The sequence below is a fragment of the Anomaloglossus baeobatrachus genome, chromosome 7 (genome assembly GCF_048569485.1).
Source record: "Anomaloglossus baeobatrachus isolate aAnoBae1 chromosome 7, aAnoBae1.hap1, whole genome shotgun sequence".
NCBI classification, from domain to species: Eukaryota; Metazoa; Chordata; class Amphibia; order Anura; family Aromobatidae; genus Anomaloglossus; species Anomaloglossus baeobatrachus.
The window spans coordinates 235,297,711-235,417,178 of NC_134359.1; the positions used below are offsets into that span (position 1 = coordinate 235,297,711).

General features: G+C 50.8%; 2 protein-coding genes across 3 annotated transcripts in view; both read left to right on the plus strand.

The window, feature by feature from the left end:
• Positions 1-17,385, plus strand: part of GSPT1 (G1 to S phase transition 1) — a 65,812-nt gene extending 48,427 nt beyond the window's left edge. For both annotated transcript variants that reach the window (XM_075317956.1, XM_075317957.1), the window contains exons 7-15: positions 9-189; positions 1,971-2,125; positions 2,884-3,024; positions 11,106-11,199; positions 12,483-12,563; positions 12,827-13,003; positions 13,094-13,183; positions 13,283-13,451; positions 15,657-17,385. In XM_075317956.1, the coding sequence (XP_075174071.1) occupies positions 9-189; positions 1,971-2,125; positions 2,884-3,024; positions 11,106-11,199; positions 12,483-12,563; positions 12,827-13,003; positions 13,094-13,183; positions 13,283-13,451; positions 15,657-15,709 (1,141 nt within the window). In that variant the 3' untranslated portion in view covers positions 15,710-17,385. The remainder of the gene's footprint in view (positions 1-8; positions 190-1,970; positions 2,126-2,883; positions 3,025-11,105; positions 11,200-12,482; positions 12,564-12,826; positions 13,004-13,093; positions 13,184-13,282; positions 13,452-15,656) is intronic.
• Positions 17,386-29,585: 12,200 nt separating this feature from the next.
• Positions 29,586-111,383, plus strand: RSL1D1 (ribosomal L1 domain containing 1). The gene is made up of 9 exons (XM_075317958.1): positions 29,586-29,651; positions 35,726-35,865; positions 37,419-37,557; positions 61,965-62,113; positions 75,530-75,631; positions 75,716-75,809; positions 76,129-76,233; positions 83,535-83,723; positions 110,069-111,383. Exons 1-9 carry the CDS (start codon positions 29,613-29,615, stop codon positions 110,411-110,413), a joined length of 1,302 nt encoding a protein of 433 aa, XP_075174073.1. The 5' UTR covers positions 29,586-29,612; the 3' UTR covers positions 110,414-111,383.
• The last annotated feature ends 8,085 nt before the right edge of the window (positions 111,384-119,468 follow it).

A 119,468-nucleotide genomic window follows, 5' to 3' on the forward strand; every position in this document is an offset into this window, starting at 1 on the left:
ACTATCAGGTACCTCTCATGGGCTTTAGACACTAACCAGGAGGAACGAGACAAGGGTAAAACAGTAGAAGTTGGTCGTGCCTACTTTGAAACGGAGAAGAAACACTTCACTATCCTGGATGCCCCCGGCCACAAGAGCTTTGTGCCCAACATGATTGGGGGCGCCTCACAAGCAGATTTGGCTGTGCTGGTAGGTTAAATATTCTACTCTCCAGAATATCCTAGTGCTGTGTGTACTGGAGTCTGGTAAACACGCTTATCATTAATTGTTACTGTCCCTGTGTAGACAAGGTTTTCTGCAGCCACAAAACCTTGGAAATGTAATCTAGAACTCCGTCCGGTCAGCAGATCTCCTGTTCATTAGATTGTTTTTATATTATATTTTATATTATATTACATTGTTATTATTATTATTATGTTACAGTATGTTACAGTATGTTACTAGAAGGTGGCCCGATTCTAACGCATCGGGTAGTCTAGAATTTACGTATTGTATAGTTAATGTATGATTTTTGTTATATATAGATGTTGTTGTGTACAGTTACCAAGTGTTTGTGTAGGGCGCTGTAAATGTTCTGGGTGTTGGGGGGGGGGGTGAGCGGTGGTGTTTGGGTGTTGCATTGTGTGTGTTGCGTTGTTTGTGGAGCGTGTGTGTCTGCAGTGTTGTCTGTGTGTGGTGCTGTGTGTGGTGCGCGGTTTGTGTGGGGGGGGTGCTTTGTGTGTTTTGGGGTAGGTATGTTTTGTGCAATGTGTGTGTGTTGCGCGGTATGTGCGTATATTTGTGTATGCCGCTGTCTTGGGTGTTTGTGTGTGTGTGTGTGTGTGTGTCTGTGTAGGGCGGTGTTTGTGGTTCCCTGTGTGTGTGTGTTGGGGGGAGGTGTGCACCCCCATCGTGCTCTTTCCCCCATGCTGCGCACCCCCCATCGTGCTCTTTCCCCCATGCTGCACACCCCCCATCGTGCTCCATCCCCCATGCTGCGCACTCCCAAACGTGCTCCATCCGCCATGCTGCGCACTCCCAAACGTGCTCCATCCGCCATGCTGCGCACTCCCAAACGTGCTCCATCCGCCATGCTGCGCACTCCCAAACGTGCTCCATCCGCCATGCTGCGCACTCCCAAACGTACTCCATCCGCCATGCTGCGCCAGCATCAGCCTCTCTGCCCGCAGCATCAGCCTCTGTCCCCCGCAGCATCAGCCTCTGTCCCCCGCAGCATCAGCCTCTGTCCCCGCAGCATCAGCCTCTCTGTCCCCGCAGCATCAGCCTCTCTGTCCCCGCAGCATCAGCCTCTCTGTCCCCGCAGCATCAGCCTCTCTGTCCCCGCAGCATCAGCCGCAACGCTGATGTAGGCTCCACTTGTGGGGGGGGGGGGGGGGTGGGAGTACAGTACTCACCTGGCAGCCGTGACCGTGTCAGTTCGGGGAATGCGCGGGGGGGGGGGGCAGAGCTAGCGTGCATTGCGTGAGGGGGGCGGGGCGTGGCCGAGTTGCCAATGCCTGCAGGGTGCCGGGGCGAGAGGCCAATCTGTGGGGGGGGGCGGAGCCTGGGCGAGCGGCTGGCCAATCCGTGTGGGGGCGCAGCCTGGGCGAGCGGCCAATCCGTGTGGGGGGGCGAGGCCATGGCGAGCCCAGCGGCCAATCAGCTTTGTGTCACCGTAAGGACACAATTTTGGAGCATGAGAGACAGACAGACAGACAGAATAAGGCAATTATATATATAGATGTTATGTTTTATGTATTATGTATTGTATTGTTATATTATGTTTTATGTTGTGTTGGGTGTGTGTTGCGAGTGTTGGGTGTGGGGTGTGTGTTGTGGGTGTTGGGTGTGTGTTGGGTGTGGGGTGTGGAGTGTCTGGTGTGTGTTTTGTGTGTTATTTTATATTACTATAGTATTATAATAGAATATCCTTGTGTAATTCTGTACTGATAACATAGGACTTAATTGTTGTATTTTTTTTTTAACCACAGGTAATCTCTGCACGGAAAGGAGAATTTGAAACAGGATTCGAGAAAGGGGGACAGACGAGAGAGCATGCCATGTTGGCAAAAACGGCTGGCGTAAAGCATTTGATAGTTCTTATTAATAAAATGGATGATCCAACAGTAAACTGGAGCAATGACAGGTACATTTGGGATAATCTGATCTGAAAATTATGAATATATACAACCTACGGAGCCCAGCCCCCTCTGTCACAGCTAATGAATGAACAGAAGGGGTCTGACTTGGCTATTAAAGCACTAAAAAGCACAAATTAGCCAGCCTCCTTTATACATGACAAGTCATGTGCCTACATACATCTGCATCTAATTGAGTAGTCATCACAATTTGTAGAAATTTGTATAACTAGCGCTTCCAGGTACCTCTCAAGATTTGTACATTTGGGGCAAAAGTTTAGATCGGTTGAAATAAAAATGTTTGCGCCTCATGTGCCATGGCAAGATGTTATCTTCTCAAGTTTAAAGGTACAATAATCCAGTTTCCTGGCCAGATTGACTGGGTTAGCACCGAATGCGTACAGTGCCAGTCAGAAAGGGAAGAGATCTTCCCAATATCGGGCAGGTGGGTGTACTGTCAGAGCTGATTGCTGTATGGGCAGTTGCATGAAATGGGTGACAGCAGCCCATGTTATTAGTCTGTGTGCACTAAATAGACTATTTTGAGAGATTTTTTTTTTTTCCGCCTATTGCCGAGTATATGCACATAGTGATATTACTAATATCATTGTTTTGTGTTTTTTGTTGGCTGTTTCTGCTTTATAGATAAAACGTGATTATCCGCATATAGTAGAACAATGATTATGTAGCCTTACACGATATAACGAAGTATTAATGCTTTCATTATTTTTTTGCAAACTGTTGTTTTAAAACTTTTATTTTGCAGATATGAAGAATGTAAAGAAAAACTTGTACCCTTCTTGAAAAAAGTTGGTTTTAACCCTAAAAAAGATATTCACTTTATGCCATGTTCAGGTCTGACTGGGGCCAACTTGAAGGAGCCAGTGGAGTCTTGCCCATGGTACAAGTAAGTGTAAAAACACAAATTGCCTGGATTGCTGCACACCGGCTCCGCACAGGCTCATCACAAGCTCTGACTAGTACGCGCCTGTTGCACAGCAGCCACATCACTCTTTAACTAGAAGTCCCAGGAATTTCGAGCTCCATAGTGTTTCAATGGTAGAAATGTTAAATGACCCCTCTCTGGGACTTCTAGTGTTAAGGGGTGGTAGTCAACTTCCACGTACCACCATTTCCATAAGGACATTTTGTCATTGTGGTGGTATATTCTTTCCATATCCCTCATTTCTTTGTCGCTCCATTGGGAGACCCAGACAATTGGGTGTATAGCTATTGCCTCTGGAGGCCACACAAAGTATTACACTTAAAAGTGTAAGGCCCCTCCCCTTCTGGCTATACACCCCCAGTGGGATCACTGGCTCACCAGTTTTGTGCTTTGTGCGAAGGAGGCAACACATCCACGCATAGCTCCACTTTTTAGTCAGCAGCAGCTGCTGACTATGTCGGATGGAAGAAAAGAGGACACATATAGTGTCCCCAGCATGCTCCCTTCTCACCCCACTGTGTCGGAGGTGTTTGTAAGGTTGAGGTACCCATTGCGGGTACGGCGGCAGGAGCCCACATGCTGATTCCTTCCCCATCCCTTTTTACAGGGCTCTGGGTGAAGTGGGATTTACCGGTCTCCAGGCACTGAGACCGTGCTCCATCTACAGCCCCTGGAGAAGATGCTGGATGGAGCGGAGTACATCAGGGACATGGCCCTGCTTCCTCAAGGTACTCTGTGTCCCCGTGCATTTGGCGCTCACACCGCAGCATGCTGGGTGTTGTAGTGCGCCAGGGGACATCAGCGCTGCGGCGCCTGTGCCATGGCCTCATTCAGCCTCGCTGAAGCAGGCTCATTTATGGGAACTGGTCGCGCCGGCCGCTGGGACTGCGGCGCGGCTGGCACTTGTAGTGCGCCGGGGACTTCAGCGCGGCCTGCGCTTTTACGGCGGCCGCGCTGATAACTAGAGTCCCCGGCTTTTGCGGCCTGTTTCCGTTCGTTCCCGCCCCCAGACCTGCCAGTCAGGAGAGGGGCGGGACGCTGGCCGCTTCCAGTAATCGGTCGCGCCGGCCGCTGGCAGCGGCGCGGCTGGCACTTGTGGTGCGCCGGGGACTTCAGCGCGGCCCGCGCTTTTACGGCGGCCGCGCTGATAACTAGAGTCCCCGGCTTCTGGGCCTAATCTCCCTTCGTTACCGCCCACAGCCCTGACAGTCAGGGTAGGGGCGTGACGCTGCATAGAGCAGCGCTGAGAGCTGGAGTATGTTTTGCATACTCCACCTCTCTCACTGTGTGCACTGTGAATCCGGATTCCCGCACTTTCTCAGGCACGCCCACGGCTTCCTTCTCTACAAGGACGCTGGCAGCCATTAGTGCAGTTTCTGTACGATACAGAGACAAGTGTGGAAGACCCTGGCATTCTGATAGTCACACAATCGCTGTAACAGGCGTTAAGCAGCACCTGTGGTGCTAACCCCACTAGTGCAGAAGTGCACTTATAGATATGCTTGTACTATATACATTGCACTGTTTGGTCGCACGTTGTATATACCCTCCTGGATTAGGCGGAGGAGTTATCAGCATATTCTCTGTGTAAAACAAAAGTGCAGAACCACATGTTTTTCTATACAGCTGGTACAGCATGTACGGCTATACGGCCGGCAGGTCACATAGACTCCCATTATATGCACTAATGGCCAGGGGATGAGGACGGTGTCTGCAGTATTTACTGACAGTTTTTCTGAGACTATGGCTATGATACTAGAAGCCTAGCAGTCCGGACATGTCTCTCACAATATGGGCACTGTTGAATCACTGATCCATGGCCCCCCTCAGTGTGAATAACTAACAGGCATCCCAGAGTCACGGCTCTGCAAGGACGTCAGTCCCAGACAGCCTAAGTGGGCTCGCTATCAGCGGCCTCGGTTTCTCAGGGTCCTAACAGAAGGGCTCGCTGTGTAATGAGGCGGAAGTAGCGGCTCAGGATTCTGATCCTGAGACCGCTCTCAATCTGGATACACCTGATTGTGACGCCATAGTAAATAATCTTATAGCGTCCATCTATAGAATGTGGGTTATTTCTCACAGCTCCTCCAGTGGAGGAGTCAGCTTCATGTATTTTTCTGGACCACTCTGCCTTCAGAGAGGCAGTCCAGGAACACCACGCTTATCCAGATATGCGCTTCCCCAAACGGCTTAGGATACATGTTATCCCTGTCCCCTGACTTGGTCAAGGACTGGACCCAATGTCCCGAGCGGCATCCTCCAATCTCTAGGCTTGTAGCTAGATCCATAGTTGCAGTGGGAGATGGAACTGCAAAATCAAAGATGCTGCTGACAGACAGATGGATCTCTGGTCGAAAGCCATCTATGAGGCTGTCGGCGTTGGCTCCGGCATTCTCTCCCTTGGGGCACTCCAAGCTATTTCAGCTTGTCTTACACAGATTGACACGGTTACACGTACATCTGTGCCGCAGGTGGCATCCTTAACCTCTCAAATGTCTGCATTTGTTTCTTACGCGATTCAGGTTGTCCTGGACTCTGCGAACCGTGCGGCGGTAGCCTCCGCTACTCCGTGTTTTTAAGCAGAGCCTGGTCTACGCGTTAAGTGAATGGAAGGCAGATCTGCTTCCAAAAAAGGTTGCCTAACCAGTTGCCTTTCTCTGCTGACCGACTGTTTGGTGAGCGTTGGATGTAACCATTAAACAGTCCAGAGGTAAGGATTCATCCTTTCCTCAGCCCGGACACAACAAACCCCAACAGAGCAAGAGGCAGTCGGGGTTTTCGGTTTTTTCGAGGCTCGGGCAGGTCCCTTTTTTCCTCGTCCAATGTGGACTCAAAAGGATTAGAGGAGCTAAGATTCTTAGCGGGCTCAGTCTCGCCCCAAAAAAGCGACAGTCTGAAAACCCGCTTCCAAGGCGGCTTCCTCATGACTTGCGGCCTCGGTCGGTAGCAGGCTCTCCCGCCTTGGCGATATTTAGCTGCCATAGGTCAATGACACCTCCCGGCCGGGCCGCTGCTCTTCTGCAAACAGGGTGCACTCTATAGGCAGAAAGAGTGATGTCCCCCGTTCCTCTTCAGGAACAAGGTCACGGTTTACCCCAAATTCTTTGCGGTACCTATAACAACGGGCCGTTCCGTCCCGTTCTGGATCTAAAAATGCTCAGCAAGCTCGTGGACACCAGGCGGTTCCGGATGGAATCCCTCCGCCATGTCATCGCCTCAAGGTCCCAAGGATATTTCCTAGCATCGTTAGGCATCAAGGATGCTTATCCACACGTGCCGATTGATCCAGAGCACTAGCGTTTCTACGCTTCGTTATAGGAAACGAACACCTTCTGTTCGTAGCTCTACCTTCCGGCTAGCGACAGTCCAACTGGTCTTCGCCAAGGTCAGGGCAGCAGTAGTCACAGTCCTGCACTCTCAGGGTCACTCTGTGGTCCCGTATTTAGACGATCTACTTGTCAAGGCACTCTCTTAGGAAACATGCCAACTCTGCCCGAACGTTGCGCTGGAGACTCTCTAGAGTTTTGGGTGGATCATCAACTTTTTAAAGTCAGATCCGACCCCGACCCTATCGATAACATATCTAGGCATAGAGTTTCTTACTCTCTCAGCGATAGTGAAGCTGCCGCTAGACAAACAGCATTCCTACGGGCTGCAAGCTCTTCTTTAAGAACCAGTCGCACACATTGAGACGCCTCATGCACTTCCTACGTAAGATGGTAGCAATGGAGGCAGTTCCTTTCGCGCAGTTTTACTGCGTCCACTACAATGGGACATTCTCCGCCAATGGGTCAAGGAGTCGACGTCCCTCAACAGAGTCGTCGTTCTTTCTCAGGCGGCCAAGGAATCTCTACGGTGGTGGCTTCTTCTCACCTCTTGGTCAAAAAGAAGGTCCTTTCTATCCCCGTCCTGGGCGATAGTTACGACAGACGCGAGTCTATCAGGGTGGGGAGCAGTTTTTCTCCACTACAGCGCTCAGGGTACGTGGACTCAGCAAGAGTCCACTCTTCAGATCAATGTTCTTGACACAGAGCAGTGTATCTTGCCCTACAAACCTTCCAACAGCAATTGGAAAGCAAGCATATCCGACTTCAGTCGGACAGCTCCACAGCGGTGGCATACATCAACCACCAAGGAAGAACGCGCAACCGGCAAGCCTTCCAGGAAGTCCGGCAGGTTTGATGTGGGTGGATGACACGGCATCCACCATATCCACAATTCACATCCCAAGTGTGGAAACTAGGAAGCTGACTTTCTAAGTCGCTGAGGTGTGGCCGAAAGAGTATGGTCTCCTCACCCGGACGGGTTTCAGGAGATCTGGCGCCGCTGACAGAGGCCGGACGTCGACCTAATGGCGTCACGGCACAACAACAATGTGCCAGCTTCATGGCACGGTTTCACAATCATCGAGCTCTGGCGGCAAACGCCTTAGTTCAGCATTGGTCGCAGTTCCAGCTCCCTTAGGTGCCATCTCTGGCATTGTTGCCCAGAGTACTGCGCTAGATCAAGACCGACTGCGGCCGCGCCATCCTCGTCGCTACAAGTTGGCCGAGGATGTTGTGGTACTCGGTTCTGTGGTGCCTCACGGTAGGCTAACCGGGGGCACTACCAGACCAATCAGACTGGCTGTCTCAAGGGCCATTCTTCCATTTGAATTCTACGGCTCTCAACCGGATGGTGTGGCATTGAGTCCTGGAACCTAGTGTCGTTAGGATTACCTCTGGACGTGGTTGCCACCATGAGACAGGCTAGCATACCAACGTCCGCCAAGATTGACCACAGGACGTGGAAGATGTTCTTATCTCGGTGCTCGGCGCAGGGTGTTTCTCCCTGGCCGGTTGCATCGTCTATGTTTCCTTCCTTCCTGCAATCTAGGTAGGAAAATGGGTTGTCGCTCAGTTCCCTTTAGGGACAAGTCTCAGCGCTATCTGTATTTTTTTCAGAAACGACGACTTCCTCAGGTACGCACGTTCCTACGGGGAGTTTGTCTTCTCAGCACTCCGTACAAGCGGCTGTTTGAGCCCTGAGATCTGAACAAGGTTCTAATTGCTCTCCAGATGCCGCCTTTCGAGCCTTTGAAGGATGTCTCCCTTCCCGTTTTTCACGGGAAGTGGCCTTCTACTAACGTTCTCGTCTCTTAGGAGAGTTTCCGAGCTAGCAACGCTCTTATACAAACTCTCTTCCTGGTCCTTCACCAGGACAGGGTAGTTCTGCGTCCGGTTCCGGAATTTCTCCCTAAGGTGGTATCCCATTTTCATATCAATCAGGATATCACCTCACCTTCTTTGTGTCCTCGTCCAGTCCATCAATTTCAGAAAGATTTGCATCTGTTGGTTCTGGTGAGAGCACTCAGGTTCTACTTCCCGCATGGCGCTCCTGCGCCACCCGGATGCACTCTTTGTCCTTGTCGCTGGTCGGCGTAAACAGTCGCAAGCTTCCAGATCCACCCTTGCTCGGGGGATCGAGGAACCAATTCTTGAAACCTACAGTTCTACTGGGCTTCTGGTTCTCTCAAGGCCGAAGGCCCATTCTACCAGAGCCGTGGGTGCATCCTGGGCATTACGGCACCAGGCTGCGGCTCAGCAGGTGTGTCAGGCACCCACCTGGTCGAGTCTACTTACTTTTACCAAGCATTATCAGATGCATACCTACGCTTCGGCAGACGCCAGCCTAGGTAGATAAGTCATTCAGGCGGCGGTTGGCCACCTGTAGGAGAGGGCCGTTTGACGGCCCTATCATGAGGTATTCTTTTACCCACCCAGGGATTGCTTTTGGACATCCCAATTGTCTGGGTCTCCCAATGGAGCGACAAAGAAGAAGGGAATTTTGTTTACTTACCGTAAATTCCTTTTCTTCTAGCTCCAATTGGGAGACCCAGCACCCGCCCTGTTTTCTCGGGGTTTTTCTGTTTTTTCGGGTACACATGTTGTTCATGTGGTATGGTTCAGTTCTCCGATGTTTCCTCGGATTGAATTGGTCTTTAAACCAGTTATTGGCTTTCCTCCTTCTTGCTTTGGCACTAAAACTGGTGAGCCAGTGATCCCACTGGGGGTGTATAGCCAGAAGGGGAGGGGCCTTACACTTTTAAGTGTAATACTTTGTGTGGCCTCCAGAGGCAATAGCTATACACCCAATTGTCTGGGTCTCCCAATTGGAGCTAGAAGAAAAGGAATTTACGGTAAGTAAACAAAATTCCCTTCTTTAACTTAAGTGTGCCTAATGGAAGTGCTTTGAAGTTGGCACACAGAGTGCTTTATGGCTCAGTATTCCAATCTGTAGGGGCTCTTTGCTCACTGCTGGCTTTCGCATGAGGCTAGCAGTCGGGGGGTGGGGGAGGTTATTCTGTTATGAAATTGGTAATGTTAGGCCTAAGACACACTGCATGAAAATCGGAGCGAGTGGAATGTGATGAAACATCGCAGTCCACTCGGACCAATATTAGCCTGTGTGCCAGCACCCATGAGCAATTATTTTCTCAGCACTAATCGGACCGAGAAAAGTCGCAGCATGCTGCAATTGTAATGTGATACTTTTTCTCTCGCACCCATTCAAGTCTATGGGGTGAAAGAAACACCGCAGTACAGGGCAAGAATGACAATAGCCGGCAACAGAGAAGAGAGGGAGATAAATCCCTCCCTCCGATCGCACAGTCGGACCTCAGTCGCAGTGACACTCGCATGACACTCTGCTCCTGCTTTGCTGCCAACGTGAGCTAAGTGTCATGCAAGGATCGCAGTAGTCCCCGTGTGGCCCCGGCCTTATAGTGTGTAGGCACTGTAATTTCCATACAGTATAGTCTTCAAAACAAGCACTCATAGACCTGAGTGTAGTTCTTTAGCAGAAGGATTAAAATATTAAACCAGAACTGTCCGTCAAGGAGATTGTCCGGCCCCCCAGCAACAAGGAAGTGAAGAGGCTGGAGAGCGGTGTGCTGCTGATCACACATGTTGAGAATAACCGTTTATAATTTTTTTCATCCAGACTGACTATTCTATCTGTATGAGCTTGCATCATCCAGCATTCTTCACTTAAACTGTGACTACACAGTTTATGATGATTTACATCTTAGGGGGACTTTCACACTTGCGTTGTTTTCCTTCCATTACAATTCGCCCTTTTGGAAAACAGCAGAATCTGTTAACTGATTCCGCTGTTTCCCATAGACTTGTATGGTTGACAGATTGTGCCAAAAGGACCTGCGTTGCTTCCGCGTGGCGACGCTCCATTGCTTCCGCCCAGCGGGAGGAACGCCGCTTATAACGTTGTTTTGAGCAGCGGAATCCTCAGGATTTCACTGCGCATGCTTTTTTTATTTTTTTTTATCACAAACTTTATTTTGTTTCACGGTGGCAGAACGTTCAGCTGAGCGCCCGCTGGCAAGTGACCGCTCAGCTGAGTGCCCGCCCGCCGGCATGCCCGCCCGCTGGCAAGTGACAGCGCTCAGCTGAGTGCCCGCCGGCATGCCCGCCCGCTGGCAAGTGACAGCACTCAGCTGAGCGCCCGCCCGCCGGCATGCAACAATGCTCAGCTGAGCGACCGGCTGCCGGCTATTGAGAGCGATCAGCTGATCGGTCACAATAGTCTGCTGCCGGTAAAACTGTAAAGAAGAAGAAGAAAAAAAAAGCTTTCCGTTGTTTTGTACGATCCGTAGCATCCGTTGTGCCACTATATGCAACGCATCCGTTGCATCCGTCAAACAACGCAATGCTACGGAAGCCGTCCAACGCAAGTGTGAAACTAGCTTTACTAAATGCGTATGCCATGCAGGAACACTGTACCAGGTCAAGGAATGGAAGAGGATCAGATACATTGTTCATTCACTTACTAGCAGAAATCTGAATATACAAAGTCACAATCTGTATGAGAGAAGTGCAGCAAAGTGTAATGTTAGGCTGCGTTTACACTACAAAGGTGTTCTGTGCTGAGCAGTTAGTCGGGGTGTTACTACGTTATATCAGATGATGCCATTAATACATGCCCCTTATGCATCCATTTATCTTAATGATGCAAATGGTAATACAATATATATATTTTTTTTTCAGTGGGTTACCATTTATTCCATATCTTGATCACTTGCCAATCTTCAACAGATCATATGATGGACCTGTCCGACTTCCGATTGTGGATAAATACAAGGTGAGCCTAATTATTTTTCTCTATAATGGCTATTTCTTGATTTCCGTTTCTTGATTTCTAGAGGATCAAATAGAGCTGGAGATTTTTTTTTTACTGATTTTGTAATAATTACTTTAATCCAGGAACAGACTATTGCTCAATGAGGTAGTTTGAATAAAGCCCATCCATCATTATTACATAAGGCTGCGTTCACACAATGTGGTAGCACAACCATGCCCACCTGCAAGGGCAGGGAATTGCGTGGTTTGGAAAGTAAAGTCTTAATTGGGCTTTACACGCTACGATCTCGTTAATGAATTATCGTCGGGGTCACGTCGTTAGTGACGCACATCCAGTGTCATTAACGATATCGCAGCGTGTGACACTTATGAGCGACCTTAAACGATCGCAAAAGCGGCCAAAAATCATTTGCCGCGGAGAGGTCGTCCTGAAATAAAAAAACGTTTTCTGCTTATTAGCGAAGTTGTTCGTCGTTCCTGCGGCATCACACATCGCTATGTGTGACACCGCAGGAGGGACAAACATCTCCTTACCTGCATCCACCGGCAATGAGGAAGGAAGAAGGTGGGCGGGATGTTACGTCCCACTCATCTCCGCCCCTCTACTTCTATTGGACGCCTGCCACTGTGACGCCACACGAACCGGCCCCTTAGAAAGGAGGCGGTTCGCCGACCAGAGCGACGTCGCAGAGCAGGTATGTGCGTGTGACGCTGCCATAGCAATAATGTTCGCTACAGCAGCGATCACCACATATCGGCCGTACGCCGTGGGCAGGTGCTATCACGCTCGACATCGACAGCAAATGCTAGCAATGTCGCAGTGTGTAAAGCCCACTTATGTGTTACCGCTCTAACTTAAGCTGTCATTGGTGAGCGTGACTGATGGCCGCATACAGCAGCTGCTATTGCGACCTGTTGCAAAATGATGGACACTGCATGTATAGCCAAACATGCCCAGGTCACTTACCAGGGTCCTATACATATTCATGACTTTTGGACATGTGCTGAAATTTGGGTTTGGTGTATTAAATAGGTTTTCAATTTGTGTCTTTGCTCACTTGCAATATGGGGTTCTATATGGATATGACCTAAATGTCTGAACTATACCTCCATTATTTTTCCCCTGTTTATTAATTGATCTACACAAACTGGATGCCGGCTGTGTTATACAGCCAGCGTCTTCATCCCAACTGCAGTATTCGGAGCTGATAACTCAAAGGTTGCGGTATTTAAAGTGTGTGATCGAAGAGGGGGCTGCTTATTCTATTTTATTTTTTTTATTAGGACATGGGGACAGTGGTTCTAGGGAAACTAGAATCTGGCTCAATATGCAAAGGACAACAGCTTGTCATGATGCCAAACAAGGTAATTTAATGTCTGGATGTGTTCTGTGCTTGTATAGAAAGACTATAAATTGACCAGCGCTCCTTTTCACAATTGCTTGGCTGTTGATATAACTCCCTTAGGACAGAATGAGAAGAGTTGCTCGCCCCCGGCCTCTGCCTGAAGTGTAGTAGTAGTTTCTCCTCCCTCCTCTCGTTGTAATATGTGGAGCGGCATGAAATTTCTGACTGTGTTGTGTGGCGATGGTGTTTAACTCGATTTTGTTGCTCCTTTGCACACTCCAGAAGCACAATGTTGAAGTTCTAAGCTTGCTCTCCGATGAAGTCGAGACTGAGCTGGTGGCACCCGGGGAAAATCTGAAGCTCAGACTGAAAGGAATAGAAGAGGAGGAAATTCTACCAGGATTTATTCTCTGTGACCCAAACAACCTTTGTCATTCTGGTCGCACCTTTGATGCCCAGGTACAGCAGCCTCCCTCTGCTCAGTGCACGTTACTCTTTGTAATGCGTCTATATAAACCTGCATCTTTTTTTATCCTTTTTGCCTTTCAGATTGTGATTATCGAGCACAAATCAATCATCTGTCCTGGTTACAATGCAGTGCTGCATATTCATACATGTATTGAAGAAGTTGAAATTATCGTAAGTAATTCTTTACTCTGCACTTAAACACTGTACCCTGCCTGGCCACTTGTACATGAATTAACAAGCGTGTATTTTTTTTTTTCTTTCGCCCCAAAGGCCTTAATCTGCTTGGTAGACAAAAAATCAGGGGAAAAAAGCAAGACACGACCCCGCTTTGTTAAACAAGATCAAGTATGCATTGCCCGCTTAAGGACAGCGGGAACTATCTGCCTTGAAACATTCAAAGATTTCCCTCAAATGGGCCGATTTACCTTGCGAGATGAAGGTGAGATTTTCTGTTTGGCTCTATTTTCAGATGGGGACATAGAAGAGAATACAATTTGTTTGTTTGATACCTGGATGTGTTTTTTTTTTTTTTTTTTTTTTTGTGGTTTAATATAGTTTCTAAGCAGCTGTCATGTAGTGCACACTCCTAATGTGATTTGTTGGGTTCTGACTATGTCTATCTGGTCAAGTAGATGAACTCTGCTCACTGCTTATTTGAGGCAGGCCCAGCGGCTTGGTGTATGGATTTCAAACATTAACTTGTTGTGGTAATTTTACTTTTTTTTTTTTTTCTTTTTTGAAGTTTGATATTAAAGGGGTTGTCCTCTACTTTTACATTGATGACCTCTCCTAAGGATAGACCATCAATGTCTGATCGACCGGGGTGTGATAACCCCGCCGATCAGCTGTTCTCAGTCCCGGCAGCAGCAAGCAGTCGGAGATGCTGGCGCTGCTCCATCTTGTGATAGTCCTGGATACTGCACATCTGCCTCCTATTATGCGAAGTACCTGGCCTCGGGCAGAAGACAGAGCAACGCTGGAGCTGAGCATTTCCAGCTGCCTACTGATGGGACTGAGAACAGCTGATCGGCTGGGGTCCGATACTCTGCACTCCTCCTGATCAGATATTGATGACCTATCCTAAGGATAGACCATCAATGTAAAAGTAGTGGCCAACCTCTTTAAAGGGAACCAAACATCAGCATTTTCCTCTATAAGGTGCAGTACTGGCACTATCAGGCACATTGTGTACATACCATCAGGGTGCAGCTCGGATGTTTAGGCTGTGAAATCCAACTTTATAAAGTTTGAAAATTCATGCGCTTTTTGATTGACGTGTGCACCTTTGCTGCTAATATCCGGGCGGGTTATGCACTTGTATCCCCACCCTCCCCCGCCGCCTGTTCCTCCCTCCCTCCCTCTGGCCGTATGTAAATTTCTAATCTTCAGTTACACAGCATCGGATTTAGAGCCTGCGCATAGCGCTCATCTCCGGCACCGTGTTTTTGATTCTGAAGCCGACAGTATTATGGTGCATGAGAGGGCGGCGCATGCGCCCTCGCTTCTTCAGATCTGTTGTAAACGCGGGAGAGCGCGCGGTCACAACAGGACTGGAAAACAGCTGATCTTACCGATTAGCTGCAGCAGACGATATCGTAGTAATGTCTGCTGCAGCTAATCAGGGTAAGATCAGCTGTGCTCCACTCCTGTTGTGACCGTGCGCGCTCCCGTGGTCACAACAAATCTGAAGAAGCGAGGGCGCATGAAAGCAGGACAAATGAAAGACACCTTATATAAAGGAAATCAGCGTACAACAGACACCGATATAAGTAAGGTAAAACACCAGCTATTCAAAGGCGTCCAAGATGAAACACCAGGTTATATTACCACCTGCTAGAGGTCCAGATTTAAAGCAGTGCAAGGTCCCAGGATCGGTGTGGGAATGGGGTGTTGTCTACATAGTAGATATGCACTCGCTCATTCTTTTAAAGTGTCTCAGGCGGATTTTGGAGCAGTCTCTGTCCTGGATGTCGTGCAAATAAAGAACCTGTGGACGGAGAGGCGCAATAGGGTCTTACCCGGTAAATAGGAGGAGAAGGAATGTACTCACCTGTAGGGGTTGTGAGGTCATAACACCCAGATGCAATAGAGGAATTATGCTAGGCTCAACCGCTATTAGTCTGGTGCTCAGGAGAAAAAAAATCAACACAAACTAGAGAAGAACCCTGGCACACAGTTCATGTGAATTATCACTTTGACAGCCTTGAATAAATCGCGAGCATACCACAAACCCAATGACTTTCAGTTTTTTTCCTGAACTGTGTGCCAGGGTTCTTCTCTAGTTTGTAACAACACCCAGATGAACATGTAATGGTGGAGATAGCTGCAGCACCGGAGACTCAGGCAGAAAAGATCAAGGGAGACCATTTTTTTTCTCGCCGCACTTGTCACCACTACAGAGATTGAAATGAAAACATCCAAGTCTTTATTGAGAATGCTAAGTACAAGTCAAACTTATCGTTCTCAGTAAAGACTTGGATGTTTTAATTTCAGTCTCTGGAGTGGTGACAAGCGCGGCGAGAAAAACCGGCCTCCCTTGATGTTCCTATCTGGATGTCGTGCGCACATAAGCTTAGGTGGAATACGGAGATGTGCACTGATTTTGTTAGTAACTTTGTTCTCTCTCGCTTGCTATGATTTCTAGGTAAGACCATTGCAATTGGAAAGGTCTTGAAACTGGTTCCAGAAAAGGATTAAAGCTTTCCTCTTGACCCTGCACAATACTGTGAGGATATTGACTCTACGGAAGCCTACTTCACATCGCCTTCTTATTTTCAGCCCATTGACAAACTCTGTTCCCTTTTAATCAAAATTAAAGCAGAAAACGACAAGTCCACATAGACAGCTTTCTCATATTGAGAGCTCTGCTATGCCATTGTTGAATTCCCTCCCTTTTGACATTTTTATTTTATTCCCGTTCAAATTCTGCAACCTTTTGGAAAGATTTGGCAATAGCTTCATAAGTGATGTGGACAAAAATTGCCTATGGTAATGAAAACCTAAGATTTATTTTTTATTTTTTTTTTTGTTTTATCATTATTAAACATGCAATACTACCCTTTCATGTCCAGTACATAAACACGTAATTCTAAAGCAGACCGCACATGTTACAGAGAAAACTACCGTGTTAATAAAATATCAGTTTAAAACTTTTTTTTTCTTTTTCCTTTTGGGTATTACTTTTGATTGTTTTCATTTTTTTTTTTTTTTATCTGAATGTAACACTTCTGCATTAATTTTTTTTTATTCTAAATATTCCAAGTATTTTATTAGCCTGTTGGCTTTAACCAATATATTTTGTTTTCTCCTTACCCGACGTCAGAGGTCTATTTTATATAAGACATCCACAGCTTGTAATTACCCCCTCAATTTTAAAGTAAAAACAAACCTGCCCTTATGTGAAAGAGGCAAATTTGATCGAGATAAAGTGGGCAGGTGATCCACCCAAATTGTGTTCTATATCTATAAGAGAAGAGTGGGGGGAAAAATTTCTTTGGGCCGTCAATCGGTAGTAATTCCAAAATTTTAAGGCAGTGAATGGTTTATTTAGATTTCCAGTTTATGATGAAGACCTTGGTAGCACCATCTCCCCCCTCCCCCCTCCTTCTACACCGAAAAGACCTGTCTGGGAAGGGTTAATTTCTCGGTCCTAGTTCAGTCTGTGTAAAGGCTTGAATGCTTCTCCTTGCTGCTTAAAGTGTCTAAGATGAGCTGAGGACGATCACTGCTGAGCTCATACAAGTTTGCACATATTGTACCTTTTTTTTGAGGGGGTGGGCGGGGGGGGTTGGAAGATAAGTAGAGTCCTGTAAACTTTGCATATCAAGAGTTCAGCCTGCCTAGAACTGAAAGTTAGAGACTTCTCTGGTAAATGACGAAGTGATACATTAGAAATATTTTCTTTTATTCCAACGATCCTCAGGATATGAAGAGCAATAGTGTAGCTATCTCCAGCTCCGAGAGTCTTACGAGGGGCCAAAAACAAAAAAAAAAAAATCAAGAATATGGTAATATATACTTTTTTTTGCTTCATTTGGCATTTTGTTTTCCTTCTTCAGAATTAGTTTTTTTTGAGTTCCGATTTATGTTTTGACTTAACGGTGAAAATGTATCGAAATTTTAACAATTCCGAACTCCCAGAATCCTCTGCAGTCAAGACCGCGGCTGCTGATTTGGAAACATAAAAAAAAAGAAAATAAGTAAAAATTGTTTCATCCCCATTTGTTTCTTTGTATCTGTGGAATTTTTTTTTTCATTCATTTCACAAATGAGGCTACATTGTAAGACCAGAGAAAGCTATTGTCCTTCAGTTTCAAATGATTACTCTTGTAGCTGCCGTAATGCATGAAAATGGAAATAAATTTTATTATGTCAGCAAAGATGTGGAGTCGCTTTTTACTTAAGGCTGATCGTAATGGGACACATGCACAGATAGGGACATGTCCAGAAGTCCATCCCCATCGAGCTTCCATATGATCCTCGCAGGATAGAAAGGGAAATAAAGTGGTCACCCCCAGTACGTAATTGACTGAGGCTTCTCTTTAGGATCTGATGTAATTTATCTATTTTGGATAGACTTCTTTTTCTTTTTTGGATCTGTAGATTTGCGTTTCCACAGAAAACCAGCGGCAAAGTACAGATCAGCGCGCATAACAACAAGCCGTGACTCTGCTCCATGGGTGGAAAAATAAGTTGCGGGTATCATTAAATACAATTTGCAAACTTTTTATTTTATTTTTTCTTTGTCGCTCCATTGGGAGACCCAGACAATTGGGTGTATAGCTTCTGCCTCCGGAGGCCACACAAAGTATTACACTAAAAGTGTAAAGCCCCTCCCCTTCTGCCTATACACCCCCCGTGCATCATGGGCTCCTCAGTTTTTATGCTTTGTGCGAAGGAGGCTGACATCCACGCATAGCTCCACATCTTAGTCAGCAGCAGCTGCTGACTATGTCGGATGGAAGAAAAGAGGGCCCATAACAGGGCCCCCAGCATGCTCCCTTCTCACCCCACTCTGGTCGGCGGTGTTTAAGGTTGAGGTACCCATTGCGGGTACATAGGCAGGAGCCACATGCTGTTTTCCTTCCCCATCCCTTAAGGGCTCTGGGTGAAGTGGGATCCTAATCGGTCTCCAGGCACTGGGACCGTGCTCCCTCCGCAGCCCCTGGGGAATCTGCTGGACAGGAGCCGGGTATCGTCAGGGACAAAGCCCTGCCACTGTGAGGTACTCTGTGTCCCCTTGGGGACCGCGCAAGGAGCGCTTGTGCCATTACACACTGCAGCGCTGCTGGGTGTGTTAGTGCGCCGGGGACTACCGCGCTTATTTGCCGGCCGCGCTTATAACTTTAGTCCCCGGCTTTTGCGGCCTAGTATCGCATATTCCCGCCCCCAGGCCTGCCAGTCAGGGGAAGGGCGGGACGCTGCACAGGACGTCAGCGCTGAGGGCTGGAGCATACTTTGTATCCTCCTCCCCCCTCACTCAGCACAGTGGGGCACCAGATTCCCGCACTTTCTAGGGCACGCCCACGGCCCCCTCCTCCTCACAGAACGCCGGCAGCCATTCCTGTCAGCACATCTGAAGCTGGGGAGGAGAGACAACTCGGCTCTGGGAGACCCAGGCAGGGAATCTGGTGATCACACTGTTGATTTTTGACTATATACCCTCCTGGATTGTACTCAGAGGAGACAACAGCATGTCGTCCGCAAAAAGCAAGGGTGCCAAAGCACAGGCTTACTTTGCAACCTGTACCTCATGTGCGGCTATACTACCGGCAGGTTCCACCGACCCTCATTGTGTGCAATGCTCGGCCCCTGTGGCACTTACTCAGCCGGAGCCTCTGCTACGGGTGGCCCAGGTGGATCCACCTGCTACCACTGTCCAGGTGACAGGGACGGAGTTTGCAGTATTTGCTGACAAACTTTCTGAGAATATGGATAAATGGTCTGCTAAGATACTAGAAGCCTTGCAGTCCAGACCGGTAACTCAGGCCACGGGCACTGTTGAATCATTGACCCCAGGCCCCCCTCATTTGGAGCAACAAAGTGCTCCTGGGGTGACTCATAGGTCCCAGGATGAGGTCTCTGACACGGACCGCAGTCACAGGCCGCCTAAGCGGGCTCGCTGGGAAATTCCCTCGACTTCATCACACTGTTCAGGGTCTCAGCAGGAGGACTCTCTGGACGATGAAGCTGAGGTAGCAGATCAGGATTCTGATCCTGAGGCCGCTCTCAACCTAGATACACCTGATGGTGACGCCATAGTGAATGACCTTATAGCGACCATCAATCAAATGTTGGATATTTCTCCCCCAGCTCCTCCAATTGAGGAGTCAGCTTCTCAGCAGGAGAAATTCCGTTTCAGGTTTCCCAAGCGTACAATGAGTACGTTTCTGGATCACTCTGACTTCAGAGAGGCAGTCCAGAAACACCGAGCTTGTCCAGATAAGCGTTTTTCCAAGCGCCTTAAGGATACACGTTATCCCTTCCCCCCTGACGTGGTCAAGGGCTGGGCTCAGTGTCCCAAGGTGGATCCTCCAGTCTCCAGACTGGCGGCTAGATCCATAGTTGCAGTGGAAGATGGGGCTTCACTCAAAGATGCCACTGACAGACAGATGGAGCTCTGGTTGAAATCCATCTATGAAGCTATCGGCGCGTCTTTTGCTCCAGCATTCGCAGCCGTATGGGCACTCCAAGCTATCTCAGCTTGTCACGCGCAGATTAATGCAGTCACACGTACGTCTGCTCCGCAAGTGGTGTCCTTAACCTCTCAGGCGTCGGCGTTTGCGTCCTACGCCATTAATGCTGTCCTGGACTCTGCGAGCCGTACGGCGGTAGCATCCGCCAATTCGGTGGCAGTACGCAGGGCTATGTGGCTACGTGAATGGAAGGCAGACTCTGCTTCCAAAAAGTTCTTAACCGGTTTGCCATTTTCTGGCGACCGCCTGTTTGGTGAGCGATTGGATGAAATCATTAAACAATCCAAGGGAAAGGACTCATCCTTACCCCAGTCCAAACCAAACAGACCTCAATAACGGAAGGTACAATCGAGGTTTCGGTCTGCGGGCAGGTCCCAATTCGCCTCGTCCAAAAGGCCTCAGAAGGATCAGAGGAACTCCGATTCATGGCGGTCTAAGTCACGTCCTAAAAAGACCGCCGGAGGAACCGCTCCCAAAGCGGCCTCCTCATGACTTTCGGCCTCCTCACACCGCATCCTCGGTCGGTGGCAGGCTCTCCCGCTTTTGCGATGCCTGGCTGCCACAGGTAAAAGACCGTTGGGTGAGAGACATTCTGTCTCACGGTTACAGGATAGAGTTCAGCTCTCGTCCTCCGACTCGATTCTTCAGAACATCTCCGCCCCCCGAGCGAGCCGATGCTCTTCTTCAGGCGGTGTGCACTCTGAAGGCAGAAGGCCTGGTGATCCCTGTTCCTTTTCAGCAACAGGGTCACGGTTTTTACTCCAACTTGTTCGTGGTGCCGAAAAAGGACGGATCCTTCCGTCCTGTTCTGGACCTAAAACTGCTCAACAAACACGTAAAAACCAGGCGGTTCCGGATGGAATCGCTCCGCTCCGTCATCGCCTCAATGTCCCAAGGAGATTTCCTAGCATCAATCGACATCAAAGATGCTTATCTCCACGTACCAATTGCACCAGAGCATCAGCGCTTCCTGCGTTTCGCCATAGGGGACGAACACCTTCAGTTCGTGGCACTGCCTTTCGGCCTGGCAACAGCCCCACGGGTCTTCACCAAGGTCATGGCAACAGTAGTAGCAGTTCTGCACTCTCAGGGACACTCGGTGATCCCTTACTTAGACGATCTGCTTGTCAAGGCACCCTCTCAAGTGGCATGCCAACACAGCCTGAACATTGCTCTGGAGACTCTCCAGAGTTTCGGGTGGATCATCAATTTTCCAAAGTCAAATCTGACACCGACCCAATCACTGACATATCTTGGCATGGAGTTTCATACTCTCTCAGCGATAGTGAAGCTTCCGCTGGACAAACAGCGTTCACTACAGACAGGGGTGCAATCTCTCCTTCAAGGTCAGTCACACCCCTTGAGGCGCCTCATGCACTTCCTAGGGAAGATGGTAGCAGCAATGGAAGCAGTTCCTTTTGCGCAGTTTCATCTGCGTCCACTTCAATGGGACATTCTCCGCAAATGGGACAGGAAGTCGACGTCCCTCGACAGGAACGTCTCCCTTTCTCAGGCAGCCAAAACTTCCCTTCGGTGGTGGCTTCTTCCCACTTCATTGTCGAAGGGGAAATCCTTCCTACCCCCATCCTGGGCGGTGGTCACGACGGACGCGAGTCTGTCAGGGTGGAGAGCGATCTTTCTCCACCACAGGGCTCGGGGTACTTGGACTCAGCCAGAGTCCTCCCTTCAGATAAATGTTCTGAAGATAAGGGCAGTGTATCTTGCCCTAAAGGCGTTCCAGCCGTGGCTGGAAGGCAAGCAGATCCGAATTCAGTCGGACAACTCCACAGCGGTGGCATACATCAACCACCAAGGCGGAACACGCAGTCGGCAAGCCTTCCAGGAAGTCCGGCGGATTCTGCTATGGGTGGAAGCCACAGCCTCCACCATATCCGCAGTTCACATCCCGGGCGTAGAAAACTGGGAAGCAGACTTTCTCAGTCGCCAGGGCATGGACGCAGGGGAATGGTCCCTTCACCCGGACGTGTTTCAGGAGATCTGTTGCCGCTGGGGGATGCCGGACGTCGACCTAATGGCGTCCCGGCACAACAACAAGGTCCCGACATTCATGGCACGGTCTCAAGATCACAGAGCTCTGGCGGCAGACGCCTTAGTTCAGGATTGGTCGCAGTTTCAACTCCCTTATGTGTTTCCTCCTCTGGCACTGTTGCCCAGAGTGTTACGCAAGATCAGGTCCGACTGCCGCCGCGCCATCCTCGTCGCTCCAGACTGGCCGAGGAGGTCGTGGTACCCGGATCTGTGGCATCTCACGGTGGGCCAGCCATGGGCACTACCAGACCGACCAGACTTGCTGTCTCAAGGGCCGTTTTTCCATCTGAATTCTGCGGCCCTCAACCTGACTGTGTGGCCATTGAGTCCTGGATCCTAGCGTCTTCAGGGTTATCTCAAGAGGTCATTACCACTATGAGACAGGCTAGGAAACCAACGTCCGCCAAGATCTACCACAGGACGTGGAGGATATTCTTATCTTGGTGCTCTGATCAGGGGTTTTCTCCCTGGCCATTTGCCTTGCCCACTTTTCTTTCCTTCCTTCAATCCGGATTGGAAAAAGGTTTGTCGCTCGGCTCCCTTAAGGGACAAGTCTCAGCGCTCTGTGTTCTTTCAGAAGCGCCTAGCCAGACTTCCACAGGTACGCACGTTCCTGCAGGGGGTTTGTCACATAGTCCCTCCTTACAAGCGGCCGTTAGAACCCTGGGATCTGAACAGGGTGCTGATGGCTCTTCAGAAACCACCTTTCGAGCCAATGAAGGATATTTCTCTCTCACGCCTTTCGCAGAAAGTGGTCTTCCTAGTAGCAGTCACATCACTTCGGAGAGTGTCTGAGCTAGCAGCGCTGTCATGCAAAGCCCCTTTCCTGGTGTTTCACCAGGACAAGGTGGTTCTGCGTCCGGTTCCGTAATTTCTCCCTAAGGTGGTATCCCCCTTTCATCTCAATCAGGATATCTCCTTACCCTCTTTTTGTCCTCATCCAGTTCACCAATGTGAAAGGGATTTGCACTTGTTAGATCTGGTGAGAGCACTCAGAATCTACATTTCTCGTACGGCGCCCCTGCGCCGCTCGGATGCACTCTTTGTCCTTGTCGCTGGCCAGCGTAAAGGGTCACAGGCTTCCAAATCAACCCTGGCTCGGTGGATCAAGGAACCAATTCTCGAGGCTTACCGATCTTCTGGGCTTCCGGTTCCCTCAGGGCTGAAGGCCCATTCTACCAGAGCCGTGGGTGCGTCCTGGGCCTTGCGGCACCAGGCTACGGCTCAGCAGGTGTGTCAGGCAGCTACCTGGTCGAGCCTGCACACTTTCACGAAACACTATCAGGTGCATACCTATGCTTCGGCAGATGCCAGCCTAGGTAGGTGAGTCCTTCAGGCGGCGGTTGCCCACCTGTAGGAAGGGGCCGTTTTACGTCTCTATTACGAGGTTTTATTTACCCACCCAGGGACTGCTTTTGGACGTCCCAATTGTCTGGGTCTCCCAATGGAGCGACAAAGAAGGGAATTTTGTTTACTTACCGTAAATTCCTTTTCTTCTAGCTCCAATTGGGAGACCCAGCACCTGCCCCTGTTCCCTTCGGGCTGTTGTTCTTTGTGTACACATGTTGTTCATGTTGAATGGTTTCAGTTCTCCGAAATTTCTTCGGATTGAATTTATTTTAAACCAATTTATAAGTTTTCCTCCTTCTTGCTTTTGCACCAAAACTGAGGAGCCCGTGATGCACGGGGGGGTGTATAGGCAGAAGGGGAGGGGCTTTACACTTTTAAGTGTAATACTTTGTGTGGCCTCCGGAGGCAGAAGCTATACACCCAATTGTCTGGGTCTCCCAATTGGAGCTAGAAGAAAAGGAATTTACGGTAAGTAAACAAAATTCCCTTCTTTTTTTACAAAATAAAAACGTCTTCACTATGGCACAACAATACTAACCTGGAGAAGCTTATTGCCAGGTAGTTCTTTACACACATTCAATAATGTAAGAATATAATGCAAAAAACTATGGCAGAATTGTTTTTCCTTTACAATTTCGCCCCACTTGGAATTACACTGGAACCTCGGTTTACGAGTAAATTGGTGTGCGATTTATATCGTTATATGAGCAAAGCTTGCTGTAAATTTGTAACTTAGTTTACGAGCAAATACCGCACACACTTCCAGTTCCGTACTTTAACTGCGCTCTGATCCGCTCTTGCGGTCCGCACAAACACACGCGCACACACACATATTATGCTCACCTTGCCTTCCGTTCCATTGCCGGCCTCCTGGTTCTTGTAGTTCGCCAGTACAAGATGTGTATCGGGTAACCATTGTGAGGGAGGAACTTCTGCTGTCTGCCACTACTCAAAGGCAGCACGCTGACCAATCAAAGGCAAGCGGTTCCTGCTTTGACGTCAGCGCTCTTGCAGCGGAAGTTCCGGGGCATTGGTCGCGATGGTGACTCGATACACATGCTGTACCGGTAAACTACAAGAACCGGGAGGCCGGCGAGGGAACGAAAGGTAAGGTGTGTGTGTGTGTGTGTGTGTGTGTGTGTGTGTGTGTGTGTGTGTGTGTGTGTGTGTGTTGGCACAATAGGGGACCAGGCTGGGACATTGCACAAGTTGAGGAACGAATTGTCTGAGCTTGCATTATTTCCTATGGGAAATCTTGCTTTGCTAGACGAGTAACTTGGTTTACAAGCACAGTCCCAGAATGGATTGTTCTCGTAAACAAAGGATCCACTGTATCTCTTTCCAGTATATGATATGACCAAATGGATGATCTCACCTTGTCCATTAAAAAATGCAACAGAAAAAAGCCCTCATCCTCCAAAAAAAAAAAATAATAAAATTTAATGACCACTGAAGAGAGTGGACGTTTATAATGGTTAAAGTATATCCATGACTACTGTGCCTAAAGGGGGTTTGGAATAGGCAGAAACAAGCCGCCTGTCTCCTCACTGGACAACGCTGGGGCTCCTTCCTCTGCACTACATCTCTACCTTGACAGATTGGCTTTTGTGTACAATATGCGCAGTATGGGCTAAAAGAACTCTGAGCTGACAAGTACGGAAAGGAAACCGTGATTATACTGCACAGATTAAGAAAACGGTGAGGAAAAAATGACTGCTTTGTGACACCCCCCCCCCCCACACACAATCATCCCAATAACTAAAGTAAGGGGCCACAGCTATCTTGAGGCACGTGACCACATCATAACCTAAAAAAAATATCATGAAGACTGAAAAAATGATAAAATGGAGCAAAAGCCATAAATTTGGTGCAAACATAAAAATGCTTAAAAGCCAAACTTGCATAAAAAAGTGGAGAAAGAAAAATGAATTGGGGCTCTAGTTTTTGAGAGCTACTGTCCCTCATCTTGGGGTTCTGGAAGAGACAGCTCGTATATTTAGTGACCTTTCTTTTTGCCTTCTCACAATGGGACTGAACTAGTGTTGAGCGAGTAGTTAACTATTCGTACTTTCTATGCTTTTAGCGAGTACTGTCCGCTACTCGCATATTCGTTACAAGTAGCGGGCACAATGCAAGTCAATGGGAAATACCCGCTAAGTAGCGAGTAACCGGAAAGCCATACTACTCGCACGAAAAGTACGACTTTTGGGTTACTACTTAGCGAGTATTTCCCATTGACTTAGTGTGCATTGCGCCTGCTACTCGTAACGAATATGCGAGTAGTGGACAGTACTCTCTAACTACTCACCACTAGACTGAACTCAAGCTGATTTTGACCACATAATGATATTCTCATGTCTTTCATGTTACATACCAAATATTAGGCTCTTGTAGATCTGTGACCCTGGAGTTCTCTGTACACTTTATTTTGTTCCATTTTACTAGTTTTAAGCGAGCGTAGAAGTGCTCGTGTATGTTCCAGTATAAAAATACTTGAGTTTCCCATTGACATCTATTATACTCATACTCAAGTTCATCCTATCCGAATGTCCTATCTACTCCGTTCGAGTGTTCAACACTTGAACATTTTAATCCTCGCTCATCAATACTATTTAATTGTATCAATGGATAGAGAAGAAAGCAAGCGATGGGGGCTTTATTCAGTCATGAAATACTTAAAAGGGGTTATCTGGCTTATTTTTCTTTTTTTTTTTATTTCACTATTGGGCTACATTGGGGCAGATAAGTAGAGAGCAACTACGTACCTACGCTGCTGTCCACCCCTCTCCCCTGGCTCAGAGTGGTCATGTGACCGCTACTGCCGGAATTTTGCTGACCCCTGTGACATCACGTAGACAGGGGCAGGAGCTTGTTGATGGGCATCACAGCCGACGTCATGTTGCCACCCTGCTGCCTACCAAGTAATTTGCAATCCACTCCCGCCCCATCATCCTCTCCCGCACCCTCCCCACATTCCACACTCTCCTTCGCCCCCCCCCCCCCCGTGCGCTGCTATGTGTGCCATGTATGTGCCACCCTGGACAAACAGGGGGACCACTCGCTATTAGGACTGCACTATTTGCCTGACTCTGTCCTCAGTTCTTCATGATGTATGAGGCCCAGGTAACTGTCTCCCCCCCTCCCCCATGCACTGTCTCTGCACTATGTGATGAATGCAGCCTCCAATGCGCCTGGCGTTTGAATACTGCCCGGAGCAGACCACAGTGATGTCACCTGACACCATGGTCAGCAGCACTGAGCTTTGCATTGCTCAGCTGTAAAGACAGTATGGAGTGAGAGACAGCACAGGGGGGAGAAAAGAGTGCACGGGTGAGAGACAGTGAGGGGGCTGCTGGGGACGCAGAGGAGACCGCGCAGGAGGAGAGAAGAGTGCACAGGTGAGAGACCGGGGGGGCAGAGCAGACAGTGCAGGGGGTTGCTGGGGGAAAGGGTCAGAAAAGACAGCACAGCGGGGAGAGAAGAGAGTACACGGGTGAGAGACAGCTGGGGTTGTAGTGTTTTGGGAAGGCAGAGGAGAGAGAGCAGGGGAAGAGAAGAGTGCACAGGTGAGAGACAGCGGGGGGTGGGCAGAGGAGACAGCGGAGTGGGCTGCTGGGGGGGGGGGGCAGAAAAAACAGCACAGCGGGGAGAGAAGAGTGCACAGGTGAGACACAGAGCGGGAGGGCGCTTGAGAGGGCAGGGGAGAGAAGAGCGTGCACGGATGAGACTGAGCGAAGGCTGCTGGGGAGGGGGCAGAGGAAACGGTAGGGGGGGTTGCTGGGGGGGGGCAGAAGAGACAGAGCGGAGGGTGCTGCTGGGGGGGCGGAGGAGAGCGCAGGGGGGAGAGAAGAGTGCACCGGTGAGAGACAGAGCGAGGGGCAGAGGAGAGCGCACTGTGAGAGACAGAGCTAGGGGGGAGAGACAGTAGGGGGCAGAGGAGAGTGCATCGGTGAAAGACTGAGCGGGGGGGAGGCAGAGGAGAGAAGAAGATGCACGGATAAGAGATAAAGCGGGGGGGATGATGGGTGGGCAGAAGAGAGCGCGGGGAGGGGGGGGGCTGTGTGTGAGAGATTGAGAGATATATATATATAATCTCAATCAATCAAATTATATATAATTATATATATCTCTCAATCAATCAATCTCAATCTGTTTGGTTGAGCTGCAGGTAAATAAAGTGGCTGCAGAGAATAAAGGGAAAATTCAAGAGGAACAAAAGTTAGAAACAAAAAAAAAATAATGTAGGGGTGTTTTAGATTACATTACTGCATAGATTAGCTTAAAAAATATTTTGTGGCCAGACAACTTCTTTAAACTTGCACCGAGCAAGTTGTAGGCGGCTGTGTCCTGCCAAGAATGACGACCAGGGGAACAGAGTGTTCATGCCCTGCTCTCATGGGCATGTCTCCATTCACCCATTTAAGTCCAAACAACTCTGTGAGGGAGCTACAGCCGATTGCCAGCTTCTGGGAATAACTGTTGCGTTCAAGGAGATCTTTTTTGAGTAAAAAGGAAAGCTGATGATTGAGGTGTCGGAATCAGTGTTATATTTGTCACCTGAAGATAAAAGTCACAAATGACCTGCCGGATAGGCTGTGCAAGTGAGCGTGACCCCATCAATGAGACATTGTACCAGCCCCAGCATTAATCTGAGGTTTGGGTTATAGTTTAAGCCTGGGCTAGTGTAGGATTTGGTAGTTTTCTTGGGCTTGATCAAGGCTGCCAGCGTTGATACATTTTGCCTCTTCTGACCCAGACATGCTGCTGAGCGTTTGTTACCAGCTATGACTGTAAATATATATATATACTGTACAGTTGGGAGAATTTTACAAAAACCTGTATTCTCCAGAATATACTTTTTTTTTTTTTTGCAATTTGCTCCGCTCCACTTGACTTCAGAAAGATACAGCTGCTGGCTGCCATTTTGCTAAATCATACAGCAAAATGTTTTTTTATTTTTATTTTTAAAAGCTAATGCCTCCATGGCACGTTGCCTCCCTAGTTATCACTGCAGTCCTGGGTTCATCTCCCACCAAGGACATCTGCAAGGAGTTTGTATGGTCTCACTGTGCTTGTGTGGGTTTCCTCCCACACTCCAAAGACATTCTGATAGGGGATGTAGATTGTGAGCCGCAAAGGGGACAGCGATGATGGCCGGGGCCCCATCATGCTACGGCGGGACCTCTTCACGCTAGGGCAAGGCCTCATCTCTCTAAGGCGAGACTACTTTGCGCTAGGGCAAGGCCTTATCATGCTAGGGCGGGACTTTTTCACGCTAGGGTGAGGCCTCGGCATGCTAGGGCGGGACTTCTTCACACTGGAGCGAGGCCTCATCATGCTATGGCGGGACTTCTTCACGCTAGGGCGAGACCTCATGACGCTAGGGTGGGACTTCTTCAGGTTAGGGCGAGGCCTCATCATGCTAGGGCGGGACCGCATCACGCTAGGGCGAGGCCTCATCACGCTAGAGCAGGACTTCTTTACACTAGGGTGAGGCCTCATCACGCTAGGGCAGGACTTCTTCACACTAGAGCGAGGCCTCATCACGCCAGGGTAAGGCCTCATCATGCTAGGGCGAGGCCTCATCATGCTAGGGCGAGGCCTCATCACGCTAGAGCAGGACTTCTTTACACTAGGGTGAGGCCTCATCACGCTAGAGCAGGACTTCTTTACACTAGAGCAGGACTTCTTTACACTAGGGTGAGGCCTCATCACGCTAGGGCGGTACTTCTTCAGGTTAGGGCGAGGCCTCATCATGCTAGGGTGGGACCGCATCACGCTAGGGCGAGGCCTCATCATGCTAGAGCAGGACTTCTTAACACTACTAGGGCAAGGCTTCATCACGTTAGGGCAGGACTTTTTTACGCTAGGGCGAGGCCTTATCATGCTAGGGTGGGACTTCTTCATGCTGGGACGGGACTTCTTCACGCGAAGCCAGGTCTCCAGGTCTTTTCGCACCATGTGCTTAGGTTGGGCCCTGTAATGCCCGCTATAGAGAAGTTAGTGTGCACTGTGCACAATACAAATGACTTGAAGATTTTTGCCGTCTTCAGCAGCATTAGAACATGTGAGGACTGTGAGGGGAGCCGTTCTGCTGAGCTAATGCGCCCACAATAGCCATACAGCACACGGTAACAGCTGACACCTGACGTCTCTCACTTCCGCCATAGTCAGCTGTAAGGACAGCACGTGACACGTCACGTTCCTTTCTCGTCACCCGCCCTATTATAGTCAGTCACGTGGCATTTTTTCCCCCGAGCCGCGTCACTTCCTATCCTCGAAAAGCCCATCACGTGACACGCTTTTTACGTCACTTCCTTTCCAGAAGAACCAGTCACGTGGCATTCTCTCAACGTCACTTCCGGTATTGTAGAGTGAGTCACGTGTCGCTCTTCTTACGTCACTTCGTCAGCGACGCTGTAAGTTTTGAACAGAACTAATAAAGTTTGAGTAGTACACGCTGCGCATGCGCATTGCTCTATGCACTAACACGTGTGGAGTGAAAGATGGCTGAATCCGTGCGGCATGGGGTGGACTCGGAGCAGGTGAGTTCCGTGTGTTGTGCCCGTATGTGTTATTGGGATGGGGCGGATTTTCCAGTGTCCGCCTGTGTTTCCTCCTTCGCTACCTCCGGAGCTCTCCGCAGACATTACATTATTGGGATTCCCCCCTCTATGATCAGTGCTGGTCAGTCCTGCACAATGGAGACACTGATGGCGACCCTGCGTTGAATTACTCCTGCACCTTTTATTCCCCCTGCACATTGCCAACTTAGCTCTAATTTAGGCTGTGTGGTGGATATAAAATGAGTTGGGCTTTGCTTACCCTCACCAGGTCCATTGCTGTGCCTCCACCTCTGTCTTGGGCTTTGTTGATCGTCTGCAGCGGTGACATCACTTTAACCGTAGACTTTGTGCGGAACGAGTCACAGGACGCTGGCCGTTGTCCACATTGGTAATCTGTGGCTGCCAGACAGGAGTTCTGCGAGCCACTTCATACCTAGCGGCTTCTCTTGTGATTAACCGGCTTGGCGTGATGTCACATGTGTGTCACACCGCAGCGATGGCATCATGCCAGGCCGGCCAGTCACAAGAGGAGCTGAGGATGCCGAGAGCAAGGAGGGGGTTTTATGGCTGCTCTCCGGCTGCCCCAGTGTACAGTGTCTGCTGTAATCTACCTGTCTCTAATCTCTCCTTCATTTCTAAACATCTTGAATGCTTGGTCCACTCCCGTCTAATCTGCTTTGATTTAGGTAATTGTCATGACTTTTTACAATCCGGTTTCCGCTCCTTAAGCTGGATTCAGACATAGCGATAGCGACGTCGCTGTTACGTCACCATTTTCTGTGACGTAACAGCGACCTTGTATGTCGCTGTTATGATCGCTGCTTAGCTGTCAAACAGCGACGCAGCAGCGATCATAACATCGCTACATGAGCAGGGAGCCGCGCACACTGCTTAGCGCTGGCTCCCTGCTCTCCTAGCTACAGTACACATCGGGTTAATTAACCCGATGTGTACTGCAGATACATGTGCAGAGAGCAGGGAGTTGCGCACACTGCTTAGCGCTGGCTCCTTGCTCTCCTAGCTACAGTACACATCGGGTTAATTAACCCGATGTGTACTGCAGCTACATGTGCAGAGAGCAGGAGCTGGCAGCACAGGCAGCGTGACAGCGGCGGAGGCTGGTAACGAAAGTAAATATCGGTAACCACCTTGGTTACCCGATGTTTACCCTGGTTACAGCTTACCGCAGCTGCCAGACGCTGGCTCCTGCTCTCTGCTCGCTTCATTTCGTCGCTCTCTCGCTGTCACACACAGCGATGTGTGCTTATCAGCGGGAGAGCAACAATAAAAAAAACTAACCAGGGCTGTGTGTAACGAGCAGCGATCTCACAGCAGGGGCCAGATCGCTGCTCAGTGTCACACACAGCGAGATCGCTAATGAGGTCACTGCTGCGTCACAAAAAACGTGACTCAGCAGCGATCTCGCTGTGTGTGAAGCACCCCTTACACTCGACGGAGACTGCTCTTACTAAAGTCTCTAATGATCTACTAACAGCTAAATCTAACGGTCACTACTCCCTGCTGATCCTCCTGGATCTCTGCTTAATTCAACACTGTGGATCACCAGATCCTCCTCACTATGCTCCGCTCTATTGGGCTCAAGGACAATGCTCTCTCTTGGCTCTCCTTCTAACTCTCTGACCGCTCCTTCACTATATCTTTTGCCAACTCCTTTTCCCCTTGTTCTCAGGGTTCAGTTCTAGGCCTCTCCTCTTCTTTCTATACATGGCCCCTGTTGGACAAACCATCAGCAGATTTGGTTTCCAGTACCATCTCAATGCTGATGACACCAGAATATACACATCATCTCCTGACACCCCTCCATTACTACAAAATACCAGTGATTGTCTGTCCGCTGTCTCTAACATCATGTCCCCCTCCCCATCTAAAACTGAATCAGTCTTAGGCTATGTGCGCACTTACCGGATTTTTCGCGGATTTTGCCGCGGATTTGCTGCATGTTTCGCTGCAGAAAATGTTCATAACATCTCTGCAGTGAATCACCAGCAAATCCTATGGAGAAAAAAAATCCTGTGCGCACTGGGCGGAATTTGACAGCTGCGTGTTTTGCTGCGGGAATCCCGCAGCAAAAACAAGTGCATGTCACTTCTTTTCCGCACATCGCTGCGGGATTTCTCTCCATTGACTCAATGTTAATCAAGAAATCCCGCAGGGAATAACGCAGGCAGCAAATTCTGTGCGGTTCACTGCGTTTTCCTGCGTTATTCCCTGCGGTATTTTGCGGTTTACCTCCGGTAATGTGCATCACTTGCTGCGGTTTTGCAGGGAAGTGATGTCATTACAGGAAGAGGAAGCCGTGCAGAGTAAACACACACACAGATCACAGACACAGACATCACAGACATAGAACACATAGACACAGACACATAGAACACACATAGAAAGAAAACGGAAATATAGGAAAAAAAGAACGTGGGCTCCGCTGCATATTTACCTTCCAGCCGAGGTAAGCACACAGCGGCGGCCCGGTATCCTCAGGCTGGGGAGGGAGAGGGGCAGGGATAATGTCCCCCGCCTCACTCCCCCTCCGGCAGCCGAGAATATCAGCCGCAGCTGCCCCGGCACTGTCGCATGCAATATGCGACAATACCGGCGTGTCCTCGGCTCTTCTTGCCACTGTGTAGCAGTGGTGGCAAGGTAATACAAGGGGTTAATGATGGTGGGGGACCACCGCCATTAACCCCAGGCTTGATCATGGCAGCGTCTATGTGACAGCTGACATGATCAACCCGTAAGTAAAGTGAAAAAAAAACACACAGAAAAATCCTTTATTTTAAATAAAACAAACAAGCCTCGTTCACCATTTTATTAACCCCTCCCGCACCAAAGCTCCGGCATAATCCAGGTCCGACGTCCAGCGCTGGTTCCATCCAGCCGCGACTGTCACAGAGACAGGCTGAATGCAGCAGAGGTAATTACCGGTCATTTCCCACGGCCGGTAATGTGAACTCACTGCCGACCGTGGGAAATGCAGCGATCTGTCATCTATCTATCTATCTATCCCTCTATCTATCTATCTATCTATCTATCCCTCCCTCTCTCTATCTATCCCTCTATCTATTCTTCTGTCTATCTACTCTCAGAATTAAATGACTTTTTTTTTTTTTTTTTTTTTTTCTTCAATGTGCTTTATTGCATTGAAAGCAATAAAGCACATCCCAACCCGCACGCGGCAAAACCGCGGCAATACCGCGAACAATACCGCGGTAAAACCGCAGCAAACCGCGGCAAACCGCATGCGGTTTTCGGGTGCGGTTTCCCGCGGTTTTTTACCGTGGGTGCGGTAATCTTTGAGGGCATGCGGAATTTTCTCAAGAAAATTCCACTTCCCAGTGCGCACAGAGCCTAAAACTGAACTTCTCATGTTTTCTTCCTCCTCTAACCTTCCTAAGTCCAATAATGCCATTTCCTTGTGTGGTTCTATCACTACTTCCCTGCAGCACACCCACTGTCTTGGGGTTATATCTGACACAGATCTCTACTTCACTCAGTCTTTCATGTCATCTCCGCCTCAAAAACATCTCTAGATTTTTACCTTTTCTTACTGTTGACTCTGCCAAAACTCTTACGGTCTTATTAATTCTTGTCTGGACTATGCAACTTTCTACTAATGTCTTCCTCTTACTAAATCCTCCTCTCTCCAATCCATCCTGAATGCAGCAGCCAGGATCATTTTCCTCTCCAACCACTACACTGATGCCTCCACCCTGTACCAGTCATTGCACTGGTTGCCCATCCGCTATAGAGTACACTATAAACTTATCCCTCTCACCCACAAAGCTCTCCACAGTTCTGCACCGCCCTACATCTCCTCATTTATCTCTTTCTATCATCCTTTCAGTGCCCTCCGTTTTGCTAATAACCCACCTGATGTCCTCTATCATCCAAACCTCCCACTCCCGTCTCCTGGTTTCTCGTAAGCTGCACCAATTCTCTGAAACACACTACCCAGGATAATTTGCTTAATTCATAATAACCACAGTTTTCAGCTAGCCCTAAAAAGTATTTCTTTAGACTAGCCTAACTATTCCCCTTCTGCCCTTACAAGGGAACAGATTTGGAAGAAAATATTGTATCAGCTGTTTACACCCTCCATGCACTAATGGCGCTCTGTACCTGTACTTGTACATATAATTACTGGTGATCACTTCATGCAGCGATATGTCAATCCCCGATTTCATATATTGATGGCTGGACCGTACAATTCAAGAATCGACCACAGCTTTCTGTGCTCCTTTTTGGAGCGGGTCTCGCACTGTGACAACGTTTGACATGCCTCTGTGCCAGCTCTTCCCTCTTACATAAAGAATCGTTCTCTTATTTGAGCACTAATGTAATGCAGAAATTGCTCATAATGTAGTTGTATCTATGGCTCAATGGGTTCTTATCAGTCATCAGGAGCGCACTGCTCTCCTGCCTGCCTGATTAGCAGCTCAGACCAGCACCATGATTGCACTGCGAGTCTGAATCTTGAGCTCTCAATTCCTTTGCCTCTGCAGTATCAGAGAAGCCCAGAGTCACTGAAGCCAAATCTGGATCCAGCCAGCTTCAGAGCAGCACTGACAGACTCTATAGAAAAGAGCTTGTAAGCGCTGCGATCCTTACCACCTCTGATACACTGCAGGGGTGGTCTGTAATGTAGACAACGATCAGTAAGCAAGAAGAGGAAAGGTAGCTTTCTATTGCTTCTTTCATCTGGATCCAGCCAGCTTCAGAGCAGCACTGCCAGACTCTAGAACATAGCTTGTAAGCGCTGCAATCCTTGCCCAGGAGACCGGACACCTCTGATACACTGCAGAGATGGTCTGTAATGTAGACAATATGCCGTAAGGAACAAACAAAGCTGGCTCTCGATTGCTGCCTCCGATAGGTGGCTCTTCTTTCATCTGGAGGAGAGCGGATTTACATTTTACAAATTGCACAATTTCCATTGAAGACACAACATTGCACAGCCTGAGCCGCACCCTCCCATGCAGATCACGCTTGGGTAATAGCAGTCCTAATGGAGCTCACTTTTTGGCTGTTTTTCTGAATTTTGCTGCTTTGATATAGAATTCTGCCAATAACAGTCTTTGAAACTTATGACCTGTTTTGATGTGGGAAAAAAATATTTTTCCATGTTAGTGCAGTTTTATTATCTAAGGTTAATCAGTAAGTTTCAGTCTGTAATCGTCATTCATTTTCAGACCCCCGTCCCCTATGACAGCCAGTCTTCAGCAGGATCCTAGGTGTAGATTTCTTTTTTTGTCTTGCGGGAGTAATATAATCTGAATGTGAGCTCTGTGTGTATCTAGGTCACTGCTGCCCACAATTCTCTGATCTGCAGTTTCTTTCCTGCTCCTATTTCCTCTTCATGTGCTTTCCTCCTTGTCGATCACCTGTTTCCTCTGCCCTCCATAAGGCTTTAGATACTTTCCTCTCTCCAGCTATTTGCTAACACTAAAGGCCTCGTCACACACAGAGATAAATCTTTGGCAGATCTCTGGTTGCAGTGAAATCATGGACATATTGTTCAATTTGTACAAAGCCACAAACCTGCCACTGATTGTCCACAATTTCACTGCAACTACAGATCTGCCGCAGATTTATCTGTGTGAGACAGGGCCTTAAGGCCTTGTGCACACAGTGCATATTTGGTGAATTATTTTTTTTAACTTCCGTATTTGGAGCCAAAACCAGGAGTGGGTGATAAATACAGAAGCGGTGCCCGTGTTTCTATTATACTTTTCCTCTGATTGTTCCACTTCTGGTTTTCTTACAAATACTGAGATGAAAAAACCTCACCAAATACTCAATGTGCGCACGAGGCCTAAGAAGGGAGAAGGCTCTGATGGATTTCTAACATTTTTGCAGAACATGCAAAACAGTAAAAAGCAGGACAGTAAAATCCTAGAACATTTTTAATGGAGACTATTTGTAAAGTTGCCTTATTTTGCATTTAGGAAGCAAATTAATTATAATACCAAAAAAATCTGTGTGAAGGTATACATAGTCTTTAACTTACCATCATTTTTTTCCTCTGCTACTTTCAGGTTAAGAAGGCAGCCAAAGCTCTCCTCGCTTACCAGAAAACCAAGGATAGCGGCAATTTATTACTCCTCAATGAACATGACTGGATATCAGTGAACCTTACTGTATGGAAGATCCCGAATCAGGCTCAAGCAATTAGAATGTAAGCTCACGCGGCTCGTTCACATGCCAGGCATTTATTTTCTGTTATGTATTCAGGGATCTCTGCTTTGTTTAACCCCTACACAACCTAAGACGTAGTAGAATATCATAGGTTGTGTCTCTGCCTTTGATGTGGGCCCACACACTGAGCCCGCGTCTTTCCCTAGACATGTCTGGTGATCTGATCAGTCGTAGGTGAGTTGGAGATTCCCCCCCCCTCATGCCTGCTAACTAGTTAAAGGGAACCTGTCACCAGATTTTTCCCTATTAAACTAACAGAATGACCTTCTGCAGCTCCTGGGCTGCATTCTATGAAGGTGCACCTTGGCCCTGACTCCACTTCCAGACCCCAAAAATAACTTTATAAAACCTGGCCGTTAGGTATGCTAATTACCTTGCTTGGCCAGGTAGGCGGGCTTATTTTCTGCTCCTTTTTCCCTCTCCTGCCGTTGATCGCCGTCCTCCTTTCATGATTGATGGGATGACGCCTCTGTCATCCTCCTCGTCGCATTTTCAAATCTCGCGCCTGTGCAGTTATGTCTGCTTGCGCAGGTGCAGTTCACTCTGCCATATCGCAGGCAGAACAGAAAACCGCTGCCCTCGCTCGCGTCGGTGAGCTAAATGCGCAGGCGCGAGATTATGGTCGGGTTACGAGCATGGCGCTGGTGAGGTCATGCACAGCGCCGAATATACCTCGGAAAAGAAGACCCTATTGAGATCTTCTATTCCACAGTATAATCACATGCATGTCTGGATTGTATTTTCTATGGATTGTTTACTGAAATAAAATAATCTTTTAGTCTTCAAAGCCAGAATTTTTTTTTATCTTGCTTTTATCACGTTAGAATCACACGTTTCCTCTCTGTATTATCTGGATCTAATAAGAGAGTGAACCGGATGTATACTCTTTTCCTTATCCCAAAATGGTACCATTTTACTGCTCGGTGTACAAAAAAAAACAAGTCATCTTACAGCTGCATTGACTGAAACATACAAGATATGTCTCAACAAAAAAAGCAAAATAATAATAATATTAAAAATATATAAGTAAGAGGGATCCAGCAAATATCAAGAGGTCCAGTTGGCATAAAATTATGGATATATTAGTCGAAAAATTAAAAAATATAACAAAGCTGTAAATAATAAGTTGCAGGAAATAGTGCGTTACGTTTTGGCGGTTTATACTTATTATTTACAGCTTTGTTATATATTTTAATCTCCCTCTCCCCTCTCTTTTCTTGTTTCTTAGTCCATTAAATGATAAAAATGGATGGTTTTCGTCAATCCAAACTACAAAAAAACAAACAGAAAAAAAGGGCTCTTGGAAGAAGGGGAAGGAAAAAAATGAGCTCAAAAACAAAATTCTCTGCGTCCTTAAAGGGTTAAAGGCAAAGTCAAGTCACTGGTGGTAGAAATAAGAAGAGTGGACCTGTCTATGGTGGTCCGCAGTTTTGGGGTTTTCCTAGTATCAGTTGTGTGCCATTGTTATACTGATCTCACATCCACATTGCTTTTGTTGCCAATTACATATAAGTATTTTTCTTCATCTCTCAGTCCTCTTCCTCATGGGATCCGACCGGACACGTGCGAGGTTTGCCTCTTCACTAAAGATGAGCCCAATATGTCTGTGGAACAAACAGAAAAGTTTTACAAAAAACTGCTCAGTCAGCATGGAGTCAAACAGATCACAGAGGTAAATGGTACTAAAATGAGAATTTTGGTTTTTCTAGCTACCATTCCCCACAGAGGGCGTTATTGAAGATAGTGTAACTGGAATTGATATGACATTAGCGACTTATGATGTCCTGTGTTCGTCATAAGCTATGTCCCTTGCTTAAATGCAGGCTCACACGCAGAACCTGCATCTGTGCCCATAGATGGCTGAGAGCTGCGGGTGGAATGGACCTCCGCTCACAGCTGTTAAAGGGATTCTGTCACCAGGTTTTTGCCACTAATCTGGAATAAGCATAACGAAAAGAGAGATATCCCTATTCCAGTGATGTGTCACTTACTGGGCTGCTTAGTGTAGTTTTGATAAAATCGCAGTTTAATCAGCAGGAGATTATCATTACAGGACTACTTGGCGTGCTGCAGGTAGTCCAGCATATGCATGATCTCTGTATAACTGCTATTTCTTTGTCGCTCCATTAGGAGACCCAGACAATTGGGTGTATAGCTTCTGCCTCCGGAGGCCACACAAAGTATTACACTCAAAAGTGTAACCCCTCCCCTCTGCCTATACACCCTCCCGTGCCTCACGGGCTCCTCAGTTTTTATGCTTTGTGTGGAAGGAGGCACACATCCACTCATGCATTCCCATTTTAGTCAGCAGTAACTGCTGATGTTATCGGTTGGAAGAAAAGAGGGCTCCCATGGGGCCCCCGGCATGCTCCCTTCTCACCCCACTACGTCGGCGGTGCTGTTAAGGTTGAGGTACCCATTGCGGGTACGACGGCCGGAGCCTCATGCCGTATTTCCTTCACCATCCCTTGGGGGCTCTGGGAGAAGTGGGATCCTGAGCGGTCATCCAGGTACTGGGACCGTGCTCCCTCCGCAGCCCCTGTGTGGTATCTGCCGGACCGGAGTATTTTCTTCATCAGGGACCGGGCCCTGCATCTGTCAGGTACTCTGTTTCCCCATGGGGACGGTTCATGGAGCGCCTGGCACCCGGACGCTGCAAGGGCTGCTGGGCCGTGAAAGCCGGGGGACTTCCGCGCCGACCGCGCCTGTTTGTCGGCCGTGGTCATAAATTTAGTCCCCGGCTTCAGTTGCGGCCTACTTGCAAAATCTCGCCCCCGGACCTGTCTGTCAGGGTAGGGGCGGGACAGCCGACCGGACGCTGCCTGGGACACACAGCGGCTGCTGATCCGCGAAAGCCGGGGGACTTCCGCGCCTGCTGGTCGGCCGCGGTCATAAATTTAGTCCCCGGCTTCAGTTGCGGCCTACTGGCAAGACTCCCGCCCCCGGACCTGTCTGTCAGGGTAGGGGCGGGACAGCCGTCCTGACGTCGGCAGTGAGGGCCGGAGCATCCTGTATGCTTCCTCCCCCCTCTTTGATCACAATAGGGACCCCAGATTCCCGCACTTTTCCTGGTGCCGCCCACCGCTCCACTCCCCCTCTGAGAGCTCCAGCAGCCATTTTTTTTTCAGACATTCTGTGCTGGAGATTCATCAGGAAAGAGCTCTCCACCGCTGGGAGACCTGGAGCAGGGAATCTGGAGGACACACACGCCGCTTTTTAGCGGTCGGTAAGCCACACCGGTCTTCCGGTGCTGGTCCCCCTGGGTTGCATGAATAGATACGTATTATATATATATATATATATATATATATATATATATATATATATATATATATATATATATATATATATATATATATATATATTCTCTGTTCGGCCGGGCTGTATGCTCTTCCCTTATACCCTCTGTGATCACTCTCCTGGGACACAACAGCATGTCGTCCACAAGGAGCAAGGGCGCTAAGGCAAAGGGGTTCTTTGCGACCTGTACCTCTTGTAGGGCAATGTTGCCTGCGGGTTCCACCTACCCTCACTGTGAGCACTGCTCGACCCCTGTTACACTGACTCAGCCGGAGCCGCGACCACTTGTGGGCCCCTCGGCTCAGGTAGACCCCCATGCATCCACTGTCCAGGCGGCAGGGACAGAGTTTGCAGTTTTCTTCAGCGCTCTATTGGGAGACCCAGACGATTGGGGTATAGCTACTGCCCTCCGGAGGCCACACAAAGCACTACACTAAAAAGTGCAAGGCCCCTCCCCTTCTGGCTATACACCCCCCGTGGTATCACGGGTTCTCCAGTTTTCAAGCTTTGTGCGAAGGAGGTCAGACATCCACGCATGGCTCCACAGATTTTAGTCAGCAGTAGCTGCTGACTATTTCGGATGGAAGAAAAGAGGGCCCATATAGGGCCCCCAGCATGCTCCCTTCTCACCCGTGGATGGTGTTGTAAGGTTGAGGTACCTATTGCTGGTACAGGGGCTGGAGCCCCACATGCTGTTTTCCTTCCACATCCCCTTGTAGGGCTCTGTGGAAGTGGGATCCTGCCGGCCTCTAAGCTCTGACGCCGGGCTCCATCCACAGACCCATAGCACCTGATGGATACGGAGCAGGAGTACAATCAGGGACAAGGCCCTGCATCATACAGGTACTCTGTGTCCCCGGCAGGCACAGACACACTCCGGGCTGGCTGGGTGTTGTAGTGCGCCGGGGACCGTAACGATTGAGTTGGTGTTCCTGCAGTTTACTGGGGGACTTTTGTGTTGTGGGAACGCAGCGCCGACCCCCACTGGACCGGCGGCGCTGCTGTGACTTGTAGTGCGCCGGGGACACGCCGACCGCGCTTTTACGGCGGCGGCGTTTATAAATCCAGTCCCCGGCTTTTGCGGCCTAGCTCCGCTTCGTTCCCGCCCCCACCCTGTCAATCAGGGTAGGGGAGAGACGCTGTTTCGCAGCAGCGACGAGGGCTGGAGCCTGATTTACATGCTCCAGCCCTCTCACTAGGCACAGAGGGAAGCAGGCTTCCCGCTCTTAGTCAGGAACGCCCAGGGCCCGCCCCCCCTCCTCTCCCAGGACGCCGGCAGCCATTACATGCAGTCTGGCTAGAGGAAGGACGCAAGGCTCTGGGAGACCTGGACTAGGGGGCTTTTGGCGACCACACACCCGCTCTTAAGCGGGCGGTAAGCGGCATTTCAGCTGGCCCCTCTAGTGCCTCAGTGTGCATTGGTGTACTGTGTCACCAGATATATATATTTATTTATTTCTTGCACTGTGAGGTCGCTTCCTGGCTGGATACCCCAGATCGCTCTGAGGAGGCAGCAACATGTCATCCACAAAACGCAAGGCTGCCAAGGCTAGGGCTGTGTACACTGCGTGTGCTGCATGTGGGGCTGCTCTACCAGCAGGTTCCAAAGACCCCCATTGTGTGCAATGCTCAGATCCGGTGCTGCTTCGCCAGCCGGAGTCCGGAGGGGTAGTGACCCAGGCTGAGACGCTTGTAAGTCCTGCCCCGGTGTCAGGGACAGACTTTGCAGTTTTTGCTGATGGAATGTCTGTGACTATGGCAAAAATCCTTGAAACTTTGCAATCCATGACTGGGGCTCAGTCTATGGACACGGCGAGGTCTCTGTCCTCTAATCCCCCTCAGTTGGAATTAATCCAGACTGCAAGGGGGTCCCCGGCTTCACAGGCTGAGTATTATGACTCAGATGATAGCCCCAGCCACCCTAAGCGAGCTCGCTGGGAAAGACCCTCAACGTCATCACACTGCTCAGGGTCTCAGCGCAATCAGTCGCCCTGTGATGCGTCTGAAGAGAGTGATCAGGAGTCTTATCCTGGAACCCCTCTCAATCTGGATACCCCGGATGGGGACGCCATGGTAAACGAGCTTATCTCAGCCATCAATAGACTGTTGGATATTTCTCCCCCAGCTCCTTCTGCAGAGGAGGCAGCTGCAGAGCAGGAGAAGTTTCGTTTCCTCTATCCCAAGCGTAAATTGAGTGCTTTCTTGGATCACTCTGACTTCAGAGAGTCAATCCAGAAACACGACGCTCATCCAGAAAGGCGTTTCTCTAAACGTTCTAAGGATACACGTTTTCCTTTCCCCCCTGATGTGGTCAAGCGCTGGACCCAGTGTCCAAAAGTAGACCCCCCGATTTCCAAACTTGCAGCTAGATCCATAGTTGCAGTGGAGGATGGCGCTTCACTTAAGGATGCCAATGACAGACAGATGGACCTTTGGTTAAAATCTGTCTATGAAGCTATCGGCGCGTCGTTTGCCCCAGCATTCGCAGCCGTATGGGCACTCCAAGCTATTTCAGCTGGTTTAGCAAAAGTGGATGCTATCATACATCCAGCGGTGCCGCAAGTGGCGTCCCTTACCTCGCAGATGTCTGCGTTTGCGTCTTACGCTATCAATGCGGTCCTAGAATCTACCAGCCGCACCTCAATGGCGTCCGCCAATTCGGTAGTTTTGCGCAGAGCCTTGTGGTTAAAGGACTGGAAAGCAGATGCTGGTTCCAAAAAATGTTTAACCAGCTTGCCTTTATCTAGAGATAGACTGTTTGGCGAGCCATTGGCTGACATCTTTAAACAGTCCAAGGGTAAAGACTCTTCCTTACCCCAGCCCAGATCAAGCAAACCTCAGCAGAAAAAATGGCAGCAGAGGTTTCAGTCCTTTCGAGGTTCGGGCAAGACACAATTCTCCTCGTCCAAAGGGACTCAGAGGACGCAAAGAGTCTCAGATTCCTGGCGGGCTCACGCACGCCCCAAGAAAGCAAATGGAGGAACCGCTTCCAAAGCGGCTACCTCATGACTTCCAGCCCCCCCCCTCCGCATCTCCGGTCGGGGGCAGGCTCTCCCGCTTTTCCGACATTTGGATGTCACAGGTCAAAGACCGGTGGGTGACAAACATTTTGTCTCGCGGGTACAGAATCGAGTTCAGTTCTCGTCCTCCAGCTCGGTTCTTCAGAACCTCCCCACATCCAGACCGAGCAGATGCCCTGCTGCAGGCGGTGGACTCCCTAAGAGCGGAAGGAGTAGTGGTTCCTGTACCGCCTCAGGAACAAGGGCGAGGGTTTTACTCCAATCTCTTTGTGGTTCCAAAAAAGGACGGCTCGTTCCGTCCTGTTCTGGATCTAAAGCTGCTCAACAAACATGTGCACGCCAGACGGTTCCGGATGGAAACCCTCCGCTCTGTCGTTGCCTCAATGTCTCAAGGAGACTTCCTTGCCTCAATAGACATCAAAGATGCTTATCTCCACGTGCCAATTGCTACAGAACATCAACGTTTTCTACGTTTTGTGATAGGAAACGACCATCTTCAGTTCGTAGCTCTGCCATTCGGTCTGGCGACAGCCCCCCGGGTCTTCACCAAGGTCATGGCGGCGGTGGTAGCAGTCTTGCACTCTCAGGGACACTCGGTGATCCCTTACCTAGACGATCTACTTGTCAAGGCACCCTCTCAAGAGGCATGCCAACTCAGTCTACATGCTACGCTGGAGACTCTACAGACGTTCGGATGGATCATCAACTTTCCAAAGTCGAATCTGTCACCGTCACAGTCGCTAACGTATCTTGGCATGGAGTTTCATACTCGAGCAGCGAGAGTGAAGCTTCCGCTGAACAAGCAGCGGTCCCTACAGACAGGGGTGCAATCCCTCCTTCAAGGCCAGTCGCACCCCTTACGGCGCCTCATGCACTTCCTCGGGAAGATGGTGGCAGCCATGGAAGCAGTTCCCTTTGCGCAGTTTCATCTGCGCCCACTTCAATGGGACATTCTCCGCCAATGGGACGGGAAGTCAACGTCCCTGGACAGGAAAGTCTCTCTTTCCCAGACGGCCAAGGACTCTCTACAATGGTGGCTCCTTCCCACCTCATTGTCTCAGGGAAGATCCTTCCTGCCCCCATCCTGGGCAGTGGTCACGACAGATGCGAGTCTGTCAGGGTGGGGAGCAGTGTTTCTCCACCACAGGGCCCAGGGGACGTGGACTCCACAGGAGTCCACCCTTCAGATCAATGTTCTGGAAATCAGGGCAGTGTATCTTGCCCTACTGGCCTTCCAACAGTGGCTGGAAGGAAAGCAGATCCGAATCCAGTCGGACAACTCCACAGCGGTGGCATACATCAACCACCAAGGAGGGACGCGCAGTCGGCAAGCATTCCAAGAAGTCCGGCGCATTCTAATGTGGGTGGAGGACACAGCATCCACCATATCCGCGGTTCACATCCCAGGCGTAGAGAATTGGGAAGCAGACTTCCTCAGTCGCCAGGGCATGGACGCAGGGGAGTGGTCCCTTCACCCGGACGTGTTTCAGGAAATCTGTCGCCGATGGGGAGTGCCGGACGTCGACCTAATGGCGTCCCGGCACAACAACAAGGTCCCGGCATTCATGGCGAGGTCGCGCGATCAAAGAGCTCTGGCGGCAGACGCATTAGTTCAAGATTGGTCGCAGTTCCGGCTCCCATACGTCTTCCCACCTCTGGCACTCTTGCCCAGAGTGTTACGCAAGATCAGATCCGATTGCAGCCGCGTCATACTCGTCGCCCCAGACTGGCCGAGGAGATCGTGGTATCCGGATCTGTGGCATCTCACGGTCGGTCGACCGTGGTCACTGCCAGACCGACCAGACTTACTGTCCCAAGGGCCGTTTTTCCATCAGAATTCTGCGGCCCTGAACCTGACTGTGTGGCCATTGAGTCCTGGATCCTAGCGTCCGCAGGATTATCTCAAGGAGTCGTAGCCACAATGAGACAAGCTAGGAAGTCAACGTCTGCTAAGATCTACCACAGAACGTGGAAGATTTTCTTATCCTGGTGCTCTGCACAGAGAGTATCCCCTTGGCCATTTGCATTGCCCACCTTTCTTTCCTTCCTGCAATCGGGGTTGGAAAAGGGCTTGTCGCTCAGCTCCCTTAAAGGGCAAGTCTCGGCACTATCTGTGTTTTTTCAGAAGCGTCTAGCACGTCTTCCTAAGGTGCGCACGTTCCTACAGGGGGTCTGTCATATTGTGCCCCCGTACAAGCGGCCGTTAGATCCATGGGATCTGAACAGCGTACTAGTTGCTCTGCAAAAGCCGCCCTTCGAGCCTCTAAAGGACGTTTCCTTTTCTCGCCTGTCACAGAAAGTGGCGTTTCTTGTTGCGATCACATCGCTTCGGCGAGTGTCTGAGCTGGCAGCTCTGTCATCGAAGGCTCCCTTCCTGGTGTTCCACCAGGACAAGGTAGTGCTGCGCCCCATTCCGGAGTTTCTCCCTAAGGTCGTATCCTCGTTTCATCTTAATCAGGATATATCCTTGCCTTCCTTTTGTCCTCAGCCGGTTCACCGGTATGAGAAAGACTTACGTTTGCTAGATCTGGTGAGAGCACTCAGAATCTATATTTCTCGCACGGCGCCTATCCGCCGTTCAGATGCACTTTTTGTCCTTGTCGCTGGCCAGCGCAAGGGGTCGCAGGCTTCTAAAGCCACCCTGGCTCGATGGATCAAAGAACCAATTCTGGAAGCCTACCGTTCTGCTGGGCTTCCGGTTCCTTCAGGGCTGAAAGCCCACTCAACCAGAGCTGTGGGTGCGTCCTGGGCTTTGCGACACCAGGCTTCGGCTCAACAGGTGTGCCAGGCAGCTACCTGGTCGAGTCTGCACACTTTCACCAAACATTATCAGGTGCATACCTATGCTTCGGCGGATGCCAGCTTAGGTAGAAGAGTCCTGCAGGCGGCAGTGACATCCCCGTAGGGGAGGGCTGTTTTGCAGCTCTAACATGAGGTATCTCTTTACCCACCCAGGGACAGCTTTTGGACGTCCCAATCGTCTGGGTCTCCCAATAGAGCGCTGAAGAAGAAGGGAATTTTGTTACTTACCGTAAATTCCTTTTCTTCTAGCTCTTATTGGGAGACCCAGCACCCGCCCTGTTGTCCTTCGGGATTTTTTTGTTGTTTGCGGGTACACATGTTGTTCATGTTGAACGGTTTTTCAGTTCTCCGACGTTATTCGGAGTTAATTTGTTTAAACCAGTTATTGGCTTCCTCCTTCTTGCTTTGGCACTAAAACTGGAGAACCCGTGATACCACGGGGGGTGTATAGCCAGAAGGGGAGGGGCCTTGCACTTTTTAGTGTAGTGCTTTGTGTGGCCTCCGGAGGGCAGTAGCTATACCCCAATCGTCTGGGTCTCCCAATAAGAGCTAGAAGAAAAGGAATTTACGGTAAGTAACAAAATTCCCTTCTTTGCTGAGAAGCTCTCTGAGTCACTGTCACAATCCATGGCTAAGTCTATGGACAAATGGTCTGCCAAGCTGCTAGAAGCCTTGCAGTCCAGACCGGTCCTTACACAGACCCAGGACACTGTTGGATCGGCGCCTCCAGGTCCCTCTCGGTCCCCGCCGCAGCGCGCTCCCGGGGTGGCGGTCCGCAGAGCCATGTGGCTGCGCGAATGGAAGGCAGACTCGGCTTCCAAGAGATTCCTAACCGGTTTGCCGTTTTCTGGCGACCGATTGTTTGGAGAACGATTGGATGAGATTATTAAAGAATCCAAGGGAAAGGACTCCTCCTTACCCCAGTCCAGGCCGAAGCAACCTCAGCAACGTAAGATACAATCGAGGTTTCGGTCCTTTCGCCCCTCCGCCAGGTCCCAATCCTCTTCGTCCAATAGGCCGGAGAAAGGTCAGAGTAACTCCTACGCGTGGCGGTCTAAGTCACGCCCCCAAAAGGCTGCCGGAGGCACTGCCTCCAAGGCGGCCTCCTCATGAATCTGGTCATCCTCGTTCGGTGGCAGGCTCTCCCGCTTTTGCGACACCTGGTGGCCACATGTTCAAGACCGATGGGTGAGAGACATTCTGTCTCACGGTTACAGGGTAGAGTTCACCTCTCGTCCTCCAACTCGTTTCTTCACAACCTCCCCCCCCCCCCCGCTTGGGCCGACGCACTACTTCAGGCAGTAGCCGCTCTGAAGACAGAAGGAGTTGTGATTCCTGTCCCCCCTCAGGAACAGGGGCGCGGTTTTTACTCCAACTTGTTCGTGGTGCCAAAGAAGGACGGTTCATTCCGTCCCGTTCTGGACCTCAAACTGTTCAACAGACATGTGTGAACCAGACGGTTCAGGATGGAATCTCTCCGCTCGGTCATCGCTTCGATGTCACAGGGAGACTTTCTCGCATCGATCGACATCAAGGATGCTTATCTCCATGTGCCGATCGCACCCGAACATCAACGCTTCTTGCGTTTCGCCATAGGGGACGAACACCTTCAGTTCGTGGCATTGCCTTTCGGCTTGGCGACAGCCCCACGGGTTTTCACCAAAGTCATGGCATCCGTTGTGGCGGTCCTACACTCCCAAGGCCACTCGGTGATTCCTTACTTAGACGATCTCCTAGTCAGGGCACCGTCTCGGGAGGCGTGTCAACACAGCCTGACCGTCGCTCTGGAGACTCTCCAGCAGTTCGGGTGGATCATCAACTTTCCAAAATCCAAGTTGACGCCGACCCAGTCATTGACCTACCTCGGGATGGAGTTTCATACCCAGTCAGCGGTAGTCAAGCTACCACTGGACAAACAGCTTTCTCTGCAAGCAGGGGTGCAATCTCTTCTTCAGAGTCAGTCACACCCATTGAGGCGCCTCATGCACTTCCTAGGGAAGATGGTGGCAGCGATGGAGGCAGTGCCCTTCGCGCAATTTCATCTACGCTCACTCCAATGGGACATTCTCCACAAGTGGGACAAGAGATCGACTTCCCTCGACAAGAATGTCTCTCTTTCCCTGGCAACCAAGACGTCTCTTCAGTGGTGGCTTCTTCCCACTTCTCTATCGCAGGGAAAATCCTTCCACGGACGCGAGCCTGTCAGGGTGGGGAGCAGTGTTTCTCCACCACAGGGCTCAGGGGACCTGGACTCCGAGAGAGTCTTCCCTTCAGATCAATGTTCTGGAGATAAGGGCAGTGTATCTAGCCCTATTGGCGTTCCATCAGTGGCTGGAGGGCAGGCAGATCCGTATCCAGTCGGACAACGCCACTGCAGTCGCCTACATCAATCACCAGGGCGGCACTCGCAGTCGACAAGCCTTCCAGGAAGTACGGCGAATTCTGCAGTGGGTGGAAGCCACAGCATCCACCATCTCCGCAGTTCACATACCGGGAGTAGAAAACTGGGAAGCAGATTTTCTCAGTCATCAGGGCATGGACGCGGGGGAATGGTCTCTGCACCCAGAGGTGGTTCGAGAGATCTGTCGCCGCTGGGGAACGCCGGACGTCGATCTCATGGCGTCACGGCACAACAACAAGGTCCCAGCATTCATGGCACGATCTCAGGATCACAGAGCTCTGGCGGTGGATGCATTAGTACAGGATTGGTCGCAGTTTCGACTGCCTTATGTGTTTCCTCCTCTGGCGATGCTGCCCAGAGTATTACGCAAGATCAGGTCCGACTGCCGCCGCGCCATTCTCGTCGCTCCAGATTGGCCGAGGCGGTCGTGGTACCCGGATCTGTGGCATCTCATGGTGGGTCAACCGTGGGCCCTTCCAGACCGCACAGACTTGCTGTCACAAGGACCGTTTTTCCATCTGAATTCTGCGGCCCTCAACCTGACTGTGTGGCCATTGAGTCCTGGCTCCTAGCATCGTCAGGGTTATCTCAGGATGTCATTGCCACTATGAGACAAGCCAGGAAACCAACGTCCGCCAAGATCTATTACAGGACTTGGCGGATATTCTTGTCCTGGTGCTCTGTGAATGGATTTACTCCATGGCCTTTTGCCTTACCCATTTTTCTTTCCTTCCTTCAATCTGGAATGGACAAGGGTTTGTCTCTCGGCTCTCTCAAGGGACAAGTATCGGCGCTCTCAGTATTTTTTCAAAGGCGCCTGGCCAGGCTCCCGCAGGTCCGCACGTTCCTGCAAGGAGTATGCCACATAGTCCCACCTTACAAGCGTCCACTAGAGCCCTGGGACCTTAACAGGGTGCTAACGGCTCTTCAGAAACCACCTTTCGAGCCGCTGCGAGATGTCTCCTTATCACGTCTTTCGCAGAAGGTGGCTTTTCTTGTGGCAGTCACATCACTCCGAAGAGTGTCGGATCTTGCAGCGCTGTCATGCAAAGCCCCCTTCCTGGTTTTTCACCAGGATAAGGTGGTTCTGCGTCCTGTTCCGGAATTTCTCCCTAAGGTGGTATCTCCTTTTCATCTCAATCAGGATATCACCTTACCTTCTTTTTGCCCTAATCCAATTCACCGATGTGAAAAGGATTTGCACGCATTAGATCTAGTGAGAGCACTCCGGTACTACGTGTCTCGCACAGCGCCCTTGCGCCGTGCAGATGCACTCTTTGTACTTGTCGCCGGTCAGCGTAAGGGTTCGCAGGCTTCCAAGTCAACCTTGGCTCGTTGGATCAAGGAACCGATTCTTGAAGCTTACCGTTCTTCGGGGCTTCCGATTCCTTCGGGGCTGAAAGCCCATTCTACCAGAGCCGTGGGTGCGTCCTGGGCATTGCGGCACCGGGCGACGGCTCAGCAGGTGTGTCAGGCAGAGCTACCTGGTCTAGTCTGCACACTTTCACGAAACACTATCAGGTGCATACCTATGCTTCGGCAGATGCCAGTCTAGGTAGGCGAGTCCTTTAGGCGGCGGTTGCCCACCTGTAAGAGGGAGCCGTGTCGGCTCTATTTATCGAGGTATTCTTTTACCCACCCAGGGACTGCTTTTGGACGTCCCAATTGTCTGGGTCTCCCAATGGAGCGACAAAGAAGAAGGGAATTTTGTTTACTTACCGTAAATTCCTTTTCTTCTAGCTCCAATTGGGAGACCCAGCACCCGCCCCTGTTCCCTTCGGGCTTGTTGTTCTGTTGTGTACACATGTTGTTCATGTTCAATTGTTTCTTTGGTTCATGGTTTGATGACTTCAACATCCCCACTGACACTCGCCAACAAGCTGCTTCCAAACTCCTCTCCCTTGCTTCGTCTTTTGGCTTAACTCAGTGGTCCACCTCTGCCACCCACAAAGATGGACACACACTAGACCTTATCTTCACCCGCCTCTGTCCCCTTTCTGACTTCACAACTTCCCCCCTCCCCCTATCTGACCACCATCTTCTGACCTTTTCAGCCCTGTCCTCCTCACCTACCCCCCCTGTCCAGCACCTAGCACATCCCCGCAGAAACCTTGCACACCTCAACATGCACACCCTCGCCGACTCTATCCTCCCACTGTCCTCCATATCGTCCCTCCACGACACAGACAGCGCCACTACTTTCTACAACACCACCCTCACATCAGCTATTGACTCAGTCGCTCCCCTTGTGCATGGCAGAGTGAGACGAATCAATAGACAACCCTGGCACAACAGCCTCACTAAAAAACTGCGGCAAAGGTCTAGGGCTGCAGAGCGGCGGTGGAAGAAAACGCACTCCCAGGAAGACTTCACCACATTCAAAAATGCAATTCACACATTTCGTTCAGTCCTCACCTCCGCTAAACACGACTACTTCAGAAACCTCATATCCTCTCTAACACACAACCCCAAACAGTTATTCAACACTTTCAACTCCCTCCTTCGCCCACCACTGCCCCCTCCAACCTCCCTCATCTCTGCAGAAGAATTTGCCACCTATTTCCAAGAAAAAATCGACCTAATAAGGCAAGTCTTCTCTGCTCAGCCACCACAACCCCTTCATGTAGCTGACCACTGCCCCTCCCCCATAAACTTCCTCCCCACCATCACCGAAGGAGAGCTTGCACGTCTGCTCTCAAAAGCGCACCTCACCACCTGCGCACTTGACCCCATGCCATCCCACCTCCTTCCCAACCTCACCACCATCCTTATTCCAGCCTTAACCCATCTCTTCAACCTATCTTTAACGACTGGAACCTTCCCCTCTGCCTTTAAACATGCAACAGTCACACCTATCCTAAAGAAACCTTCCCTCGATCCAACCTCTACTACCAGCTACCGCCCCATATCACTACTCCCACTTGCCTCAAAACTCCTGGAACAGCATGTCCATGCTGAACTTTCCTCCCACCTCTCCTCTAACGCTCTCTTTGACAACCTACAGTCCGGCTTCCGTCCACATCACTCCACCGAAACTGCCCTGACTAAAATCACAAATGACTTGCTTACTGCCAAAGCGAACAAGCACTTCTCTATACTCCTACTCCTAGACCTGTCCTCAGCCTTCGATACCGTTGACCACTCCCTCCTACTACAGATCCTCTCTTCCCTTGGTGTCAGAGACCTCGCCCTCTCTTGGATCTCTTCATACCTCTCAAATCGCACTTTTAGTGTCTCCCACTCCCACACAACCTCTTCATCCCACCATCTCTCTGTTGGCGTCCCTCAAGGCTCTGTCCTAGGACCCCTACTTTTCTCTATCTACACATTTGGCCTGGGACAACTCATAAAGTCCCATGGCTTCCAATACCACCTATATGCCGACGACACCCAGATCTACCTCTCTGGCCCAGATGCCACATCTCTGCTGTCCAAAATCCCGAAATGTCTATCTGCTATATCCTCCTTCTTCTCCTCTCGCTTCCTAAAGCTCAATGTGGCCAAAACTGAACTAATCATCTTTCCTCCGTCTCACCTACACTCTCCACCTGATCTATCTATTACAATAAATAACACCACGCTCTCGCCAGTACCCAAAGTTCGCTGCCTCGGAGTGACCTTTGACTCTGCCTTATCCTTCATACCACACATCCAATCCCTCACCACCTCCTGCCGTCTTCAACTCAAAAATATTTCCAGAATCCGCCCTTTCCTCAATTTGCAATCTACTAAAATGCTAGTGCATGCCCTCATAATCTCCCGCCTCGACTACTGTAACATCCTCCTCTGTGGCCTCCCTGCCAACACGCTTGCCCCTCTCCAGTCCATCCTTAACTCTGCTGCCCGACTTATCCACCTCTCTCCTCAATACCACCCCGCTTCTCCTCTCTGCATGTCCCTCCACTGGCTTCCAATCTTCCACCGTATCCAATTCAAACTTCTAACACTGACCTACAAAGCTGTGCATAATCTTTCCCCTCCGTACATCTCCGAACTACTCTCCCACTACACTCCAACACGTCACCTCCGGTCCTCCCAAGATCTCCTCCTCTCCTCCTCTCTCATTCGCTCCTCACACAACCGACTCCAAGACTTCTCCCGAGCATCCCCAGTCTACTGGAACTCGCTGCCTCAACACGTCAGACTATCCCCTACTCTTGCAAACTTGAAACGGAACCTGAAAACGCACCTGTTCAGAAATGCCTACAATCTACAATGAACTCGCTGCCGCCCGACCACCGTGCGCAGCTGCCGCCCGACCACCGTGCGCAGCTGCCGCCCGACCACCGTGCGCAGCTGCCGCCCGACCACCGTGCGCAGCTGCCGCCCGACCACCGTGCGCAGCTGCCGCCCGACCACCGTGCGGAGCTGCCGCCCGACCACCGTGCGGAGCTGCCGCCCGACCACCGTGCGGAGCTGCCGCCCGACCACCGTGCGGAGCTGCCGCCCGACCACCGTGCGGAGCTGCCGCCCGACCACCGTGCGGAGCTGCCGCCCGACCACCGTGCGGAGCTGCCGCCTGACCTACACCCCACCTATTGTCTCCTCCCCATAATCCTATAGAATGTAAGCCCGCAAGGGTAGGGCCCTCTTCCCTCTGTACTAGTCTGTCTACTGTAACTTGTATACGTATTTTGTATGTAACCCCCTTCTCATGTACAGCACCATGGAATTAATGGTGCTCTATAAATAAATAATAATAATAATAATAATAATGGTTTCAGTTCTCCGAACATCCTTCAGATTGAATTTACCTTAGACCAATTTATAAGTTTCCTCCTTCCTGCTCTTGCACCAAAACTGAGGAGCCCGTGATGCACGGGAGGGTGTATAGGCAGAGGGGAGGGGTTACACTTTTGAGTGTAATACTTTGTGTGGCCTCCGGAGGCAGAAGCTATACACCCAATTGTCTGGGTCTCCCAATTGGAGCTAGAAGAAAAGGAATTTACGGTAAGTAAACAAAATTCCCTTCATCTGTAGCAGAGAAAACATTGATGTTATCAAACAGACAGCAAACAGCTCAGTAAGTGACACATTGCTGGAATCAGGGTCTCTGTCTCTACAATATGCTGCTTTAAGATGGGGTTGCAAAAACCTGGTGACAGATTCCCTTTAAACTGTTAAATGCCATTTTCAATTTCAGACAGGTTTTTTTTGCACGCCAACGGTGGGGGCTGCATTGACCCCTTATAAGCGCTCCTGCAACGCTATCGTGGGCCACTGATGAGTTGTTGTGACAGCCAAGGGTCTGCAGAAGACTCCTATGTCTGTCAACGCATTATTCCTGTGAAAACCAGCCCGCGTCCGGCGTTCATAGGGGACACTGATTTCTTCGGTATACAGCAATGCCATATGTAGAACAAGTGATCGGACCATTGCTGGTTCAAGTCCCCTAAAGTAACAAATACCGTAACATGTTTTTTTAAAAAAATATAAAAGTTAAAATTCCTCCCCCCTTCCCTTTTAACCACAATAAAATTTAATAATTAAATTTTTTTTTCTTTGTCGCTCTATTGGGAGACCCAGACAATTGGGTGTATAGGCTATGCCTCCGGAGGCCGCACAAAGTATTACACTCAAAAGTGTTAAGCCCCTCCCCTTCTGCCTATACACCCCCCGTGCTCCCACGGGCTCCTCAGTTTTTTGCTTTGTGCGAAGGAGGTCAGACACACACGCACAGCTCCACAGATTGGTCAGCAGCAGCTGCTGACCATGTCGGATGGAAGAAAAGTGGGCCCATATAGGGCCCCCAGCATGCTCCCTTCTCACCCCACTCTTGTCGGCGGTGTTGTAAGGTTGAGGTATCCATTGCGGGTACGGAGGCTGGAGCCCACATGCTGTTTTCCTTCCCCATCCCCCTCAGGGCTCTGGTGGAAGTGGGATCCTATCGGTCTCCAGGCACTGAGACCGTGCTTCATCCACAACTCCTGGGAGCCTGCTGGATAGGAGCCGGGTATCGTTCAGGGACATGGCCCTGCTACTTGGAGGTACTCTGTGTCCCCGTGGGGACCGCGCACAGCAACACTCCAGCTTTGCTGGGTGTGCTAGTGCACCGGGGACCGCGGCGCTGACTGGGTTAATATGTGCCATTACACACTCAGCGTTGCTGAGTGTGTTTATGTATAGGGACTGCCGCACTGACTGCCGCTGCCATGGAAACACTGCGGCGCGGCTGGGACTTGTAGTGCGCCGGGGACTTCCACGCCGGCCGCGCTTTTACGGCGGCCGCGTTTATTACTAGAGTCCCCGGCTTTTTTGCGGCCTAGTTTCCTTTCCTCCCGCCCATAGCCCTGACAGGCAGGGGAAGGGCGGGACGCTGCACAGAACGAGCAGCACTGAGGGCTGGAGCATGCTTTGCATACTCCACTCCCCTCACTGTGCACAGTGCAGGCACCAGTTCCCGCTCTTTCTGGGTCACGCCCACGGCTCCCTCCTTTCCTCAGGACGCATTCCTGTCAGCTCCTCGGACGCTGCAGAGGGGGACAAAATCTGGGAGACCCAGGCAGGGACTCTGGTGGCCTCACAACCGCTTTAAGCGGGTGGTAAGCAGCACCTGTGGTGCTAGCCCCATTGTGCAGTAGTGTAACATTATATGTTTATTTTACACTGTATAGTGCACAGTTGATTTCTGGCTATATACCCTATTGTGTTGCTCAGGGAAGATAATAGCATGGCGCCCACGAAAGGCAGGGGTGCCAAAACACAGGCTTATTATGTTGCCTGCGCCGCATGTACGACCCCGCTACCGGCAGGTTCCACTGACCCTCATTGTGTGCACTGTTCGGCCCCTGTGGCACTTACTCAGCCAGAGCCTCTGCTAGGGGGGGCCCAGGGGGAGCCACCTGCTAACACTGTTCAGGTGACAGGGACGGAGTTTGCAAAACTCTCTTAGACTATGGCTAAGATACTGGAAGCCTTGCAGTCCAGGCCGGTATCTCAGCACAGGGACTCTGTTGATTCTTTGTTCCCTGGCCCACCTCAGCTGGACCAACAATGTCCCCCCGGGGTATCTCATGGATCCCAAGCTGAGGGTTCTGACACAGACCCCAGCCCCAGACCGACTAAGCGAGCTCGCTTAGATTTTCCCTCGACATCATCATATTGTGCAGGGTCTCAGCGGGGGGAATCGCTGGTTGATGACGCGGAAGTAGCTGATCAGGATTCTGATCCTGAGGCCGCTCTCAATCTTGATACTCCGGACGGGGACGCCATAGTGAACGACCTTATTGCGTCCATCAATCGTATGTTGGATATTTCTCCCTCAGCTCCTCCGGCGGAGGAGTCGGCTTCCCAGCAGGAGAAATTACGTTTCAGGTTTCCCAAGCGTACACAGAGTATGTTTCTGGACCACTCTGATTTCAGAGAGGCAGTCCAGAATCACCATGCTTGTCCAGATAAGCGTTTTTCTAAGCGCCTTAAGGATACACGTTATCCCTTTCCCCCTGACGTGGTCAAGGGTTGGACTCAGTGTCCCAAAGTGGATCCTCCAATCTCCAGACTGGCAGCTAGATCCATACTTGCAGTGGAAGATGGGGCTTCACTCAAAGATGCCACTGACAGGCAGATGGAGCTCTGGTTGAAATCCATCTATGAAGCTATCGGCGCTTCTTTTGCCCCAGCATTCGCAGCCGTATGGGCGCTACAAGCTATCTCAGCAGGTCAAGCGCAAATTGACGCAGCCACACGCACGTCCGCGCCACAGGTGGCGTCCATAACCACTCAGACGTCGGCATTTGCGTCTTACGCTATTAATGCTGTCCTGGACTCTGCGAGCCGTACGGCGGTTGCAGCCGCCAATTCGGTGGTACTCCGCAGGGCCTTGTGGCTACGGGAATGGAAGGCAGATTCTGTTTCCAAAAAGCGCTTAACCAGTTTGCCAATTTCTGGCGAACGATTGTTTGGCGAGCGTTTGGATGAAATCATCAAACAATCCAAGGGAAAGGATACATCCTTACCCCAGCCCAAACCGAACATACCCCAACAGAGGAAGGGGCAGTCGAGGTTTCGGTCCTTTCGGGGCGCGGGCAGGTCCCAATTCTCCTCGTCCAAAAGGCCTCAGAAAGATCAAAGGAACTCTGATGCATGGCGGTCTAAGTCACGTCCTAAACAGACCACCGGAGGTGCCGCTACCAAAGCGGCTTCCTCATGACTGTCGACATCCTCACTCCGCATCCTCGGTCGGTGGCAGGCTCTCCCGCTTTTGCGACACCTGACTGCCACGGGTAAAAGACCGTTGGGTGAGAGACATTCTGTCTCACGGTTACAAGATAGAGTTCACCTCTCGTCCCCCGACTCGATTCTTCAGGTCATCCCCGCCTCCCGAGCGAGCCGAGGCTCTTCTGCAGGCGCTGGGCATTCTGAAGGCAGAAGGGGTGGTGGTCCCTGTTCCTCTTCAGCAACAGGGCCACGGTTTTTACTCCAACTTGTTTGTGGTCCCAAAGAAGGACGGGTCTTTCCGACCTGTCCTGGACCTGAAACTTCTCAACAAACACGTAAAGACCAGGCGGTTCCGGATGGAATCCCTCCGCTCCGTCATCGCCTCAATGTCCCAGGGAGATTTCCTTGCATCGATCGATATCAAAGATGCTTATCTCCACGTACCGATTGCTCCAGAGCACCAGCGCTTCTTGCGCTTCGCCATAGGGAACGAACACCTGCAGTTCGTGGCACTGCCGTTCGGCCTGGCAACAGCCCCACGGGTTTTCACCAAGGCGATGGCTACTGTCGTAGCGGTCCTCCACTCTCAGGGTCACTCGGTGATGCCGTACTTGGACGATCTGTTGATCAAGGCACCCTCTCTAGAGGCATGCCAACACAGCCTCGACGCTACCCTGGAGACTCTCCAGAGTTTCGGGTGGATCATCAATTTTCCAAAGTCAAATCTGACACCGGCCCAATCGCTGACATACCTTGGCATGGAGTTTCATACCCTCTCAGCGATAGTGAAGCTTCCGCTGATCAAGCAGCGGTCACTACAGACAGGGGTACAATCTCTCCTTCAAGGTCGGTCACACACCTTGAGGCGCCTCATGCACTTCCTGGGGAAGATGGTGGCAGCAATGGAGGCAGTTCCTTTCGCGCAGTTTCACCTGCGTCCTCTTCAATGGGACATCCTACGCAAATGGGACAGGAAGCCGACGTCCCTCGACAGGAACGTCGCCCTCTCGCAGGCGACCAAAGCTTCCCTTCGGTGGTGGCTTCTTCCCACTTCATTATCGAAAGGGAAATCCTTCCTACCCCCATCCTGGGAGGTGGTCACGACGGACGCGAGTCTGTCAGGGTGGGGAGCGGTTTTTCTCCACCACAGGGCTCAGGGTACGTGGACCCAGCAAGAGTCCTCGCTTCAGATCAATGTTCTGGAAATACGGGCAGTGTATCTTGCCCTGAAAGCGTTCCAGCAGTGGCTGGAAGGCAAGCAGATCAGAATTCAGTCAGACAATTCCACAGCGGTGGCATACATCAACCACCAAGGCGGCACACGCAGTCGGCAAGCCTTCCAGGAAGTCCGGCAGATTCTGCTGTGGGTGGAAGCCACGGCCTCCACCATCTCCGCAGTTCACATTCCAGGCGTGGAAAACTGGGAAGCAGATTATCTCAGTCGCCAGGGCATGGACGCAGGGGAATGGTCCCTTCACCCGGACGTGTTTCAGGAGATCTGTTGCCGCTGGAGGGTGCCGGACGTCGACCTCATGGCGTCCCGGCACAACAACAAGGTACCAATGTTCATGGCACGGTCTCAAGATCCCAGAGCTCTGGCGGCAGACGCCTTAGTTCAGGATTGGTCGCAGTTTCAGCTCCCTTATGTGTTTCCTCCGCTGGCACTGTTGCCCAGAGTGTTACGCAAGATCAGGGCCGACTGCCGCCGCGTCATCCTCGTCGCTCCAGACTGGCCGAGGCGGTCGTGGTACCCGGATCTGTGGCATCTCACGGTCGGCCAACCGTGGGCACTACCAGACCGACCAGACTTGCTATCTCAAGGGCCGTTTTTCCATCTGAATTCTGCGGCTCTCAACCTGACTGTGTGGCCATTGAGTCCTGGATCCTAGCGTCTTCAGGGTTATCTCAAGACGTCATTGCCACTATGAGACAAGCTAGGAAACCAACGTCCGCCAAGATCTACCACAGGACGTGGAAAATTTTCCTGTCGTGGTGCTCTGCTCAGGGTATTTCTCCCTGGCCTTTTGCCTTGCCCACTTTTCTGTCCTTCCTTCAATCTGGACTGGAAAAGGGTTTGTCGCTCGGCTCCCTTAAGGGACAAGTCTCAGCGCTCTCTGTGTTTTTCCAGAAGCGCCTAGCCAGACTTCCACAGGTACGCACGTTCCTGCAGGGGGTTTGTCACATCGTCCCTCCTTACAAGCGGCCGTTAGAACCCTGGGATCTGAACAGGGTGCTGACGGTTCTTCAGAAACCACCATTCGAGCCAATGAGGGGTATTTCTCTCTCACGCCTTTCGCAGAAAGTGGTTTTTCTAGTAGCAGTCACTTCACTTCGGAGAGTGTCTGAGCTAGCAGCGCTGTCATGCAAATCCCCTTTCCTGGTGTTTCACCAGGACAAGGTGGTTCTGCATCCGGTTCCGGAATTTCTCCCTAAGGTGGTATCCCCCTTTCATCTCAATCAGGATATCTCCTTACCTTCTTTTTGTCCTCATCCAGTTCACCAATGTGAAAAGGACTTGCACTTGTTAGATCTGGTGAGAGCACTCAGACTCTACATTTCTCGTACGGCGCCCCTGCGCCGCTCGGATGCACTCTTTGTCCTTGTCGCTGGCCAGCGTAAAGGGTCACAGGCTTCCAAATCAACCCTGGCTCGGTGGATCAAGGAGCCAATTATCGAAGCTTACCGTTCGGCTGGGCTTCCGGTTCCCTCAGGGCTGAAGGCCCATTCTACCAGAGCCGTGGGCGCGTCCTGGGCTTTGAGGCACCAGGCTACGGCTCAGCAGGTGTGTCAGGCGGCTACCTGGTCGAGCCTACATACTTTCACGAAGCACTATCAGGTGCATACCTATGCTTCGGCGGATGCCAGCCTAGGTAGACGAGTCCTTCAGGCGGCGGTTGCCCACCTGTAGGAAGAGGCCGTTTTACGGCTCTATTACGAGGTATTATTTTACCCACCCAGGGACTGCTTTTGGACGTCCCAATTGTCTGGGTCTCCCAATAGAGCGACAAAGAAGAAGGGAATTTTGTTTACTTACCGTAAATTCCTTTTCTTCTAGCTCTAATTGGGAAACCCAGCACCCGCCCCTGTTTTTTTGTGTACACATGTTGTTCATGTTGAATGGTTTCAGTTCTCCGATATTCCTTCGGATTGAAGTTACTTTAAACCAGTTTATAATTCTTTTTCCTCCTTCTTGCTTTTGCACCAAAACTGAGGAGCCCGTGGGAGCACGGGGGCTGTATAGGCAGAAGGGGAGGGGCTTAACACTTTTGAGTGTAATACTTTGTGCGGCCTCCGGAGGCATAGCCTATACACCCAATTGTCTGGGTCTCCCAATTAGAGCTAGAAGAAAAGGAATTTACGGTAAGTAAACAAAATTCCCTTCTTTAAAGATAAACATATTTGGTATCTCTGCATTTGTAAAAGTCTGAGCCATCAAAATCATCTAAAATAAATTAAGCCAGTCAGTAAACAACATAACGAGGAAAAAAAAAAAAAATCAAAACGCCAGAATCAATTTATTGTATATACCCCAAAATGATATCCAAGACATTGGCTCAGGGTACAAAAAACAGGACCGCACACAGCCCCATATGCTAAAAATTGGAAAAGTAATGGCTCTCGGAAAGTTGCGACACTAGCAAATATATTTTTCTTTATCATTCCTATGGGAGACCCAGACATTGGGTGTATAGCTTCTGCCTCCGGAGGACACACAAAGTACTACACTAAAAAGTGTAGCTCCTCCCTCTGATCCTATACACCCCCTGGAGAACCAGATCTAGCCAGTTCATTGCTTTGTGTTCAGGAGGCATACATCCACACATGCATTCTCATCTGATTTTTCATTTTTGGATTCCTGGGACCTCAATTTGGTCCTCACGGCCTTGCAGAAACTCCCTTTTGAGCCTCTTAGGGAGGTTTCTTTGTCTCGTCTTTCACAGAAAGTGGTCTTTCTAGTGGCCATAACTTCCCTCAGGAGAGTCTCTGATTTGGCTGCGCTCTCTTCGGAGTCAACTTTTTTGGTTTTCCATCAAGACAAGGTGGTTCTCCGTCCGACTCCGGACTTTCTTCCTAAGGTGGTTTCTCCTTTCCACCTTAACCAGGATATTTCCCTGCCTTCCTTTTGTCCGGCTCCTGTTCATCGCTTTGAAAAAGCGTTGCATACTCTGGATCTGGTGCGGGCGCTCCGGATCTATGTGTCTCGCACCGCTGCTCTTAGGCGGTGCACCTCTCTTTTTGTGCTAACCACAGGTCGGCGTAATGGCCTCTCTGCTTCTAAGCCGACCATAGCCTGTTGGATTAGGTCGACCATTTCGGATGCCTACCAGAGTACTCGGGTGCCTCCCCCGCCGGGGATCAAGGCACACTCGACCAGAGCTGTCTGTGCCTCTTGGGCTTTCAGGCACCAGGCTACGGCTCAGCAAGTCTGTCAGGCTGCCACTTGGACTAGCCTGCATACCTTTTCAAAGCACTACCAAGTGCATGCTCATGCTTCGGCAGATGCGAGCTTGGGCAGACGCATCCTTCAGGCGGCTGTCGCCCATTTGTGAAGTTAGGCTCTGTCTACTTCTCAGTTTTTCTGTTTATTCCCACCCATGGACTGCTTTGAGACGTCCCAATGTCTGGGTCTCCCAAAGGAACGATAAAGAAAAAGAGAATTTTGTTTACTTACCGTAAATTCTTTTTCTTATAGTTCCGTATTGGGAGACCCAGCACCCTCCCTGTTGCCTGTTGGCAGTTTCTTGTTCCGCGTGTTATCACCGGCTGTTGTCGTAAACAGAGTCTCCGGTTGTTCCGGTTCTTGCTCTGTTTTTACTTGTGGGTGGCTATTCTCCTTCAGCTTTTGTACTAAACTGGCTAGATCTGGTTCTCCAGGGGGTGTATAGGCTCAGAGGGAGGAGCTACACTTTTTAGTGTAGTACTTTGTGTGTCCTCCGGAGGCAGAAGCTATACACCCAATGTCTGGGTCTCCCAATACGGAACTATAAGAAAAAGAATTTACGGTAAGTAAACAAAATTCTCTTTATTTTTTTACAATTTTCTGAATTTTTTTCATCACTTAAAACAAAAAATTATACTTATTATATTTGGTTCTGGGCTGGATTCTGGTCCCGATTATAAGTGATGACAAGAATCCAGTGATTAAAAATGGTGGTAGAAAGGATAGTGGGGACGGGAGCAGGCGCTCTGTACTTACTGAGGCTCCTGCCCGGCTGTAGACTGCTCCCAGGCCTTGCATTCACTTCCTGGGCTGCTAATTACTGCTCATCCATATGCGCTGCTTTCCCCGCCCACCGGCGCCTGTGATTGGTTGCAGTCACTTAGGGTTTGGGCGTGTTCGACTTCAACCAATCACAGGCGCCATGATAGCCAGTGGGCGGGCAAAGCAGTGCAACTGTCTGTTGGTCAGTAATGTATGAAAATAAATAAAAAAAATGGTGCAGGGCCCCCCCATATTATGATACCCAGCACAGATCAAGCCTATTATTACAGGCTGTAGCTGTTGTTTTTTATCTTGGCTGGGTATCAAAATTGGAGGGGACCGCATGCTGTTTTTTTTATTATTTATTTAAATGAAAAAAATAAAAAAGCCGCATGTGGTTCATCTATCTTGGCTGTGTATCAAAATAAGAGGAACGGCTGGGGGCTGCAGCCTGTAGCTATAGGCTTTATCTTTGCTGGGTATCATAATAGGGGGGACCCTTCACCAATTGTTTTATTTATTTTTATACCATGATACTAATCTGCAGACAGTAGCTCTACTTTCGCCGCCCACCGGCCATCCTGATGCCTGTGAGTGATTGTAGTTATATGCTGTCACATTGGCTGGGGGCACGTCTTACTGCAACCAATCAGACGCCAGGATGACCGATGGCCGGGGAAAGCAGTGCATAAGGATGAGCAATAATGAGCGGCCCAGGCAGTGAAGGAGAGGCTGCAGGAGCAGTGCACAGCCGCGCAGGGGCCTTCATAATTATGTATGTAGCGCTTGCTTCAATTTTATTTTCTTTATTTTTCCTTTAAAATTTCCTGAGTTCTGGATCAATATCTGGAATCCCGGGCTCGGCACCAGGGCACTTTTGAAACTGCACGGATTTGGACTTTTACAGTCCGGTCCCCCATCACTACAGATGATATAACGAATAGTCATTCAAAAGTACAACTCATACTACAAAAAAGCAAATCTTTGCATGGCTATATCGACAGAAACATTAAACAATTATGGCTCTTGAAATAAGGGGAGGAATAAACGAAAGCACAAAAATGAAAAATTGCCCTGTCCTTAAGGTGTTAAGCGCTTGTTCTACCACCGGGGTCTTTTACCTTAAATCTGTACACAACCTTCAATAGCTCTTTGGAATGAAATGGGAAAAATAATACAAATATATTCGTTGATAGGTCATCCCTCTCAAAAAAATGAAGAAAGAATACAAACCATACGAAGCAAAGCGGCGATTGCTGGGCAGCTACGATCTGTTCCTTGCCGATTCCAGAATCCGACGACTCCTGCCGTCCCACATTGGAAAACACTTCTATAAAGAGAAGAGGTGAGTAGTTGTTGGAGCCTTAGCTTCTCCGTAGGGACCGTGATCACCGGCTGGGTCACTTCACTTAGGCTGCTCAGAGACCACAGGGGAACCTCTAATATTCGGCCGGGTTTTCTAACTTTACAATGTGGAATTGCCATGAAAGATGTTTGTAAGCAATTTACTGAGCATTAACGTGCCTTAAACGCGTCCCACAGCTTCAGTACGTCTTAAAGGGAACCAATCACCAGGATTTTTGTATATAACCTAAACCCAGTGCAGTACTGGCACTATCAGGCTGAGTCTATACATACCTGTAGTGGTCAGCTCGGAGGTTTAGGTTTTGAAATCCAAGAAAGTAAAGTTTATAAAATTAGCTGCTTGTTGAGTGACAGCAGCTGAGGATCAGATAATGTATTCAGTTATCCCCTCCCCCTGTGAGAATTAGCATAAGTATTATACAATCGATTCACTTTGTCTCTTGCAGGACCTGTGGTGAGGTCATACCCATGTGACGAGAAGGGGCGGGGCCTCTGCCAACAAAGCTGGATACCAGGTCACATGGATACGACCTCACACAGGTCCTGCAACAGACAAAATGAATCGATTGTATAATACTTATGCTAATTCTAACAGGGGGAGGGGATAACTATGAATATATTTGATCCTCAGCTGCTGCCACTCAAGAAGCTGCAGATTTTATAAACTTTACTTTCTTGGATTTCAAAACCTAAACATCCGAGCTGACCACTACAGGTATGCATAGAATCGGCCTGATAGTGCTAGTATAGCACCGGCTTTAGGTTGTGTACGAAAATCCTGGTGATTGGTTCCCTTTATTTCCTGACACATTCACAGCTAATTTTTAGTTTTAAGTTTTTTGTTTGTTTTTTTTTTATATTCTTGCTCTGCTGCAGACCTATGAGGGCTTGTGTTTTGCAAAACAAGATGTAGTTTTGAATGACATCCTTTATTTTACTATTTAACGTAAGGAAAAATGGCACAAAAACTGCAATTACAGTTTAATGGTAAAAAAAAAATATGCAATTCCGGCTTTTTTTAGGGTTTTATTTTTTTACAGCGTTTATCGTACAGTAAAAATGGCTTCAAACATCATTATGGAGATGCCCAATATGTAAAGTGTTTTTTTTTCTTTTAATATTTTATTGGCTTGACCTCTTCACAACACATGACGTACTGGGTACGTCATGGATCGTGTGAGGTTAATTCCCGCCGCCTGCCGTGGGCAGTCCACAGCGATCTGCACTTGTCTTCTGATTTCAACAGCTGACGTGTGACTGCCAGGCGCAAGTGGAATCGCGTTCCACCCGCACCTATTAACCCCTTACATCTCGCTGTCAAAATGTGACGGCGAGATGTAACAGCGCGCCGCGGTAAGCATTAACTTACCCAACGCCAGGTGACGTGATCACTTCACGGTGCTTGCCATGGTAGCACAGGGTCATGTGAGGACTCCTGTGGCTATCATGAGTCACTTTCTCTCACTGCCGACAGACCGCCGTGTATGAGAGTAATGCAGCTTTTCTCCAGATCTCAGCTGTGTAGCTGAGTCAGCTCAAGACACAAAAAATAAGCCGTCGCTAAGCAGTAGATCTTGAAAATTGAGAACGCTACGGGTTTCGGGTAATGGCACAAAAAGTGCGCCACTTTTTTTTGACAAACTTGTGAATGTTTTAAATCTCTTAGATAAAAGTGAACCTATACATGTTTAGTGTCTACGAACTCGCACCGACCTGAGGCATCACACCCACACATCAGTTTCAAAATTCAGAACTTTAAACCCTTCACCCCCTGGCGATTTTCTGTTTTATTTTTTTTTTTTTTACTCCCCTTCTTCCGAGAGCCGTAACTTTTATTTTTCCCCTCACCCATGACAGCACCACGTGAGAGAGGGATCCGCCCAGCGAGGACAGGAAACCATTCGGAAATAAAAGGGCGGTACCTCTCCCTTTCGTCAGTTGGTTTCCTGTCCTTGATGGGAGACCTTGTTCTGGAATACGGCGGTTGAAGTAAGAAGTTTGAAGTACAGAAGCTGTATTTACCCAGCCCCGTCCGGTGTCCGGAAAAGCAGGGTGCGTCCTGCGGTGCCGTTCTTCGGGGCTGGAAGCGCCGTCCACCAGCCCTTGGGGAACCTGGTGTCCGTGCGGGGGTGTGCGGCAGGGCCCATCAGGGGTTCCGGACCGCCGCTCCACCCCCCCCCTTGCGCTCCCTTGCTGCCTAGGACTTCCGAATGTGGCGCACTCTGGGATGCGCGCAAGGCATGCGGGGTACAGGAGGCGTGCTTGCGTGACGTCTCCTGAAGAGGATGGCGGCGCCCATGCAGCAGCAGCGGCGGTGTTTCAGGGCAGACTGAGTCTGGGCGCATTGAAACGGGGGGGGAGGGGGGGCACCTTTATGGGACCGGAAGGTGGAGGAGCAGCACGGGTGCTCGTGCCTACATCCCAGGATGGCTTCAGAAAGGCAGCAGCACTCTCTGGAGCGCCGGCAGCATAGCCGTATGAACAGTCACCGTTCTAAGTGAAACAGACCTGCCCGGCCTCAATAGCCAGAAGGGCAAATCCTCTTGTGGTTCCACGACTTCTGCGGGACCTGTGGGTGTTCCGACGAAGCCTCCAGGACCGGTACCCTTGATCTCCTGTGGTGGGTGAGTGATCTTCGTGAATGTCATCTGCATCATTAGGTGGCTCCTACACTCCATACGGAGTGTTCCCTGTGCAGAGAGCCGATATGGCCTGCGGGCCGAGTGTCGGAGACCCCTTGTGTGGGGCATAGATGGCAATGTCTCTGCTTCGATCTATGGATTGCTGCATGCGAGTTACAAATGTGTATATGTTGTGAGGTAGCGACCACCAATATGGTAAATGGTCGCTATATGTCGCAGTGGAGAAGGTCGCTGCGATATTAAACTGAAGAAGTTGCTATGGGACTTGTAGTTCCACAAACGCTTCTTTCTGCATATAAGGGCCAGGTTCCCTTTAATAAGCCCAGTGTGCTGTGCAGGTGTGGAGACTCAGACCTCCACCTGTGGGTGTGTCCAGTCTGATTAGGAGACTCAGTGTGTGTTCTGCAGAGTGTGAGAGCAGAGCAGGGAGCTCTGGGTGTATTGTTGGAGGCTGAACACGGGGCTCTGGAATTCAGTCTGGATTTAGACTGGAAGTAGTGTACAAGCCAGGCTGGTTAGTGCTGTGGCTACTTGACCAAAGCTCTGGAGTGGAGAGACAGACGGGAGTCTGCAGAGTGTCGCTGGGTTCTTGGAAGGAGCCACAGCAAGTGTTGTTCCCTGGCAGAGCCAGTGTGTACAGGCGCCACACTTCCGATAGAGACCGTATTGGACTGGAAGCCCACGGTATGTGGTTGTGCTATATTCTTGCCTTAAGCCAGGAGAGGCCTGTAATGTTTAATGTTTGCCGTTTATGACAAGTTTTGAAGATACTGTGTCGTCCTGTGGCCTTGCCTATGCCTACCTGAGCTAATTCTCACAATGTATTGCTCTATGGTTTGTAGCAGCCCTTTCCTTTGTGACAATTCAGCAACGGCAGCCTCCGCGGTTGGCAACAACACCCCTATGACATACAGCGCAAGTTGGGGTCCATGCCTACAGAATGACATGTACATAGTGACAACTCTGTCTTAACAGCTGTCACTAACAGTGGGGGCTTGTTACTGTCAGTTGCGGCACTCACTCTCCAGGTCCCATATGCACGTTCCTGTATGCACGCACTTGTAGGAAACATCAGCAGGAATTCTGAAGCCGGCAATTGCCAAATCCCTGCACGGCTTGTGATTTTCAGGATCTGGCTACAAACTATTGTAGATCAGCTGAAGGATAACGCTCCTCGGGAGTATATCTTTTTCTAGACTTACCACTGCTGCAGGGAGCAGCGGCATTCTTGCAGAGTCGTCAGCCGATGCTATCAGACTGGGGGCCCGTTGTGCAGGATTGTCTCATCTGGCCAGAATGGCATTATGGTTGAAGGGCTGTCCCATATGCCTGCACACCAAGCATGAATTATGTTCAGGGCCGTATGTCGATCTGCTCCTTTTGGTAAACAGCTGGAAGATGCGTTGGAGACCGTATCCGACGCCAAGCAGCCCTTCCAAAGGCTATCCCTTTTGTTCCAGCTGAGTAGATACTCAAGGTGTCAGAATAGGCCCTGGGGGCACTCTGCCATGCCATCATGTCTCTGAGACACGCTATATCCATGCGGGGCACTATGATATTGTGCTTACCGGCGGCTCCATGGGGCCTGTTCCACTCCAGGGCTCTCCAATGGCAAATCCTGTCTGCCAAACGCAAAAAAAAAAGGGAAAGCCCTTAGGAAGATATTTTAAAGGGGACGTCATTCTCTCCTTGACAGTCAAGACTTCCCTGCTTTTGTGGACGTCCATAGGCAACCTGTCTGTGGGGTTTCTGGCTACCTCGGCATCTGAAGGTGGTCGCTGCTGATGCCAGCCGGTACGGCTGGGGATGCTTGCCTCCAGGTGCAGATATCCGTGGGCTGGTGGTCAGCGCAGGAAGCAGCACAGCCCTCACGCCTCCTGACGCTAGGGTCTGAAGAACGAGCACTAAATTCCCTTTGCCCCCCCCTCCAGGGTCAGCTCGTTCGGTTGCTGTCGGTCACTCAGTCTACCGTCTCCTTCCTGAACCGCTGGGGTGGGGGGGGCACGATCCCCATCTTTCATTCTGGCATCTTACAGTCTTTACTGGGCGGGACAGAATCCCCCTCGGCTCTACACTTCACTGGATTCTACATGCCAATGTTCGTTCCATGGTCTCGTGGTAAGCTTGTGGCTTTGGATGTGTGAGCTTGTGGGATTGAATCCCGTTGGGCCCATTCCTGTAGTTGGCAGCTTACCTCAGGCGCCATCAACCGCAGCAAGGGGAATGATCTCTGAATCCGCGGATCTTTTTAACGGTAGTGGCTCTGTGGAGAATACCACGGAGGGACCTGTTTCCTCCAGGCTAAACTGGCATATAGACCTCTTGTTCCATGATCCCAGCAGTCCAGCCCTTGCGGTGAATGCACTTCCATTCCATGGACCTTCGGAATAGCCTATGCCCTTCCCCCTGTTGTCATGCTCTCGATGGTTCTCCAAGAGCTCGGGGAAGCTCGGGCGAGGGTACTTCCCCTCCCCCCCCCCTTCTGGCCCAAGGGGCCATGGCTCTCTCTCCTGAGGGCATTGTCTGTCCCGGATCCTGGGGTTCTGCCGGGGATTCCGGACCTGTTAGTGCAGTAACCTGTGTTCATCGTGCAGGAATTTTTTTTTTTTTATTTCACAGCTTAGAACATTTTTCCCCTTTCTTCGGCGCTCCATTGGGAGACCCAGACGATTGGGTGTATAGCACTGCCTCCGGAGGCCACACAAAGCATTACACTAAAAAGTGTAAGGCCCCTCCCCTTCTGGCTATACACCCCCAGTGGGATCACTGGCTCACCAGTTTTCTGCTTTGTGCGAAGGAGGTCAGACATCCACGCATAGCTCCACTGTTTAGTCAGCAGTAGCTGCTGACTATATCGGATGGAAGAAAAGAGGGCCCATACTAGGGCCCCCAGCATGCTCCCTTCTCACCCCACTTGCGGTTTGTAAGGTTGAGGTACCTATTGCTGGTACGGAGGCTGGAGCCCACATGCTGTTTTCCTTCCCCATCCCCCTGAGGGGCTCTGAGGAAGTGGGATCTTTCCGGCCACCAAGCCCTGAGGCCGGGCTCCATCCACAGACCCATAGAACCTGCTGGATGTGGAGCGGGAGTGCCGTTCAGGGACAAGGCCCTGCAACTTTCAGGTACTCTGTGTCCCCGTATGGCAGGCCACGCACACTCCAGGCTTGCTGGGTGTGCTAGTGCGCCGGGGACTATAGCGCTGTGCGCTGGGCTTATAATCCCTGCAGATTACTGGGGGACTTTACGTGTGGGGACCGCCGCGCCGACCGCCCCTGGAGCGGCGGCGCAGTTGCGACTTGTAGTGCGCCGGGGACGCGCCGACCGCGCTTTTACGGCGGCGGCGCTTCTAACTTTAGTCCCCGGCTTTTGCGGCCTAGCGCCGCTTCGTTCCCGCCCCCACCCTGTCACTCAGGGAAAGGGGGAGACGCTGTTCTATAGCAGCGCCGAGGGCTGGAGCCTTATTTGCATTCTCCAGCCCCCTTCACTAGACACAGTGGGCGCCGGGTTCCCGCTCTTGTCTCGGGCACGCCCTCGGCCCGCCCCTCTCCTCTGGACGCCGGCAGCCATTCCGGCACGCAGAGCGGGAAAACGGAGACAAGCGCTGAGCTACAGCACAGGATTCCGGCGCCACACACCCGCTTTTGTGCGGGCGGTAAGCGGCAACTAAAGTGCTGACCCACTAATGCCGAAGTGTCCTGTTGTACTTTTGTACGGTCGCTATTCAGGATGCAGACCTAGAAACAGCAGCAAAAGATCAGGGGTGCTAAAGCACAGACTCTATATGCTGCTTGTCTTGCATGTGCTGCAGTGTCATGTGTCCTTTATGCTTGTATGCTTTACATTGCACTGTAAGGGCTATTCTTGGCTGTCTACCCGCCTAGATGGCTAGACAGCGGCAGCAAACAGCAATGGTGCTAAGGCACAAGCTTTCAATGCTGCTTGGATTGCATGTACTGCAGAGTTTATTTTCATGCTTGTACATTCACTGCATGTCGCTATTCTTGGCTAATGCTCCTTGATGACTAGACAACAGCAGCAGAAAAGCAAGGGTGCTAAGGCACAAGCTTTCAATGCTGCTTGGATTGCATGTGCTGCAGTGGTTATTTTCATGCTTGTATGCTATACATTCACTGTATGTCGCTTGTCTTGGCTAATGCTCCTGAATAACTAGACAACGGCAGCTGAAAAGCAAAGGTGCCAAGGCACAGGCTTTCTATGCTCCTTGTACTGCATGTGCTGAAGTGTTTATTGTACTTCATGCTTGTATGCTATACATTGCACTGTACGGTCGCTATTCTTGGCTAATGCTCCTAGATGGCTAGACAGCAACAAAAAAAAAAAAAAAAAAGCATGGGTGCCAAGGCACAGGCTTTCTATGCTGCTTGTACTGCATGCGATACTGTTCCAGGACCCCCAGTGTGTGCAATTACTCAACGGGGTCTCTGCTACAGGTGGCCAAAAGAACCACCTGTGATCCCTGTCCAGGGACAGGGACGGAGTTGCAGTTTTCGCTTAGTCCAGACAGACCTTGGGCAATGTTGATTCAATGCCCCTGGCCACCCTGATTTCGAAACAAATCATGGCTCCAGGAGGGTCCCATGCATCCCAGGGTGCAGGCTCTGACACGGACGACAGTACCAGACGGCCTAAGCGAGCTCCCTAAGAACGGCCCTCGACTTCATCACAGTACTCTCTGTATGATGATGCAGACGTAGCTGTTCAGGACTCTGATCCTGACACCGCTCTCAATCCGGATACACCGGATGGTGACGCCATAGTGAATGATCTTATAGCGTCCATCAATGGAAGGTTGGATATTGCTCCCTCAGCTCCCCCAGTGGAGGAGTCAGCTTTACAGCAGGAGAAATCCTTTTTCAGTATCTCATGCGTATATTGAGTATTTTTCTGGCCACGCTGACTTCAGAGAAGCAGTTCAGAAACACCACGCTTACCAGATAAGCGTTTTCTCCAAACGTTTTAAGGATACACGTTATCCCTTTCCCCTGACGTGGTAAAGCGTTAGACCCAGGGTCCAAAGGTGGATCCCCCAATCTCCAGGCTTGCGGCTAGATCCATAGTTGCAGTGGAGATGGGACTTCACTTAAAGATGCCATTGACAGACAGATGGACCTCTGGTTGAAATCTGTCTGTGAAGCTATCAGTGTGCCGGTTGCTCCGGCATTCGCAGCCGTATGGGCACTCTATCCTATTTCAGCTGGGCTTGCGCAGCTGGTCTTGAGCACATGTACATCTGTGCCGCAGGTGGTGTCCTTAACCTCGCAATGTCTGCATTGCGACTTACCCTAGTAATGCTGTCCTGGAGGGATAGTCGAGGTTGGTCCTTCCCAGGCTCGGGCAGGTCCCAATTGTCCTCGTCCAAAAGGACTCAAAAGGCTCAGAGGGGCTCAGTTTCCGGCCGGGCTCAATCACGCCCAAGGAAGGCAGCAGGAGGAACCGCTACCAAGGCGGTCTCCTCATGACTTTCAGCTCTCTCTCTCCGCATCCGCGGTTGGTGGCAGAATCTCCCGCTTGGCGACATTTAGCTGCCACAGGTCACAGACCGGTGGGTGAGAGACATTTTGTCTCACGTGTACAGGATAGAGCTCTGTTCTCGTCCTCCGACTCGATTCTTCAGAACTCCCCCCCCCCCCTCCCCCCACCGAGCCGATGCTCTTCTGCAGGCAGAAGAAGTGGTAATCCCTGTTCCTCTTCAGGAACAAGACACGGTTTTTTCCTCCAATCTGATTGGGGTGCCAAAAAAGGGGTGGCTCTTTCCGTTCCGTTCTGGACCTAAAACTGCTCACCAAGCACGTGAAGGCCAGGCGGTTCCGGATGTAACCTCCGCTCCGTCATTGCCTCAATGTCGCAAGGAGCTTTCCTAGCATCAATAGACATCAGGATGCTTTTCTCCACGTGCCGATTGCTCCAGAGCACCAGCGTTTGCTACGTTTTCGTTATTGAAGACAAGCATCTTCAGTGCGTAGCCCTGCCCTTCGGTCTGGCGACAGCCCTACGGGTTTTCACCAAGTTCAGGGCAGCAGTGGGAGCAGTCCTGCACTCTCAGGGTCACTCTGTGATCCTTACTGGGACGATCCACTTGTCAAGGCACCCTCTCAAGAGGCATGCCGACACAGCCTGAACGTGGCGCTGGAGACTCTCCAGAGTTTCGGGTGGATCATCAACTTTTCAAGGTTACATCGGGCACCGACCCAATCGCTGACATATCTGGGCATGGAGTTCACACTCCCTCAGCGATAGTGAAGCTTCCGCTGGACAAGCAGCGTTCACTACAGACGGGGGTGCAGTCTCTCCTTCAAGGCCAGTCACACCCCTTAAGACGCCTCATGCAGAGGCAGTCACTTTCGCGCAGTTTCATCTGCGTCCACTTCAATGGGGCATGCTTTGCCAATGGGTTGGGGAGTCGACGTCCCTAGACAGGAACGTTTCCCTTCTCAGACGGTCAAGGACTCTCTTCAGAGGAGTCCATCCTTCAGATCAATGTTCTGGAAATCTGGGAGTTGTATCTTGCCCTGCAAGCCTTCCAGCAGTGGCTGGAAGGAAAACAGATCCGAATTCAGTCGGACAATTCCACAGCGGTGGCAGACATCGCCCACCAAGGCGGAACACGCATCGCCAAGCCTACCAGGCAATCCGGCGGATTCTGATGTGGGTGGGGGACAGAGCATCCACCATATCCGCAGTTCACATCCCGGGAGTAGGAAATTGGTAAGCAGACTTCCTCAGTCGCCTGGGTATGGACGCAGGGGAATGGCCTCTGCACCCAGACTGGTGTCAGGAAATCTGTAGCCGCTGGGGGATGCCGGACGTCGACCTAATGGCGTGTCGGCACAACAACAAGGTCCCGATTTTCATGGCGCGGTCTCACGAGCAAAGTGCTCTGGCGGCAGGCGCCCTAGTTCAGGATTGGTCGCAGTTCCAGCTACCCTATGTGTTCTACCTCTGGCACTGTTGCCCAGAGTGCTACGCAAGTTCAGCTCCGCTTGCCGCCGCGCCATCCTCGTCGTCCCAGACTGGCCGAGGAGGTCGTGGTTCCCGGATCTGTGGCATCTCACGGTCGGCCAACCGTGGGCACTCTCAGACCGGCCAGACTTACTGTCCCAAGGGCCGTTTTTCCCACTGAATTCTACGGCCCTGATCCTGACTGTGTGGCCATCGAGTCCGAGATCCTAGCGTCTTCAGGATTATCTCCAGACGTCATTGCCACCATGAGACGGGCTAGGAAGCCGGCGTCTGCCAAGATCTGCCACAAGACGTGGAAGATATTCTTATCTTAGCGCTCTGCTCAGTGAGTGTCTCCCTGGACATTTGCATTGCCTACTTTTCCTTCCTTCCTACAATTTGGTTTGGGAAAAGGTTTGTCGCTCGGCTCTCTTAACGGACGAGTCCCAGCGCTGTCTGTATTCTTTCAGAAGCGCATAGTACGACTTCCTCAGGTACGCACGTTCCTGCAGGGGGTTGGTAACATTGTCCCTCCGTACAAGAGGCCGTTAGACCCATGGGATCTGCACAGGGTACTACTTGCTCTCCAGGAGCCGCCCTTTGAGCCTCTGAGGGATGTCTTTTCACTTTCTCGACTGTCACAGAAAGTGGCCTTTTTTGGTAACGGTCACGTCTCTTCAGAGAGTGTCCGAGCTAGCAGCGCGGTCATCCAAAGCCCCTTTCCTGGTTTTTCACCAAGACAAGGTAGTGCTGCGCCTGATTCCGGGTTTTCCCCCTAAGGTGGTATCCCCCTTTCATCTCAGTCAGGATATCTCCTTACCTTCCTTTCGTCCTCATCCAGTTCATCGATATGAATTGGATTTGCATTTGTTGGATCTGATGAGAGCGCTCAGAATCTACTTTTCCCGCACGGCGCCCCTGCGCCGCTCGGATGCACTCTTTATACTTGTCGCTGGTCAGCGCAAAGGGTCGCAGGCTTCCAAAGCCACCCTGGCTCGATGGATCAAGGAACCAATTCTTGAACCCTACCGTTCTGCTGGGCTTCCGGTTCCATCAGGGCTGAAAGCCCTTTCTACCAGAGCCGTGGGTGCGTCCTGGGCATTACGACACCAGGCTACGGCTCAACAGGTGTGCCAGGCAGCTACCTGGTCGAGTCTGCACACTTTCACCAAACATTATCAGGTGCATACCTATGCTTCGGCGGACGCCAGCCTAGGTAGAAGAGTCCTGCAGGCGGCAGTTGCCTCCCCGTAGGGGAGGGCTGTCTTTGCAGCTCTAACATGAGGTATTTCTTTACCCACCCAGGGACAGCTTTTGGACGTCCCAATCGTCTGGGTCTCCCAATGGAGCGCCGAAGAAGAAGGGAATTTTGTTACTTACCGTAAATTCCTTTTCTTCTAGCTCCTATTGGGAGACCCAGCACCCGCCCTGTTGTCCTTCGGGATTTTTGGTGGTTTTTCGGGTACACATGTTGTTCATGTTGAATGGTTTTCAGTTCTCCGACGTTACTTCGGAGTGAATTTGTTTAAACCAGTTATTGGCTTTCCTCCTTCTTGCTTTTGCACTAAAACTGGTGAGCCAGTGATCCCACTGGGGGTGTATAGCCAGAAGGGGAGGGGCCTTACACTTTTTAGTGTAATGCTTTGTGTGGCCTCCGGAGGCAGTGCTATACACCCAATCGTCTGGGTCTCCCAATAGGAGCTAGAAGAAAAGGAATTTACGGTAAGTAACAAAATTCCCTTCTTTTCTACCACTGTTCTATGTTATCTGCCACTCGGGTTGCTGCTGCCATGATCCAACTCATCCATGCCTTTACAGTAGTTGTGACTTTCACAACTACATCTGGTGAGTATTATTGCTCCCTGTCCTCCTCCCCATACATTATTGAGGTAAGACCCTATTGCGCTTGTTTTTCCACAGCTCTTCCTTTACAGCTTAGAACTTGAGAGGTTGTTGCTGATGTGCAAGGGTTCTCCTCTGACCCGGTCTCTTCCTTGCTGAAGAGCAATAAACCGGTTACCACTACACTCTATGGGAGAGGGTGGCAAAAGTTCCCCTTCTTTGCAAATGGTCCCTTGGTTATGAGTTCCTATTCCATGCACATTGGCATTCTTGCAGACGGGGTTGCTCTAGGATTCTCAGTCTACACTCTATGGGTTCCTGTTCTGCCCTAGGAACCTTATCCATTGGAAAACTAGCAGCAAACCGGTGGGTTCAAGTTTATTGGGTTTGTGAGTTCATGCCTGAAAGTTCCACCGGGGGATCAAATTAGGGTTGAACGCCCTCACGAGTCCTCCCTTTTGAACCTATTGCCAAAAAAAACAAAAAAAATCTCCCTGACGTTGCTGACATTGGAAACTTTTTTTCTCTGGGCCTTGGCGTTCGCTCGCAGAATTAGTGCTTACGCTCCTTATCGGTAGTACAGCCCTACGCTCAGTTGTTCAACGATAGGCCGGGTCAGGTGTTAATAGGACCCTTTCTCCCAATGGTCGCCTCGATTCCATAGCACGCAGGGTATAATTTTCCCTCCTTTTGCGGCCATCCTACAAATACCGGGCTAAAACAGATTCATACGTTGGAGGTTCATAGGGCCCTCCTTCTCTACATCTCAGGGACACATAGTGTGGGGAAAACACAGTCCTTTTTCATAGCCCTGTCTGTAGTAGATAGTGCAGTTTCACACCCACAGACCTTATCTCTAGGTGGATTAGGAAGGCCATTGCTTAGCCTACTCATCTAGTGGGGCTGCCTTCCCTGAGGGCTTAAGGGCCCACTCCACCGGTGCGGTGTCGCCCTCCGGGGCTGAAAAGACGCAGGTATCTATTGACCGGATTTGTAGGACCGCTACCTGGTCTTCACATTCTCCTTTTTCTTCCGTCACTATCGGTTGGATCTATCCTCCTCGGCTGATCTCTCGTTTTGTAGAAGGGTGCTTGAGACGTTGGTCCCTCCCTAATATGTTATTCTCTGGAAATCTCTCACGTGGTGCTGTCATGGGTGAGGGAAAAACACCTCGGTTACTTACCGGTAGCCGGTTTTTCCAGAACCCATGACAGCACCCATATAGTCCCTCCCTTTTCATCTTTAGTGTGCACTATTCTGGGTGTGCATGTGTGTGTTATAGTTGGTGATAGAGTTAAGTTTTAACGTTTGTTGGAGGTCCTCTCAATTCTCGGTAATTAATTGACGAAGGGGAGAGGTACCGCCCTTTTATTTCAGAATGGTTTCCTGTCCTCGCTGGGCGGATCCCTCTCTCATGTGGTGCTGTCATGGGTTCTGGAAAAACCGGCTACCGGTAAGTAACCGAGGTGTTTTCCGATAATCTTGCCATATGAGGGCTTATTGTTTGTGGGACAAGTTCTACTTTTAAATGAAGCTATGACTTTTACCATATAGTGTACTGGAAAACAGCAAAAAAATTAAAAGTGCAGAAAAACTGTAAAAAAAAGTGCGATCGCGCAATAGTTTTTGAGATCTTTTATTCACTGTCAGTTTAGATGAAATCACTGTTTAATCAGCAGTAGATTATCATTACAGAACTACTTGGCGTGCTGCAGGTAGTGCAGCATATTCATGAGCTCTGTATAACTATGAGATCAGCAGCAGAGAAAACAGCAAACAGATCAGTAAGTGACACATCGCTGGAATCAGGGTCTCTGTCTCTACATTATGCTGCTCTCAGATGGGAGAGCAAAAACCTGCTGACAGATTCCCTTTAAAGCCAGAATATTAAATACGTAATATATAATTTTTATGAAGCATATTGTGTAATATTTTCTGTCTACTGTATGCAGGGAGCCGCTGTCTGTCAATCTGAAGCACAAGTACCTCGCTAATGAACTGAACCGCTTTATCCAGGGAACACAGCTTCATATCACCAACAGAGGATGCTGCTAGTAAGTCGGACACTTAGGCTTCATCTCCAAGTAAGATGAGGAGTAAGAAATCAATAACTTGTTGTTTGGTTTTTTTTTTTGCAGTTCTATTCGTGTGGGTCACACAGGTATGAAGGTGGACGACATTGCTGAGAACATACTTGCAGTTTCTCAAGTTGTAGCTGAGAAGTTGCCGATGGTAGGTGTCCTGCAGACGGCCGGGCCGCCCCTAGATGTGTAATCCAGGTGTCTTATTATAAAGGACTATCCCAAATCACCAGAGCAGTTATTGTGGCCTCGTATAGGACATAGATGTCATTGTTACTTGTGCCAGTAGTGTAGATCCAGATTGCCTGTGACTTTACTTTTAACTTTACTTTTAACTTTGTCATACTGAATAAACTCATGGTAACTCTAAGGTCAATGAGTATTTAAAAAAAAAAATGTATAATTTCCATACTCTGTCACGTCTATGGGCAGTAAGAGCTGACAGATTTTGACCTTCTCTTTCTTCTCAGAAATGGAAAAATGTCAAACTTCTTCACCTGAAAACTCAATCATCGGTGGCTCTGCCCATCTACAACTCCTCTTTTGACAGCCTGAATTCTTTAGGCTTGCTGAAGGTAGATATGTTTTGTTCTGGATTGTTTTCTGGTGTGTTTGATGTGCTCTCTAGCTTCTAGCAACATCCAAGATTTAAAGGGACTCTGTCAGCAAGCTTTACCTACCTCATCTGAGAGCGGCATAACGTAGGCAAAGAGATCCTGAATCCAACAATGCATCACTTAGATTTTGGCCGCAGCTGTTCTGATAGTCAGATTGTTTAGAAATAGTCATGTAGCAGAGCTGAGAGCTGTCCCGCTCACACCAGGCTCTCTATATAGATTGTACATTGACAGTGAGATACCAATCAGAAGAGGGAGCGTGTAGGACTGCCATGAGTGACATTGTAGTCACAGCAATGATAATGGTCTTGCTGCTTAAACATATCAAATAACCAATAGGTGGGACCTTAACAAGACAGGCATCCCTGAATTCTATGTTTTAACCCTTGCAGCATGCTGTCTTCAGCTTACATAGCAAAAACTGCTGACATTCCCTTCAATGTACTAGTATAGAAGTAGTAAATTACCCGATGTAGCAAAGCAAAATGTATTTTTTACCCTTTTGGTGCGTGTGTGCGTTTGTGTGTATGTATATATATATATATATATATATATATATATATATATATATATATGATAGATATATGTGTGTGTATGTATGTATGTAATCTATATATGTGTATACTATTTTTTTCATCATTTCATCCTACTTTCTTTGTCGCTCCATTGGGAGACCCAGACAATTGGGTGTATAGCTTCTGCCTCCGGAGGCCACACAAAGCATTACACTTAAAAGTGTAAACCCCTCCCCTCTGCCTATACACCCCCCCGTGCATCACGGGCTCCTCAGTTTTATTGCTTTGTGGAAGGAGGCACACATCCACGCAAGCTCCACATTTTAGTCAGCAGCAGCTGCTGACTATATCGGATGGAAGAAAAGTGGGCCCATAACAGAGCCCCCGGCATGCTCCCTTCTCACCCCACTCTGGTCGGCGGTGCTGTTAAGGTTGAGGTACCCATTGCGGGTACATAGGCAGGAGCCACATGCTGTTTTCCTTCCCCTTCCCTTAGGGGCTCTGGGTGAAGTGGGATCCTAATCGGTCACCAGGCACTGGGACCGTGCTCCCTCCGCAGCCCCTGAGGGAATCTGCTGGACAGGAGACCGGGTATCATCAGGGACAAGGCCCTGCTACTCTGAGGTACTCTGTGTCCCCTTGGGGACGGCGCATAGAGCGCCTGTGTGATGGACACTGCAGCAGCTGCTGGGTGTGTTTGTGCGCCGGGACTACCGCGCTGACCGCGCTTGTTTGCCGGCCGCGCTTATAACTTTAGTCCCCGGCTTTTGCGGCCTAGTACTGCATATTCCCGCCCCCGGGCCTGCCAGTCAGGGGTAAGGGCGGGACGCTGCAGTGGACGTCAGCGCTGAGGGCTGGAGCATACTTAGTATCCTCCTCCCCCCTCACTGAGCACCGTGGGGCACCAGATTCCCGCACTTTTACAGGCACGCCCACGGCTCCCTCCTCCTCTTTGAACGCCGGCAGCCATTGCTATCAGCACTTCAGACCCTGGAGAACTTCAGAGGGGAGACAACTCCGAGCTCCACAGCTCTGGGAGGCCCGGGCAGGGAATCTGGTGGTCACACAACCGCTGCGGGCGGTCGGTAAGCCGCACCTGTTACTAGGTGCTGGCCCCCCTGGGTGCCGAATTGTATATTTATATGCTTATAGTGTATACATTTACTCTGTACGGCCGCACTATTAGCTTTTGGCTATATACCCTCACTGATTGCTCTAAGAGGAGACAACAGCATGTCGTCCGCAAAAAGCAAGGGTGCCAAAGCACAGGCTTACTTTGCAACCTGTACCTCATGTGCGGCAATGCTACCTGCAGGTTCCACCTACCCTCATTGTGTGCAATGCTCGGCCCCTGTGACACTCACTCAGCCGGAGTCTCAGCCACTGGTGGGACCCCCGGCCCAGGTGGAACCCCCGGCCCCCACTGTCCAGGTGACAGGGACAGAGTTTGCAGTATTCGCTGACAAACTTTCTGAGTCTATGGATAGATGGTCTGCTAAGATACTAGAAGCTTTGCAGTCCAGACCTGTAACACAGGCCCCGGGCACTGTTGATTCATTGCCCCCAGGCCCCCCTCGGTCGGAGCAGCAAAGTGCTCCTGGGTCGACTCATAGGTCCCACGGGGAGGACTCCGACACGGACCTCAGTCCCAGACCGACTAAGCGGGCTCGCTGGGAGCTTCCCTCGACTTCATCTCACTGTTCAGGGTCTCAGCATGAGGACTCTCTGGAGGATGAAGCGGATGTGGCAGATCAGGGCTCTGATCCTGACGCCGCGCTCAACCTTGATACGCCTGAAGGGGACGCCATAGTAAACGACCTTATAGCGTCCATCAATCAGGTGTTAGAACTTTCTCCTCCAGCCCTTCCGAGTGAGGAGTCAGCTTCTCAGCAGGAGAAATTTCATTTTAGGTTTCCCAAACGTACACGGAGTGCGTTTCTTGATCACTCCGACTTCAAAGATGCAGTCCAGAAACACCGAGCTTTTCCGGATAAGCGCTTTTCTAAGCGCCTTAATGACACACGTTATCCCTTCCCCCCCTAACGTAGTCAAGGGTTGGGCTCAGTGTCCCAAGGTGGATCCTCCAGTCTCTAGACTGGCGGCCAAATCCATAGTTGCAGTGGCAGATGGTGCATCACTCAAGGATGCCACTGAGAGGCAGATAGAGCTCCTGATGAAATCCATCTATGAGGCTATCGGCGCGTCCTTTGCTCCGGCATTTGCAGCCGTATGGGCACTCCAAGCTATCTCAGCTTGGCAGTCGGAGATTAATGCAGTCACACGGGCCGCTACTCCGCAGGTTGTGTCATTAACCTCTCAGGCGTCGGCGTTTGCGTCCTACGCCATGAATGCTGTACTGGACTCTGCGAGCCGTACAGCGGTAGCATCCGCCAATTCAGTGGCAGTCCGCAGGGCCATGTGGCTACGTGAATGGAAGGCAGATTCTGCTTCCAAAAAGTTTTTAACCGGTTTGCCGTTTTCTGGCGACCGCGTGTTTGGCGAGCAATTGGATGAAATCATTAAACAATCCAAGGGTAAGGACTCGTCCTTACCCCAGTCCAAACCTAACAGACCTCAACAACGGAAGGTATAATCGAGGTTTCGGTCCTTTCGGCCCTCAGGCAGGTCTCAATTCTCCTCGTCCAACAGGCCTCAAAAGGGTCAGAGGAACTCTGATTCATGGCGGTCTAAGGCACGTCCTAAAAAGACCGCCGGAGGAACCGCTCCCAAAGCGGCCTCCTCATGACTTGCGGACTCCCCAAACCGCATCCTCGGTCGGTGGCAGGCTCTCCCGCTTTTGCGACGCCTGGTACCCGCATGTCCAAGACCGATGGGTGAGAGACATTCTGTCTCACGGTTACAGGATAGAGTTCAATTCTCGTCCTCCGATTCGTTTCTTCAGAACATCTCCGCCCCCCGAGCGAGCCGATGCTCTTCTTCAGGCGGTGAACACTCTGAAGGCAGAAGGAGTGGTTATCCCTGTTCCCCTTCAGCAATGGGGTCACGGTTTTTACTCCAACTTGTTTGTGGTACCAAAAAAGGACGGATCTTTCCGTCCCGTTCTGGACCTCAAACTGCTCAACAGACACGTGAAAACCAGGCGGTTCCGGATGGAATCTCTCCGCTCCGTCATCGCCTCGATGTCCCAAGGAGACTTCCTAGCCTCAATCGACATCAGGGATGCTTATCTCCACGTGCCGATTGCACCAGAGAATCAGCGCTTCCTGCGTTTCGCCATCGGGGACGAACACCTTCAGTTCGTGGCACTGCCTTTCGGCCTGACAACAGCCCCACGGGTCTTCACCAAGGTCATGACAACAGTGGTAGCAGTCCTACACTCTCAGGGACACTCAGTGATCCCTTACTTGGACGATCTCCTTGTCAAGGCCCCCTCTCGGGTGGCATGCCAACACAGCCTGAACATTGCTCTGGAGACTCTCCAGAGGTTCGGGTGGATCATCAATTTCCCAAAGTCAAAACTGTCACCGACACAATCGCTGACATACCTCGGGATGGAGTTTCATACTCTCCCAGCGATAGTGAAACTTCCGCTGGACAAACAGCGATCACTACAGACAGGGGTGCAATCTCTCCTCCGAGCCCAGTCGCACCCCTTGAGACGCCTCATGCACTTCCTAGGGAAGATGGTGGCAGCAATGGAGGCAGTTCCATTTGCGCAGTTTCATCTGCGTCCACTCCAATGGGACATTCTCCGCAAATGGGACAGGAAATCGACGTCCCTCGACAGGAACGTCTCCCTTTCTCGGGCAGCCAAGGCCTCCCTTCAGTGGTGGCTTCTTCCCACTGCCTTGTCGAAGGGGAAATCGTTTCTGCCCCCATCCTGGGCTGTGGTCACGACGGACGCGAGTCTGTCAGGGTGGGGAGCGGTCTTCCTCCACCACAGGGCTCTGGGAACCTGGACTCCGACAGAGTCCTCCCTTCAGATCAATGTCTGGAGATAAGGGCAGTGTATCTAGCCCTAAATGCGTTCCATCCGTGGCTGGAAGGCAGGCAGATCCGAATTCAGTCGGACAACGCCACGGCGGTGGCATACATCAACCACCAAGGCGGCACACGCAGTCGCCAAGCCTTCCAGGAAGTTCGGCGGATTCTGCTGTGGGTGGAAGCCACAGCATCCACCATCTCCGCAGTTCACATCCCGGGCGTAGAAAACTGGGAAGCAGACTTTCTCAGTCGCCAGGGCATGGACGCAGGGGAATGGTCTCTTCACCCGGACGTGTTTCAAGAGATTTGTTGCCGCTGGGGGAAGCCGGATGTCGACCTAATGGCGTCCCGGCACAACAACAAGGTCTCGGCATTCATGGCACGGTCTCAAGATCAGAGCGCTGGCGGCAGACGCATTAGTTCAGGATTGGTCGCAGTTTCGACTGCCTTATGTATTTCCTCCTCTGGCACTGCTGCCCAGAGTGTTACGCAAGATCAGGTCCGACTGCCGCCGCGCCATCCTCATCACCCCAGACTGGCCGAGGAGGTCGTGGTACCCGGATCTCTGGCATCTCACGGTGGGTCAACCGTGGGCACTACCAAACCGACCAGACTTGCTGTCTCAAGGGCCATTTTTCCACCTGTATTCTGCGGCCCTCAACCTGACTGTGTGGCCATTGAGTCCTGGATCCTAGCGTCTTCAGGGTTATCTCAAGAGGTCATTGCCACTATGAGACAGGCCAGGAAACCAACGTCAGCCAAGATCTACCACAGGACGTGGAGGATCTTCTTATCCTGGTGCTCTGATCAGGGTTTTATTCCCTGGCCATTTGCCTTGCCCACTTTTCTGTCCTTCCTTCAATCCGGAATGGAAAAGGGGTTGTCTCTCGGCTCTCTTAAGGGACAAGTCTCGGCGCTCTCTGTATTTTTTCAAAAGCGTCTAGCAAGGCTTCCGCAGGTACGCACGTTCCTGCAGGGGGTTTGCCACATAGTCCCACCTTACAAGCGCCCGCTAGAACCCTGGGATCTGAACAGGGTGCTAACGGCTCTTCAGAAACCACCTTTCGAGCCAATGAGAGATATTTCTCTTTCTCGCCTCTCGCAGAAGGTGGTCTTCCTAGTGGCAGTCACATCACTTCGCAGAGTGTCTGAGCTAGCTGCACTGTCATGCAAAGCCCCCATCCTGGTGTTTCACCAGGACAAGGTGGTTCTGCGTCCGGTTCCGGAATTTCTCCCTAAGGTGGTATCCCCTTTTCATCTCAATCAGGATATCTCCTTACCTTCTTTTTGTCCTCATCCAGTTCACCAATGTGAAAAGGATTTGCACTTGTTAGATCTTGTGAGAGCACTCCGGCTCTACATTTCTCGTACGGCGCCCCTGCGCCGCTCGGATGCGCTCTTTGTCCTTGTCGCTGGCCAGCGTAAAGGGTCGCAGGCTTCCAAGTCAACCTTGGCTCGGTGGATCAAGGAACCGATTCTTGAAGCCTACCGTTCTTCTGGGCTTCCGGTTCCTTCAGGACTGAAAGCCCATTCTACCAGAGCCGTGGGTGCGTCCTGGGCATTGCGGCACCAGGCTACGGCTCAGCAGGTGTGTCAGGCGGCTACCTGGTCGAGTCTGCACACTTTCTCGAAACACTATCAGGTGCATACCTACGCTTCGGCAGATGCCAGCTTAGGTAGGCGAGTCCTTCAGGCGGCGGTTGCCCACCTGTAGGAAGGGGCCGTCTTTCGGCTCTACTACCGGGGTATTCTTTTACCCACCCAGGGACTGCTTTTGGACGTCCCAATTGTCTGGGTCTCCCAATGGAGCGACAAAGAAGAAGGGAATTTTGTTTACTTACCGTAAATTCCTTTTCTTCTAGCTCCTATTGGGAGACCCAGCACCCGCCCCTGTTCCCTTCGGGCTGTTGTTCTTTTGTGTACACATGTTGTTCATGTTGAATTGTTCTTTGGTTCATGGTTTAAGTTCTCCGAACATCCTTCGGATTGAATTTACCTTAGACCAATTTATAAGTTTCCTCCTTCCTGCTTTTGCACCAAAACTGAGGAGCCCGTGATGCACGGGGGGGTGTATAGGCAGAGGGGAGGGGTTTACACTTTTAAGTGTAATGCTTTGTGTGGCCTCCGGAGGCAGAAGCTATACACCCAATTGTCTGGGTCTCCCAATAGGAGCTAGAAGAAAAGGAATTTACGGTAAGTAAACAAAATTCCCTTCTCTCCAGTGATTCATAATCAGTGATTTATCCATTAATGTTCTTGGCTAAAGGTCTAATGGCTGAATGCTGATATTCCTCACTGCACAGTACATGTACCGTGTACACGTACAGTGTGTCCAGTGCTGTATAACCAACATGTCTGCCACAATTGGAGACCTGCCCCATCTCCCCCCCATTTTTTATTATTATTCTCTCCATGTGGCCCTTTGTTGCATTTAGTATTGTGAAAATTGATTTAGCAGGAACCCAGTCCAGCGGACATTTCTGTGACGGCTGGACAGGAATCTTGAAACCCTCTTCTTAGCTGATGGCAGTCCCGCTTCACTTTTGATTAGCCTGCCCAGCGACACTAAGTCACATGTGCGTCGCGGCACAATGATGACATTGCACCAGGCGGCCAATCAACAGAGGGGCCTGTGGGGTTGTCAGGTAGGAGGCAGTCATCCGGGCTCCCGTCCAGCGGCCACAGATCACTGACCTGACCACTGGACTCTTACGAATGGTTTTGCACCAGCTCTACTTGTAGTATATAAAGTTTAAAGCAATTAATATGTTTTAATTATATTTTTTATTCTATAAAAAGACACCACAAGCTAAGAAGAAGAAGAAGAAGCAAGCTGACAAAAAGACCAAAACAACAAATAAACTAGAAGATGAAAAGGCAAAGGCCACTACTAGTAAAAAGCAGAAGGAAGCAGATAGTGGGGAGGAGGAAATCCCTATACTGGTCCCTATTCCGGAGCCCATCAGTGCAAAGAAGAGCAAGAAAAAGGTAAGTGTCCTGAGCTTTTCAGACACACATTTTCTCAGTTGTTCATGCTTGACTTATAGCTTACCTACACTGTTGATTTTCCCACATGACCTGACAATCCACAATGGCGAGATTCTTCCAGAAAGTATCGTGCATTGGTCCAATTGTTATTAATTGGACTGTTGTACGATAGTCTTTAGGAACCCACCATGCCAGATGGTCAGATCAGGATGGAAAATCAAATGTAGCCTATAATTGTCCCATACCCTGCAACAGCAATCACTACAAAATAAATATCATTGTAACATTCTTTAGGAATTTGGACATGTCTGATTTAATTACTTAGTTCAAAGAATTTTCTGACTCCAATTCACAATAAGAAAACAAATTATATTTGCCCACATCACCCCTGCCGTTCCAGCGCCGCACCCCAGATTCTCTCGTTCTTGCATTTACTCCAATCACTGGCCTCTGGATTATGCAACTGAAGCAAGTGATGGGCCACAGCGGTCACATAGGGTATACGAGGTGTCACCTCTGCAGCCAAGGTAATTGGGGGCCAGCGAGGAGTATCTGGCATGCGAGACTGGATCAGCGGAGATGACAGGTTGTTTATATATTGTTTTAAGCTGTATTGCGGTCTGTATACAGCTTTCACATTAACATAGACAACCCCTTTAAATATTGTGACTTTGTAGGTGTAATTTAACAATCAATTGGAGACAAGGAAATATTAAAATACTGATTTGATTTGAGTAGTGTTTCCTAAATAGCTTGTTTTTTTCTGGACAACTATGCCAGGAATAATATGGGAGATTTTGGATTGGCTGTGGAACATTCCCCAACAATGGCTGGCCCTTTTTGTTTTCTACTTTTTCACTTTGCAGAAAATCTCATGCCTCAGTCTCTGTTACAAATAATTTCCATAGAAATCTGATAATTCAGCGGCTTAAAAGGAACCTGTCAGGTCAAATATGCACCCAGAACCACGAGCAGTTCTGGGGCATATCGCTAGTCCCTACCTAACTGTCCCAGCCTATAATAGCATAGATAAAGGTATCTTTAGAAAAAGTATTTCTAAAGATCATTTATGATATGCTAATGAGCGTTGTGACTAGTCACAAGGGTGTTAGTTCCTGCACTCATTCCATCCTCTTAGCACGCCCACAGGGAAATACTATTCAATGTCCATTGCCCAGCGTCATCATCAGGGGTGACGCGCGTACCTCTGTTGTCACCACTTCAGGAACGTCGGGTCTAGGATCAGTGCGCATGATCAGAATGTCCGGCACTTCCGATCATGGGCACTTTAAAGCCGGGTGTATGTATCCCGACTACAAAGAGGTCTAGTGCGCATGACTGAGGTGCCTAGACTTCTGATTATGTGCACTGCCCGGCGTCTGATGTAATTTCAACAGACACAGGTACGCGTGTCACTGTCGATGATGCTGGGCAACGGGCATTAAAAAGCATGTTAGCACGGCGTGCTGTGAGGGTAGGCCTGAGCTATAGGCCGTTTGTCCAGATGTAATAAGATGATCTGGGTATGTAAATAATCAAAGTATAGATGTCGTTGCATAATTATCTGTGTGTATATATGACAATCGCATAGAAGCTTCATAATATGATTCTAAGATGTGTATTCTGCAAAGTGTTAACAAAGATAAGATCGCCAAAAGGAACAATGAACAAAGAGGTATTCATAACATACTGAGAAAATTCATAATCAGTTGATTCACACCATGTGGGATGTTGACTCCTTGTTCTTGCTCCAAGGTCGAAGTCGAATATTGTGTTGTATAATTATAAGATTCTTTAATACACGGGTCAGAAGCTAGCTTCTGCTCAAGCAGTGAACACGTTTCATTGCCTGATTCATTTATACCTGTGCAGATTGATTTGAAATCCGTCTCTGTGACCCTGAAAAACCCCATTTGCAGTTTCCCCTAAATTCCCAACCTTGATAGCACTAACATGCTAAGAGGGCAGAATGAGCTCAGGAACTAATACCCTTGTGACTAGTCCACTCGCTCATTAGCATATCATAAAGGATCTTTAGAAATACTTTTCTTTGTCGCTCCATTGGGAGACCCAGACAATTGGGTGTATAGGCTATGCCTCCGGAGGCCGCACAAAGTATTACACTAAAAGTGTAAAGCCCCTCCCCTTCTGCCTATACACCCCCAGTGCTCCCACGGGCTCCTCAGTTTTTATGCTTTGTGCGAAGGAGGCAGACATGCACGCACAGCTCAACAGATTGGTCAGCAGCAGCTGCTGACTATGTCGGATGGAAGAAAAGTGGGCCCATATAGGGCCCCCAGCATGCTCCCTTCTCACCCCACTCTTGTCGGCGGTGTTGTTAAGGTTGAGGTATCCATTGCGGGTACGGAGGCTGGAGCCCACATGCTGTTTTCCTTCCCCATCCCCCTTAGGGCTCTGGGTGAAGTGGGATCCTATCGGTCTCCAGGCACTGAGACCGTGCTTCATCCACAACTCCTGAGGAGCCTGCTGGATAGGAGCCGGGTATCGTTCAGGGACATGGCCCTGCTACTTGGAGGTACTCTGTGTCCCCGTGGGGACCGCGCACAGCAACACTCCAGCATTGCTGGGTGTGCTAGTGCACCGGGGACCGCGGCGCTGACCGGGTTAAATGTGCCATTACACACTGCAGCGTTGCTGAGTGTGTTTGTGTATGGGGACTACCGCGCTGACCGCCGCTGCCATGGTTAACACTGCGGCGCGGCTGGGACTTCTAGTGCGCTGGGGACTTCCGCGCCGGCCGCGCTTATACGGCGGCCGCGCTTATTACTCGAGTCCCCGGCTTTTGCGGCCTAGTCTTTTTTTCCTCCCACCCCCAGCCCTGACAGGCAGGGGAAGGGTGGGACGCTGTACAGGACGAGCAGCAATGAGGGCTAGAGCATGCTTTGCATACTCCACCCCCCTCACTGTGCACAGTGGGGCACCAGTTCCCGCACTTTCTGGGTCACGCCCACGGCTCCCTCCTCTCCTCAGGACGCCGGCAGCCATTCCTGTCAGCTCCTCGGACGCTGCAGAGGGGGACAAATTCTGGGAGACCCAGGCAGGGATTCTGGTGGCCTCACAACCGCTTTAAGCGGGTGGTAAGCAGCACCTGTGGTGCTAGCCCCATTGTGCAGAAGTGTAATTATAAATTATATGTTTATGGTATATACTTTACACTGTATGGTGCACAGGTGATTTCTGGCTATATACCCTATTGTGTTGCTCAGGGAAGACAATAGCATGGCGCCCACAAACGGCAGGGGTGCCAAAACACAGGCTTACTATGCTGCCTGCGCCGCATGTACGACCCCGCTACCGGCAGGATCCACTGACCCTCATTGTGTGCACTGCTCGGCCCCTGCTGCACTTACTCAGCCGGAGCCTCTGCTAAGGGGGGCCCAGGGGGAACCACCTGCTGACACTGTCCAGGTGACGGGGACAGAGTTTGCAGTCTTTACGGATAAACTCTCTGAGACTATGGCTAAGATACTAGAAGCCTTGCAGTCCAGACCGGTATCTCAGCACAGGGACACTGTTGAATCATTGTTCCCTGGCCCCCCTCAGTTGGACCAACAATGTCCCCCCGGGGTGTCTCATAGATCCCAGGCTGAGGGCTCTGACACAGACCCCAGCCCCAGACCGACTAAGCGAGCTCGCTGGGAAATTCCCTCGACATCATCATATTGTTCAGGGTCTCAGCGGGGGGAATCTCTGGTTGATGACGCGGAGACAGCTGTTCAGGATTCTGATCCTGAGGCCGCTCTCAACCTTGATACTCCGGACGGGGACGCCATAGTGAACGATCTTATTGCGTCCATCAATAAAATGTTGGATATTTCTCCCTCAGCTCCTCCGGTGGAGGAGTCAGCTTCTCAGCAGGAGAAATTCCGTTTCAGGTTTCCCAAGCGTACACCGAGTATGTTTCTGGACCACTCTGATTTCAGAGAGGCAGTCCAGAATCACCATGATTGTCCAGATAAGCGTTTTTCTAAGCGCCTTAAGGATACACGTTATCCCTTTCCCCCTGACGTGGTCAAAGGTTGGACTCAGTGTCCCAAGGTGGATCCTCCAATCTCCAGACTGGCGGCTAGATCCATACTTGCAGTGGAAGATGGGGCTTCACTCAAAGATGCCACTGACAGGCAGATGGAGCTCTGGTTGAAATCCATCTATGAAGCGATCGGCGCTTCTTTTGCCCCAGCATTCGCAGCCGTATGGGCGCTACAAGCTATCTCAGCAGGTCAAGCGCAAATTGACGCAGCCACACGCACGTCCGCGCCGCAGGTGGCGTCCATAACCTCTCAGACGTCGGCATTTGCGTCTTACGCTATTAATGCTGTCCTGGACTCTGCGAGCCGTACGGCGGTTGCATCCGCCAATTCGGTGGTACTCCGCAGGGCCTTGTGGCTACGGGAATGGAAGGCAGATTCTGCTTCCAAAAAGCGCTTAACCAGTTTGCCAATTTCTGGCGACCGATTGTTTGGCGAGCGTTTGGATGAAATCATCAAACAATCCAAGGGAAAGGATACATCCTTACCCCAGCCCAAACCGAACATACCCCAACAGAGGAGGGGGCAGTCGAGGTTTCGGTCCTTTCGGGGCGCGGGCAGGTCCCAATTCTCCTCGTCCAAAAGGCCTCAGAAAGATCAAAGGAACTCTGATTCATGGCGGTCTAAGTCACGTCCTAAAAAGACCACCGGAGGTGCCGCTACCAAAGCGGCTTCCTCATGACTTTCGGCCTCCTCAATCCGCATCCTCGGTCGGTGGCAGGCTCTCCCGCTTTTGCGACACCTGGCTGCCACGGGTAAAAGACCGGTGGGTGAGAGACATTCTGTCTCACGGTTACAAGATAGAGTTCACCTCTCGTCCCCCGACTCGATTCTTCAGGTCATCCCCGCCTCCCGAGCGAGCCGAGGCTCTTATGCAGGCGCTGGGCACTCTGAAGGCAGAAGGAGTGGTGGTCCCTGTGCCTCTTCGGCAACAGGGTCACGGTTTTTACTCCAACCTGTTTGTGGTCCCAAAGAAGGACGGGTCTTTCCGTCCTGTCCTGGACCTGAAACTGCTCAACAAACACGTAAAGACCAGGCGGTTCCGGATGGAATCCCTCCGCTCCGTCATCGCCTCAATGTCCCAAGGAGATTTCCTTGCATTGATCGATATCAAAGATGCTTATCTCCACGTACCGATTGCTCCAGAGCACCAGCGCTTCTTGCGCTTCGCCATAGGGAACGAACACCTGCAGTTCGTGGCACTGCCGTTCGGCCTGGCAACAGCCCCACGGGTTTTCACCAAGGTTATGGCTACTGTAGTAGCGGTCCTCCACTCTCAGGGTCACTCGGTGATCCCTTACTTGGACGATCTGCTGATCAAGGCACCCTCTCAAGAGGCATGCCAACACAGCCTCGACGCTACTCTGGAGACTCTCCAGAGTTTCGGGTGGATCATCAATTTTCCAAAGTCAAATCTGACACCGGCCCAATCGCTGACATATCTTGGCATGGAGTTTCATACCCTCTCAGCGATAGTGAAGCTTCCGCTGGTCAAGCATCGTTCACTACAGAAAGGGGTGCAATCTCTCCTTCAAGGTCAGGCACACCCCTTGAGGCGCCTCATGCACTTCCTGGGGAAGATGGTGGCAGCAATGGAGGCAGTCCCTTTCGCGCAGTTTCACCTGCGTCCTCTTCAATGGGACATCCTACGCAAATGGGACAGGAAACCGACGTCCCTCGACAGGAACGTCTCCCTCTCTCAGGCGACCAAAGCTTCCCTTCGGTGGTGGCTTCTTCCCACTTCATTATCGAAGGGGAAATCCTTCCTACCCCCATCCTGGGCGGTGGTCACGACGGACGCGAGTCTGTCAGGGTGGGGAGCGGTTTTTCTCCACCACAGGGCTCAGGGTACGTGGACCCAGCAAGAGTCCTCACTTCAGATCAATGTTCTGGAAATACGGGCAGTGTATCTTGCCCTGAAAGCGTTCCAGCAGTGGCTGGAAGGCAAGCAGATCCGAATTCAGTCGGACAATTCCACAGCGGTGGCATACATCAACCACCAAGGCGGCACACGCAGTCGGCAAACCTTCCAGGAAGTCCGGCGGATTTTGATGTGGGTGGAAGCCACGGCCTCCACCATCTCTGCAGTTCACATCCCAGGCGTGGAAAACTGGGAAGCAGATTATCTCAGTCGCCAGGGCATGGACGCAGGGGAATAGTCCCTTCACCCGGACGTGTTTCAGGAGATCTGTTGCCGCTGGGGGGTGCCGGACGCCGACCTCATGGCGTCCCGGCACAACAACAAGGTACCAACGTTCATGGCACGGTCTCAAGATCCCAGAGCTATGGCGGCAGACGCCTTAGTTCAGGATTGGTCGCAGTTTCAGCTCCCTTATGTGTTTCCTCCGCTGGCACTGTTGCCCAGAGTGTTACGCAAGATCAGGGCCGACTGCCGCCGCGTCATCCTCGTCGCTCCAGACTGGCCGAGGAGGTCGTGGTACCCGGATCTGTGGCATCTCACAGTCGGCCAACCGTGGGCACTACCAGACCGACCAGACTTGCTGTCTCAAGGGCCGTTTTTCCATCTGAATTCTGCGGCCCTCAACCTGACTGTGTGGCCATTGAGTCCTGGATCCTAGCGTCTTCAGGATTATCTCAAGAGGTCATTGCCACTATGAGACAGGCTAGGAAACCAACGTCCGCCAAGATCTACCACAGGACGTGGAAAATTTTCCTGTCGTGGTGCTCTGCTCAGGGTTTTTCTCCCTGGCCTTTTGCCTTGCCCACTTTTCTGTCCTTCCTTCAATCTGGACTGGAAAAGGGTTTGTCGCTCGGCTCCCTTAAGGGGCAAGTCTCAGCGCTCTCTGTGTTTTTTCAGAAGCGCCTAGCCAGACTTCCAAAGGTACGCACGTTCCTACAGGGAGTTTGTCACATCGTTCCTCCTTACAAGCGGCCGTTAGAACCCTGGGATCTGAACAGGGTGCTGATGGTTCTTCAGAAACCACCATTCGAGCCAATGAGGGATATTTCTCTCTCACGCCTTTCGCAGAAAGTGGTTTTCCTAGTAGCAGTCACTTCTCTTCGGAGAGTGTCTGAGCTAGCAGCGTTGTCGTGCAAAGCCCCTTTCCTGGTGTTTCACCAGGACAAGGTGGTTCTGCGTCCGGTTCCGGAATTTCTCCCTAAGGTGGTATCCCCCTTTCATCTCAATCAGGATATCTCCTTACCCTCTTTTTGTCCTCATTCAGTTCACCAATGTGAAAAGGATTTGCACTTGTTAGATCTGGTGAGAGCACTCAGACTCTACATTTCTCGTACGGCGCCCCTGCGCCGCTCGGATGCACTCTTTGTCCTTGTCGCTGGCCAGCGTAAAGGGTCACAGGCTTCCAAATCAACCCTGGCTCGGTGGATCAAGGAGCCAATTCTCGAAGCTTACCGTTCTGCTGGGCTTCCGGTTCCCTCAGGGCTGAAGGCCCATTCTACCAGAGCCGTGGGCGCGTCCTGGGCTTTGAGGCACCAGGCTACGGCTCAGCAGGTGTGTCAGGCGGCTACCTGGTCGAGCCTGCACACTTTCACGAAACACTATCAGGTGCACACCTATGCTTCGGCGGATGCCAGCCTAGGTAGACGAGTCCTTCAGGCGGCGGTTGCCCACCTGTAGGAAGGGGCCGTTTTACGGCTCTATTACGAGGTATTATTTCTTCAGCGCTCTATTGGGAGACCCAGACGATTGGGTGTATAGCACTGCCTCCGGAGGCCACACAAAGCAATTACACTAAAAAGTGTAAGGCCCCTCCCCTTCTGGCTATACACCCCCAGTGGGATCACTGGCTCACCAGTTTTCTGCTTTGTGCGAAGGAGGTCAGACATCCACGCATAGCTCCACTGTTTGTAGTCAGCAGTAGCTGCTGACTATATCGGATGGAAGAAAAGAGGGCCCATATGGGGCCCCCAGCATGCTCCCTTCTCACCCGCGGTGGTGCTTGTAAGGTTGAGGTACCTATTGCTGGTACAGAGGCTGGAGCCCACATGCTGTTTTCCTTCCACATCCCCTGGAGGGCTCTGTGGAAGTGGGATCCTACCGGCCTCCAAGCCCTGAGGCCGGGCTCCATCCACAGACCCAGAGAACCTGCTGGATTTGGAGCGGGAGTGCCGTTCAGGGACATGGCCCTGCAACTTTCAGGTACTCTGTGTCCCCGGCAGGCACGGACACTCTCAAGGCTTGCTGAGCGTTATAGTGCGCCGGGGACAGTAGCGCTGTGCGCTGGGGTTAGGTCACTGCAGCTTTGCTGAGTGACGTTACATGTTGGGAACTACTGCGCCGACCGCTACTGGAGCGGCGGCGCAGCTGCGACTTGTGGTGCGCCGGGGACTTTGCGCCGACCGCGCTTTTACGGCGGCGGCGCTTCTAACTTTAGCCCCCGGCTTCTGCGGCCTAGCGCCGCTTCGTTCCCGCCCCCACCCTGTCAATCAGGGTAGGGGAGAGACGCTGCTCAATTGGCAGCGCCGAGGGCTGGAGCTTTATTTACATGCTCCAGCCCTCTCACTAGGCACTGTGGGAAGCAGGCTTCCCGCTCTTCGTCTGTATACGCCCAGGGCCCGCCCCCCCTCTCCACAAGGACGCCGGCAGCCATTACACATGCGGTCTGGCTGGGGAAAGGCAGCAGGCTCTGGGAGACCCAGACTAAAGGGATTTCGGCGACCACACACCCGCTCCTAAGCGGGCGGTAAGCTGCACTTTAGCGCTGGCCCCACTAGTGCCTCAGTGTTATATTAGTGTACTTTTTTCTTAGTACCATATATATATATAGTTGCACTGTAAGGTCGCTTCTTGGCTGGACACCCTGTACTGCTCTGAGGAGGCAGCAACATGTCATCCGCAAAACGCAAGGGTGCCAAGGCACAGGCTGTGTACACTGTTTGTACTGCATGTGGGGCTGATCTACCGGCAGGCTCCAAAGACTCACATTGTGTGCAATGTTCAGTCCCAGTGGCACTTCGTCAGCCAGAGCCTAATGTGGTGGTAGCCCAGGCAGAGACGCCTGTGAACCCTGCCCCGGTGACGGGGACAGACTTTGCAGTTTTTGCTGATAAAATGTCTGTGACTATGTCAAAAATCCTGGAGACCTTGCAGTCCAGGCCAGTTACTCAGACCATGGACACTGCTGTGTCTATGCTCTCCGGTCCCCCTCAGTTGGAACTAATCCGTACTTCAAGGGGGTCTCAAGCATCACAGGCTGAAGTCTCTGACTCAGATGACAGTCCCAGGCAGCCTAAGCGAGCTCGCTGGGAAAGACCCTCCACGTCATCACACTGCTCAGGGTCTCAGCGAGAAGAGTCTCTCGGTGATGAGACTGAGGACGGTGATCAGGATTCTAATCCTGAGGCTCCTTTCAATCTGGATGCCCCTGATGGTGACGCCATGGTTAATGACCTTATATCGGCAATTAATAGACTGTTGGAGATTTCTCCCCCAGCCCCTTCTGCAGAGGAGGCAGCTGCACAACAGGAGAAGTTCCATTTCCTGTATCCCAAGCGTAAATTAAGTGCTTTTTCGGACCACTCTGACTTCAGAGAATCGATCCAGAAACACGACGCTCATCCAGACAAGCGTTTCTCTAAACGTTCTAAGGATACCCGTTATCCTTTTCCCTCTGAGGTGGCCAAACGCTGGACCCAGTGTCCAAAGGTGGATCCCCCAATTTCCAAGCTTGCGGCTAGATCCATAGTCGCAGTAGAGGATGGCGCTTCACTTAAAGATGCCAACGACAGACAGATGGACCTTTGGTTGAAATCTGTCTATGAAGCTATCGGCGCGTCGTTTGCTCCAGCATTCGCGGCCGTGTGGGCACTCCAAGCTATTTCAGCTGGTTTAGCACAGGTGGATGCTTTCATACATCCAGCAGTGCCGCAGGTGGCGTCCCTAACTTCGCAAATGTCTGCGTTTGCGACCTATGCTATCAATGCTGTCCTAGAATCTACGAGCCGTACCGCTATGGCGTCCGCCAATTCTGTGGTTTTGCGCAGAGCCTTGTGGTTAAAGGACTGGAAAGCAGATGCTGGTTCCAAAAAATGTTTAACCAGCTTGCCATTATCTAGAGACAGACTGTTTGGTGAGCCATTGGCTGAAATCATAAAACAGTCCAAGGGTAAGGACTCTTCCTTACCACAGCCCAGAGCAAGTAAACCTCAACAGAAAAAGTGGCAGTCGAGGTTTCGGTCCTTACGAGGCTCGGGCAAGGCCCAATTCTCCTCGTCCAAAAGGACTCAGAAAGAACAAGGGAGCTCAGATTCCTGGCGGGCTCACTCACGCCCCAGGAAAGCAAATGGAGGAACCGCTTCCAAAGCGGCTACCTCATGACTTTCGGCCTCCTCCCTCCGCATCCTCGGTCGGTGGCAGGCTCTCCCGCTTTTGCGACATTTGGCTGTCACAGGTCAAAGACCAGTGGGTAACAGACATTTTGTCTCGCGGGTACAGAATCGAGTTCAGTTCTCGACCTCCACTTCGGTTCTTCAGAACCTCCCCACACCCCAACCGAGCAGATGCCCTGCTGCAGGCGGTGGACTCTCTAAGAGCAGAAGGAGTCGTGATCCCTGTCCCCCCTCAGGAACGGGGGCGAGGATTTTACTCCAAGCTCTTTGTGGTTCCAAAAAAGGACGGCTCCTTCCGTCCTGTTCTGGACCTAAAACTGCTCAACAAGCATGTGAACGCCAGGCGGTTCCGGATGGAATCCCTCCGCTCAGTCATTGCCTCGATGTCTCAAGGAGATTTCATAGCATCAATAGACATCAAAGATGCTTATCTCCACGTGCCGATTGCTACAGAGCACCAACGCTTTCTACGCTTCGTGATAGGAGACGACCATCTTCAGTTCGTAGCTCTGCCATTTGGTCTGGCGACAGCCCCTCGGGTGTTCACCAAGATCATGGCGGCAGTGGTAGCAGTCTTGCACTCTCACGGACACTCTGTGATCCCTTACTTGGACGATCTACTGGTCAAGGCACCCTCTCAAGAGGCATGCCAACTCAGCCTGAATGTTGCACTGGAGACTCTCCAGGCGTTCGGGTGGATCATCAACTTCCCCAAGTCAAATCTGTCACCGACCCAATCACTAACGTATCTGGGCATGGAGTTTCATACTCTCTCAGCGATAGTGAAGCTTCCGCTGGACAAGCAGCGGTCTCTACAGACTGGGGTGCAGGCTCTCCTTCAAAGTCAGTCGCACTCCTTAAGACGCCTCATGCACTTCCTCGGGAAGATGGTGGCGGCAATAGAGGCGGTTCCGTTTGCGCAGTTTCATCTGCGTCCACTTCAATGGGACATTCTCCGCCAATGGGACGGGAAGTCAACATCCCTGGACAGGAAAGTCTCCCTTTCCCAGACGGCCAAAGACTCTCTGCAGTGGTGGCTTCTTCCCACCTCATTATCACAGGGAAGATCCTTCCTACCACCGTCTTGGGCGGTGGTCACGACAGACGCGAGTCTGTCAGGGTGGGGAGCAGTCTTTCTCCACCACAGGGCTCAGGGTACGTGGACTCGGCAGGAGTCCACCCTTCAGATCAATGTTCTGGAAATCAGAGCAGTGTATCTTGCCCTACTAGCCTTCCAGCAGTGGCTGGAAGGAAGGCAGATCCGAATTCAGTCGGACAACTCCACAGCGGTGGCATACATCAACCACCAAGGGGGGACACGCAGTCGGCAAGCCTTCCAGGAAGTCCGGCGGATTCTGATGTGGGTGGAAGCCACAGCCTCCACCATATCCGCAGTTCACATCCCCGGCGTAGAAAACTGGGAAGCAGACTTCCTCAGTCGCCAGGGCATGGACGCAGGGGAATGGTCCCTTCACCCAGACGTGTTTCAGGAAATCTGTCGCCGCTGGGGGGTGCCGGACGTCGACCTAATGGCGTCACGGCACAACAACAAGGTCCCAACCTTCATGGCACGGTCTCGCGATCAAAGAGCGCTGGCGGCAGACGCCCTAGTGCAAGATTGGTCGCAGTTCCGGCTCCCTTATGTGTTTCCACCTCTGGCACTCTTGCCCAGAGTGCTACGCAAGATCAGATCCGATTGCAGCCGCGTCATACTTGTCGCCCCAGACTGGCCGAGGAGGGCGTGGTATCCGGATCTGTGGCAGCTCAAGGTCGGCCAACCGTGGGCACTCCCAGACCGACCAGACTTACTGTCCCAAGGGCCGTTTTTCCATCGGAATTCTGCGGCCCTGAACCTGACTGTGTGGCCATTGAGTCCTGGATCCTAGCGTCTTCAGGATTGTCCCAAGGGGTCGTTGCCACCATGAGACAGGCTAGGAAGCCCACGTCCGCTAAGATCTACCACAGAACGTGGAGGATATTCTTATCCTGGTGCTCTGCTCAGGGAGTGTCTCCCTGGCCATTTGCATTGCCTACCTTTCTTTCTTTCCTGCAATCTGGGTTAGAAAAAGGTTTGTCGCTCGGCTCCCTTAAAGGTCAGGTCTCGGCGCTATCCGTCTTTTTTCAGAGGCGTTTGGCACGCCTTCCTAAGGTGCGCACGTTCCTACAGGGGGTTTGCCATATCGTACCCCCGTACAAGCGGCCGTTAGATCCATGGGATCTGAACAGGGTACTAGTTGCCCTCCAGAAGCCGCCCTTCGAGCCTCTGAGGGAGGTTTCACTTTCTAGACTATCGCAGAAAGTGGCTTTTCTGGTAGCGATCACATCTCTTCGGAGAGTGTCTGAGCTGGCAGCACTATCATCCAAGGCTCCCTTCCTGGTCTTCCACCAGGACAAGGTTGTGCTGCGCCCCATTCAGGAGTTTCTCCCGAAGGTGGTATCCTCTTTTCATCTTAATCAGGATATCTCTTTGCCTTCGTTTTGTCCTCATGCAGTTCATCGGTATGAGAAAGATTTACATTTGTTAGATCTGGTGAGAGCACTCAGAATCTACATTTCCCGCACGGCGCCCTTGCGCCGTTCGGATGCACTCTTTGTCCTTGTCGCTGGTCAGCGCAAAGGGTCGCAGGCTTCTAAGGCCACCCTGGCTCGATGGATCAAAGAACCAATTCTTGAAGCCTACCGTTCTGCTGGGCTTCCGGTTCCATCAGGGCTGAAGGCCCATTCTACCAGAGCCGTGGGTGCATCCTGGGCATTACGACACCAGGCTACGGCTCAACAGGTGTGCCAGGCAGCTACCTGGTCGAGTCTGCACACTTTCACCAAACATTATCAGGTGCATACCTATGCTTCGGCGGACGCCAGCCTAGGTAGAAGAGACCTGCAGGCGGCAGTTGCCTCCCCGTAGGGGAGGGCTGTCTTGCAGCTCTAACATGAGGTATTTCTTTACCCACCCAGGGACAGCTTTTGGACGTCCCAATCGTCTGGGTCTCCCAATAGAGCGCTGAAGAAGAAAGGAATTTTGTTACTTACCGTAAATTCCTTTTCTTCTAGCTCTTATTGGGAGACCCAGCACCCGCCCTGTTGTCCTTCGGGATTTTTTGGTTTGTTTGCGGGTAAACATGTTGTTCATGTTGAACGGTTTTCAGTTCTCCGATGTTACTCGGAGAGAATTTGTTTAAACCAGTTATTGGCTTTCCTCCTTCTTGCTTTTGCACTAAAACAGGTGAGCCAGTGATCCCACTGGGGGTGTATAGCCAGAAGGGGAGGGGCCTTACACTTTTTAGTGTAATTGCTTTGTGTGGCCTCCGGAGGCAGTGCTATACACCCAATCGTCTGGGTCTCCCAATAAGAGCTAGAAGAAAAGGAATTTACGGTAAGTAACAAAATTCCCTTCTTTACCCACCCAGGGACTGCTTTTGGACGTCCCAATTGTCTGGGTCTCCCAATGGAGCGACAAAGAAGAAGGGAATTTTGTGTACTTACCGTAAATTCCTTTTCTTCGGCGCTCCATTGGGAGACCCAGACGATTGGGTGTATAGCTACTGCCTCCGGAGGCCACACAAAGCATTACACTAAAAAGTGTAAGGCCCCTCCCCTTCTGGCTATACACCCCCCGTGGGATCACGGGCTGCTCAGTTTTCAAGCTTTGTGCGAAGGAGGTCAGACATCCACGCATAGCTCCACTGTTTAGTCAGCAGTAGCTGCTGACTATATCGGATGGAAGAAAAGAGGGCCCATGCTAAAGGGCCCCCAGCATGCTCCCTTCTCACCCCACTCTTGTTGGCGGTGTTTGTTAAGGTTGAGGTACCCATTGCGGGTACGGAGGCTGGAGCCCACATGCTGTTTTCCTTCCCCATCCCCCTGAGGGCTCTGGTGAAGTGGGATCTTACCGGCCTCCAGGCTCTGAGGCCGGGCTCCATCCACAGACCCGGAGGTCCTGCTGGATACGGAGCTGGGTACCGTCAGGGACAAGGCCCTGCAACATTCAGGTACTCTGTGTCCCCGTACAGACAGGCACAGACACACTCCAGCGTTGCTGGGTGTTCTAGTGCGCCGGGGACAGTAGCGCTGCGCGCTTGGGTTATACTCACTGCAGCTTAGCTGAGTGAGTTTATGTGTGGGGAACTCCCGCGCCGGCCGCCCCCGGAGACTGCGGCGCGGCTGAGACTTGTGGTGCGCCGGGGACTTCGCGCCGACCGTGCTTTTACGACGGCAGCGCTTATAAATCTAGTCCCCGGCTTCTGCGGCCTAGTTACGTTTCGTTCCCGCCCCCAGCCCTGTCAGTCAGGGAAGGGGAGAGACGCTGTACAATAGTCAGCGCCGAGGGCTGGAGTCTTATTTACATACTCCAGCCCTCTCACTGGGCACAGTGGGACGCCAGTTTCCCGCTCTTTGTCTGCAGCACGCCCACGGCCCGCCCCTCTTCACAGGACGCCGGCAGCCATTCCTGCACGCAGTCTGAGCTGGAGAACGGACATAGCCCTGGGAGACCCAGACAGGGGATTCTGGCGACCACACACCCGCTGTTAAGCGGGCGGTAAGCAGCACCTAGGTGCTGACCCCACTAGTGCCACAGTGTTGTTTTGTGTACTTTTGTCTGTACCTATATATATTGCACTGTACGGTCGCTTCTTGGCTTATACCCCTATATTGCTCTGAGGAGACAACAGCATGTCATCCGCAAAAAGCAAGGGTGCCAAGGCACAGGCTTTATATGCTGCCTGTACCGCATGTGGGGCTGATCTACCGGCAGGTTCCACTGACCCCCATTGTGTGCAATGTTCGGTCCCTGTGCCACTTCGTCAGCCGGAGTCTATGCTAGTAGTGGCCCAGGCAGAGACGCCTGTGAACCCTGCCCCGGTGACGGGGACAGACTTTGCAGTTTTTGCTGATAAGAGCCGGTCACTCAGACCATGGGCACTGTTGATTCAATGTTCCCCGGTCCCCCTCAGTTAGAACTAATCCGTGCTCCAAGGGGGTCCCAGGCATCACAGGCTGAAGGCTCTGACTCGGACGACAGTCCCAGGCAGCCTAAGCGAGCTCGCTGGGAGAGACCCTCGGCGTCATCACGCTGGTCAGGGTCTCAGCGAGAGGATTCTCTGTATGATGAGACAGAGCTAGGTGATCATGAGTCTAATCCTGAGACCGCTTTCAACCTGGATACCCCTGATGGTGACGCCATGGTGAATGATCTTATAGCGGCCATCAATAGACTGTTGGATATTTCTCCTCCAGCGGAGGAGGCAGCAGCACAGCAGGAGAAATTCCATTTCAGGTATCCCAAGCGTAAATTGAGTACTTTTCTGGACCACTCTGACTTCAGAGAAGCAGTCCAGAAACACCATGCTTATCCAGATAAGCGTTTCTCCAAACGTCTTAAGGATACACGTTATCCCTTTCCCCCTGACGTGGTCAAACGCTGGACCCAGTGTCCAAAGGTGGACCCCCCAATCTCCAGGCTTGCGGCTAGATCCATAGTTGCAGTGGAAGATGGGGCTTCACTTAAAGATGCCAATGACAGACAGATGGACCTTTGGTTGAAATCTGTCTATGAAGCTATCGGCGCGTCGTTTGCTCCAGCATTCGCAGCCGTGTGGGCACTCCAAGCTATTTCAGCTGGTCTGGCGCAGGTGGACTCTGTCATACGTCCATCAGTGCCGCAAGTGGCGTCCTTGACCTCGCAAATGTCTGCGTTTGCGACTTACGCTATCAATGCGGTCTTAGACTCTACCAGCCGTACGTCAATGGCGTCCGCCAACTCTGTGGTTTTACGCAGAGCCTTATGGTTAAAGGAATGGAAAGCAGATTCTGCTTCCAAAAAATGCTTAACCAGTTTACCATTATCTCAGGACAGACTGTTTGGTGAGCAATTGGCTGAAATCATTAAACAGTCCAAGGGTAAGGACTCTTCCTTACCCCAGCCCAGATCAAGCAAACCTCAACAGTGGAGGGGACAGTCGAGGTTTCGGTCCTTTCGAGGCTCGGGCAGGGCCCAATTCTCCTCGTCCAAAAGGACTCAGAAGGAGCAGAGGAGCTCAGATTCCTGGCGGGCTCACTCACGCCCAAAGAAAACAGCCGGAGGAACCGCTTCCAAGCCGGCTGCCTCATGACTTGCGGCCTCCTCTCTCCGCATCCTCGGTCGGTGGCAGGCTCTCCCGCTTTTGCGACATTTGGCTGCCACAGGTCAAAGACCGGTGGGTAACAGACATTTTGTCTCACGGGTACCGGATAGAGTTCAGTTCTCGTCCTCCGCCTCGGTTCTTCAGAACTTCCCCACATCCCGACCGAGCCGATGCTCTTCTGCAGGCGGTGTGCTCTCTAAGGGCAGAAAGAGTGGTGATCCCTGTTCCTCTTCAGGAACGAGGTCAAGGTTTTTACTCCAATCTGTTTGTGGTGCCAAAAAAGGACGGCTCTTTCCGTCCTGTTCTGGACCTAAAACTGCTCAACAAGCACGTGAAAACCAGGCGGTTCCGGATGGAATCTCTCCGCTCCGTCATTGCCTCGATGTCTCAAGGAGATTTCCTAGCATCAATAGACATCAAAGATGCTTATCTCCACGTGCCGATTGCTCCAGAGCACCAGCGTTTTCTACGCTTCGTTATAGGAGACGAACACCTTCAGTTCGTAGCCCTGCCATTTGGTCTGGCGACAGCCCCACGGGTTTTCACCAAGGTCATGGCAGCAGTGGTAGCAGTCTTGCACTCTCAGGGACACTCGGTGATCCCTTACTTGGACGATCTACTTGTCAAGGCACCCTCTCAAGAGGCATGCCAACACAGCCTGAACGTTGCGCTGGAGACTCTCCAGACGTTCGGGTGGATCATCAACTTTTCAAAGTCAAATCTGTCACCGACCCAATCACTAACATATCTTGGCATGGAGTTTCATACTCTCTCAGCGATAGTGAAGCTTCCGATGGACAAGCAGCGTTCACTACAGACAGGGGTGCACTCTCTCCTTCAAGGCCAGTCGCACCCCTTAAGACGCCTCATGCACTTCCTGGGGAAGATGGTGGCAGCAATGGAGGCAGTCCCGTTTGCGCAGTTTCATCTGCGCCCACTTCAATGGGACATTCTCCGCCAATGGGACGGGAAGTCGACGTCCTTAGACAGGAAAGTCTCCCTTTCCCAGACGGCCAAGGACTCTCTTCAATGGTGGCTTCTTCCCACCTCATTATCACAAGGAAGGTCCTTCCTACCCCCATCCTGGGCGGTGGTCACGACAGACGCGAGTCTGTCAGGGTGGGGAGCAGTTTTTCTCCACCACAGGGCTCAGGGTACGTGGACTCACCAGGAGTCCACCCTTCAGATCAATGTTCTGGAAATCAGGGCAGTGTATCTTGCCCTACAAGCCTTCCAGCGGTGGCTGGAAGGAAAGCAGATCCGAATTCAGTCGGACAACTCCACAGCGGTGGCATACATCAACCACCAAGGCGGGACACGCAGTCGGCAAGCCTTCCAGGAAGTCCGGCGGATTCTGATGTGGGTGGAAGCCACGGCCTCCACCATATCCGCAGTTCACATCCCCGGCGTCGAAAACTGGGAAGCAGACTTCCTCAGTCGCCAGGGTATGGACGCAGGGGAATGGTCCCTTCACCCGGACGTGTTTCAGGAAATCTGTCGCCGCTGGGGAAGGCCGGACGTCGACCTAATGGCGTCCCGGCACAACAACAAGGTCCCAACGTTCATGGCACGGTCTCGCGATCACAGAGCTCTGGCGGCAGACGCCTTAGTGCAAGATTGGTCGCAGTTCCAGCTGCCCTATGTGTTTCCCCCTCTGGCACTCTTGCCCAGAGTGCTACGCAAGATCAGGTCCGATTGCCGCCGCGTCTTGCTCGTCGCCCCAGACTGGCCGAGGAGGTCGTGGTATCCGGATCTGTGGCATCTCACGGTCGGCCAACCGTGGGCGCTACCAGACCGGCCAGACTTACTGTCACAAGGGCCGTTTTTCCATCTGAATTCTACGGCCCTGAACCTGACTGTGTGGCCATTGAGTCCTGGATACTAGCATCTTCAGGATTATCTCAAGGGGTCCTGGCCACCATGTGACAGGCTAGGAAGCCCACGGCTGCTAAGATCTACCACAGAACGTGGAAGATTTTCTTATCCTGGTGCTCGGCACAGGGAGTGTCCCCCTGGCCATTTGCATTGCCTACTTTTCTTTCCTTCCTGCAATCTGGTTTGGAAAAAGGCTTATCGCTCGGCTCCCTTAAAGGGCAAGTCTCAGCGCTATCGGTATTTTTTCAAAAGCGTCTAGCACGACTTCCTCAGGTACGCACGTTCCTGCAGGGGGTTTGTCACATCGTCCCTCCGTACAAACGGCCGTTAGATCCATGGGATCTGAACAGGGTACTAGTTGCTCTCCAGAAGCCGCCCTTCGAGCCTCTGAAGGATGTTTCACTTTCTAGACTCACAGAAAGTGGCCTTTCTGGTAGCGGTCACGTCTCTTCGGAGGGTATCCGAGCTGGCAGCGCTGTCATCCAAAGCTCCCTTCCTGGTTTTTCACCAGGACAAGGTAGTGCTGCGCCCGATTCAGGAGTTTCTCCCTAAGGTGGTATCCTCTTTTCATCTCAATCAGGATATCTCCTTACCTTCCTTTTGTCCTCATCCAGTTCATCGGTATGAAAGGGATTTGCATTTGTTGGATCTGGTGAGAGCACTCAGAATCTACATTTCCCGCACGGCGCCCCTGCGCCGCTCGGATGCACTCTTTGTCCTTGTCGCTGGTAAGCGCAAAGGATCGCAGGCTTCCAAATCCACCCTGGCTCGATGGATCAAGGAACCAATTCTTGAAGCCTACCGTTCTGCTGGGCTTCCGGTTCCATCAGGGCTGAAGGCCCATTCTACCAGAGCCATGGGTGCGTCCTGGGCATTACGACACCAGGCTACGGCTCAACAGGTGTGCCAGGCAGCTACCTGGTCGAGTCTGCACACTTTCACCAAACATTATCAGGTGCATACCTACGCTTCGGCGGACGCCAGCCTAGGTAGAAGAGTCCTGCAGGCGGCGGTTTCCTCCTCGTAGGGGAGGGCTGTTTTGCAGCTCTAACTTGAGGTATTAATTTACCCACCCAGGGACTGCTTTTGGACGTCCCAATCGTCTGGGTCTCCCAATGGAGCGCCGAAGAAGAAGGGAATTTTGTTACTTACCGTAAATTCCTTTTCTTCTAGCTCCAATTGGGAGACCCAGCACCCGCCCTGTTTCCTTCGGGATTTTTGTTTTTTTCGGGTACACATGTTGTTCATGTTGAACGGTTTCAGTTCTCCGATGTTACTTCGGATTGAATTTGTTTAAAACCAGTTATTGGCTTTCCTCCTTCTTGCTTTGGCACTAAAACTGAGCAGCCCGTGATCCCACGGGGGGTGTATAGCCAGAAGGGGAGGGGCCTTACACTTTTTAGTGTAATGCTTTGTGTGGCCTCCGGAGGCAGTAGCTATACACCCAATCGTCTGGGTCTCCCAATTGGAGCTAGAAGAAAAGGAATTTACGGTAAGTAACAAAATTCCCTTCTTCTTCTAGCTCCAATTGGGAGACCCAGCACCCGCCCCTGTTTTGTTGTGTACACATGTTGTTCATGTTGAATGGTTTCAGTTCTCCGATATTCCTTCGGATTGAATTTACTTTAAACCAGTTGATAATTTTTTCCTCCTTCTTGCTTTTGCACCAAAACTGAGGAGCCCGTGGGAGCACGGGGGGTGTATAGGCAGAAGGGGAGGGGCTTTACACTTTTAGTGTAATACTTTGTGTGGCCTCCGGAGGCATAAGCTATACACCCAAGTGTCTGGGTCTCCCAATTGGAGCTAGAAGAAAAGGAATTTCTTTGTCGCTCTATTGGGAGACCCAGACAATTGGGTGTATAGGCTATGCCTCCGGAGGCCGCACAAAGTATTACACTCAAAAGTGTTAAGCCCCTCCCCTTCTGCCTATACACCCCCCGTGCTCCCACGGGCTCCTCAGTTTTTTACTTTGTGCGAAGGAGGCAGACACGCACAGCACAGCTCCACAGATTAGTCAGCAGCAGCTGCTGACTATGTCGGTTGGAAGAAAAGTGGGCCCATATAGGGCCCCCAGCATGCTCCCTTCTCACCCCACTCTTGTCGGCGGTGTTGTTAAGGTTGAGGTATCCATTGCGGGTACGGAGGCTGGAGCCCACATGCTGTTTTCCTTCCCCATCCCCCTCAGGGCTCTGGGTGAAGTGGGATCCTATCGGTCTCCAGGCACTGAGACCGTGCTTCATCCACAACTCCTGTGGAGACTGCTGGATAGGAGCCGGGTACCGTTCAGGGACATGGCCCTGCTACGTGAAGGTACTCTGTATCCCTGTGGGGACCGCGCACGGCAACACCTCAGCTTTGCTGGGTGTGCTAGTGCACCGGGGGACCGGGTTAAACTGTGCCATTACACACTCAGCGTCGCTGAGTGTGTTTATATGTAGGGGCTACCGCGCTAACCGCCGCTGCCATGGGAAACTGCGGCGCGGCTGGGACTTGTAGTTCGCCGGGGACTTCGGCGTTGGCCGCGCTTTTACGGCGGCCACGCTTATACTCGAGTCCCCGGCTTGGCTTGCGGCCTAGTTTCCCTTTCTCCCGCCCTCAGCCCTGACAGGCAGGGGAAGGGCGGGACGCTGCACGGAAGAGCAGCACTGAGGGCTGGAATATGATTTCCATACTCCACCCCCCTCACTGTGCACAGTGTGAGCACCTCGGCTACGCCCACGGCTCCCTCCTCTCGTCAGGACGCCGCAGCCATTTCCTGTCGGCTCCTACGACGCTGCAGAGAGGGACAAATCCTGAGAGACCCAGACACGGTCTCTGGTGGCCTCATAACCGCTTTAGGCGGCTGGTAAGCAGCACCTGTGGTGCTAGCCTCATGGTGCTGTAGTGTACTGATACATTATTTGTTTTTAGTATATATTTTACACTGTATGAGCACAGTTCATTCTGGCTATATACCCTAGTGTGTTACTCAGGGAAAACAATAGCATGGCGCCCACAAAAGGCAGGGGTGCCAAAAACACAGGCTTATTATGCTGCCTGCGGCGCTTGTACGACCCAGCTGCCGGCAGGTTCCATTGACCCTCATTGTGTGCATGTTCGGCCCCGGTGACACTTCTTTAGCCAGGGCCTCTGCTAAGAGGGGCCCAGGGGGAGCCACCTGTTGACACTGTCCTAGTGACGGGGACGGAGTTTGCAAAACTCTCTGAGACTATGGCTAAGATACTAGAAGCCTTGCAGTCCAGGCCGGTATCTCAGCAAAGGGACTCTGTTGAATCATTGTTCCCTGGCCCCCCTCAGTTGGACCAACAATGTCCTCCCGGGGTATCTCATACATCCCAGGCTGAGGGTTCTGACTTAAACCCCAGCCCCAGACAGACTAAGCGGGCTCGCTTAGAATTTCCCTCGACATCATATTGTTCAGGGTCTCAGCGGGGGGAATCTCTGGTGATAATGCGGAGACAGCTGATCAGGATTCTGATCCTGAGGGCGCTCTCAATCTTAATACTCCAGACGGGGACGCCATACTGAACGCTCTTATTGCGTCCATCGATCAAATGCTGGATATTTCTCCCTCAGCTCCTCCGGCGGAGGAGTCAGCTTCTCTTACACCGAGTATGTTTCTAGACCACTCTGATTTCAGAGAGGCAGTCCAGAATCATCATGCTTGTCCAGATAAGCGTTTTTTCTAAGCGCCTTAAGGATACACGTTATCTTTTTCCCCCTGACGTGGTTAAAGGTTGGACTCAGTGTCCCAAAGTGGATCCTCCAATCTCCAGACTGGCGGCTAGATCCATTCTTGCAGTGGACGAGGGGGCCTCGCTCAAGGATGCCACTGACAGGCAGATGGAGCTCTGGTTGAAATCCATCTATGAAGCTATCGGAGCTTCTTTTGCCCCAGCATTCGCAGCTGTATGGGCGCTACAAGCTATCTCAGCAGGTCAAGCACAAATTGAAGCAGCCACATGCACGGCCGCGCCACAAGTGGCATCCATTACCACCCAGACCTCGGCAATTGCGTCTTACGCTATTATTGCTGTCCTGGACTCTGCGAGCCGTACGGCGGTCGCGGCCGCCAATTCGGTGGTACTCCGCAGGGCCTTGTGGCTACGGGAATGGAAGGCAGATTCTGCTTCCAAAAAGCGCTTAACCAGTTTGCCAATTTCTGGCGACAGGCTGTTTGGCGAGCGTCTGGATGAAATCATCAAACACTCCAAGGGAAAGGATACATCCTTACCCCAGTCCAAACAGGACATACTCCAACGGAGGAGAGGGCAGTCGAGGTTTCGGTCCTTTCAGGGCGCGGGCAGGTCCCAATTCTCCTCGTCCAAAAGGTCTCAGAAAGTACAAAGGAACTCTGATGCATGGCGGTCTAAGTCACGTCCTTAAAAGGCCACCGGAGGCGCCGCTAACAAAGCGGCTTCCTCATGACTTTCGACCTCCTCTAGTAGCATCCTCGGTCGGTGGCAGGCTTTCCCGCTTTTGCGACACCAGGCTACCACAAATAAAAGACCGCTGGGTGAGAGACATTCTGTCTCACGGTTACAAGATAGAGTTCACCTCTCGTCCCCCGACTCGATTCTTCAGGTCATCCCCACCTCACTAGCGAGCCGAGGCTCTTCTGCAGGCGCTGCGCACTCTGAAGGCAGAAGGAGTGGTGATCCCGGTTCCTCTTCAGCAACTGAGCCACGGTTTTTACTCCAACTTGTTTGTGGTCCCAAAGGAGGACGGGTCTTTCCGCCCGGTCCTGGACCTGAAACTGCTCAACAAACATGTAAAAACCAGACGGTTCAGGATGGAATCCCCCCGCTCCGTCATCGCCTCAATGTCCCAAGGAGATTTCCTTGCGTCGATCGATATCAAAGATGCTTATCTCCACGTACCGATTGCTCCAGAGCACCAGCGCTTCTTGTGCTTCGCCATAGGAAATGAACACCTGCAGTTCGTGGCACTGCCGTTCGGCCTGGCAACAGCCCCACGGGTTTTTACCAAGGTTATGGCTACTGTAGTAGCGGTCCTCCACTCTCAGGGTCACTCGGTGATCCCGTACTTGGATACTGATCAAGGCACCCTCTCAAGAGGCATGCCAACGCAGCCTCGACGCTTCCCTGGAGACTCTCCAGGGTGTCGGGTGGATCATCAATTTTACAAAGTCAAATCTGACACCGGCCCAATCGCTGACATATCTTGGCATGGAGTTTCATACCCTCTCAGCGATAGTGAAGCTTCCGCTGATCAAGCAGTAGTCACTACAGAAAGGGGTACAATCTCTCCTTCAAGGCCAGTCACACTCCTTGAGGCGCCTCATGCACTTCCTGGGGAAGATGGTGGCAGCAATGGAGGCAGTCCCTTTCGCGCAGTTTCACCTGCGTCCCCTTCAATGGGACATCCTACGCAAATGGGACAGGAAGCCGACGTCCCTCGACAGGACCATCTCCCTCTCTCAGGCGACCAAAGCTTCCCTTCGGTGGTGGCTCCTTCCCACTTCATTATCGAAGGGGATATCCTTCCTACCCCCATCCTGGGAAGTAGTCACGACAGACGCGAGTCTGTCAGGGTGGGGAGCGGTTTTTCTCCACCACAGGGCTCAGGGTACGTGGACCCAGCAAGAGTCCTCGCTTCAGATCAACGTTCTGGACATACGGGCAGTGTATCTTGCCCAGAAAGCGTTCCAGCAGTGGCTGGAGGGCAAGCAGATCCGAATTCAGTCGGACAATTCCACAGCGGTGGCATACTTCAACCACCGAGGCGACACACGCAGCCGGCAAGCCTTCCAGGAAGTCCGGCGGATTTTGATGTGGGTGGAAGCCACGGCATCCACCATATCCGCAGTTCACATCCCAGGCGTGGAAAACTGGGAAGCAGATTATTTCAGTTGCCAGGGCATGGACGCAGGGGAATGGTCCCTTCACCCGGACGTGTTTCAGGAGATCTGTTGCTGCTGGGGGGTGCCGGACGTCGACCTCATGGCGTCCCGGCACAACAACAAGGTACCAATGTTCATGGCACGGTCTCAAGATCCCAGAGCTCTGGCGGCAGACGCCTTAGTTCAGGATTGGTCGCAGTTTCAGCTCCCTTATGTGTTTCCTCCGCTGGCACTGTTGCCCAGAGTGTTACGCAAGATCAGGACCGACTGCCGCCGCGTCATCCTCGTCGCTCCAGACTGGCCAAGGTGGTCGTGGTACCCGGATCTGTGGCATCTCACGGTCGGCCGACCGTGGACACTACCAGACCAAACAGACTGGCTATCTCGAGGGCCGTTTTTTCCATCTGAATTCTGCGGCCCTCAACCTGACTGTGTGGCCATTGAGTCCTGGACCCTAGCGTCTTCAGGGTTATCTCAAGACGTCTTTGCCACTATGAGACAGGCTAGGAAACCAACGCCCGCCAAGATCTACCACAGGACGTGGAAAATTTTCCTGTCGTGGTGCTCTGCTCAGGGTTTTTTCTCCCTGGCCTTTTGCCTTGCCCACTTTTCTGTCCTTCTTTCAATCTGGACTGGAAAAGGGTTTGTCGCTCGGCTCCCTTAAGGGACAAGTCTCAGCGCTCTCTGTGTTTTTCCAGAAGCGCCTAGCCAGGCTTCCACAGGTACGCACGTTCCTGCAGGGGGTTTGTCACATCGTTCTACCTTACAAGAGGCTGTTAGAACCCTGGGATCTAAACAGGGTTCTGATGGTTCTTCAGAAACCACCATTCGAGCCAATGAGAGATATTTCCCTCTCACAACTTTCGCAGAAAGTGTTTTTTTCTAGTAGCAGTCACTTCTCTTCGGAGAGTGTCTGAGCTAGCAGCATTGTCGTGCAAAGCCCCTTTTCCTGGTGTTTCACCAGGACAAGGTGGTTCTACGTCCGGTTCCGGAATTTCTCCCTAAGGTGGTATCCTCCTTTCATCTCAATCAGGATATCTCCTTACCTTCTTTTTATCCTCATCCAGTTCACCAATGTGAAAAGGATTTGCACTTGTTAGATTTGGTGAGAGCACTCAGACTCTACATTTCTCGTACGGCGCCCTTGCGCCGCTCGGATGCACTCTTTGTCCTTGTTGCTGGCCAGCGTAAAGGGTCACAGGTTTCCAAATCAACCCTGGCTCGGTGGATCAAGGAGCCAATTATCGAAGCTTACCGTTCGGCTGGGCTTCCGGTTCCATCAGGGCTGAAGGCCCATTCTACCAGAGCCGTGGGCGCGTCCTGGGCTTTGAGGCACCAGGCTACGGCTCAGCAGGTGTGTCAGGCGGCTACCTGGTCGAGCCTGCACACTTTCACGAAACACTATCTGGTGCACACCTATGCTTCGGCGGATGCCAGCCTAGGTAGACGAGTCCTTCAGGCGGCGGTTGCCCACCTGTAGGAAGGGGCCGTTTTACGGCTCTATTACGAGGTATTATTTTACCCACCCAGGGACTGCTTTTGGACGTCCCAATTGTCTGGGTCTCCCAATGGAGCGACAAAGAAGAAGGGAATTTTGTGTACTTACCGTAAATTCCTTTTCTTCTAGCTCCAATTGGGAGACCCAGCACCCGCCCCTGTTTTGTTGTGTACACATGTTGTTCATGTTGAATGGTTTCAGTTCTCCGATATTCCTTCGGATTGAATTTACTTTAAACCAGTTGATAATTTTTTCCTCCTTCTTGCTTTTGCACCAAAACTGAGGAGCCCGTGGGAGCACGGGGGGTGTATAGGCAGAAGGGGAGGGGCTTTACACTTTTAGTGTAATACTTTGTGCGGCCTCCGGAGGCATAGCCTATACACCCAGTTGTCTGGGTCTCCCAATTGGAGCTAGAAGAAAAGGAATTTACGGTAAGTACACAAAATTCCCTTCTTTAAAGATCTCTTTATCTATGCTACTAGATACAGGAAAGGTTAGGCAGTGATTAGCAACATGCACCCCGTACTGCTCATGGTTCTGGGTGCATATTGCACCTGACAGGTTCCCTTTAAGTTTGCTTGTTGGTGATGGTGTACATTTATATATAACATGCATACATTCTCTTCTAGAAATCAAATATTCCGAAAGTGTCCATAGCGGTAAAAGCAAGCCAAGGTTCTACAGAGAATATACAAGTGTCATCCACTAAAAAGCCTACACCTAAAAAGCGCAAGATAAATGATAGTGAAGAAGTGAACAAGATCCCGAGCAAGCACAAAAATAAGCGGGCCTCTGAAGAAAAGAGCAAAAAACCCGAAGAGCTGGAGACTCCACCAAGACGCAGCATCCTTAAAAAGACTCCTAAAAAAACACCAGCCAAACCTGCAGCAAAGCTCACGAAATCTGCCAGAAAAGCCCCTCAGACCCCAAAACTGAAGCAGAAAAAGAAAATGAAGACCCCGCAGTCTGTCTGATGCTGGATATATTAAATATAAAGTTCATCCCAATTAAACATTTCCAGATCTTTCTTAATGAACATTGCTTCTACGCGTTTATTAATGTTTTATATATCTAAATGATTGAGTGCCTTACGTCAAACAGCACAACTTTCCTCATCACTATGTAGGACCGGCTTACTGTACGTATGTCTGTCATTAATCAAAAGGATAAAGTCAGCGCATTCTTTTTCTCTATTACTTGTATCTTTTATAAATTGGTCATTCTTTCCAATTTGGTTCTATAAAAGGCAACGCTAGCCCCTTCCTGACCATGCAATTTTATCTTTTTTTTTTTTTTTTTGCGCTTTAATATTTTCTCCCTTTCTGTCTAAAGCCATAATAACGATTTGATTTATTTTTCCATCAGCATAACCATGCAAGGGCTTTATTTTGCAGAATAATGTGTATCTTTGTCACCGTCCATTTTATCATGTGATTAAAAAAAGAAGAAAAAAAATTCCAAGCGCGACAGAATAGTGAAAAAAGCCCAGTTCTGTAATTGTTTTATAATCACAGTTCTTTTTATTGTGAAACTGACCTTGCAATGTGATTTTTCAGGTCCGCACAATTGGGCTATGTGCCCACGTTGCCTTGTGTCCCTGGAGAAATTTCTGCAGCGATTTGAACAGCACACGTGTACTTCAAATCGCTGCATAATGAATGCAGTGAAAAGCCGATTTCATGCGCTCTGGATGCAGCCCCACCCATAGACAGAGCGGGGGCTGCATCTAAAGAGCACGGAATAAGTGATACAGTTAGGTCCAGAAATATTTGGACAGTGAAACAATTTTCGTGAGTTTGGCTCTGCATGCCACCACATTGGATTTGAAATGAAATCTCTACAACAGAATTCAAGTGCAGATTGTAACGTTTAATTTGAAGGTTTGAACAAAAATATCTGATAGAAATTGTAGGAATTGTACACATTTTACAAACACTCCACATTTTAGGAGGTCAAAAGTAATTGGACAAATAAACCAAACCCAAACAAAATATTTTTATTTTCAATATTTTGTTGCGAATCCTTTGGAGGCAATCACTGCCTTAAGTCTGGAACCCATGGACATCACCAAACGCTGGGTTTCCTCCTTCTTAATGCTTTGCCAGGCCTTTACAGCCGCAGCCTTCAGGTCTTGCTTGTTTGTGGGTCTTTCCGTCTTAAGTCTGGATTTGAGCAAGTGAAATGCATGCTCAATTGGGTTAAGATCTGGTGATTGACTTGGCCATTGCAGAATGTTCCACTTTTTTGCACTCATGAACTCCTGGGTAGCTTTGGCTGTATGCTTGGGATCATTGTCCATCTGTACTCTGAAGCTCCGTCCGATCAACTTTGCGGCATTTGGCTGAATCTGGGCTGAAAGTATATCCCAGTACACTTCAGAATTCATCCGGCTACTCTTGTCTGCTGTTATGTCATCAATAAACACAAGTGACCCAGTGCCATTGAAAGCCATGCATGCCCATGCCATCACGTTGCCTCCACCATGTTTTACAGAGGATGTGGTGTGCCTTGGATCATGTGCCGTTCCCTTTCTTCTCCAAACTTTTTTCTTCCCATCATTCTGGTACAGGTTGATCTTTGTCTCATCTGTCCATAGAATACTTTCTTTATCGTTCCTATGGGAGACCCAGACCATGGGGTGTTTAGCTTCTGCCTCCGGAGGACACACAAAGTACTACACTTAAAAGTGTAGCTCCTCCCTCTGAGCTTATACACCCCCTGGAGAACCAGATCTAGCCAGTTTATCGCTTTGTGTTCAGGAGGCATACATCCACACATGCATTCTCATCTGATTTGTGTGATTTTTGGAACGGCCGTTCTACACAGGGGAGGGACACTCCCCACTGCTGGGGCGTCCCTCCTCCCCTGCAGGTCTCTATAGCCCTCCAGTTCCCGCTACACTGTGATGGTTGCTCTAACTTGGCGGTGCCACAGCCTGGAGTCTCACCCCCAGTGGTCTCTCAGGCTGCTGCTGCACCTGTGGCTGAATCCCCGGCCTGGGTAGAGTCCTTTTCTAGGTCCATATCCCAGTCATTTGCTGAGTCCATGGGACTTTTGTCCAGGACTTTGATGAATATGCATCAGCCCTCCTCAAAGGGTGCCTCTAATACTCTTGACAGAGGATTCCTATCCTCTGACCTCCGTCCATCAGAACTCACAGAGGATTCATCATCAGGTCCCAGACCCCGTCCTTCTAAGAGAAGGCGCAGGGTTTCCTCCCCCTCCTCATCCCACGGCTCTGTCTCAAGAGCTGACTCGCAAGATGAGGAGGATGCCCTCACGGGTGGCTCGGAGGCTATGTATCCCATCGATTTCTCTGAGGGTGACTCAGATCTTAGTGACTTGATTGCTTCTATTAATTCTGTGCCGGATCTCAATCCGCCAGTCTCAGAGGAGCAACCCTCTTTGGCAGAAAAACATCAGTTTACCTCGCCTAAGAGAGTGAAGAGTGTGTTCTTTAACCACTCCAGTTTTCAGACCGCTGTGACCAAGCCCAGGTCCTGCCCTGACAAACGCTTTCCAAAGCGTGGTTCTGATGATCGGTTTCCATTTCCACCTGAGGTGGTCAAGGAGTGGTCTCACTCCCCAAAGGTAGACCCTCCGGTGTCTAGGCTATCAGCCCGGACCGTTGTGTCGGTGGCTGACGGCACCTCACTTAAGGATTCCACTGACCGTCAGATTGACCTTTTGGCCAAATCTGTGTATGAAGCTGCGGGGGCCGCGTTTTCCCCGACTTTTGCAGCAGTGTGGGCTCTCAAAGCCATCTCTGCTTCTCTGGAGGAGATGCATTCCCTCACCAAGGAATCTATGCCTGAGATGGTTACCTTAACCTCTCAGGCTTCAGCTTTTTCATCTTATGCCATGTCTGCAATGCTAGAGGCTGCTCACCGCACTGCGGTGGCTTCAGCTAATTCTCTTGTTATCCGCAGGATTTTGTGGCTTCGAGAGTGGAAGGCAGTTTCTTCTTCCAAGAAGTTTCTTGCTGGGCTCCCTTTTTGCTGGTTCACGGCTGTTTGGTGAACAGCTGGATGAAATCATTAAGGAAGCTACTGGCGGGAAGAGTACTTCCATGCCACAAACCAAGACCAGGAAACCCGCCCAGGGTAGGAAGCAATCGTTCCTTTTGTTCCTCCAACTGGTCATCCTCTAAGCCTTCCGCCTCGTCCGCTAACTCAGCTAAGGATCAGAAATCCAACTGGCGCACAAAAGCGCGTCCGCAGGAGGTTCTGCCACTAAGGCAGCCTCCTCGTGACTCTCGGCCCGCTCCAGCCACGTCCTCAGTCGGTGGCAGGCTCTCCCACTTTGGCGACGCTTGGTTAAAGCAAGTCTCCGATCAGTGGGTGAGAGACATCATATCTCACGGCTACAGGATAGAATTCTCTTCCAGCCCGCCAAACAGATTTTTTCTCTCAACTCCCCCCTGCTCCAAGGCCGCCGCCTTCTCACAGGCCGTGGCATCATTGCAGGCAAACGGTGTGATTGTACCAGTTCCTGCTCGAGAACGGTTCAGAGGTTTTTACTCAAACCTCTTCCTAGTTCCAAAAAAGGACGGTACCTTCCGGCCCATCCTGGATCTCAAGCTTCTCAACAAGCATGTCCGGGTGCGGCATTTTCGCATGGAGTCTATGCGATCAGTCATTGCCTCTATGACCCAAGGGGATTTCCTGGCGTCCTTCGACATCAGAGATGCCTATCTACATGTGCCAATCGCAGTGTCACACCAGCGTTGGTTACGTTTTGCGATAGGAGAGGATCATTTCCAATTCGTGGCTCTTCCCTTCGGGTTAGCCACGGCCCCTCGGGTATTCAACAAGGTCATGGCGGCAGTGATTGCGGTCCTGCACCTCCAGGGGTTGGCAGTGCTTCCTTATCTGGACGACCTTCTGGTCAAGGCTCCATCCAGCGCAGACTGTCAGCGGAGTGTCTCGCTCACTCTCGCCACTCTAGCCCAATTCGAGTGGCTTGTCAATCTTTCCAAGTCCACCCTGACTCCGACCCAGAGTCTCACGTACCTAGGGATGCAGTTCGAGACTTTGCCGACACTTGTGAAGTTGCCCTTAGTCAAACAGCAGTCTCTCCGGCTAGCGGTGCGCTCTCTGCTGCGGCCCCGCCGTTATACCCTCAGGCGCCTGATGCAGGTGCTGGGTCAAATGGTGGCGTCCATGGAGGCGGTTCCCTTTGCCCAGTTCCATCTGCGCCCCCTGCAGCTGGACATTCTCTGCTGTTGGGGCAAGCGGCCTTCCTCCTTACATAGGTTAGTGGCTCTGTCGCCACGGACCAGGAGCTCTCTTCAGTGGTGGCTTCGGCCCCTCTCCCTGTCCCAAGGGCGCTCCTTCCTGACTCCGTCCTGGGTGATTCTCACCACGGATGCCAGTCTATCCGGCTGGGGAGCGGTATATCTTCACCACAGAGCACAGGGCACTTGGACTCCGTCCGAGTCAGCCCTTTCAATCAATGTGCTGGAAACCAGAGCCGTGTTTCTAGCTCTCCTAGCCTTTCACCACCTGTTGGCGGGCAGGCACATTCGAGTCCAGTCAGACAACGCGACAGCGGTTGCCTACATCAATCACCAAGGCGGGACACGCAGCCGCCTGGCAATGATGGAGGTACAACGCATCCTTCAATGGGCGGAGGACTCCAAGTCCACCATATCCGCAGTCCACATCCCAGGCGTGGAAAACTGGGAGGCAGATTATCTCAGCCGTCAATGCGTGGACGGTGGCGAGTGGTCCCTGCACCCGGCAGTGTTTCAGTCAATCTGCCGCAAATGGGGCACTCCGGACGTGGACCTAATGGCATCCCGTCACAACAACAAGGTTCCTGTTTACGTGGCTCGCTCTCACGATCCTCAAGCCTTCGCCGCGGATGCTCTGGTTCAAGACTGGTCCCAGTTTCGTCTGTCCTACGTGTTTCCCCCTCTAGCTCTCTTGCCCAGAGTTCTGCGCAAGATCAGAATGGAGGGCCGTCGAGTCATCCTCATTGCACCGGACTGGCCCAGGCGAGCTTGGTATCCGGACCTGCTCCAACTGTCCGTAGAGATGCCGTGGCATCTTCCGGACCGTCCAGACCTACTCTCGCAAGGTCCGTTTTTCCGCCCGAATTCTGCGGCCCTCAAATTGACGGCGTGGCTCTTGAGTCCTGGATTTTGACAGCTTCTGGTATTCCTCCTGAGGTCATCTCCACTATGACTCAGGCCCGTAAGTCTTCCTCCGCCAAGATCTATCACAGGACTTGGAAGATTTTCCTGTCCTGGTGTCGTTCTTCCGGCCATCCTCCTTGGCCATTCTCTTTGCCGACCCTTCTGTCTTTTCCACAGTCCGGTCTGCAGCTAGGACTGTCCCTCAACTCTCTCAAGGGACAAGTCTCAGCTCTGTCAGTACTGTTCCAGCGGCGTCTCGCCCGGCTGGCTCAGGTCCGCACCTTCATGCAAGGCGCGTCTCACATCATTCCGCCTTATCGGCGGCCCTTGGATCCTTGGGACCTTAACTTGGTCCTCACGGTATTGCAGAAACCCCCTTTTGAGCCTCTTAGGGAGGTTTCTTTGTATAGTCTCTCAGAAAGTGGCCTTTCTAGTTGCCATTACTTCTCTCAGGAGAGTCTCTGACTTGGCTGCGCTCTCCTCGGAGTCACCTTTCTTAGTTTTTCACCAGGACAAGGTGGTTCTCCGTCCGACTCCGGACTTTCTTCCTAAGGTGGTCTCTCCCTTCCACCTTAACCAGGACATTACTTTACCTTCCTTCTGTCCGGCCCCTGTTCATCGCTTTGAAAAAGCGCTGCATACTCTAGATCTGGTGCGTGCTCTCCAGATTTATGTGTCTCGCACCGCTGCACTTAGGCGGTGCACCTCTCTTTTTGTGCTAACCACAGGGCGGCACAAGGGTCTTCCTGCTTCTAAGCCGACCTTGGCCCGTTGGATTAGATCGACCATTTTGGACGCCTACCAGAGTACTCAGGTGCCTCCCCCGCCGGGGATCAAAGCACACTCGACCAGAGCTGTCGGTGCCTCTTGGGCTTTTAGGCACCAGGCTACGGCTCAACAAGTCTGTCTGGCTGCCACTTGGACTAGCCTGCATACCTTCTCGAAGCACTACCAAGTGCATGCTCATGCTTCGGCAGATGCGAGCTTGGGCAGACGCATCCTTCAGGCGGCTGTTGCCCACTTGTGAAGTTAGGTTCTGCCTACTTCTTAGTTTTTCTGTTTATTTCCCACCCAGGGACTGCTTTGGAACGTCCCATGGTCTGGGTCTCCCAAAGGAACGATAAAGAAAAAGAGAATTTTGTTTACTTACCGTAAATTCTTTTTCTTATAGTTCCGTATTGGGAGACCCAGCTCCCTTCCTGTTGCCCGTTGGCAATTTTCTTGTTCCGTGTGTGATCACCGGCTGTTGTCAAGACAAAGTCTCCGGTTGTTCCGGCTCTTGCTCTGTTCTACTTGTGGGTGGCTATTCTCCTTCAGCTTTTGCACTAAACTGGCTGGGACTGGCTCACCAGGGGGTGTATAAGCTCAGAGGGAGGAGCTACACTTTTAAGTGTAGTACTTTGTGTGTCCTCCGGAGGCAGAAGCTAAACACCCATGGTCTGGGTCTCCCAATACGGAACTATAAGAAAAAGAATTTACGGTAAGTAAACAAAATTCTCTTTTTTGTCGCCATTTACAGAGTGCGGTAATTTTAAACTTTCGGAATATGGAGCTGTATGAGGGCTTGTTTTTGTGCACCCTGAGTCAGTTTTTATTTAGAATATTTTGGTGTAGATATGATCTCTTGATCGTCTGTTTTAATATTTTTTTTTTGTGTTGTGGCAGGTGAAGAACCACAATTCTGTTTATACCTTTTTATACTTTTTTTTTTCTTCTTCATTACGATTTTTTTTTTATTTGTTGTTACGATCGAATTAATGTATGTCGATCAGACTTTTACAAATTCAGCGATGTCAAATGTATTTTTTAAAGTTAATTTTTATGGTGTTTATTTGAACGTTTTGTTTTTTTTCTTTTTTCATCTTTTTCAAAACTTTTTTTATATTTTATTTTATTTTTTCATACATTTCACTTTTTGTTCTCTTAGGGTACTTGAACTTCCCATCATCCGATCGTTTGTGCTATACATAGCAGTGCATCACCACTGCTATGTATCGCAAAAATTACAGTCCCCTATGAACTCCAGTTAAATGATGGCTTTCACAGGAGAACCGTCCTGTCAAGCATGGGGTCATCAGCACACCCCCGGCTGTTGTGGCATCCCATCGGCGCCCTGCAATCAAGTCATGGGTGTGCCGATGGGTGCATAGAATGGTGCGCCCCCCGCTGGCAGAGATAGACAGCAACATTTGGCTGCTTCACCCACGGTTGTTAGAGGCAGATAATGGCTGAATAATTCAACCATCATACCATCATCTTTAGGGAAAAATGCAGGCTCGGCCCGCATCAAATGTGAGCCTGCATCAAAGTCAGGGAACTGGCATATGGACATACCAGTTCGTAATTTGTCGGTAAGGGGTAATTTTCCGCAGGAATGGTCCAGAGCAACACTGTGCTCTAGACATCAGTCTTTACTAAGGTCTTGGCTACAAGACCAGTTTGCCTTCCGGTGCTGGTGACATTGCTTGAATGGGTAGGGTAGAACTACATGTGTAATGGGCAGTGATTTATACATATCAGCACTGTGAGAGGGTATGATCGGCTCTATATTCTGCCGCTTACAGAGGCTGTAACAATGCTGCCTGTTTGTCGAGCAGTATTAAACATTTTTATCAGAGGACAAAAAATACTGGTTAACAAACCAGGCGTGCGGTGCTGGCTTAGTGGGTTCAAAAAAGGGATGGAAATTCCTCCTATAAGGACAGTTTCACACATCTGGCATTTTGCCAGATCCGGAACACTCCAGTACAGTGTAATACTGTACAATGGCATCACAGCACGCTCTGGTCACATGCTGTCATGTGACCGGAGCTTGCCGCAATGCCAATGTAATGTATTGCACTGTACTGGAGTGTGGCGGATCCGGCGAAATGCCGGATGTGTGAAACAGACCTAAGGTGTATCGATTGCTGTCTAGGCACATTACCAAACAAGCCTGCTTTCTTTCTTACTGAAAATGACCTCTGAAACCCCTTTAATCAAGACCTCAGACTTGACATCTAAATACATCGAGACCCAACCTATGCTTTGAGACCCCAGTTTTACCTGTAATTAAATTTCAACCCTAGATCAAACCCAATGTACTAGAAATAGGGAACCTGGGTCAAACCCTCAAAACAATATATTCCAGACCCCCTAAACTATTACAGTTCTCAGTCTGAATCATCTTAATTGAATAAAGGTCTCATAATTGAATTCTGATACAAGCCCTAAATAAATGCAGACACCCTACAATAATTCAGATCCCTGATTACGACCTCTGAATAATCCACTCAACAATTACAAAATCCGTAACACTTCTACATTAATGGGGTTGTCCCAACTTTACATGCTTTCCCTTATCTACATTGCTGAGAACTCAGAACAGCTCAACCGTGCATGATTTGGCTTAATTTTTGGCCATGTCACTCGGTACTGCCCCATAAACGCCACTTGAAATTTCAGCCTTTAGCTATACAGTGTGGCCACTGCCATTACCTTGAGAACGGCGGCAGCTATAGGCATAGAAGTGGTGTCTAGGTATAGTAAAGTAGCCATGCGCTACGCAATGAAACCACCTATAGCGCCACCTGGTGGAAAACGGAGTTAGCATTTTTATCTCGAAAACAGAATGAGATAGAGAAAAAAAGTGAATTACAAAGTTGTAGGGAATCATCAATTCAATACGAATCGACACCTTGCATACAGAAATGCTATGATTAGAACGTGTAAAACTCACAAGGTTGAGGACGTGAAGCAATACCTCATGGAGACCTTCCTACAAGTCATTGGGTATGGTGGCTGCGTGGAGTGGCCTCCACGCTCACCTGACCTGACCCCATTGGACTTCTTTCTGTGAGGTCACATCAAACAGCAGGTGTATGCGACCCCTCCACCAACATTGCAGGACC

Coding starts and splice junctions, on each gene's coding strand:
- RSL1D1 (XM_075317958.1), top strand. CDS start 29,613: ATGGCTGAATCCGTGCGGCATGGGGTGGACTCGGAGCAG. Junction 62,114..75,529: donor CACTTCTATAAAGAGAAGAG/GTGAGTAGTTGT, acceptor TACTGTATGCAG/GGAGCCGCTGTCTGTCAATC. Junction 75,632..75,715: donor ACCAACAGAGGATGCTGCTA/GTAAGTCGGACA, acceptor TTTTTTTTGCAG/TTCTATTCGTGTGGGTCACA.